Source organism: Lygodium microphyllum, chromosome 4, assembly GCF_053477565.2.
Source record: "Lygodium microphyllum isolate KBCC chromosome 4, Lygodium_microphyllum_v1.1.10, whole genome shotgun sequence".
In the NCBI taxonomy this organism is placed as follows: domain Eukaryota; kingdom Viridiplantae; phylum Streptophyta; class Polypodiopsida; order Schizaeales; family Lygodiaceae; genus Lygodium; species Lygodium microphyllum.
In genome coordinates this window covers 35809182-35953360 of record NC_141138.1, presented here as the reverse complement: position 1 = coordinate 35953360, position 144179 = coordinate 35809182, and the positions used below count along the sequence as shown (strand labels likewise).

At 40.9% G+C, this 144179-nt stretch overlaps 1 protein-coding gene across 1 annotated transcript; it reads left to right on the top strand.

Annotated features, from left to right (window-relative positions):
* The first annotated feature begins 50527 nt into the window (after positions 1-50527).
* On the top strand, positions 50528-129743 carry LOC148036940 (uroporphyrinogen-III synthase, chloroplastic-like). Its single transcript, XM_087675865.1, has 11 exons — positions 50528-50746; positions 92352-92439; positions 92536-92651; positions 92724-92811; positions 92928-92994; positions 128244-128359; positions 128498-128593; positions 128718-128773; positions 128896-128966; positions 129035-129166; positions 129435-129743. Exons 2-11 carry the CDS (start codon positions 92373-92375, stop codon positions 129484-129486), a joined length of 861 nt encoding a protein of 286 aa, XP_087531991.1. The 5' UTR covers positions 50528-50746; positions 92352-92372; the 3' UTR covers positions 129487-129743.
* Positions 129744-144179: the final 14436 nt, after the last annotated feature.

Sequence of the window (144179 nt, the reverse complement as noted above, 5' to 3'; positions counted from 1 at the left end):
GTGCCTAAATCCTTGCACGTCAACGCCTTTTGGGAAGGCTCTGAGATGCACGCGGTCCTGCCGGTCCTAGCCCTGGGTGACACAACAAGAAAGGGAATCATAGACACGGGAGCTGGGGTTAGTGTGCTTAGCCACGCAGTGCTTCAGACTTGGGAAAATCTGCCTGTTGAAGCTGCTAGGTTTAATGTCACGCTAGCAAACGGCATGAGAGTGAAGCCATTCGGGGTACTGAAGAATTGGCCAGTGAAGATCGCAGGTGTCCAGTTCTTTGTCGACTTTATAGTCATGAAGGGAGTGGACTACGATATCCTATTAGGCCGACCCTGGATACGCAACGCTAGGGTCATCAAAGATTGGGGTAACGGATTGATCTTCCTTGGCAATAGAACGGACACCATAAGAATAGAGATGGACACTTGGAAGACCTCGCCAGTCGACCTAGACGCCATCTCTGCTATCTCAAAGGGAACACTCAGGTCAAGAAGCCCTATGGGCCCTTGACCAAGTATATCCCATGCCCAAAGGATGAGTGGGATTGGATGCACGTTCTCGCTATAATTGACCTACCATTCTCGGATCATGAGGCATATGAGCAGGCCATCAAAACAATCAGCAAGTCTAACGAAGCACTCTCTACACCAGTCTACATAATGGCAGGAAGCCGCGGGGAAAGCCTGAGCCTGTCACCTTCCAAGTACCATCCAACAAAAGGGAACTCCAAGGGATACTAGAATACCTAGCGGACCAGCTAGCTGGCAACCCAGCTGCAAATTTCAAACCACTCCAGGATCTCTTAGAGGATTTCAAGTGGCAATGGACCAGGGTGCACGATTTAAACCTCATGTATAACTGGGCCCTAGTTCCTGACCAACGACACGAGGCATACCAAGGCTTGGGGGACGACCAACAGTCGGATGACAAGGATTCCAGCGATGAATACGAAGACTACCAATCCTTCAGTGAAGAGAGCAAGGGTGAAATAGATACCATAGAATACGACACTGAAGCACGAGAAATTGAGCAGATACGAAGCAGACGCCAAGCCACAGGGAAGGCAGACCACTAGAATAGAGCGAAGAGTCATGCGCATGGAGTGTGATCGCACTTGGTTGGAATGCATAGGAGCCATAGACCTTGAGCAAACACGCCTAGCTCAGCCAGGAACGACATCAATACTTAGGACTGAATCACCATCTGAATTGCGGCCACCAGGGGAAACCACCTCTTCTAGTGAAGATGGAGGATTTGACTCTAAATCGAAAGTTACTTCGGACAGTGATCCAAAGATCCCTAGGCCGCCCATGACCAGACGCACCAAGGGGGACCTACCCGTCCACCTGAGGCGCAAACGGTTTGGAATTTTCATAAAGTTTAAGAATTCCTAATGTGATTAATATTTGGACACATGGTCAAATCCTATCCCCTTAATTAAATGAGAAATTTTTCCTAAATACTATATAAACAATTCCCCCAAGTTTCACTCTCAAATATGGGGTTAAGATTTAGCCACTTGGCCAAATCTTTACTCCTTATTTGAAAGTGAAACTTGGGAGATTCCCAAATTCTCTAATATGGTATTCACATGTATTACTATAGCAAACCAGTGCACTTCTATGCCAAAGAAAGTAGGACTATTTCTAGCTCCAAAGGCAGTAGCTAATTGGCATGAGAATCTTCATTCTTCACCTTAGGCACTCTTGGATGATGGAGGGATAAATATGGTGGCTCTTACAAGCTTCTAGAGGAGGTCAATAAAATGAAGATTATGTCAGTCTATGTTTGAGATTCTTGGACAAAAATTATTCATTTATGGATTGAAGCATTTCCAAGCATCTCAAGCTTACTTTCTCTAACATTAAGGCATCTCCAAACCTTTATAAAATCCCTACTCTTCTCCTTTACCATTGATTCTTCTTTTCCCATGGCTACAATAAATAGGGAAGCATGAGTTTTGATTGAAATTTTGGCTTAATCTTGGTTATATCAGGGGGAGTTTAGGGATTTTGGGGATTTTGGACTCTATTCACTGCATGGATTCTCTCCTTTGTTGTGCTTTAAGGTTTAGCAAAGATTCCATCATTACATCAAGATTGGATGAGATTTCTTCTCTCTTGAATTCCATTGCAGCAAGGTATCATGAAATGTATATGAAATCTTCATCCATTGTTGTCCTATTCATGGGGATTTTGTTATATTCCACTCTTCGGATGTAAGAATAAGCTCATTCAACTCACTCTTGGTCAACATCGATGATCCATGAAGCGATCCTTGGCATTTTCACTCTCTTGAAATAGGGACAACATGTATTATTCAAGAATTTCTTCAAATTTCTAATATTTCTTCATCCATAAATCTTGTATCAAGGAATTGGATGCTACATAAGCAATTATTGAAGGCTCTAATCAAGGATTCCACTCTTTATGAGGGAATTTGATTAGTCTTGATCATTTACACCAAGAGAGATTCATGGATGAGTGATTGATAAAGTATGGATTGATCATTTTAGCTTCAATAACCATCTTCATCAACTATGAGGGTACCATTAAGTCCTAAATTTTTTTATCTCTCTTTAATCCTCTTGCTTGGCCTTTCCAATTGCTGAAAAGAGGCATTAGGAGTAATCCTTGATTAATTTTCATGATTGAGAAGTATATAGAACCTACCTCTAGGATTGTTTGAAGTAACACTTTTACTTCCATTATCATGGCCATGAAATGATTGAATCCATTTGATGAATTCCATTGATTGAATGTTATCATTTAATGTTGTAAGATAACTTTCCTTGATTCGATGATCATTGATGTATCAAATGAGAAAAGTATACAATTGGTACGTGGAAAAATATTTGTAATGTAGTGAGTCACTGCAAAAGGGTAAAATCCCTATCTCTTTCATTTTATTTCAACCCATTTCCTATTCCCACTTGCATTTCATTGAAAGGAACAAAGCTTTATTTTTGCCCTAACATATCACAAATGTTTATTAGTTTAGCATGTAATTGCCACGTTAAAATGCATGCAAGGAAGAGTATATGTCAAGTGAGATAGCCAAAAGAGAGGTGACCCTTCCTCACGTCAAAGATCCCAAAGGGGTGCACAACTTGGCCTAAGGAGGAAACTTTCATACCCCCCAACTCTCAAGCCCATGTAGGTGCCCATCCCACTATTTAATCCCTCACATAGGCACAATGCTATGGAGGACTAAAGAGGGTACCATGGTAGTGATTTTGGGTCTCATTTTTGCATGCCTACGATGATTCCACTTTACCTTAGCACCATAATAGGTCTTATAGGGTAATCTTAGCTTAATAGGGCCAAAACAAGGCATTTAATGCATTTTACAAGGATATGATAGATTGGTACATGCACTTATAGGTGGTTTTTATCAATTTACAAGTAGATTCCAACCAAACAAGGAATTTATAATAGGAATTTTAGACTTATACAAGTACTTGTAGGTATTTCCATAAGTATCCTACATGTGCAATTCAATGTTATACATAGTTTGACATAGTAAAAAACCACTTATAAGCAAACTTACATGTGTGAACAGGGTATATATAGGTGTCTGAATAGTTCTGGATAGATAGCTAAATTTGGTTCCAGGATCAATAAAAATTATTCTAACACAAAATAGTGACCACGATAATGGATAGAGGACTTTGTTGCTAAGGGTTCAAGAATAAAATTGCTCCATTTGTACCTTGCAATCAAAAGATATTCCATATTTTGTGTTTGTTGGTCACTAAAATAGCACAGGTATCATGGCTAAAAGTAAGAAGAAAGACCCTATTTTGCAGACAATACAAGAAGAGATGAGGAGTTATAATCAAGACCATAACCCTATGCATGAGGAACTCAATTAATATGGGTCAAAGATTACATGAGGTTGATGTTCAAATGGCACAAGATGTGAACCATATTGATGGGACAAATGTTAATCAAGATTCATTCAATTTAAATAGTTATCAACAAATGTCTACTGATATCAACTTGGGTCTTAAGGATAGCATTCTTTACCTCACCATGAACCTTGATTCTAAGTTAAATTTTTTTCTTGAAGTCCAACAATCTCAATCTAGCATGGAACTTCATTTCCAATTTTGATAATAAATGATGACTTTGTTGAGTGAAAAGTTGGTTCCTTTAGCAAAGCCCAATATGTGAGATTCTCATATTCAAGAAAGTCCACCCCTTAGGACTAATGCTTTGTAAATGGGAGTTAATTTTGAGGTTGGTGAGCCCTCCAAAGTCAAGGAATTTAGCCAGTCATATCAAACAAAGTATAAGAAAAAGGGTCCTATCAATTCAAAATCCAATCAATGGTTTGACGGGATTCATGGGAGTTAAAGGCAAGATGAAAATTTTTTATAAATAGCATGGACAATAGTCAAATACCCGTAAAAGAGTTGATTCTAATAATTAATATCCACATGAGGAAATACATGACGAAAGAAGGTTATCTCATGGGCACTCTAATGGACAACAACACTCATATGGCCATCAATACTTGTTTGGAGAACAATACCCTCTTTGCAATGATTATGGAAATGGAGTACATAACTCTTATGGACAAAAAGTACCCCATGCAAGTGTGCATCTATATGGTCCACCACATGCTAAGGAAATACTTTTAATCATTTTGGGCCACATACTCATTTTGGACATCAACAAGTCTATATTGGAGTTAATCAATGGGACAACCACCTAATGATTAAGGAACATGGAGTAATGATATGAACAAGTCACATCATACGTGGATGAATAATAATGCACCAAATATCATACATGGATAGCTATACCATTATGATAAGAATATAAAGAGAATATTAATATTCCCAACTTCAAAGTAGATAATCCATCACCCACAGAGCTTGAAGAGCAGTTTGATAAAGTAGAGATGTACTTTACTTTGTATCCACCACGAGATGAAGCAAAAGTGTAGTATGCAACCCTTCATTCAGAGGGATATGCTCATATGTGGTGGTGGTATATGACAAAAATAGGGGAATTATTTTTTGCATGGGAAGAATTGAAATGAGCTATGATAGAAGTTATCATCTCATCATTGGAGAAGGAAAAAGTTTGAAAGGTGTTGGTGCTCTTTACAACAAAGTAGACAATTAGCTAGAGCATATTCCAACCAATTCCTTGATTTTTCTATATATATATAGAGATGGAATTTCAAATGGATAAAAGTAGAATTAATACATCCTTGGTTAGCCTTATCGTCTAAAGTTGGAGCTATGAAGCCTACCTCCATATTTGAGGCCATTTCAATTGGTAGAAAGGTATAGCTTGAAATAGCCCAAAACAAGGGATGTAAATTAGTCTAATCAACCTACAAGAAGCTTTGACCCACTTTTTCAATGCCTTCCAAAGTGAAGGACTTTGCTTCAAGATTAGCCCTACCGGCAAGGACACTAGCATTGAAGTAGCCAGCAAGCTAGCATCTGATTTCTCATGCACATGTTCGTCCATGTCTTGTTTCTAATGGTCATGTGGCTGATGTTGAGCAATGGCTCTCCTTGATCATAGAGAAGTTGCATTAGGCATGTAATTTTCCTCTAGTCCCATGTAAGTAGGAGAAGCGAGTGGGATCATTGTCAACACATCATATATCCCTTCATCCATGATGTATTCAGTATCTTGGAGGTGCGCTTGAGCCTCTTTTACCCAACTTCTTACTTTATTGATAGCATCCAATTGTCACTTGGGATCCAATATTCCCCTACTTTAGTACTACCACTTGCATTCATTTTGGGAGTTGAAGTCTCAACTTTAGCATCGGGAACTTGTTTCCCTTTCATCAAGGTTATTGCATTGTCAATCTTGTGTTAATTTCACTTCAATTCTCTTTTTCCTTTTCTTTTGATTCTTTTTGCCTATGGATGAGGCATCCAAGTTGCTGGTTTTGGGCTCTATAATGCAAATGTGCTTTGCTTGAGCTCTAGTCATAACATTTAATGGGATTTGTGGCCTCATCATTGGGTGTTTCGATATTGAAGATCATGAGTGGTACCAATGGTACGATCTCATTGAGCTAGAAGAGGGTTTTCGCCTTGGCAACCAATGTACATGTGTGCAACATTGCACTCTGGACACCTCAAATCCACCTTGTCTTTATTTGTGTGTTCCCTTTCTAGGCATGTAGATCATATGTATTCAAGGTAGCCACACATCCAAAAGGTCAATGGTATCTTCTATTGGGTTTCCTTCCATGCCTCACCCCCTTCCCCTACCTAAAGTCATGATTGGAACTGACCAAAAATTCATCAAAACAGGATATCCTTCTTTGTCATAAGTAACATTTGGATTTGTGTATGGTTCCTCTTCAGTTCATTCTTCCACAAAGTGTATTGGTACATCACTTGGTGGATGTGTGACTATAGGTCCAGGTGGTCTTGGTATCCCTGTCACACAGCCCTAAGAGCTAAGGGTCATTGGTCCTTGGGTGTAGAGAGTGTAAGGGTGCTTCTCTTCCATAGTTAAACGGCATATTCATTGAATAATATGGTTATGGATAAGGCTCAGGATATTGAAGCTTTCTTGATAGGTGACAATGCATGGCCTCATGGCCCAATCTTCCATAGTTTATGCAAGTGTGTGGTTGAGGATCCGCACACTTTGATGAAACATGATTGCTGCCATAGTGGACGGATTGGACATGCAATCTTACGGGTTGTTGCAAGGTATCTTGAATCTTTGCCATCTCCAACTTAAGTCCTACCACTTCATTTGAGATATCTAAACTCTTTCTTTTATCCTAGATGTCTATGAGGGGTTGCTCACTACAAATTTAGCATGTTATCCACACAAATTTCCTCTTCAAAAACCTTGGCTAGCATATCCCTTTGCAAACCTGAGTTTCTTGTTAGTGCCTTGTAGATTTCTTGATCCTTTATGTTGTTAATGAATACAGTGGAGTCTGTCTTCTGAGTGGGTTGTTTTGCTAATTGGAATCCTTTTGTAGAGACTCCGAACATGAGTTATGTAATCATAGATTTCCTATTTGTCTTTCTGATTGACTTTCATCAACTTAACGACTAGATTATTTGCATATCTTTCTTCAAATAATCTCTTAATAAAGAGGTCCTTTATCAAAGTCATTGCATTTGGTGTTATTGAGACCAATGAACTAGTTATGTTCTTTTTCTTCTAGGAAGAGTAGCTCGAAGACTTGTGCATATTGGGTAGCATCCTAGAGGTCATCAGCCTCATAGAGCTACTCAAATTATTCCATGAAACTATATGGTTCATCTCTTGCCTTGTATTTCTCAACTTGTTTAGTGATGACTATCATGATTTTAGTTTGGTTTTTGGTATTGGGCATAATTGCTAGTCTAGTTAGGATAGCGGCAGCTAGTGCAGTGCTATTCCACTCGTTGACTAAATTGTCCAATAATCTCTTGGTTAGGAGCTTAGTTGGAGTGAGGTTAGCTTCAAGCAATCTTTCTATGTTAGTGTTAATTCCCAATTCAGTGTGCCCTATGAATGCAAAGATGCATTGCATTTGGTTAAACTCAACCTCTTTCCTTTGCTTAGCAATCCATTGCACTTGTGCAAATCTCGTGACCTATTGCAATAGGTCCTTTCCTAGCCTATTTTCCTCCTCTATCTCAATGTCATTTTCATGTATTGATCTAATCACATGTAATACTCATGCCTTTTTCTCATATTACACAAAGACTTGTTGGATTTTGGCTAGAAACTCTCGAGGGTCAACCCCTAAGTCATTCGCATTTGATCCTGACGTTGACATGGTCACTTTTTGTACTTGTGTGGCTAATGTTTCAATGATGCTAATGAGATCCAGGAGAGCAATAGACCCCCTTGTGAAAGGCACTTTGTTTAGGCCCTTGTTCCACTAGGGTTCACTTGACATATATACTTCACGGGCTTGTTTTGTTGCCTCTTCCCCCTTGTCTCAATATTTATGTGGTTTTTGAGTTTTGTTTTCTTGTCTAGTCTTTTATGAATGGCTAACTTCTCTCTTTTCTTTTGAATGATTGGGAAGTACACATGCTTCTCATAACCACAAACGATCCCTTTCTTGCCCAATGCGATTAGGAGTGAATAGTGCACAATCAAGCTTTCAACTCTTTCTCAAGGAAAGTGAATGAATGTAGTGCAATTTTTTGTGTTAGGGGTGCTCAATCAAACTTTTCAATCAATATTTGTACAATTTGAATTTACTTTTAACCCTTAGCAAAATTGTCAAAGCTCAAAAAGATATAAAGTAGCACTTGGAAATTGATGTCAGCTTTCACAATCAAGGCACTTGAGCTTATTCCAAGTCTATGAATTATAAACCACTTTTGATTCCAACATTAGTTCCACACCCTTGAGGATTGGCTCTATGGTTTTCTTTCCCTAACTTCTCAATTCAAGTCTTTCACAGTTTCTCAAATAGTGATTCAATGTATTTTATCATGCAGAATCTCAAAGAATGTGGTCTATATCCTTGACTTACATTTGTTGGTTCCAATTGGCATTCCAAGGCCCTTATTTGCTCTAATAGTTTTGATTAAGAGCTGCTCCCTCTAATGTCTAAAAGAAATTAGCTAAGACGTTATGGTGTGGTTGAGTGTCGCCTTAGGAGTGTGACGATAATCAAGAACTTTTTGATTGTTGGTTGGCTCATGAGGCTCCCAAGTGGTGCTATTTGAGGTACTATAATTCTAGAGGTGTAAGAACTTCCTTATGTGTTCAATGGTCTAGCTTGAGGTCCCTCCCTATGACCTAGACAAGTGTCATGCACCGAACTATGATGTGCTTCACAAGGGTCAAGATACTAAGAATTAGTTTGCTACATTGAGGTGTTGTGAAGGGTTCCTTGACCTTAAAATTGCCTCAAGCAATAAATTGAGAGTGTGTTTGGAACCTCTTGAAAATGTGAGCTCTAAATCTATGGCTTAAAGGGTGAGGCTATACTTCTGGCACTAGGAGTTCTTCCAAGGATGCTTGCTTGTGGTACAACTACATTTTGTGGGCCTTCTTTATGAGACATCATTGCATTCAAAGGATCAATATCCCAAGGGCTTGCTTTCAAGTAGGCAATGTCTCCTTCCTGCAAGGCAAATCATGAGTCAAGATATCATAGCTTATGGCCCCTTGTCCATGTGTTTAAGACCTAGGATAAAGGGGTAGCATTCTAATTCTTAAGTGGCCTAATGTTAACACAAGTAGTGCAAGGCAATGAGCTTGGTCAAATGGGATACCCATGAGTCGTGGAAGGGCCAAAGTGGTTTGATGAGACAAGTGGGTGTGTTTAATCCTTAGAGCTTTCGTCAAAGCCGCCTCAATCACTTTATTCAAAAATGTGTCCCTCAATCAAACAAAAGCTCCTTAGGTGGACCAAAATAGCAAATAATTTGTTCCAAAATAAGACTAGTTGTTTCCTTGGCATTATCCTTCATCGTAGCATGGATCTCAAACCACTTTGTGAAATAGTCAATCGCCACAATGATATAATGCTTTTGTGTAGTTAACAAAGGATGTATAGGTCCAAGGAAATTAATGTCCCACATCTCAAATGGTAGTATAGCCATGATAAGAGTCAATGGACGCTTCCTATTGTTCCTATTATCATGTCTCTGACATGTATCACATCTCTTGATTTATTCAAATGTATCCTAGAAAATGGATGGCCACCAATATCCAACTTTTAGAGCTTACTATGCAATCAACCATCCAGTAAAGTGCCCTCCACAAGCAGAGTCATGACACTCTTCCAAGATAGATGGAACCTCATCTCAAGCATGACACATCGGTGATAAACATTATCAACCCCTTTGTGGATATAGTGTTCCCACAATCAAGGAAAAGTTCAAGGCTTGCTACCTAGTTTTTGACTTTTCACCCTTCAACACAAAGGGGCTCTAGCCTCTCCTATGCATAGACAATGTATTATGGCAACATATCAACATGGAATGGATGTCTTATCGATTTTGAATAGACCTTCAAGGTCACCATGTTCATCCCAAAAATTTCTTTAACTCCCCAAAATCCATTAGACATTCAACAATGTCTTGCAACTTTGGTGGCTTACTCCTAGTTTCATATTCAAACTCCTATAAAGTAATCAACCACTTCGCTAGGTTGTCAGGCGGCTACAACTTATTCATCAATAGCTAATCTCAGACACCCCCAATTAAAAATTGGCAAATGCAATCAGATATTACAACTTCTCCTCTCAAATCTGGTTTAAAGAGCATCTGATATTATATATCATAGCTCCTAAAAATATATAAAATATATCACCTCTTTTTTAAGTGCTTTCAAGACTGGCACTTTTGCCAATTCCTGATTCACATCCTCAAAGGATACTTGACACAGATCATTCCAAACAAACATATAGTTAAAGGATAAGAGATTCATCAATGGCAATGTCCTCTCAACTAGTCCATTCTTATATCAGTGATAATATCTAATTGACAACAAAAAGCTACGCACTTCTTTAGGAGTATGTAGCAAACTCTTAGCGATAATAACCTTTATCTTTTCAGGATCGTGGTCGCAATACCAACCAAGCTAACCACGTGGCCCAATAGCAATCCATAGGGTACTCCAAAGGTGAACTTTCTTGGATTAAGAGCAATGCAAAACTACCTGTAGCGTATGAAATATTTTCTTAAAATAATCAGCTATCTCTCCCTTCTGGTGGTTGGCCCCCAAGTCATCAATAAAGACTTTCAGCTCCTCTGGGAAAATGTTATCGAAAGTTTTATCATCCGTATGTTGCCAAGAACTTGGCACATTGCATAATCCAAAACCCATAATATGATATGCAAAGGTGCTAAATATAGTGATAAATGTCATTTTTAATTTATCTTCCTCTGTGATAGCCATTTGATCATCATAACTAAAAAAGAAATTCATAAACAAATAGATATCCCTATCCACTAACCAATCTAGAATGTGATCAATGAATGGCAATGGATAGTAATCTTTATTGTTTGTTTATTGAGCTTCCTAAAAACTATGCAAAGCTTGATTTGATTATTTTTCTTTTTCCTGATAATTACCTGTGTGAACACCACTCCATGTGTTGTACAGGAAATATCAAGCCATCTTTACACATTTTTTAAAACTCCTCAAATAGTTTGTCCCTTAGCTCAAAAGGTATACTCCTCACTTTTTTTCGAGTAGGACAGCTACCCTCCTTCAGGAGAATTGTATGCACAGCCAACCAATTAGGAGGAATACCCCTCAACTTATCATAGCTCTAGGGAAAAATATCATGGAATTCTTAGATTAAGGACACGTAGTCCTTCCTCTCTTCCAAACTAAGTATGGATCCTAATTTAATCAGTCATGGTTCATTCAAGATACCAAGATCTAGCTCAATCACATATGTGTCTCTGATTCTATCTTGAGCTTCTATAGTGGACCCCTCTCTTGATTCATCGCTTGACGAAGTCTCACTACCAAAAGCATCCTCTAATGCATCTAGTTCTATCGAAGATAAGGGTACTCTCTCACTTTGAGGAGATTCAGGATATGTATCCAAGATTATGCGTCTGGCACCTCTGCCAAAAATGAGACAACCAACGGATATATCAACTTGATAGTTGGATTGTAAGATCCATGGACTTCCTAATAATACTTGATAGCCTGGTTACCCTACAAAACTAACAACCCTAAAGTCCAAAATAAATTCCACCTTAACAATAGTCACATGAACTTTAGTAATGCAACCTTTCAGTTGCCTTAAAATATCATCAGCCATTCAGATAATTATGGAGGCATCCTTCTGGATTTCCAATCCTAGCCTTTCCATCAATTCTGAACTCATAATGTTGACGGAGGATCCTATATCCACAATGGCATGATCCACTAATATACCATCAATATATATTGCCACCCTAGAGTAATGCTTTTTAGCATACTCAAGCCAATCATCTCCCACACTGGTTATTCCCAAGGGTTCAACAATATCCATTGTGAAGGATTTTCTTAAACTATTTACGTACTCTTGGAGATAACTTGATCAGTACTACATGAGATTCACATTAGGCTTTACCTCGTAAAATAGAATTGGCTAAGTCAAATTCATGATAATTAGCAATGGTTCTCTTCTCTTGCTAGACTATTCTTTCTCTTGGTCACTAAATAGGCTTAGTTGCCTCCTTCTTGGCTTTTACCTTCTTCTTTGGTAGTACCTTATTGGAGTTAACTCTACTATCAATAGCTTTTAAGGAACTGGCTTCCATATTAGGTTAAGGACTTGCGCCCCTTATCATCCTATTTAGAGTTTGCCTCAATGGGTTTTACATTATCCCTATCGCCCTCTTTAACCTTTTATCCTCTTATAATGGCTTGTAAATTGGAGGCCTCAATGGTGTTGGCATGCATAGCTTTGATAAGGCTGGCACTACTACCACTAGGCAACTCTTCTACGATAGATTTTCCTCACTGCAATATTGGTTTTGGTCCCTTATCCTGCTAAAGGTTATTTCATTTTGCTCGATGATTAATCAAACATGGTTGCCTACTTGCCTGAGCTGATCTTACTCCAACAGTACTAGCTAGATGGTCAAACTTTCCACATATGTCACGTTTGATATTAGGGTAGTTTCTCGAAAAGTGGTGACCACCACACCACTTACAGCTAAATCTTGATGGGCCACCCTCTTCAAGATGTCAACTTCCTATCAAGTTTTGCTGCTTCTTCAGGAAATTAACATCTACGGCTATTTGTCTGTACTCTTCCGTTATCGGATTGGTATAATGCTTCATCATGTCCTTGACTTTGCTAAGGACATTTGACGCACTAGACTCATTGCCATGATCACCCGCTTGCCATTCAAGTGGCCTAACCACCTGATTAGGGGTTGGCCATTGATTAGTTGATATGACATTAGAGTTTTTCATTTGTCTTCCATTATTTAGTGCAACCATTTGGCTAGCCATCAATATAACAACATTAGGAGGAACTGGTAGCATAGGCACATTCTGCATTATAATTGGTCATAGGTGTACTAGTCTCACCTTGACTTCCACTCATTAATGCCAAATTATTTCTAGGACCTAGGCTTGAATTTAGGTTAGCCCTAGATGCATAGGCTGCTTCTAAGTGTGATTCTATCTCCTCTACTTGTGTAATAGCAATGTTTATATCAACAAGAGTAACACTACTCAACTGCACTTGGATGTTGAATAAAAAGTATTACAATTGGACAACAGAGGTGGAATAGGAATAGAGATTTGCAATTTGCAAAGTACCTCTTTCAATTTCTTAGCATATGCTCAAGCATTCTCATCGAGCGCTTGGCATATCACATTCAGAACACACAACCAATATTGACTACCTCTCTCAGGGGGCAAATTCTCTTTGAAAAGCTGCAAAGAATAAATTAATCATGGTTCCGTCGACTTCCAAGCCATGATACCACATTGCAATTATTTAATACCATATTAGAGAATTTGGGAATCTCCTAAGTTCCACATTCAAATAAGGAGTAAACATTTGACCAAGTGACTAAATCTTAACCCCATGTTTGAGAGTGGGACTTGGGGGGATTGCTTAAATAGTATCTAGGAAAAATTTCACCTTCAATTAAGGGGATAAGATTTGACCATGTGTCCAAACATTAATCACATTAGGAATTCCCAAACTTTATGAAAATTCCTAAATTCTTGAATATGTGGTTATTTGATGCTATAATAAATAGTAAACTCAAGGTTGAAGTGGTATTCTGGTGCCCTTACAAAGTTTTGACAAGGCTCAATGCTGCCTATTAGTTGATATAGTGCTGGATGGTAGGAGCTACCTCATGCCACATAGATGCGTGAATAAAAAATGAAATTTGAAGCGTATTTGAATGCTTAAAGCTTATGTATAGTAGGGATTTGTGATCTATGCCATGGTATTTTTTGAGCTATTGACTCAAATAGTTTGGGAAATTGTCCTATCACAAGGGTTTGTACTATTACTTGTAGTGCATGCATCGATCTTGTCTTGTTGTACAAGATAATCAATCAAAAGGTTTGATTTGGCTTCAATTGGTATGTTTGGGCTCTATGTTCATAAACTATATTTCTTTTTATTCTTTCTCTCCCTACTCTCTGCATCCCTTTTGTCCTAAATCCCTATGGCTAGGCCTTCAACCCTACATGCTCCAATAATGTGCACTAAGGTGTGATGATGTGCATGAGATATGGTCATTAGGTACACTAGTGTGCCCAAAAAGTGTTCACTAAGAATTGTGTGCGAGGGGTATGGAAAGGTAGTATATAATCGTATATGAGACTAGTGTATTATGCATATGCACTATGCATATACATTGTGTATTATTATGTGCCACATGCATGTGCACCATGCGTTTGCACTATGCATTGAGGTGAGGAATATGCACTAGGGTGAATTAGGGTGCCTTTGTAAAGTGACCTACATGTAAAGTAATTTAAGGATGAATGCCCTTAAGTAGCCTAAGATGGGGTATTAGGGGCCATGCATTGTGTGTGTGCACTATGCACAAATGTAGCATGTTAGTGCACAATGCAGTGCACTAGAATAATATGAAGTGAGTGGCGCGGTCAAGAGCATGCACAATGCACTATGGTTAAGGTAGGCTAGTGTAGTTGTACATTAGGATGTGTGCACAAGGGTCAATTGATGTGCCCTATGTGTTGTGATATATGTGTGTGGAATATGTAAGGTAGGTGTGTCAAGATTGTGGTAGAGAAGGAAGGAGTCTCACTTGTCGCTTTCTTGCTTGTACAATGGGGGAATACACAAAGGGTGGAGGCTAAAAACAGTTTTCCTCTTCTTAGTTGTGTAAGCCAAAAAGAAGTCTCATACAAAGAAATAGAAGAACCCTATATGTGGGTCTCAAACCAAACTCAACTAACTAAGGTGGCATACTAACTGAGCCACGAACTAAAGTAGATAAGGATAGCTTTCATGTAGCTATTATTCATAGGCTGTGTACCAACCGCATCTACAAACTGACACGTAGGTGACATAAATGCACAACGGTCACCCTGGCATATCGTGAGTGGAGCTCGATATCTCAACACTCCCCCTCGAGCTCAATCCCAATTCCTGCACACCAAGCAGGTCTCTGAACTTGCGCAGCTTCTCTGTGCCCAATGCCTTCATACATATGTCAGCTACCTGATCCTTTGTGCTGACATAAACTAGATCAATAAGACCTAGTAAAACCCTCTCCCGCACATAGTGATAATGCACCTCAATGTGCTTTGTTCTAGCATGATAGACTGGGTTATTTGCCAAGTGTATACTACTCATGTTGTCACAATAAATGACAACTCGCCCATCTGTAGGCTGATGCATATCATAAAGTAGCTTATGCAACCAAGCTACCTCACATGCAACCATTGCTGCACCCCTGTATTCGGCCTCAGTGCTCGACAAGGCAGCTGTAGGTTGTTTCTTGCTGCTCCAAGTGACTGCAGCACTCCCAAAAGAGAACACATATCCACTGGTAGATCGTCTATCAGAAATACTACCAGCCCAATCAACATCAGTGTATCCATGTAACTGTATCTGAACCCCAGTCTCATAAAATATTCCATACTGCAATGTGGACTTCACATACCTGAGTATGCGTCTAGCCGCATCCAAATGCGGTTTCCTTGGAGCTTGCATAAACTGACTTACCAATCCCACAGCATAGCTCAAATCTGGCCTGGTAATAGTCATATAAATCAAACTTCCTACTATGCGTCTGTACATAGTAGGGTCTTCCAAAAGCTCACCTGCATCTGCGCTCAGCTTCACATTCTGCTCCAAAGGAACTGAAATAGGCTTACAGCCTGTCATCCCATATTTGGACACCATGTCCAATCCATGCTGCCTCTGCAAGAGCTATATCCCACTTGGTGATCTATTCACCTCAATGCCCAAGAAATAACGCATCTCTCCCAAATCCTTCATCTCAAACTTCTGCTTCAATAGCATTTTCACATGAAGGATATCTTCATCACTGTCACCTGTCATAATCAAATCATCAACATAAATGACAAGTAGCATAATACATTTCTCTGTTTTTCTCACATAAAGTGAGAAGTCTGCCTTGGAAATCTGAAAGCCAATAGTGACAAGATATTGACCTATCTTGTCAGACCATGCTCTAGGTGTTGGCTTCAAGCCATACAATGCTTTCTTCAACCTGCAAACAAACTCAGGATGAACAGCATGCACATAACCTGGTGGCTTCTCCATATATACCTCTTCTTGCAAATCACCATGCAAGAAGGCATTCTTTACATCTACCTGATTTAAAGACCATTCCTTTGATGCAGCCATAGCAATGACTGCTCTTACGGTTGCCATCCTTGCAACCGGACTGAATGTTTCTTCATAATCAATACCATATGTTTGTGCATACCCCTTGACTACTAATCTCGCCTTGTATCTGTTTATAGAACCATCTGCATTGTGCTTCACCTTATAAACCCACTTACAGCCAATTACATTCTTACCTTTAGGCAAAGGTACCAATTCCCATGTAGCATTTGCTTCCAAGGCATCCATTTCTGTTAGATATGATCAATGCCCCACCCTCATTAGGTGCTACCAATGATCCATGGTGCTCAAAGTTGTAAGGCCCCCATTATGAGGAAAAGCCAAGTGTGAGCCCGCACATTGGTGGAGTCCTGACAAGGGAATATTCCCTGGAATATTCCCTGGCCGACTAGTGGAGGCTCATATGGTAGGTCGGTCAGCAGGCCGACCTAACGACCTTCGCGGGCTATAAAAGCTAAACCCTTTCGCAGCCATCTGACACTTATCTTTCACCCAGTCAGAGTTGTTGTTCCAACTAGCCTTAAGCTCTTCACCTATCTTCTGTCTAGATCGCCATCTAAGCTTCACACAGTGGAAGCGCACGGGTGGACAGAGCCATCTTTGTATCAGTTGTTTGGAGTTAAAGAATTTACTGATTCTCCTCTTATCTGTTGTGTACTCTCTATCTCTTTCTCAGATTCTGTTCGTTGCGCCGTGTAATATTTTACATGGTATCAGAGCCCAGGGGGCTCTAGAGATCGGAGAGCGTGCAAGAGGCAAAGGCTTCAACAGCAAAGAGAAACTATGTCGACTCCGGGAAGCGGTTTTGGCGCATCAGGAAGCGGTGCAGGAGGTGGTGCTGCTGTACCGGCTATTCAAACACTTAGGATTCGTCCACCAACCTTCAGCGAAGGCAAGTTAGATGGTACAAACTACACCTTGTGGAAGTTCAAAATTACAACTATCCTTGATTCTTATGAGCTTCTGGAGACTGTGCTGGGGACTGACGCAGAATCACAGCCTACCCCTGACCCATCAAATCCTAGTGTGATGATTCCTCCGAATGCAGATCTTCTACGAGCTTGGAAACGAAGGAATGCAGATGCATTGTGTGCCTTAGTTACAAGCTGTTCTGACAATGTTTTGACTCTGATTCAGCATACAACCAAAGCGTCAAATGCTTGGAATGTACTAAGGAGTCAATATGAAACACGAAACCAAACAAGGATTCAAAACTTGGAGAATCAACTAGTAGCGGAGAAGTTTGCTGAAGGAGAGACGGTTGAAGCATTCATCACTCGGATTAAGAATCTGCGCGACCAGATGGCTGGCGCTGGGATACAAAAGACTAGTGAAGAGCTAGCTCGGAGGTGTCTTCGGATTTGTCCACAAAAGTTTGATGGACTAGTAACTGCCCTTAATACTCATGTGAGACCTCAAGCTTTGACTTTTGAGGAGTTTTGTGCATTATTAATGGAGGAGGAGTTGAGGCTGAAAGCCCGAGAAGGAAGCAACAATGGAGATGCTGCATTCTCTGCCAATGCAAAAGGCAAAGGTGTTTCCTCCACCAAAAATGATGGTGACAAAAAGAAGAAGGGCGGCAAGAAGAAGTTTCAAGGAGAGTGCTTCTACTGTAAGAAGAAAGGACATGCAATTGCAGATTGTCGTGTCAAGAAGGCAGATGAAAAGAATGGTACTCTTAAAAGTAAAGGGAAAGAGACAGCCAATACAGCTGAAGCAGAGTTGGAATTATTCATGGCGACCATTGAGGAAGTGTACTCCTCAGCACAAGAAGAATCTACCACTGACTCGTGGGTGTTGGATAGTGGGGCCTCCCGTCACATGACCAACAAGAAAGGTCTATACAGTTCTATGCAGCCTCTACAAGAATCCATCACTGTGACGGTTGGAAATGATGCTAAATGCCCTGCTGCGGGCACAGGTACTATTTCTTTTGTTGCTGCAAATGGTGAAGTCAAAAAGCTTTCAAATGTGTTGTATGTTCCCGAAATCAAGAGAAATCTCTTATCAGTTGCTGCCATAACTGATCTTGGTCATGAAGTGAGGTTCAAGAAGACAGGTGCAGAAATTATTGATAGTGCTGGCACAATTGTTGGCAAAGGAGAAAGAAGGAACAACCTGTATGAGCTAAGTGCTCTTACAGCCACCGCTGGAGTGGGCACAAGTAAGCTTTGGCATGAAAGGTTTGGACACATCGGATTTGCAGTATTGAAGGAGATGCAAAAGCAAGGTATGGTTGCTCACCTACCTACAATAACTGAATTGAAGGAACCATGTGAAGCTTGTATGATGGGCAAGCAACAGAGAAAGGCATTTCCACAAGAAAGCAAGAATAGAGCACAGGCTCCTCTAGAGTTGGTGCATGCTGACTTGTGTGGTAAGATGCCTACATAGGAAAGAATGGCTAATACTTGTTGAGAATGAAACAGGGAAAAGTGTGAAGAAATTTAGAACAGATGGTGGTGGTGAGTTCAACTCAAAGGAGTTTGAAGGTTTTTGCAAGAGCAAAGGTATCAAGCGTCAATTGACGACGCCTCACACACCTCAGCAGAACGGTGTTGTGGAACGCAGGAATCGCACCATTGTGGAGATGGCAAGATGCATGCTAAAGGGCAAGGGATTGCCTAACCATTTTTGGGCTGAAGCTGTTAATACTGCAGTCTACATTTTAAATCGGAGCTATACAAAGGCTCTCAAGGGAAAAACACCTCATGAGGCTTACACTGGTAAGAAACCATCTGTCTCACATTTCAGAATATTTGGATGTGAATGTTATGCACATGTTCCAGATGAGAAGAGAAACAAGTTACAACCAAAAAGCAGAAAATGTATCTTCTTGGGTTATAGTGATGAGCAGAAGGCTTACAAATTATATGACCAAGAGGCAAAGAAGATCATCGTGAGCCGTGATGTGGTATTCAAGGAGAAGCCGCATACAGTGGAGGAGGAGAAGGCAAGTTCTTCCACTTTATCATCAAGCGAAGAAGTAGTCCACTATGAACCTGTCCCGAGAGCTATCCCTATCCTTAAGGAGGAGGAAGCATCATCTTCAGATGATGAGAAAAAAGTTCACCAACCTGACATCACCCCACCGGAAAAGCCATTGCCGCGCTGGGTGAAGCAGCTCTATGACTACAATAATCCTATGCCTGCATCTGTTGAGGAGAAGGCAGATGGACCAAGGAGGTCTCAAAGAATAGAGGAGCAAAGGAGGGCTTATGCTCACATAGTAAATATGGCCTTGATGGTTGAGATTATGAGAGAAGTAAAGAAGCCAACTGACTTAGAAGAAGCACTTGCAGATCCATCATGGAAGGCTGCTATGCAGGCGGAGTATGACAGCATAATGAAGAATGACACTTGGGAGCTAGTGGATCGACCAGCAAAGCGGAAGGTTATTGGCACCAAGTGGATCTGGAAGGTAAAGTACAAGGCTGATGGTACCTTTGAAAAGTACAAAGCTAGACTGGTTGCCCAAGGATTTTCACAAGTTGAAGGGTTTGATTTTCAAGAGTCATTTTCCCCAACTGCCAGAATGACCACTATTCGCACGGTACTTGCAGTGGCTGCCCACAAGAAGTGGCCAGTGTATCAAATGGATGTTAAGTTAGCATTCTTAAATGGTGACCTCAAGGAGGAGGTATATGTGGCTCAGCCACCAGGGTTTGAGGCCCCCCATTCTGAGAACAAAGTGTGTAAACTGAAGAAGGCATTATATGGTCTGAAAACGCCCCCAGAGCATGGTACCAACGGATAGATAGGTTCTTTTTAAACCTAAACTTCAAAAGATGTGCCTCAGATGCTAACTTGTATGTTTACAGGGATGGTAAAAAGTCTGTAGTGATTGTCCTATATGTGGACGACCTTCTTATTACAGGTGACTATGAAGATATGATCAACCAAACTCGAAAGGCTTTGAGTTCTGAGTTTGAAATGACAGACTTGGGCTTGCTGCACTATTGTTTGGGGATTGAAGTCTGGCAAGAGCCAGGAAAGATCTTCATCTCTCAGAAGAAGTATGCATGGGAGATCTTGAAGGCATTTGGCATGACCGAGTGCAAGGAGATAGCTACACCTATGGAGGTGAATGCAAAGTTATCCATCGAGGATACATCAGCACTAGCAGACATTGGGAAGTATAGGAGGTTGGTCGGCAGTCTGATCTACTTGTGTAACACCAGACCAGATATCAGTTTTGTTGTTGGTGTTTTGAGCAGATTCTCAAACAAACCTCATGAGAGTCATTGGAAGGCTGGGATGCGGGTGCTCAGATACTTGAAGAAAACTCTTAACTATGGTATCACATACAGTTTCGGAACTTCTCTTGTGGGGAACTGTGACTCAGATTGGGCAGGAGACATTGATTCCAGGAAGTCAGTTTCTGGTTATTGTTTCTCTTTGGGTTCAGGAATTTTCTCTTGGATTAGTAAGAAGCAACCAACAGTGGCATTGTCTTCTACCGAAGTAGAGTACAAGGCAGCTTGTTTTGCTGCATGTGAGGCCGTATGGTTGAGAAGGATTCTATGGCATATGGGAGTGCAAGATGAAGAACCAATTGTGCTGAGATGTGACAATTAGAGTTGCATCGCCATTGCCAAAAAAATCCAGTGTTTCATGCACGCACCAAACATATAGAGATCCAGTATCACTATGTGCGTGATTTGATGGAGGATGGGATAGTGGAATTGGTCTACTGTCCAACAGAGGAGAATGGAGCAGATATCTTCACCAAAGCACTTACGAAGGATCTACTTCAAGTTCATCTTCAGAGACTCAGCATTGGGCCGAGGAGATAGTTCACCTATGGGTGGACATTGAGGGAGGGTGTTAGATATGATCAATGCCCCACCCTCATTAGGTGTACCAATGATCCATGGTGCTCAAAGTTGTAAGGCCCCCATTATGAGGAAAAGCCAAGTGTGAGCCCGCACATTGGTGGAGTCCTGACTTGTATATCAGATGAGGTCTATGTGACCGGATGGCAAAAAGGTGACCATTGTGGGTCTAATCTTTGGGTTAGACGGAGTGGTTAAGCTGGTAGCAACTCGAGGTGCATTGCATCGAGTTGCGGTATAAGGGAGTTAAAAGGGGCCCCTATTGTGGGGTTCGGGGGCCGCGGAAGCGGCCCCTGGTTGGGGGGTCCCAGGGGGGCCAGCGGCCCCCCTGGCGGGGGTCCGGGGGCAGCGCCCCTGGCCCGATGGTAAAGGGAATATTCCCTGGAATATTCCCTGGCCGACTAGTGGAGGCTCATATGGTAGGTCGGCGGTCAGCAGGCCGACCTAACGACCTTCGCGGGCTATAAAAGCTAAACCCTTTCGCAGCCATCTGACACTTATCTTTCACCCAGTCAGAGTTGTTGTTCCAGCTAGCCTTAAGCTCTTCACCTATCTTCTGTCTAGATTGCCATCTAAACTTCACACAGTGGAAGCGCACGGGTGGACAGAGCCATCTTTGTATCAGTTGTTTGGAGTTAAAGAATTTACTGATTCTCCTCTTATCTGTTGTGTACTCTCTATCTCTTTCTCAGATTCTGTTCGCTGCGCCGTGTAATATTTTACAATTTCTTCATCCATGGCTTTCTCCCATTTTTCTTTTCCCATGGCTTGCTCAAAAGAAGTGGGTTCTAGTTCCTGTATCACTTTGACCATATATGCGTAGTGAATGGTTGTAATCCATTATATTTCAGCCTATCCACATGATACCTAGCTCTGGTAGACCTGTGCAAAGTAGGTTCACTCCCAGGTGCTCTCAAAACATCCCTGGTCTTCCTTACTCCAGGTGTAACAATAGAAGGAATACCCAACTCATCATCAATGCTCTGTTCTGAGCCACTGGATTCACCATCCACATACGAGTGACCTGCATTCACATCAAACATGGGCTGATCTACCTTCTCTTTTCCTTTTTGTGATACCTAAATACCACTATTTGCATTGCTTTGAGAAGATTCTCCCGATCTCAATCTACTTGTCCATGGCGAAGAATGTGAACCACTGCTAGAGGACGCTCCAGGTCCACTAATATTTTGTGACTGCTGCTGTGAATTCTGTGCAGCATTTTCATTTTGTGAATCTACTGTTGAGATATCGAGCTCCACTCGTGATACGCCAGGGTGACCGTTGTGTATTTATGTCACCGACTTGTCAGTTGCAGACGCGGTTGGTACACCGCCCATGAATAATAGCTACATGATAGCTATCCTTATCTACTCTAGTTCGTGGCTCAGTTAGTATGCCACCTTAGTTAGTTGAGTTTGGTTTGAGACCCATATATAGGGTTCTTCTATTTCTTTGTACTAGAGTTCTTTTTGGCTTACACAACTAAGAAGAGGAAAATTGTTTTCAGCCTCCGCTTCTGTGTGTATTCCCCCATTGTGCAAGCAAGAAAGCTACAAGTGAGACTCCTTCCTTCTCTCCCACAATCTTGACATGGTATCAGAGCCTTGTTCGTGGTAAGGAGCTCAAGAAAGCAAGCCAAGCTCGCGGTGTTCTGGTAAGAGGAGCAGTGTTGCTTTCATTTTCTGTTTTGGGAGCAGATCTCTGCAGAGGTAGCACAGCCGAAAAGTGCAGGAGTGCATTGTCTCAGGTTGAGACGCCCTTCGCGGTGAAGCAAGAGGGAAGTATATGCTGTGGGCAAGGGCTTTAGCCCTTGGCGACCTTTTTTTTTTATTTGAGGCCATTTTGGGGCCTGTTTTGGAGGCGGAAGTTTTCTGCACGCACTCAAGAAAATGCCCAGTTTTATGCTGTGCAGCCACTGTTCTACAGGTCGGTGAAAAGTTACTGTAGAAATTGCATCGTATGCTTGTGCGCAGAGACATTGGGAGTTACAGAATCATCCTTGTTGCTTGTTGATGCAAAATCGTCACTAGGAAGTGACTGTGTGGTCAAATACCACTTTCGCCAGTTTTGCAGATTTGCCCTTGTGAGGGTAAAGCTGAGTTTTTTGCAGTGACAGAATTTTTTGCAGTGTTCTGTAATGGCGTCTGATTCTCTTTCACAGATTGTCACTGAAAAGCTTGACAAGAACAACTTCCAAGCATGGAAGTTTAGTATGACGAATTTCCTTATGGGAAAAGGATATTGGGAATTTGTTGCAGGAAATGAAGAAGAACCAGTTCTTCCTGATGTTCCCAATCAACAGCAAATGCAGGCATTTAAAGCATGGCATGAGAGAGCCATAAAAGTTATGTACTGGCTGTCTATCAGTATTTCGGACTCTATGATTGTGCATATTCAGGATGTAAGTACGCCAAAGGAGGCATGGGATACTTTGTCAAAAATATATAGCACAAATACGCAAGACAGGAAAATGCAGCTCAAGCAAGAGTTGCATAATGTGCAAAGAGAAAATATGAGCATCAATGACTACCACATGAAGGTGAAGAAGATTGCAGATGCACTTGCTTCCATTGGGTCGCCAGTGGAAGATGATGATTTAGTTTCTGTGACCTTAAATGGTCTAGGAAAGGATTATGCACAGTTTCGAATATCCATTTTCGTCCGTGAAAGATTTCCTAATTTTGAGGAGTTGATTGCTCTTCTAATTTCTGAGGAGCAAAGAAATGGTGGTGCATCTTCTTCAGGAGGAACTTCAAAAGAAGCTGTCTTCTACTCAAATGCTGGAAGAGGTAAAGGCAGAGGTAGAGGAGGCCGATATGGAGGCCGTGGTAGAAATCAGAATATGCAACAAACTCAAGAAAACCAGTCCTATGAAGGAGGACGTGGTAACTCTAGAGGCAGGGGGAGCCAAAGAGGTCGTGGTGGATGGCAAAGAGGCCAAAATGCAAACAGTAATGTTGAATGCTACTACTGTGGTAAAATGGGTCATATGGCTAAAGACTGCTATAAAAAGCAGAATGACATCATGAATGGAAAACTGCAACAAGGGAATTATGCATCTTCTAGTAGACAGGGTGATGACAGAAATGAGCACTTGTTTATGGTGCAGCACATGAACAATTATGTGACAAGTGCATAAGAAAGCAATAATGTATGGTATGTTGACTCAGGTGCATCAAACCACATGACAGGTCATGCAGAATGGATGGAGGATGCAAGAAAAATGGAAAAACTAGGATTTGTGGAGATTGGTGATGATACTGCACATCCTATTGTGCAGATTGGAAAAATTCATTTGTTTATGCAGGATGGGAAAAAGAAATACCTGTCCGATGTATTTCATGTCACGAATATCACCAAGAATCTGGTTTCTGTTGGTCAAATGGTTGAGCAAGGCTTGCAGGTCAGATTTAATCCTCATGGATGCTTTGTTGAGGATATGAAAAATAAAGGTCGCTTGATAGCAAAAGGAAAGAAGAAGGGCAGAATGTTTACATTGGATGCAAACATATCTGAATTGAGTGCAGCAATGTTTGCACATGGGACCGGTGTAGTTGCAGATATTGATATCTGGCATAAACGCATTGGTCATGTTAATGTACAGCGACTTAAATCAATGCAGGCCCAAAATATTGTTGCAGGATTGCCTAAATTCAAGGTTGCAGAAATGCATAAGGTATGTGAAGCCTGTCAGTTTGGAAAACAGGCAAGGAAACCATTTCCTAGACATGTTCAAGAGAGTGAGAAGCCATTGGAATTAATCCACTCTGATGTGTGGACTACTAAAGCTGCATCTCTTGGAGGCTGTCATTATTTTGTCACTTTTATTGATGACTATAGCAGAAAAGTTTGGGTGTATTTTATGAAAAAGAAAAGTGAAGTTTTTGGGCATTTCAAAACCCTTAAAGCTATGGTTGAAAAAGAAACAGGCCTGCAAATAAAATGCCTAAGGTCAAATGGAGGGGGAGAGTACCTCTCAAATGAGTTTGCAAGGTTCCTGTAGGAGCATGGCATAAAGCAGCAATATTCATGCAGTCATACCCCACAACAAAATGGAATTGCAGAAAGGAAAAACAGGCATATTGGAGAGGTATCTCGTGCCATGCTCAATGAAAAAGACTTGCCAGATTTTTTATTGGGCTGAAGCAGTTGCTACAACAGTCTACATAATGAACAGGACTCCCACTGCAGCAATACATGGAATGACTCCAGAGGAGAGGTATACTGGTAGGAAACCAGATATTTCTCATTTGAAAATTTTTGGTTGCATTGCCTATATACATATGCCAGATGAGTTGAGATCAAAATTGGATCCAAAAGCTGAGAAGTGCATCTTTATTGGTTACTCTCTGCAGCAAAAAGGGTATAGATGCTATAACCCTTCTACTCGTAAGTTTACAGTGAGCAGAGATGTTGTTTTTGATGAGATGAGTAGCTGGTATAAACCAGTAAATGTGATTGATGATGTAGATGCACAAAATGATAATGCTGCATAGAATTCACAGTAGCAGTCACAAAATATTAGTGGACCTGCAGCGTCCTCTAGCAGTGGTTCACATTCTTCGCCATGGACAGGCAGATTGAGATCATGAGAATCTTCTCAAAGCAATGCAGATAGTGGTATGCAAGTATCAGGAAAAGGAAAAGAGAAGGTTAATCAGCCCATGTTTGATGTGAATACAGGTCACTCTTATGTGGATGGTGAATCCAGTGGCTCAGAACAGAGCATTGATGATGAGTTGGGTATTCCTTCTATTGTTACACCTGGAGTAAGGAAGACCAGGGATGTTTTGAGAGCACCTGGGAGTGAATCTACTTTGCGCAGGTCTACGAGAGCTAGGTATCCTGTGGATAGGCTGAAATATGATGGATTTACAGCCATTCACTATGCATATATGGTTAAAGTGATACAGGAACCAGAACCCACTTCTTTTGAGGAAGCCATGGGAAAAGAAAAATGGGAGAAAGCCATGGATGAAGAAATGGATGCCCTAGAAGCAAATGCTACATGGGAATTGGTACCTTTGCCTAAAGGTAAAAATGCAATTGGCTGTAAGTGGGTTTATAAGGTGAAGCACAATGCAAATGGTTCTGTGAACAGATACAATGCAAGATTAGTAGTCAAGGGGTATGCACAAACATATGGCATTGACTATGAAGAAACATTCAGTCCGGTTGCAAGGATGGCAACCGTAAGAGCAGTCATTGCTATGGCTGCATCAAAGGGATGGTCTTTACATCAGATAGATGTAAAGAATGCCTTCTTGCATAGTGATTTGCAAGAAGAGGTCTATATGGAGCAGCCACCAAGTTATGTGCATGCTGTTCATCCTGAGTTTGTTTGTAGGTTGAAGAAAGCCTTGTATGGCTTGAAGCAAGCACCTAGAGCATGGTCTGACAAGATAGGACAGTATCTTGTCACTATTGGCTTTCAAATTTCCAAGGCAGATTTCTCACTTTATGTGAGAAAAACAGAGAAATGTATTATGCTACTTGTCATTTATGTTGATGATTTGATTATGATAGGTGACAGTGATAAAGATATCCTTCATGTGAAAATGCTATTGAAGCAGAAGTTTGAGATGAAGGATTTGGGAGAGATGCGTTATTTCTTGGGCATTGAGGTGAATAGATCACCAAGTGGGATACAGCTCTTGCAGAGGCAGTATGGATTGGACATGCTGTCCAAATATGGGATGACAGGCTGTAAGCCTATTTCAGTTCCTTTGGAGCAGAATGTGAAGCTGAGCACAGATGCAGGTGAGCTTCTAGAAGACCCTACTATGTATAGACGCATAGTAGGAAGTTTGATTTATATGACTATTACCAGGCCAAATTTGAGCTATGCTGTTGGATTGGTAAGTCAGTTTATGCAGGCTCTAAGGAAACCACATTTGGATGCGGCTAGACGCATACTCAGGTATGTGAAGTCCACATTGCAGTATGGACTATTTTATGACACTGGGGTTCAGATACAGTTGCATGGATACACTGATGCTGATTGGGCTGGTAGTATTTCTGATAGACGATCTACCAGTGGATATGTGTTCTCTTTTGCGAGTGCTGCAGTCACTTGGATCAGGTAGCTGACATATTCACGAAGGCATTGGGCGCAAAGAAGCTGCGCAAGTTCAGAGACCTGCTTGGTGTGCAGGAATTGGGATTGAGCTCGAGGGGGAGTGTTGAGATATCGAGCTCCACTCGTGATACGCCAGGGTGACCGTTGTGTATTTATGTCACCGACTTGTCAGTTGTAGACACGGTTGGTATACCACCCATGAATAATAGCTACATGATAGCTATCCTTATCTACTCTAGTTCGTGGCTCAGTTAGTATGCCACCTTAGTTAGTTGAGTTTGGTTTGAGACCCATATATAGGGTTCTTCTATTTCTTTGTACTAGAGTTCTTTTTGGCTTACACAACTAAGAAGAGGAAAACTGTTTTCAGCCTCCACCTCTGTGTGTATTCCCCCATTGTGCAAGCAAGAAAGCTACAAGTGAGACTCCTTCCTTCTCTCCCACAATCTTGACATCTACATCATCAATCACATTTACTGGTTTATACCAGCTACTCATCTCATCAAAAACAACATCTCTGCTCACTGTAAACTTGCAGTAGAAGGGTTATAGCATCTATACTCTTTTTGCTCTGTAGAGTGTAACCAATAAAGATGCACTTCTCAGCTTTTGGATCCAACTTGGATCTCAACTCATCTGGCACATGTACATAGGCAATGCAACCAAAAATTTTCAAATGAGAAATATCTGGTTTCCTACCAGTATACCTCTCCTTTGGAGTCATCCCATGTATTGCTCCAGTGGGAGTCCTGTTCATTATATAGACTGCTGTAGTAACTGCTTCAGCCCAGTAAAAATGTGGCAAGTCTTTTTCATTGAGCATGGCACGAGATACCTCTCCAATATGCCTGTTTTTCCTTTCTGCAATTCCATTTTGTTGTGGGGTATGACTACATGAATATTACTGCTTTATGCCATGCTCCTACAGGAACCTTGCAAACTCATTTGAGAGGTACTTTCCCCCTCCATCTGACCTTAGGCATTTTATTTGCATGCCTGTTTCTTTTTCAACCATAGCTTTAAGAGTTTTGAAATGCCCAAAAACTTCACTTTTCTTTTTCATAAAATACACCCAAACTTTTCTGCTATAGTCATCAATAAAAGTGACAAAATAATGACAGCCTCCAAGAGATGCAGCTTTAGCAGTCCACACATCAGAGTGGACTAATTCCAATGGCTTCTTACTCTCTTGAACATATCTAGGAAATGGTTTCCTTGCCTGTTTTCCAAATTGACAGGCTTCACATATCTTATGCATTTCTGCAACCTTGAATTTAGGCAATCCTGCAATAATATTTTGGGCCTGCATTGATTTAAGTCGTTGTACATTAACATGACCAATGCGTTTATGCCAGATATCAATATCTGCAACTACGTCGGTCCCATGTGCAAACATTGATGCACTCAATTCAGGCATGTCTGCATCCAATGTAAACATTCTGTCCTTCTTCTTTTTTTTTTGCTATCAAGCGACCTTTATTTTTCATATCCTTAACAAAGCATCCATGAGGATTAAGTCTGACTTGCAAGCCCTGCTCAACCATTTGACCAACAGAAACCATATTCTTGATGATATTCGGGATATGAAATACATCGGACAGGTGTTTCTTTTTCCCATCCTGCATAGACAAAGGAATTTTTCCAATCTGCACAATATGATGTGCAATATCATCACCAATCTCCACAAATCCTGGTTTTTCCATTTTCATTGCATCCTCCATACATTCTGCATGACCTGTCATGTGGTTTGATGCACCTGAGTCAACATACCACACATCGTTGCTTTCTTATGCACTTGTCACAGAATTATTCATGTGCTGCACCATAAACAAATGCTCATTTCTGTCTCATCACCCTGTCTACTAGAAGATGCATAATTCCCTTGTTGCAATTTTCCATTCATGATGTCATTTTGCTTTTTATAGCAGTCTTTAGCCATATGACCCATTTTACCACAGTAGTAGTATTCAACATTGCCGTTTGCATTTTGGCCTCTTTGCCATCCACCACGACCTCTTTGGCTTCCCCTGCCTCTAGAGTTACCACGTCCTCCTCCATAGGACTGGTTTTCTTGAGTTTGTTGCATATTCTGATTTTTACCACGGCCTCCAAATCGGCCTCCTCTACCTCTGCCTCTACCTCTTCCAGCATTTGAGTAGAAGACAGTTTCTTTTGAAGTTCCTCCTGAAGAAGATGCACCACCATTTCTCTGCTCCTCAGAAATTAGAAGAGCAATTAACTTCTCAAAATCAGGAAATCTTTCACGAACTGAAATGGATGTCCGAAACTGTGCATAATCCTTTCCTAGACCATTCAAGGTCACAGAAACTAAATCATCATCTTCCACTGGCAACCCAATGGAAGCAAGTGCATCTGCAATCTTCTTCACCTTCATGTGGTAGTCATTGATGCTCATATTTTCTCTTTGCACATTATGCAACTCTTGTTTGAGCTGCATTTTCCTGGCTTGCATATTTGTGCTATACATTTTTGACAAAGTATCCCATGCCTCCTTTGGCGTACTTGCATCTTGAATATGCACAATCATAGAGTCTGAAATGCTGATAGACAGCCAGTACATAACTTTCCTAGCTCTCTCATGCCATGCTTTAAATGCCTGCATTTGCTGTTGATTGGGAACATCAGGAAGAACTGGTTCTTCTTCATTTCCTGCAACAAATTCCCAATATCCTTTTCCCATAAGGAAATTCGTCATACTAAACTTCCATGCTTGGAAGTTGTTCTTGTCAAGCTTTTCAATGACAATCTGTGAAAGAGAATTAGACGCCATTACAAAACTCTGCAAAAAATTCTGTCACTGCAAAGAACACAGCTCCAGCCTCACAAGGGCAAATCTGCAAAACTGACGAAAGTGGTATTTGACCACGCAGTCACTTCCTAGTGACGATTTTGCATCAACATGCAACAAGGATGATTCTGTAACTCCCAATGTCTCTGCGCACAAGCATATGATGCAATTTCTACAGTAACTTTTCACCAACCTGTAGAACAGTGGTTGCACAGCATAAAACTGGGCCTTTTCCTGAGTGCATGCAGAAAACTTCCGCCTCCAAAACAGGCCCCGAAATGGCCTCAAATCAAAAAAACAGGATCGTCAAGGGCTAAAGCCCCATCCTGCAGCATATACTGCCCTCTTGCTTCACCGCGAAGGGCATCTCAACCTGAGACAATGCACTCTTGCAATTTTCGGCTGTGCTACCTGCAGAGATCTGCTCCCAAAATAGAAAATGAAAGCAACACTGCTCCTCTTACCAGAACATCGCGAGCTTGGCTTGCTTTCTTGAGCTCCTTACCACGAACAAGGCTCTGATACCATGTCAAGATTGTGGGAGAGAAGGAAGGAGTCTCACTTGTAGCTTTCTTTCTTGCACAATGGGGGAATACACAAAGGGTGGAGGCTGAAAACAGTTTTCCTCTTCTTAATTGTGTAAGCCAAAAAGAAGTCTCATACAAAGAAATAGAAGAACCCTATATATGGGTCTCAAACCAAACTCAATTAACTAAGGTGGCATACTAACTGAGCCATGAACTAGAGTAGATAAGGATAGCTTTCATGTAGCTATTATTCATGGGTTGTGTACCAATCACATCTGCAACTGACACGTCGGTGACATAAATGCACAACGGTCACCCTGGCATATCACGAGTGGAGCTCGATATCTCAACAAGGTGCACTCTGTAGGTTTGGAATGTGGTGCACTAGTGTAATGTGCATGAGACTAGTGTACTAGGTGTGTGTATTGTGCATTGGTGTAGTGTACTAGTGCATCATTAGTGCATTAGGGATTTACATATACATGTTGTCCCAACAACGGCGTGCTTTAGAACATATGCAAAGTAAGTAAGCTAGTATGGTTGATGCAAGGATTGGTACTAGTGCACCGTGCATATGCATCGCATATGTGTAATATGCATTTGCATTGTACATGAGGGTAGTGCACTATACATGTGGACCATACACCAATGCAATACAATAGGATGGAACTAGGGTTGGTATGCAAGGTAGAGTTAATGTGCTAGTATAGCAAATTAGAGGTGCGAGGTGAGTGTACTAGGGTGATGCTAGGTAAGTGCACTAGTGGTGGGGGGTACACAAGTGTATCTGTGCACATCAAGAGGTAGGGCTGGAACAAATGTACTATCCTATAACATGGGACTCCTTACACTCTCAACACAGGTCAATAATTGTAACAATCAAGTGCAATGCATCAAGGATTTGCTTTTCTAATACCATGTATATGTAATGTAATGCAAAGATGAATGCCCTTAAGTGCACAAACATGTAAACTTATAGATCAAACTGCATGAATTGTGCACAAATAATTCTTTTCATGACTTCACTCTAACGCAGTGCATTGTTGCTAAGGTAGCACCAAAGTAATTCATGCTACTCCCCTTCTTTAAAGACTTAAAGCAAATGAATCCTATATATCAAGATATGCATAAAATCCGATTTCAATGGATTCTTAACTCCCCACATCCCTTTCCCCCTACTGTTTATGGTTTTACATTCGTTGGTAGGTGTAAATAGTATTTTTTAACTTATTTTTTGTATATAAAAAGCAGTAAATATGCACTTTAATATAAAAATGGGGATATGGTAAGGCTAAATCTCATGCCCTAGCCCCACCATACCTTTATGGACACATTCATAATTTTTGTAAATTTTTTGTGCATAAATTTTTCTATAAAATCCATTTTTCTTGAATTTTTATTTATATTATTATTTTATAATTATTTTTTAAATTTTCAAACATGTAGAGCTTGTATGAATCAAGATACAACATTACACTTCATCTGATTCTATGTGAACACCAAAAAAACCATGAAAGTGCATAAAACCCTCGATTTTTCCAAAATCTCGCAATTTCACAATGTGGGTTTTCTCAATTTTCCTTTTAATTATGTGAATAGCAAGAACCAACTAAGAATTCTGATTTTTCAAGCACTAGAAATCATATTCAATCATTTGAAACCATTTTTCAAATTATGCACGAAAGATTCATCATAAAATGACAAAAATGAGCACAGGCATTTAATTTAATGCGAATATGTACGTATCTAAAAGTTGAGAAGCCACTGATGCTCTTCCATGGCTATTGATGCATCCCCAATCTTCAATTTACGCTCCATAACACTTCAACATCATCACACATCCAAAATCTATTGCTTCAGCTCACCCCTCTCTCACATAGATTCAGCCACCATAGGAATAAGGTGCAAAGAGGAGAAAGAAATATGAGAGAGAAAGACTGAAATCAAAGATTTTTATGTGATTTTTATGTGCGGTCTATGGCGATAGGAGCAAAAAAACTCTATATCTCAGCTCCCATACCATTCTTTTCATCTCCAATAGTTCAAAATCAGGAAATTGATGGATTTGAGGAGGCACAAAAAAATTTGTGTCCCCCCTCCTTCACGTGAGAAAAAACGTTTTTTGTTAAGCTCTACCTTATTAAAAGTAAACTGGTTTATTTTCTCATGTTTACACTTCCTGAAAATGGTTCCATTCTAGACGAAGGGCCACAGGGTCGAAATTGCAAACGGACTAGATGTCTAGCATCATGGCATCAAAATCTATCAACTTGGTCTTCGTCATGCACTTTTCGGCTCTCGAATCCAATAAGTTGTTTACAGCTCTTGGGCGTCCTTCAACAACCTATCCCTCTCCTTAGTCATATTGACTACTTTAGATTTGGTATCTACCAATTGAGCTTGCAAAGTAGACATCTCTTCTTTTTGGGCATCAATGACCTTAGTCTACTGCTCTATCTGTGCACAGAGGTCAATTTTTTTTTCTGTGGGGGCAGAGGCTAGCTTAATATTAGTCTTGTTCAACTCCTCCTTGGATTGTTGTATTACCTCATAAAAATAAGAATAGATCAATTGTTGAATACAAGCAGTAACTGAGAGTTCAATAGAGCTTTGAATGTCTTTGCACAGAAATGGAATTACATCTCTTATCACCACACATTGCACAAAAGGAATGGAAATATCAAGAGTGCCATCTCTATGTGGTATGAAATGATTAGGCATTGTAAGGAAAGTAGACAGAGCTAACTGCAAGATTAGATAGGAATTGGAATTGAAGGAGTGAAAATTGGTGCTAATTTAGCCATTCGCTTAAGATGTTTCCTCTGAATGACCAAAGGAGGAGGATTAGTATCTGCAATAACAACATCAGGATCTTCAATAAGACAAGGAGGAGCCACTGGAGAATCAACCGATAATTAGGGAACTTCCTTCACATAAGCATATATGCCAAGAAAACATAAAGATAGTAACCAAATGTGACATTAGTCACATTACCCCTCATGACTCAAATAAAATGCTGATCCATTTTAGCAAGGAGATACCAACTCTAATCAATAGTGATACCCTTCAGCACCATGCGAGAAGCTGTAAACAATTCCTTCAAAAGATAATTAGAAGTGGTTTTGGCAAGCATGAATCTATCCTGAAGGAACTGGCACAATTGTTTCCAAAAAGGATTATAAATATTGGAGACACTAACTCCTAAAGTAGTAATGACCTACTTAAGATCCAAGACATCCATAGTCTACTTCTGCAAAATCTTCAAAAAGTCCTCATTTGAGAAAAGTTAATGGATTCCCCATCTTAGGGTAAAGAAAGAGCTTTGCCCAGGCTCTTAGGCATCATGAGGATAATAGTGCCACTAACAAAAGCAAAATTCTTGTTGTAAGAAGTTAAGAACCGATCACACATATCAGGATCATCAGGAATAAGTGACAATGTAAGAGCCACAAATTTGGACAACGCGGCCTTAGAATTAAGGCTTGATTCCAGCAATTGTGAATAATCATGAGAAACCAATGGAACATATTGGACCGAGGGAGGAGTACGAGGCGCCATTCTAATGGATCACAGACACCACACACTCATAGATAATCACAAGGAATGCATGCAAAATAGCATAATAACAACATATAAGATATCATTAAAAGAAATGACTCTCATTGACACGACCAACCTGATCACCCCAAGCAATCCACATCCTGAAAAAATTTCAGCATGACCTCTTCACTTATGCAATCTAAAGCTTCATGTTATGCAGACACCCAATATCCCCATAATTAAGAAATCCAAATAAAATATAATCAAGTCATAGCATCTCCCTGACTCGAATCAAATGACCAAAAAATATTGGACTAAACCAAACCACAACACATTGATAACCAAACCACAACTGACTAAGACAGTCAACAGGATTGACAACCACATCACCCATCTCACATAACACTTCATTTAGAAGGGGAATTGTGCAATGTGAGAGGAAGAAAAAATTTAATTGAGTATAAATTTTAATAAAAATTTAATAATGGATAAGTTTTATTATAGCCAAATATTCTTCAAGCTCAAAACCACTTCATTTTCTCTATCCTGCCACTCAAGCCAAGGCATTATCATTTAAATGCAATTACTCTCTAAAGATTCAAGCAAAGTTCACACATCAAATCATTAAGGAGGGGAGATCATGGTGACCTCTTGCAAGATTGAAGCATAATATCATAGTGTCTCTTGACACTTATCCAGTGATTCTTGTCACTTGTATCAACTTTGCTTTACATCAAATCTGAGATTTTTTGGGCTAATACAGCATCAAATCAAGGAGGGGAATACAACATTGAAGATCCTTGAAGTTCTTGAAGACCTATTCAAGATTTTCCAAGCATCTGGCTCCACAAGTATCCCTTGATACTAGTCACTTAGTGCTTTTTGGGCACTTGTGCTTGTTAGCACACTCAAGATCATTTCTTTTGCTACTGAAATTTGAGAATTTTGGAGCTTATTTGCTACTGTTCCTGCAACTCCAACATAGTCAAGGACTCTCCAACAATTCGCTTTAAGGGGGTCAGGTTTCACACATGGCAGACCCGCATCAAGCTTATCCTAATGAAGAAGGGTCTCTGGGCCATCACAAGTGGCAAAGAAAAGAAGCCTCATGAGGCAGATCTTGCAGTCACTTGGCAAAAGTTTGATGATAAGGCTCAGGCCATTATCAAACTGGCGCTAGATGACAACTACATCCACCATGTGGATAACTGTGTGACCTCACATGATACATGGAAGAGATTGAACACCTTTTTTGGTGCACAATCTAAGTCATCAAAGTATGGTCTTTTGATTGAATTTTTCAGGCTTGACATGAAGTCTAGCACACCACTTGCCACACATCTAAATTGCATGGAGGGACTTCTAACCCAGCTTGTAGGAATCAACATTAAAATGGAAGAAGATGTTTGTATTGGTGTTTTGCTTAAAAGTTTGCCTCCTGAATATAATAATGTATCAATAATTCTAATCAACATGCCAAACCCTAAGCTTGTTGATATCCAAGTATCACTGTTAGAGAAGGAAAAGAAGCTGAAAACTAAGGAAGAACCAAGCACCTCTAGAGATGAACAAGTGTTATATCAGGTACAAAGGCAAGAAGGACTAGCTTTTCTATGATTTTTGCAAAAGGATCGGACACATCGAGAAGTTCTGCCATGCCAAAAAGAGGTCCCAGAAGCCCTATCTTGCTACAGTTAAAGAAAAAGAAACCCATGGAGCAAAGGAAGAAGAAGAAGAAGACCACCAAGAGAAGGACAAGTCTCATCAGTCCTTCTACGCCTACTCTGATAGATTGTTTTAGCCTTGTAATGTCTAAAGCCCAAATGCTTCTATCATAAGCTTGTAAACTCCTCATGTAGCCTTATACTACAGCCTTTGTACACTTTGTGAGGCCCCTGTTACAGCCTCTAGATGTCCACCATGTTTGTGGTACCTACACTTAGCCTTTTCTACAATAGCATCTGGTGTTTTTCCATGTTTATGGTGTGCCCACACTTTGCAAGTGTTGCTTTCACTAAAGCCTCTACACACTTTGTACTTCTGGTTGTGATTGAAGAGGGGTGTTGAGATTTGCAATCACGTCCATGCTGCCTCTTTGTAAGAGCACATGGGGGCTAAGGACATGCAGGCTACAGGAATCCATAGGCATAGAGGGAAAGACTGAGCTCTATTTAACATTGTACTTGCTTGTAATTTTCATATTAGATGAATGCAATGCCATTGTCAATTTGTACTTCAGTATAGTGTACTTGTTGCTTGTTCTCTATTCTTGAGTCAAGTCTCTTGGTCTCTGTCATGTCAGTGTCTACATGAATCTAGTCTATGTCTATGAGCTACCATAGCTGTCATGCTCTAGATCGCATGTTTTCACAGTCTTCACATATGGAAGAATGCCCAAAGATTCAATTCTGCTCTGGTTTGCCAATCTTATAAGCCACTGTGTAGGTTGCATCCCTTGCAGTCCTAAATCCTTCATTGTTATGTATGTCATTATGTTCACTGATGAACCTCCATCAATCAATGCATCTGTTATAAAACATTCTTCAATCCAAATGCTAATCTATGGAGTACTAAGATGTAAGAAGGTGTTAGTCACATCCACTTCTTTCACAAGTGCGTTGGGGCTTGATTGGACTTGGGGGCAGTTATAGGAGTAATTCTTAGACCTTGTTTTCTTATCAATATGCTTTTAAATTTCTTTCGGTAGCAACTATCGAAATGTTAAGTTTGGTTTGAGGGTGTCTAGGTCTTTGACCAAGGTCATACTCTTTGATGGGATCCATGGGCTTCTCCAATCGGCAAGGAATGGGGCAACACCCACTTTTATATTTCCTCTTTCCTCTAGAAGTGGCAACATCTACACTTCTTCTATCAGTAGGGTACTTCTATGTCCTCTATCTCTTGGATCTCTATTATCATTTTGCAGTATTGGGTTGCTTTTTGTACTATACCATTCTGTTATGTATTGTTTTGTTTCTCCTTTGGAAGATTAAACTTCACTATTTTGGCAGAGTGAACATTCTCTTTTGAAACTATGGGTTCTCTCTTTTTAGCACGCGTTATTGCAGCAACTTCCAATTCCACCAAGTTGGAGGCAGGTTTTTGGGTCTTCTGTTGGGTATCAAGGGGAGGTAGCTTTCATAGGAGCTGGACTAGGATAGTCTTTTGCGGTGTGGCCTTCTCTTTTGTGTTGATGACTACATAAGGGTTTATAGTCCATGGATCTTTTAGGGTTTGAGAAATTTGGTGAGATATATCCAATTTCTCCACATCTATAACACTCCACTTTTGATCTCTGGCCACTGCCAGACTATCGTCCTCTAAAAATTTGAGAGGGAAACCTTCTCTGGCCAAAATTCGGACCCAAACTCTCTATGCTTTGGTCTGATATCTTTGGTGGTCATCTTGGATTCCAACAAGTTGAATCTTGCTTCTTCATCTTTCTTCCTTCTTTCATGCATCTCCTTCAGAGAGAGTAGATATATTATGTATGGTTCTTTCTTAAATAGTATGAATAGAAGACTCCTGGGATAGTTGGTTTTCAAGTACATTCAGTGGCTAAATGTCCCACTTGATGGCACTTTCCACACCATGTATTAGATCACATCACATCTCTTCCACCTCGTGAAGAACTGGATATATTGGCGGTATTCACCTTTAGTGTCTGCAAATGTTTTGTAAACACATTCATCAGCTCTTTCTTGATGCTTGCAATTGAATTGGATAGATAGTCCTTCAAATTTTCTCCTCCTTAAGTATTCACAGTGGAATCTAGAGGGTCCTCTGCTTGGATTTTGATTCAGAGCTCCTATTGAGAGTGAAGGTTGTTGACTCTAGTTGGGTAGGGTTCCATTCATGTTATTGAGTTGCCATTGGGGAAACTGTTTGAAGCCATTGTTGTTATGGTTAAACCATCATCTGAGGTATTGTTGTTTGTGGGGCCACTGTGGATATGGTGCACTGTACTACAACATTGTTTGCATATGAGGGTAGGGATAGGGAACAGTCCCTAGGATTGCATTTGGTGGGCATATCATCCCTTGCATGGGAGGAGGTAAGACTCCTCTTCCTAAGGTCATTGACAGCCTTGCTTCAACTTCAGCATACAATCTTACACCTTCTACTACAACTTGTAGGTTGAGTAGTCTTCTCAGCTCCACAAACTTACAAACTTCTGGTTGCATGCCTCTAAGAAAACTCCTTTTTGGATGCCTTCATCCAAGTGATGGTTGGTCCATCTCTTTAGTATGGATTCCATTCGAGAGATATATGCTTCCACATGTTCACCAGAGGACTGACTTAAGTTTATGAACTTCTCTCACATCCACTCTTCAAAAATTTTCACGCCTAAATTTAGTAAGTAATGTCAACTTCAAGTCGTCCCATGTACCAAAAGTTCATGTTGCTTGCCTCTCATACCACTAAAACAATGCGCCTTTGAAAGTGGTGGGAAATATCACCAACCAATGCTCAAGGGTTCTAGCATTGTTAAGTACACATGCTACCATGCACTCGGCTATATGAAGATCAGGGTCTTCATTGTACTCTCCTTTAAAGATGGACAACGGGACTATATTCACTGGTGGCCTGTCAACATCAATATTTCCAAGACAGATCTAACTAAAAAGGGAACCTTGAGTCGCCACCATGGGGACTTCTGTAAAGAGCATCATAAGGTCGTCAAAGGAGACTTTTGCTCTACTAGATTATTCTCGCCTTTGATTTTTGTTTTCTCTCTTCTCATGTATCTTTAGACTCATTCTAGTGCTTGCCTCTTGATTGTATCATTCATCAGGGAGTTAGCTCCACCCAGTTTGTTTGTACTCAACAGAACAAAATCAAAAGGGCTCCAATCTCTAAATGACTCTCTTACCAATATTTCTTCTACTTCCTTCTTTTCAACATCTCTGAATTCATATTTCATTCCATACAAAGGGGAAGATATTCTGTTATGAAGGTATCAAAACTCATTCTTTTGAGGATCACCATAGTGTCATATCTTGATAATACCAACTTCAAAGGGTTTCAATAGCATAGGTCATGAAGAACACTCAGAGGTCTACTAACTTCCAATGGGTCACCAATTAGACAAACAGAAGGTTGTTGGTGCACCAAGCATCCCACGTATCTTGCTGTTGAGCATTCACGAACAGATTCCAACTCTTTTCCTTCTTGTTCTTGTGAACTTCAACTGACCCCACGACTCCTAAAGCTTCTTCACAATCTCCCGCTTTTGATGACATCTAGAAATTCTTCAATGAATGACAAATCTCCCATGGATGGTCATTCCCTCTGTTTCTGCTCTCTTTCAATTTTATAAGAAACAATTGGCTATTGTGGTACAACTTTCTGTAGCTTCAGAAGATAGTGGGATCAATCTATCACATAGAGCCTTCATTAAGATAGTGATATGGTTCCACCATTGAGGGATACATTTCTTGTAGAAAGTGGCTTTGGCAATGAAGATCTCCAATTCTTCAATAATTGCAGAGATTCTACAATCTTCCATTGCTTTTCTTCCTTTTCCATAGTGCCACTTCTCCCATTTTCAGCCTCTGTTCGTGCTTATTGATGGTAGTTTTCCCCAACTACGCACCAAAAAGATGGAGCTTCAAAAGGAACGCCAAAGAAAATGGGGAATCTACTGCAAGAAAAACTATCTTGCATCATCAACAAGCATGTGCTTTATAGTTTAATCAGCTACAAGAAGAAAAACAACACCAATCTTCTCAAATCTTCACGCAACATCATACAGCTATTCTCCCATGGATTTATCACAACAAAACTTCAACACATTCTTCATATTCTTCATCAAAATTTAAAAAAAACACAAATTAAGGCTCCACTTTGAAGGGAAATCATCACATATATTTCATCTTCAATAACTTCATAGTCTCTCTCATGTAGATACAATGTTTCTCATAAAAAATCGGCTCTCTCACACACACACACACACACACACACACACACACACACACATGCTCTCTCTCAATAGTACATTAGAATAATGAAGAATAACCATCCATAATCCATATTTGGTCATGGATACCCCTCCCAAGAGGTATGTTTGATTTGAAGGGTCACCAAAGCCACTACAGTGTTCTTTCATAGCTCAACAATGTCACTATCACTTCAATCTTCACTTGAGTCTTCAACATCTACCTTTCCACTTGTTTAAGCTATTTTAAACTTGTATTAATCTCTTCCAAAGATTACAAAACTTTCCCAAGCTACATATTCATCCCATAGAACACTTACCAAGGCACACAGAGCAAAAACAGAACAAAGACAAAGGCTCCATAGAGGGTCTACAATACTATATAGAAGGTTATAAAAAAGCATTAAGCTTAACTAAATTCATTCAAAACCATCAAGAATCATTCAATAAGCTTCCAAACAATCTTAAACTCTATCAATCATCATTCCGACCTCTCATGAAAAAAGAAATCAGAACAAAATAGGACCTAAATGGAACCAATTAGAACCTATCAGAAACTCAACAAAACCTTTCAGCATATTATATCTCCAGTGAAAAATATCACGAGCTTCTCAAACCTATTCAACTTTGTCCAAAAATCTCTAAAACACTTCCAAACCAATCAATCATCATTCAAATCATACAAAAGTCCCCCAAAAATCCAACAAAAAATAGCCAAAAACACAATCATATTAACCCTCAATACTAGATCTAGACCTCTATCAAATGGATGTCAAAGTGGCTTTCTTACATGGGGAGTAACATTATGAGATTTATATATAGTAGCCTACAGGATTTGAGAAAAAAGGTAGGGAATACCTAGTGTGCAAGTTGAGAAAGAGCCTTTATAACCTAGGCACACAACGATATTCCCACAGTAATATAGATTTGTAATTATACAAAAAGAAGGCTTGTGATGCAGACTTATGATTTTGGTACTCTATGTGGATGATATATTGATTGGCTGAGAGTGCTCATGATGAGTTGGCTACCTTGAAAGGTCTGCTTAAGAAGAGCTTTGAGATGAAGGACATGGGATAGGCTTACATATTCTTGGGATGCATATCACATGTGATCACTCTAAGGGGCTCCTTTACTTGTCACAGAAAGAGTACATCCAAAAGGTCCTTGAGCAATTTCATACGTAGGATATTAAGCCTATTGGCTATTCTTTACCCTCTCGTGTGAAGTTTAGGTCAAGCCAATTGTTCGCAATTTGATTCCTTTATGCATTTGTAGTGGGAAGTTTGATGTATGCCATGATAGCCACTCATCCTAATATAGTATTTGCAGTGAGAGTTGTGGCATGCTATATGGCTACACTTTGCAAGTGACATTAGGATTTCATAAAGGGTATTATGAGGTATCTTAAAGGGCACTATAGATATATACATATATTATGGTGGCTAGGGTACAGGAGTCGTGGGGTACACTGACTTTAATAATGCATGAGCTATAGACAGTAGGAAGTCCACCTTTGGCTATGTCTTCACCTTTGCTGGAGGTGTTGTTTCTTGGATATCTAGGGTGCAAAAATGCACCATTCTTTCCACTACAAAGGCAAAGTATATTGTACCTACTAAGACTTGCAAAGGAGGCTCTCTGTTTAGGCAATGTGGTGGATCTTTGGTTAGACCTTGGTATTAGTGGTGATAGCTTGCAAGGAGGCTCTTTGGTTAGACCTTAGTATTACCAATGTGGTTCCTACATTGCATTCAGATTCTATGAGTGCTATTCAATTGGCTAAGAGTTTGATCTTCCATGTGAAGACAAAATACATTGAGATGCATTACCATTTTATCAAAAAGATCGTTAAGTACAAGGAGCTTGTCACGATCTTAACTAACAAAATCCTACAAATCTGCTCACTAAAAGTCTATTAGCGGAGTGTTTTGTCTTCCTTAGAAAGTTGATGGGCATTAGATGAGACAATGTATTTCCTTATCCTATTATACTTTCTGTACATTTGTACTTTGTCACTTTTTTCTTGCTTTCTCCTCACTAGGGTCACAACCGTCTTTAAGTGGGAGGATGTTGGGGATAAAGGCACCTATGCCTAGCTACCTATGTATTCCTTACACTCGTAGTACTTGCATACATGCACATTGCAAGTGATAGACACCCATCATTGTCACTTTATTCTTTATTCTTTAGTGACGTTTGAATAAGGGAAAGCACATCACACAAGTATGATTGTTGGAGTTCCCACATCATGTGTCTCTTGCTCTTGCTCTCTTGCTTCTTCCTGCTCACACAACATCATCTCATAATTGTCCTTCACCTATTTGGTGTGCTCGTCGATTGGTAGCCACATGCATTGAGACCCCATGGCTTGAAAGTCTAAACAATTCACATATCCCATCCAACCTGGATTTTCCCTTTGCATTTGATGGAAAGGTTCTTGTAAAATATGGAACACACAAAAAGAAGTAGGTGCTAAGATCAAACTTGTAATTTGCAAATTGTACATCACACACTACACAACAATAATATAAGTGAATCACTTTGTGCATTTTGAACGTTGTTGTGCAAAAAAGAAAAATACAAAGTAAAGGAGATGGTAGCATGTCTCCTTTTGTTCTTAGATTTGATGTTATGACAATAATTTTGAGAGGTAAATAATTTGAAGGCAACATAGTTTTGTTTTTGAAGTTGAAAATCGAGAAAGTGTTTGAAATCGTGGCTATTAGAAATAGGAAAAGCCTATCAACATGTGTTGTACCACATGTGGGCACTATTGCCTTTTCTATTATGGAGGCTAGCATGCAATCAAGGAAAGTTCCTAATCTTACAAAACAATTTCTTTTAGTGGGCCCTTGCCTAATGGCTATGGAACTATAAGCTTATTTGAGTACCTTTGTAGTGAATTGTGCTTGGTAGTTTTATTACTTTCCTCTTTCTTTTCCCTTTTTTTTTTCATTATTCTCTACTACCCATACTTCCAACAATTGTTTCTTCCAATAGTAGATTTTTTTGCTTGTACTCATAGCTCATAATTGTCAATGAAAGGAAGAATGACTATCACAATATGTTTAATGGATTCATAAGAAGCAATTGTGTGATGTATATGGTAGGGATGTGGCACAACATGTACATGTCTAAACGTAACATGCATGCACAATCTCAATAGTAGATGGGCCTATCATAAGTGTTGAAAATTCTATATGTTTTTGGACTAAGTTGATCAAGGTGACCGAGAAGCTGTGAGTATGCATTCTTGCAACCCTAAATCCAACATTTGGTATTAGAGTGGGCTTCAACCTCTTTTGGGTAGCATTGCCAACACCCTTCACTTCATCTCCTTTGAATGGGACAAGATTAAATAAGTATTTTAGGTTAACTAATACCATGAGATATCCCTTAGGCCTTGGCATTATTAGATAATCTTTGGTCTTATAGTGTTCAACACTACCATCTAGCTTACAACTCTACTTGTAGATCAATCAATTGCTAGATCTCAATCCAGAAACCATGTTGTAAAGCTTGAATTTTGATTGTACATTGTGCTATCTCCATGAGAGATCTTTACTTTCTCTCCATTGCACCATGTTTTTGAGGTGTATAAAATATTTTTCGTCAATATTTCATCCATCTTTTAGCCACATCTTTTAGCCAAAAATTCATTGAACGGTTTAGTAAGATACTACCCCCTCACCTCCCAATCAAAACAAAGAGTGCCCACTCTAGATCATGATAGATTTTTAGCCACCATAGATATTAATTGTTCAAAGTACAAAAGCATTTTGGAGTTATCTATCATAAGGTCACATAACTAACTTGATAGTGATTCACCTCCCTAGTTTCAAGAAAAAACCTAACAAATGTTTAATTTGAAGGCCTTCTTTGGAATTTATAGAAAATGAACAAGCTGTGCATGCATTCTTACTCTTCTCACAGGTGAGACATACATGCAAAGGTAGACTAAGGACTAAAATTTGAACAAATAGATAAAATGCATCAACATAGGGACCAAAGCCATATTTGAGGTCAACAAGCAAGTCCTAATTCTATCATATAGCATCATAAAGAGTCCTACTAGAAGCCATTGTAGGCTCACAATCTCTTTAAACTCTAACAATTGTAACAAATCTTAAAACTCATTTTCTACTTGCCATATTTAAATCTCCCCTCTTTACTAACCTTGAATGATCCATGATATGTCCAAAAGTCGATCCTTTATAATCTAACCCACCTCGAGGTGTTAGACAAATAGATTTCTGTAAGTATATTGAGAATTTGATCAAGATCTCAATCCTCAAACTATAGCAAAGAAATTTGGTTGGGACTAAATTAGAGAAAACTAGATTTAGTGCTCAGAACACTGAGTATAACAATGAATTGTGGATATTATATTTTAGTGAAAACTATATTAGAGATTCAGATTTAGTGCTAAGAAGAGAAAACTAGATTTAGTGCTCAGAACACTAAGTATAACAATGAATTGTGGATATTATATTTTAGTGAAAACTATATTAGAGAGAATCAGATTTAGTGCTAAGAAAAATACAACAAAATATGGATTACATAGAAAGCATCAAATCACAACGCCAAACCTTAGTGTAGCTATGTAGCAAAACAAAAGGGTAGTTTCATTTAGCCAAATATGCAAAACACTATTTATCTTATGTCATGAAATTTATCACAAATATTGAAATCAACAATGACTTTTGGTACTCGAACAAAACACACAACACAGCCAAAACACGAAGGCTGCTATACACAACACGGCCAGAACACGAAACTGCTAATCCATAATACAAGTTTACAACAACTAGTAATAATTTAATCATTACTACCTTTGATGTCTATTCTTAATTCTATTCTTGAGGGGTTGCAAATGCACAACCTATAAGAAGCAATGATCTTCCCTTTATTGGCCCATCTTTCTTTGTATTGAAGACCTAACATTTTGGAGTTCACACTTACCTAGCGTATTTGTTGATTTAAAAAATCATGCTTCTAGCATATTTTTGCCATTATTTCAATGCTCTTTTTCAAAAATAAAAATAAAATGCAAAAAAAAGTGATAAATGCATGCAATTTTTACCTAAACACACGAACTTAGTTAGGTAGGTAATGCCCACCTTGACCCATGAGGATTGACTTGGGGTTCCTATAATGACTTAGCTAGGTCACCTAATAGCAATCTAGCATCGAGCTAAGAGAGTCACTTGTGTGATCGGTGAGAGTATGAAGCAACCTTGCACCACAATTGGTTGAATGAGAGTCAAAGACTAGTACATTGAAGACCATGAATACCATCCATGAACAATAGTGGCCATGCATCCTCTAACTCTCTTTCCCTTTACCTCTTCTACATCAACCACATCCTTATGAAGTAATCATCCACATCCTCACACCATCACTTACCAAAGCCATGGCCCATCAAAACAATCTCTACATCTTCATCATAGATGACTATCACTCCTCCAACAAGGCCACTACAACATGATCATCCCTAGCATGAAGCATCCACCCACAATGGAGTGGCACTCGTCTAGGCGGGGGACAATGTTAATTGCATTTTTTAAGGATTAGACGAAAAGGGGATAAAGTGAAAGTGCCAAAAGCTACCCCCTAAAGGATACATAAAATTTGAGCTTCAATAAGATTATTTTATTATGGGACACTTGCATTTTTCAAAAGGTTATTAAGGCTCTTGGACCTTAGGAAAAGCATGTAATTAGAATAGAACTAGTCATGAGTCCATAAAGTGGGTAGGATGCCCACTTCATCGTCATTGACATGCACATGCAAATAACAAAAAGGGATACAATGTTTAGACACAACACCAAAGTTTCAACTTTTGGATGTCAGCCTTTTGCTTTCTTTCCCCACCCTTTTGCAAGAAGGGACAAAATAACATTGCTTTTCCCACCTTTCTTTTTTTACAAAACACATCCTTGACACGTGTCTCCTTTTGAAATAAGCATCCAACTAAAAGTTATCCATATCATCCATGAAAATTTACCTTGCCTCCTCCATTCAAAAATGCTATAGCTTCACCTATTAGATGGGGTAGAGAGAGCAAAAATAGTATCCTCCTTCTAACTATGACCTACATGTACACATGCCCCCTATTTTTACCCATGTTAAGATTCCATGTCCACATGCTTATCTCTCCTTGCTAGTTCACCCACATGGAGAGGCTATTTTTACTATGTACCAACTCCTATCACTGGCCTTCTTCCAAAGACTCCCAAGAGAGGCCAATAGCTCATTGAATGGATGTATTACAAATAAGTGTTGATCAAAGAGCCATATGAAAGTAATACACACTTGTTCTTTGGCATACTATATATATATATATATATATATAATGGCCAAAGAAGACAATCCCCAAAGGAAAATAAAACAAGCTCAAAAGGGATAATACAAACATCTAAAATATCTTAGGTTGCTAAATTACACTTAATTAGAAAAGATTTAGGTAAATACTTTTTAAATTTATTATAATCAATTGAACAAAAATAACACAACATCACATTTCTTTCATGCCTTGAATATAGGATTAAATAGATGAGTTATGACATTGTCAAGAAAATATTCTCTATTGGTGAATTGATGAATTCCAAAAATAAGCAAGGTTTTAAAAAAGAAGCTTTTCCCATAGCAAAAGGACTATGTGAATTTAAGGTAATGGCATTTAGGTTTTTTGGTATCCCAAGTTCCTTCCAATGATTAGTTGATAAATTATTTGATCATCTAATTGATAAGAAAGTATTAATAGTATATTTAGATGGCATTTTGATTCATACATAGATATATGAAAACATTTGAAGGTGATAAAATAAGTATTAAAATTTTGAGATAAAATTTAATTAAAATTTCTAGGTTTCATAGCCATTTCTAGAGTAACAAAAAGTTAAACAACATACATGTTCATTTAAGCATAATGAATTTTCAAATAGCTTTTCACCTAAACTAGTAGACATAACAATTCTACTTCGAAATTTTGTAAGGAAGAACCAAAAATGTAAATGGAAAATAAATGTTAAAAAGCATTGAAACACTTAAAAGACTATCTAAAGAAATTATATTAAACTACCCCAAATTTTGAAAACCTTTCTTTTGTGAATAGAAACTTCTACTTTAGGGATAGGAGATATATCATGACAAGAAGATGAACATCATCATGAAGATCAATTTTCTTTATTAGTAAACTTATAATTTTAAGATTAAATATTGCAAAGGGAGGAAAATAATAATATCAACACATTTTCTAGGATACATACATTTAAAATTTAATAATATATCAAAATACTACATATATTCAATTAATATCTAGACTTCAAAAATAGGATCAAGGTATCCAAAAAATTATATATGAAATCTAAAATAATAATCCAAATTTACAAAAAATATATTATACTCAAAATTACATAGATTGATAGTGAGAAGCTAAAGTAGTAATCTCTAAGGCTCTATAAAATCAATGTGTTCATTATTTTCATGCTTACCCTTTATTTGACATCTAGGATCTCATAAATATTTAGAATTTAAAATGAAAATTTTATCTATTGGCCAAAACTTCATCATTCCATAGCAAACTATCTCAAGGATTGCAAGAAATGTCAAACTTTCAAGGCACCAACAAGGCATTAGTAGGATCACTCCAAACCAATAAAAGTTTTGAAAACATTGTAACTAGTTGCTTGGGATATCATGGGCCCATTAGTTGGAATAATTAAATGAAATAAATGAATTATGATTTTAATGGAATATTGCCCAACATACTAGACACAACAACTAACTCAATATGAAATTTTTTATTAGAAATACATTCTTGCCCCACAACTATATTGCCACATCAAGGATGAAATTCAAATCAAAAGCAATCAAAATAATATATAAATATCTAGGAGTAAAAGAAACTTGCGTGCCCCCTTATTCTCAAACAAATGGACTAACAAAAATTCTAAACAAAATACATAAGAAAACAAATTTCATTGTATATAGACCATTTATGAGATAATTGGGATGATGATATCTTGCCTTATATTGTTCGTGAATATAGGTGCTCGATATAAGCCTTGATCCGTTGTTTGGTAGTTAGAATTAAAATATACACAACAATAGTAATAATTGTAATAAGTTAGCACAATGGCACAAACTTGATTAAAAAATATTATGACAGTAATGAAGTACACAAAGTATGAAATTGGAGATAAAGTGTCAATTTATTATCTCAATAAAAAGTAAACATTAAACGAATCACTTCGACATACATGGATGTGTTTTGTTAGATTATTACTAACAAAATAGGTAAAAACTTGTACGTGGCAAAGATGATAGGAAAAAACACATAAGTGACCACACATGTAACAAGGGATTCCCCCCCCAAAACAATGATAATTTAATGAAGTACAACAGAGGATGAAGAAGTCCATTATCAGTTTGGAAAGAAGACAATAATTAGGGAATAATCTCTTATCGAAGAAGATACGGAAGACTTTAACTCGATAACCACTAGAAGGCTTGCAATTCGACAACCAATAGATCTCTATCCTTAGCTGATGGGAGGAGGTGTGCATCTATCCAATAACCTACATATTGTGGGAGAACTACATGTCAAAATCTTGTCAAAATACTATGGTTGGGCAATAAATCCATCATCAGAGAGATGTAGAAAGTGGCTCCACAGGGGCTCCATCCATCCTTAGTCCTAGAGGAAGAAGCAGCTAGATCCAATTCCTAAAGGGAGAGAGACTAATGCCAAAGAACTACTCTATATTACTCTTTGATTTTTACTTATTTATAAGAAGGGTTTCACATGCACCATAGTTTGTGAGTTTAGAGTGAAAATTGAAACTATGTCCAATATTTGTAACTATGCTAAATGAGGAAAAATTTGGAAAAATAAGGGCCATTGTTGCTGCGTGAATATGCAAAGAAGAAAGCATTTAATGAAGGCACAATTTGTGTGTGATGGCCCTCTAATACATTAAATGAATTGTTTGACTCTCTTGGGATTTGGCTGATTGTAAGATTTGGTGACATATGGGCAGCCTCTCTATATGGGTGAATTGGAGTTACTTGCATATGGAGAGCTTGGAATCCCTTCTTTGCCTTTGTCAAATTCGACATTGTTTGGCGCCATTGTGGTAAAATGTCTATCTTATTTACCTAACAATGATGCAAAGTCAATTATGGTTTTAGAAATCATTGAGCGATCGCATCCAAAATGCTCGGCCGTGTCTATGCAACACATGCCAGTTGAGAGATGGAGGATAGCAATGGTGACTTTAAGCTCCATAGAGAATATTATGCTAGGCACATTTTAAAGAAATACAAGGATTCACCCTTGATGCAAGTCATCACAAACAAAGGAACATGCTGGATCGAACAAAGTCACTAGTAGATGAAAGACCTCTCGCAATCTAGTGTCATCTGCATGCACAAAGAACATGTAGTGATTCCACTAGTTGATCGATGATCTTGGTATCACATATGGAATCAAGGTTGTTTGTTGTATCTCTTCAAATAGAATAACTTGTGGAATAATTTTGAAAGGGGAGAAATTATTAGGAGAGAGAGAGAGAGAGAGAGAGAGAGAGAGAGAGAGAGAGAGAGAGAGAGAGAGAGAGAGAGAGAGAGAGAGAGAGAGAGAGAGAGAGAGAGAGAGAGAGAGTAGTTCTTTGGAAGGTCATTTGAAAGCTTACAAATTCAGCATTGTTGTTTTATTGGTTGTTTCTAGATGAGAGAGAGAGGGGGGGGCAAATTTGGCAGTGTTACACAAGTTGAGAGAGAGAGAGAGAGAGAGAGAGAGAGAGAGAGAGAGAGAGAGAGAGGAGGGAGAGCCTATGTTTTACTAAGGCACACACACACACACACACACACACACACACACAGGGAACCGTACACACATTTGTCATGCGTTTGACCCATCCCTTAGCTTACGCGTGGCTATATTTGCGGGCCCATCTACACCACACCTAGGGTAAAGGGGCCAATAAAGTAGCACCCTCCAAAAGGAAAACACACCCCACCCCAATTGAGTGACAAATTTTACAAGAAAGATGTGGTTTTTTTAGCCACTTAACAATATAATATGAAAATTTTAAAATTACAAATGAGCTTGACTTAAGTCAAACAATTGAGGCATGTAATTTTTTTTATATTTAAGATTTTGTAAAACCCTAAAGTAGTGCATCCTCGAGTGTCACTTTATTGACCCCTCACTCCTATCTTTTATGAACCTTTCATTTGTAACTAAGGCTACTTGATAAAAATATCAAAATATTCTAATATTTTTTTCATTGAGCTCTATATAATATAAATAGTATGACCATTAAAAAATATTTATGCAACTCACTTGAAAAAAAAAATATTAGATGATAATCTGTTGGCCCCTTTACCCTAGTTAAGTCACAAACCTAAGCGGGGTGTGGCTCCAACAAAAAAGCTTCCCTCTGTTCCTCAGAATTTATATCTACATTTCTCCACTCGTCACACAGTTTCCCCGTCAGGATTTATCGACGTTTATCCACGTCACAAAGTTTTCCCCTCGGAATTGTATTTATAATCCACGTCTTATATGTCCACTCAGCATTTTGCGTTTTCCCCGGGCCTCTGGAGCTCGACAAGCTGCCTTCGTCGTCCGCCGAAAGCGCGAAGCATGCTGTCATTCGTTCGTTACATTCGATAGTCTGGAATGCCGTTGCAGCTCCCAGATATCGGTGGATCGAGCACAGCTCTCAGGTCCCACCGTTGCTTGCCCCGTCGAATTTTTGCTAAAACTCAAGAGGTGAAATGTATGCCTAGGTCCTCTGCGTTCAGCTCTCAGGTTTGGCGATCAGGCTGAGGCATCTCAGCTCTTGCCTTTCTCCATTGGACCTGTCTGATCGGATTTTATAAGCACACGGTTGGCTGTGTTATGTCGACTGTAGTTTTGTGGCCTGACTTACAGCTTAGCCGTCCAATCTCTTGCACTCCTCATCATAGCTAGCGCACATGAGGATTGCCTCATGTAAATGAGTACCCGGGGTCCAAAGGGGTAACCAGGGTGAGACCTTTTCTTAACGTGGCAGACCTATTGCAGTTCAACCATGGGAGGCCTGGAAACCATGGGGAAATCCTGTGTTCCACTGCTTCCCAGTTTCATTGGGACACGTGAAAAATGCAGAGGATGCTGTTGACTCCTTTATTCGGGAACAGAGATGGAATGGAGGAGGTGCTGCCCTTGCTTCATGTGCGCCACAGTTAAACTGCTCAGCTGGTCCGGTACATCATGTGCAGAGGGCATGAGATCAGGGGCTTTGTGAGTGCATTGTTCCTGCACACGTAGACAGGTAAGAGGGTGCGCTACTCCTGCTCTTGACCAGCTTTCGACAAATGGGAGAGGATCATATCAATGTCAGGATGAGATACCATGTAGATACAAGGCAAAACAGGCAAAGGGTTCATCGTTCAGAAGCTGCTACACAGTAACAAGAAAAGGTACTCCAGTGCAGCAGGTTCCGTCTATATGCTGATGAGATTCTGAACTCGTCCTTCATGTGCATGGGCTTTCTTCGTCAGTTACTCAAATTGGTTCCTAATTTCTATATAAGCTTTATTCTGCATTGTAATCTGCATGCTTTCAGGGGAGTTTTTAGAACTTGACACCTTATTGAAGTTATTAGATGATCAACTTTACAGATGCTCCACATGCAGCATCATAAAGCACATGATAGACGGGTGGCAGCAAAGTCAAAGCCCTAACTCAGATTTTGGGTTAAGTCTATTGGAAATGCTGGCTACTTTAGGTAAGTAGCAGGAAATATTTTCATTTGTATAGTGCTTCGCTTGATCTCTGTCATTAGGCAAGAGTTAAACCACTTGGCAGTTGAAGTACTAGCAGTCCAGGTTAGGCTGGCCCAATAAGAAGTGTTCACGATGCTGGCTTCCTTCCATGGCTACCAAGCCATCATCATAGTGCCTCAATAGTTCCACAGTTGTTTTTGGTCGACCAAATTTCAGTAATCATGATGGCGCATGTGATCATCCTGTTTTGTATCTTCTAAATTTGAAGGTTCTTTTAAATGGCAAAACTCTTTTGAGATGGACTTGTGGCCAGTGGATATTACCCCAACAATCTTGAGAGTTTGGACGATCAACATGGGAAAGGACTGGGTCTTAGGGCATTGTAAAGGTGGATTAGGAGTGCAAGCCTTTCCTTTTTGCAGTTGGAGCATGAGTTGTAGTGGGGAGATCTATCATCTAGAATTCCTTAGGAGGAATGGCTCCTTGGAGATCCCGTTGGGTTATTGTTACGTGGTAGGCCTTTCCTTTTTGTAGTTGGAGCATGAGTTGTAGTGGGGAGATCTATTATCTAGCATTCCTTAGGAAGAATGGCTCCTTGGAGATTGCATGGGGATATTGTTAAGTGGTAGGTTGGCTTTAGGAGAACCTCGATAGGTTCTGTGCACATGACTTGGGTTGTAGGTAGGGTGATCAAATGGAGTGGCTTGCAAGCACCTCCCTCTAGAGTTGTGGATTATAGGCATTCTCGTATCTCTTGACGTGCCATCATCTCTAGAGTTGCATGCTGGGCCTTGTCAGATTTCTGGCTCTTTTAATGAGAGCTAGGAGGTAAGGCATTGAGTGTGAGTGCTTTGGCAAGTGAGCAGGAGCTGGCTTTGAAGTTCTTGGAAGTAGTGGCATAAATGATTGATGACTTGAGCGAGATTTATATGGCAAACTTTGAAGTTTAGAAGGGCAAAGCAAAGTGTCAGAATGAGGAGAGCATACTCAAGGGAGACCTAGCCTTGAGTCAACATCTACTTCAGATCTGCCCAAGACCTCTATCTGCAAACTCAAGATGTTAGAGGTAGGACAGCTTTCACAGTCATAGTTTTGTCCATACAACAAATGTAAACGGGCATGGTGTCAAAAGACGTACCAGCAACAAGCAGTAGGGCTTGCGGGAAGGAACACGGAGTGGACTTGGTAAACATTGAGAAGAGAAGAGAAGAGAGAAGAAACTCTGATGAATGGAATGATGAAGATCTGAATCATCGAGTGAATGTGATACAAGGGAACAAGGGTGCCGTAGCACAAGGAAGATGATGAAGATAGCCATGAACCATGAACCATGAACCATGAACCGCAATATCCTCCTGGAGGGGTGTGAGGGCAGTGGAGAGGCTGGAGAGAAGAGGTGACAGACTGAATGAATTAGCTGTGTAAAATGAGTGATATAGGCATTCTATAAATAGGCAAGAGAGTGTCTAGGGTGGTGCCCGTAGGGAGGGCACTAGCTGTGTAGGGTGGTGTCCCACTATGGGCGTCCATCCCTTGGGGCTGTCCACTCTAAAACCCTAAATGCAAAATGCATAACGCAAAACTATGGGTGAAGGGTTTTTCAACACCCCCTTTCAGCCCCAAAAAAGGGGAACAAAAGAAGAGAGGTGGAGATGCAATGCTACATGTTGAAGAATGCCCATGCAGTAGGTACCACTTGGACAATGTCCCTCGTGGGAAAATTGTTCACTTGCCCAAGCACCCTAGTACAAAGATGATGAAAACATGCAATGCATAGGAGAAATGTCGGACTTTGTGTGGTGTCAAGAACCATAAGGATATGCCCGTACTCGATCTCGGGAGTTGGCTCCATGCTGACTAAGGGATGAAGAAGATCCACCCTGTAATTTGAGAATACCACTTGAAAGGAGACCTTTGAAGATAGTCAGGAGACTGGATGAGCTGTGGAACCCGAAACTCAACCTCGGGAGAGAAGCCACTAGCTCCATGATGCCATGCTAGAAGGAATACGAAGGCCTAGCCACCAAGTTGCTGCTAAAGACCCAAGGGCCCCGATCTAGGTAGATTCTCTAGATCTTGGGTATGAGTAGAGAAAATGACTGCTCAAAGGAGAGCCACTCCTCGAAAGTAAAAGGCGGTGGTGTGTGAAGAACCTCATGGCACATAGGGTTCTTCTTTGAATCAGAAGGAGTAGAAGTAGGAGCCCCCTCTGAAGCCGAAAAAGAATTGGAAGCCCCCTCTAAGGGTGAATTAAGAAAATCCCTCTTTGATCCCAGTCTAAGAGAGAAAGGGAATCCAACCACTTATGGCTCACAGACTGTGAAGCATCTGATGACGAAGGAAGTGCCGTTGGTTGTGTCGAAGAAGGTATATGGGGGACTCGGAAGAAAAAGCCAAAAAGCACCCAAAAGTGGCCTCTCGAACTTGAGTGGAAGAGGGTGGGGAAGAAGGAGGCTTAGGATGAGCCAAGGGTGGGGAATAGTCGTGGGCTCTCATGAGAGTGGACTGTGAAGGAGATGTGGGCCGTGGAAGCCACTGTACCCGGAAGTGGGTGGGGGAAACCTCTGCACAATGGGGTGGTCTCGAGGAGGGCTTATCGCCTCGTAAGGTCTTAGAGCCTTCGTGTGCTCGAAAGGACTTAGTGTGCATCGGTTACGGTGTTGGAGGGGTTTTTGTTGAAAGGTTGTATCCATTGGGGATCAGAGATGGAAAGAAGTAGAGGATAGGAGATGGAAGAGAATGTTGGAATAAAGGCCCGGTTTAACCCCTCGTGGATAGTACACGCACATTGTACATCTGAATGCACCCTTATGTGCCCTAAGTATAAATACATTTTATTCTTTGTGTACCAACACATTCTTGGTACACTCTTATTGAATTGTACTTGACTTTGCTCTCACTCTCTCTCCAGCCGTCACACTCACGATCACTTCTCTCGAACTTCTATCACTCTCAGCTGAGCTTCAACAACTAGTATCAAAGCTTAAGGCTTTGCACGCTTCTGAGACTACCAAAAGGAGATGAGTAGTAGGCAGCTCATAGGCGACAATCAAGTCGCAGGTGACACTACAGCGGGTGCAGTTGACCTGCTGCGTGGTAACGAACAGTTCAATAGTCGACTTGTTGCGTGATGACAAATAGTTTAGGCAACAGGCAATAGCAGCAGGCTCTAGGCGTAGGATAGGGCAGTCACGTGCTGACGTAGACGACTGGCAAATGGGCCCAACATAGGCGAATGAAGTGGGTAGACAGGTGCCAGGCGATAGGGGCCACACGGTGCAAAGTGCAATTGACGAGACCCGCGCGGTCGAACAAGCGCTCTTAGTCCTGACGGGTCAATGGACTTGTCACTATGTGTTTCTTTTAAACAAAAAAAAAACATTATTTCTTCAAAATCTTTTTTTTGAAACTCCTTCTAACCAGAATTCACGTGTTGGAGGCATAGATTACAAATTTGTGCAAATTCAAGCCCAGAAATTTGGGGCTTTTCTCGGATTTGATCTTGTTCATGCCTGGCAGTGACATTCAGGTTAGAATTTGCAGACTTTGCGTGTGGTGACCTCAATTAAATTGGGGATTTGACCAAATTTGTTGGAATTTTTCTCTTTTGAGTAAAATTTCTTGACATTGGATCCTAGAACATTGGGGCTTTTCATGTATTGATAAAATTTTGCTCAGCTGGGTCAGATTGGTTGACATTCATGCAAATTTGGACCTGAAATTTTGGGGATTCGTGCAGAATTTGGTAAATTTTTGCATTTTTTCCCATGTGGTGGCTAGTTCATGTACAAACAGCAGAGATTTATTTCTGGTTGAGGAAGAACAACAGTGTGTTTGCTGGCTCAGCTTGTGCTTTTGCAGTTTAGGGGCATTTACGTGTGTTCATGATAAAATGGCTGCAACTTCTTCCAGTTCAGACATCAAGAGTTTGATGAAAATCAAACGGTTTGATGGTCATAGCTTTGACCTTTGGAACGAGCGTATATAGGGCATTTTGTTCCTAAAGGATTGTGAGGATGCTTTGCAGGAAGATAAATCCGCACTAATGCTTGATGCAGATTGGGCCAGAGTAAACAAAAAGGCTGTGGCTAACATTAAGATGGGTGTCATTGATGACATCTTGACTGACATTAAGGGTTTAGATATAGGTTATGCAATATGGGAGAAGCTGAAAACTACCTATGAGATCACCACACCTGTTAATCAAGTGCATTTAATGCGCAAGTTGGTGAATATGCGACTGGATGAGTCAAAGCTTGCAACTGAGCGCTTGAGTGCATTTACAGGGATCCTAAATCAGCTCAAAGATGCAAATTTGGACTTTGATGATAAGTTGAGGGCAATCTTTTTGATCATGACATTGCCTGACTCTAGGGAGAGCTTGGTGGTTTCACTCAGTAATAACCCCAATCTCTCATATGATGGGGTGAGGGGTTCTATCTTGAATGAAGAAATTAGACGTATGTCTAGTGGAGAAGGCAGCAACTCAGCTTATAATGTAAGAGGCAGGGCTGAAAAGAAAAATACAAATGTAGGGTAGAGAAACAGGAGCAAGAGCAAAGGAAAGGAAAAGAGTGACATTACTTACTATCACTGTGGTTGGAAGGGCCACAAGAAACCCGATTGTAGGTATTACAAGAAGGAACAAGAGAGAAAGAAGAATGCAAGAGATAAAAAAGAAGAAGGAAGACAAGACAGATGCATTTGAGGCAACCAAAGGCAAAGAAAAGGCCAATGTGGCCTCTAGTGTGGTCATAGAGGAGCTTTCAGATACAGAGGCTGATGTATTATGTGCAGCTGATTATGATGCCCTTGTATGTCACATGCAGGATATGATGATTACCAAGGCTGATGTGATTGATGCACTCTTGTGAGTTGATGGTGTCACTCAAACTTGGATTGTAGACTCTGGTGCCTCTTTCCATGTGACTCCTTACTTGGAGTGTTTTGCTATGTTCAATGCAAGCAGTTATGGAAAGGTGTATCTTGGAAATAACCATGCTTGCAGCATTGATGAGATTGACACTGTACACTTGTCTTTAGACAATGGTCAAGAGCTTGTGTTGAAAGATGTTAGATATGTGCCTGGCATTAAAAAGAGTTTACTATGTGTTGGTTAGCTTGACTTGCATGGCTACACCACACTGTTTGGTGGTGGTTTGTGGAAAGTAAAAAAGGGTTCCATGCTGATTGCAAAAGGAATCAAGAAGTGCACTTTGTATGGTTTGCACTATAAAGCCTTGAATGGCAAGTTTCTTGCAGTTGTTGAAATTTACAGCCACTTGGAGTTGGCCATATGAGCCAAAAAGGACTTGATGTTCTTACCTCTCTGAAGAGGGTTGATGGAAAAGGCTCTAAACTTTACTTTTGTAATGAGTGTCAATTTGGAAAGCAAATAAAAAATTCATTTTACTCTGGTGTCTCTCGTAAGTCCAATGTCTTGGATTTAGTGCACTTAGATGTATGTAGTATGCCCGTAAAATTGTTTGGTGGTGCTGCATATTTTGTCTCCTTTATTGATGATTGTTCCAAGAAGATTTGGGTATACTTGCTGAAAAAGAAAAGTGAAGTGTTTGCTGTTTTTAAAACTTTTCATGCATTTGTGACCACTTAGACATGTAAAAAGTTGAAATGCTTGAGAAGTGATAATGGGGGGGAGTTCACATCTACTGAATTCAAGTCCTTTTGTGACTTGCATGGTATTAAGAGGGAGCTTATAGCTCCTTATAGCCCTTCTTTAAATGGGGTGGCTGAAAGATATAACAGGACTTTATGTGGAAGAGTGCGGTGCATGCTGTCCACTGCTAATCTCCCATGAATTTTGGGGAGAGGCACTCAAAACTGCGGTTCACATTTGCAACCGCTCTCCAAACAGGTCCTTAAATAATGGCATCCCTGAGGAGGTTTGGTCTGGCAAATTGGCCTCATATGACCATTTACGCATATTTGGCTATGATGCTTTTGTGCATGTTAGGGATGAGCTGAGGAACAAACTTGACCCAAAATCCACCAAAGGCATTTTCATGGGCTATGGTGATGAGGGTGAATTTGGTTACAGAGTGTGGTTATCTCAGTCCAAGAAAATTATTCGCAGCCGTAATGTTGTGTTTAATGAGGCAAATTTGCTGAAAGGTACTTTAGCCTGTAATGAAGATATGAAAAAGGTGAAGTTTTAGAGTTTGCAGCCACCTATTACTTCAGAAAATGAGCCTCATGGTGCTGTATCACAGGCTGAAACTGATGATCAGCTGGTCATTTTTGAGCTAGATGATGATGCACAACAAATAGGAGCACAAGGAGGTCATGGACAGCAAGATAGGCTTGCTGATTATGAAAATGCAGGTGCTGGTAATAAAAATGAAGGTGATGTACAGCGTGAACAGCATGCTGAAAATGGCTTACAGCAGCCAATAAATGCTGAAAATAATATACCTCCAGATGTAAACCCAATTCTTGAAAAATATTGATCATTGGGTACGTAGGTTTACACGCGTAAGAAGGCAACCACATAAGCTTGACCCCTCCTTGCATTATGTGATACTTACAGATGAGGGTGAGCCTCTTACATACAAAGAGGCCAAGTCATGTGAGTTCAGCAATAAGTGGGAGTTAGCTATGGAGGAAGAGATTAAATCTCTATATGCAAATGATACTTGGGATCTTGTGTCTCTACCCAAGGGAAGGAAGCCACTTTCAAAGAAATGGATGTACAAGGTAAAGATAGTTGATGCGAAACCCAAGTACAAGGCAAGGCTAGTTGCCAAAGGGTATGCACAAAGGAAGGGATTGACTTCCAAGAGGTCTTTTCACCTGTTGTGAAGATGACCACTCCATGTATGCTTTTTCCTCTCACTGCTGTTTTAGATTTAGAGCTGTATCAAATGGATGTAAAAACAACTTTCTTGCATGGTGACATTGATGAGGAAATCTACATGAAATAGCCCGAGGGCTTTGTAGTTCGTGGAAAAGAGCAAATGGTATGTAAACTAAAACGTAGCTTGTATGGGCTGAAGTAAGCACCACGGTAGTGGTACAAAAAGTTTGACACCTTTATGCTATCTCATGAGTTTACATGCAGCCATGCAGATCATTGCTTGTACATGAAAAAGAATATAGATGGCAGCCCTATCATACTTGTTTTGTATGTGGATGATATGTTGTTAGCTAGGAAAAGAAAGACTAGCTTGGATACTCTCAAAAATCAGCTGAAATCAGCCTTCTCCATGAAAGATTTGGGGAATGCAGAGCATATTTTGGGCATGAGGATTCATAGAGATAGAATGCAGAAATTGTTGTTTTTATCTCAAGAAAAGTACATTAAAAAAGTACTGGACAGATTTAACATGGTTGAAGCTAAGCCTTATCTCAAGCTTAGCAAAGCCAATAGCCCAAAAGATGACGTGGAAGCAAATGCTATGAAGGGAGTCCCTTATGCATTAGCTTGTGGCTCTCTTATGTATGCTATGGTTGCTACTCATCCGGACATTGCTCATGTAGTGGGAGGAGTTAGCAGGTTTATGTCAAATCTTGGCAAAGTACATTGGGAGGCTGTCAAGTGTATTCTTCGATACCTTAAGGGTACACAAAGAAAGTGTATTTGCTATGGGCGTGATGCACTTAGTTTGCAGGGTTATTATGATGCAGACATGGCAGGTGACTTGGACACACATAGGTCCACCAGCGGGTATGTCTTCACAGTTGCTGGTGGAGCTGTTGCTTGGTGTTCTAGGTTGCAGAACATCGTTGCACTGAGTACCACTGAAGTTGAATACATATCAGCTACTGAAGCTTCTAAGAAAGCTATATGGTTGAGTAGACTTGCAGAAGAGCTCGGCATGTCTATGGGTATTGTAGTTTTGGGATGTGATAGTCAGAGTGTTGTGTATCTGGCTAAGAATGCCATGTATCATTCACGCACAAAGCATATAGATGTGCGATATCACTTCATCGTTAAGATTTTGGAAGATGGTTAACTCACATTGACCAAAATCAGAACACAAGACAACCTTGTAGATGTTCTTACTAAAAGTCTAAGCAAAGCTCAGCACGAGCATTGCATATGACTAGTGGGAATTGGTTAGTTAGAGGTTCACATTGGACCTTTAAGTGGGAGGTTGTTGGGATAAAGGCTCGGTTTAACCCCCCATGTATAGTACATGCACATTGTACATGTGAATGCACCCTTATGTGCCCTAAGTATAAAGACATTTTATTCTTTGTTGGTACACTCTTATTGAATCGTACTTAACTCTACTCTCACACTCTCTCTCTCCAGCCGTCACACTCTCATGCTCACTTATCTCGAACTTTTGTCACTCTCAGCTGAGCTTAAATAGAGAAAAAAAGAATAGACAAGAGGTAAATACGATAAAGACAAAGCACAATGAATCAAATCACTATGTATTGATAGAACCTAAAATCCCTTGTTTGACACTACTCGGAAGCAATCTCCAAGCATTAGATCTCCTGGAGCTCCCTTGTATACCAAAAACGTGCATTAAACAACAACTTTCTCTCTGCTGCTTGAAACCCAAATTTAATGGCTCCCTTGGCTCGGAAAGGGAGGTAAAACCCTAGGACACTTGGTCAAAAATCTCTCGGATCACTTCTTCTCCTAGTTCGGATTGCTGTTTGCTTCTTGTCAATTGCGATTGCGACATACGTGATTTCGCCCCTCTTTTTTTTTAATGAAAAATCCAAAACTGACTGAAAAAGCAACTTGCTTTTTGCATACCATCCTATTCTAGAAGTTTCCATAGCTTTTTAGGATATTTACAGTAAATAATATCCAAAATATAAAAAATAGGCTAAAATTGTCAAAAAATCTAGTATTTTTGGACCATCCATGCCACGGATACTAGCGCTAATGACTCAGATGACATTGACTCTCTAAATCAATAAGAAAGTCAGATGATGATGCACTCCTGAGTTTTTGACACTGTGTCTGTGTAGTGGTACGACATCCACCCCCTCTGAACTTGCACATTCTCTGGTATGTACTACCGATGCACCACTCGGGTCAAACATCCATAGCGTCAACTTGTCGCTTATCATGCATATAAGAAGGCATCCCCCTAGATCATAGATCAAAATACTCAGCATCTGCATAACTCTTGAGCCATACCTAGCATCCTCTATAGGGTCATAAGGGCTTGGGTGCGTATCATACACTAGAGGTTGTCGAATCTCCATATACATGCTATCAATAAACCCATCAACAAATACATAGCAACATGTTTGCTCTTTCAAAGTAGTGTATGGAGATCTGCTTATATTGATAAGTGTGTACCACATCAAACATAAATTGAGCCTCACTTGCATCCAATATATTCTCACTATCACCAAAAATAGTAAAGCAGTCCATATCTTGAAGCATCTTTGATTTGCCTATCAAGGCCTTTGATAAAGTATTTGAAACAGTTTCCAATTGTGGAGTATCATATCTAATATCCTTTAAAGATATATCCTCGAGCTCATGAATTGTCTCAGAGATGATAACTTTATCCTGCAAATCATATGCATCCAACAAGTCACCAATCTCCCTTTGAGTCCTTGCATCAAGTAAAACATGATTTTCGTAAACCTCTTCAGATGCATTAAGAAAATCTATAGATGCAATGGCTGACTCTTCCACTATAGGATCTTCCAAGGTATCCGTGGTTGTTTCAATATCAGACTGTAGCTTATATCCTAGTTGTTTGCCCTCTTGCTTGCTATCCTATTTTTGCTCTTGCCCAATCTCTTCCATAACATGCTTGGGAGGTGGCTAATTTGCAGCTTTAGAAAAATCCACACTTCTTCTTGTCACTTCCTTAGATATCCCTACATTATCTTCATCTCTCCTGTTTCTGTTCCACAAGTACATTCGTGTTTTGCCCTTTTGCTGAATATGCATCTACCGGTGATTCCCAATCAATTATATGATGAATATCTTGCTATGTATGAGACATTTCACTATCAGTAAAGCATGTGTCCATATTGCAACCTTTGGTCCATATTGCAACCTTTGGACCAACCATCACTTGGCCATGCATTCTATCCAACTGTAGACTAAAAGTAGAAGCATGTACAGCCTCATAAGCATTTTGAATAGCCAAGTCTTTCAACAACTTTTGCATATCTCATTTTTTAGGCAAGAGACAATCCCGTTTCTTGTGCATGGATCTTGCCATCTTTCCAAAAGATGAGCTGTTGTGTCAAGGCCTCCTGATAAGGAGCACAATCTTTTCTCTCATGCTATAAACTATCACACCATATACATCTTTTCCTTGGTTTAGGGGCTGCTACTCGTCCCCCTTCCTCTTGTCCTTTTTCATCCAAATTTGCAACCTTCAACTGAAGATCCCGCATGTCTTTGACCAATTTATCTAATACATCTTCCCTAACATTGGGAACAACAGGTGTAGCCATAGGGTTAGCCACTAAATTGGATGGCTTACTGGATACATAAATTGTTTTGCCTGTAACAATGGGCAAGCTAGATACATGCAATCTTTCTCTTTTTCTATGCTTTTTCACCAATGCAGTAACAACTTCCTTATGGATAACTACACGAATCTTGCACAAAAAAATGATATTCATCCCTAACATCTCCAATAGTCATGGGTATATTCGGACAAGCCACATAAAGATCCCCTGATGAATTGTTTGCTGCTTGCATGTGCCATCCCGGATGTACATCAATCAGCCAACCTCCATTATCATACAAGCTGCGTGCCATAATATTGATTTCAGAACCATGATCCAAGAGAGCTATGCAAGGCATCTCTCTTTCTTCCACTTTAACAATTGTCTCTGTTGTAGCACGAGCCCAATGTGTTTGTGAATAATGATTGCTTGGAAGAAAATGAGCATCTTTTTTTTCATGTGCTTGTTGATGGATGTCCCCATTATACATAGCCTTCTCTCTATGCTTATTGTTGCCCATAAGACTAATTTTAGTCACAAGCTTGATGTCTATACTCCTATTTAACCCATCAGCCTACTCCAAATCAGCATTACATGCATCATCATATTTCCTCTGAAGTTGTTTCTCTGTCTTTGTCAATTTACATCAATGCTTGCAAACCTTCACCATCAAATTGTCTTTTTCGTTTCAGCATATCAATGATTGTATCATGAAATTCATACTTTGCAATTTCAATAATTTCACAAAGTGTGAATTCCACTCTATTGCCAACAAGTATGCGATCTTCCAAGACCTTTTTAAGGTTTGTGGTAGTCTCAAGATCTGATTGTAACTTGTAACCAGATTGCTTACCCCTTTTCTTCCCTTCTTGTTTCTTCTCTTGAGATGCATCCTCTATAACATGCTCAGGTATGGCTTTTTCAGCCTCTTTCTGCTGCTCCGTTTTACTTCGTGTTATGCATTTAGATGGACCTGAAGAGGAAGGACCAGCAGTGTCCTAATCTCTTATTCTCTTTTCCTTCACAAGAGCTTTTTGATTATGAACCTCAGCCAAATAAGCATAGGCTGAAAATGAATCCACTGGTGGACTCCATGTTCTCCCTCGTATACTCTGACTTGCATCAACCAATTCAGACCTTACTGTTTTGCCCTTTTCCACACAATCTAATGCTTGCATCCAAACATGAGATTTTGCTTTAGCCATGCCTCCTTTATAGGCTTCATCAATTCTTTCAATTCTCAACCCATATATGGCTGCATCTATGGCAACAAATGCTGTCCTTGCAGCCATATCTTCCAACCTCTTTTGCATGCCACCATTTCCAAAATTTGGCTCTATTGGAAGACCAGTTTCTGTTGCATGTATTTTGCCATCTTGCCAAAAGACTAACCTTTTTGCTTCCGCTTCACAGAAGGTTGTACAGTCTTGCTTTTCATGCTGTAAATTGTCGCATCAAATGCATCTTCTCTTGTATCCTTCTCTATACGGCCGTTTGGCTGTTGCCGGACCCTTCTTTTCTACCTTGACATCCAATTTTTCAATCTTTGCATAGATTTCTGTTAAATTCAGCCTCAAATCATGCATGCCTTTGATTAATTCATCCACAGCATCACCTTTAAGAGCCAAACCAACATGTATAGCCGGTTCCGCCATAGCTACAGGCACCTTGGCTACAATTTCAGTCCCCTTTTGAGCACTGGCAGGTGTGGTGCCTGTACCCCATCTTAATTTCATCCGCTCTCTCTTTACCAACATATGCATTGCTTCAGTTACATTAGCCCAATCCGATTTCAGCCCTGTTTCAGAAGAGACATCTTCTAAACGATCAATCAGCTTTTGCAAGACGGGATCTGCAACCTTTAGAAACAATTTAATTTTTTGACTCTTCAATGGTTGCTGCTCATCGGCATCCAACTGTGCATACCGACTTTCAAATTCACAGAGCAAAGCTGTAGCAACCAACCCTTTATTGGGCTTTTTAATCCAATCTATAATTGTCTTTTTAGTTACTAATCTTGCATCTTCCAAGAAAAACTCTTCTCTCAAAGCTTTTTTAAAAGCTGCCCAATTAACATCTCTTCTATGTAACTCATCAATCCGATCGTGCAAAACATGCATGACCAAATGGGAGAAATACCGACTCCATGCATACTACGGTACCCCATGAAACAACATCTTTTCTTCCTACAATTAGATGAGGGCTGAAACATTTTGACCTTTAAACTGCTTCAATTTTTATTTCACTGTCTACAATGGATTTACAGCTAAGGAATCAATTCTTTTTGCTTCTTGCCGAGTTTGCATCTGCTGTTGTAACAACAATTGTTGCTGTCGTTGTTGCTGCAACAAAGCAATCATCTATTGTAAAGCATCACCACCACTGGAACCTATAGAATCCCCCATCTTTACACACATGCTGCCGACTTTTACGTCAGGTTCACCATTGTCGGAGCGTTTGGGGTCGAAAGTCTACCGCATGGTAAAGAGACAATAGGGTGAAGGGAGATTCAAGGAGAGGAGTAGACGGAAGAGAATGGGTTGAAAGAAGTAGATGTAGAAAAATACTTACAGAGGTGAAGCCTATCCATTTATTTTTGCATTATGAGAAGATAAATCTCTTGTAGACAAAAAGGTGCATAAAACAATACCTTTCTCTATGCTGCTCAAACCGTCAATCTAATGCTTCCACTGTCTCGGAAAAGGGGGTAAAATACTAGCACACCTAGCCAGAATTCTCCTAGATCACTCCATCTCCGAGTTCGGAGTGCTGTTCACTACTTAGAAAACTATGATCGCGTGTCGCGTGATTTTGCCAATCCTTCTTTTTACATAAAATCCTCCCAAAATGGCTAAAAGCTACATGCTTTCTGTTACATATCATCCTATTCTAGAAGTTATCTAGAGTTTTTGGATTTTTACAAGAGATAATATCTAAAATATTAAAAATTGGCTAAACTTGTCAAAAAATCTAGTATTTTTGAACCATCCACAGTACGGCACTGACATTAATGACTAATAATGCATTCACTCTCTAGATCAATAAGAAAGCCGCACTTTAGAGTTTTTCGCAATGTGTTTGTGCAGTAGCATGACAGCGTAGTGGCACGACAACGGTTTATTGCCTTGAGCATAACACTCTGATAGCCGATGCAAAATGATTTGTGTGGCCGAGGAAGGAGAGGTGGCATAAGGAGTGTTTGGTGGAAGATGCATATGTGAAGGAAACTGCTAGGGTTTGCACTGAGGACACACAGAGTGTATGACCACGACAGAAACACAAAGAGATAGACACAGACACAGAGGGCAAAATTCAAACCCTAAACGCAAAACTCAAAAACTCAAACCCTAAACGCAAAACTTAAAACTCAAACACAAAAACTCAAACATAAACAGAAGAAGGGAGAGAGAGAACACAACTCTGAAGTGAATGAATGCTGTAAATGAATGTAAGAGTGTACAGTGTGCTTAAGGGTAGAGCAATGTCGGAGTGTGACGTCCACTGAAGACAGATCCCAAGTCTGTGACCACCAGTCAGAGTGTAGGAGTGCTGAATAGTGAATGGCAGCAGGCTGGTCACCAAAACGCAGCAGTCTGGAGGCTGAAAATTGGTAAACGCAGCAGTGTACTACCGATCGGAGGTTGGAAACTATGCAGAGTCTGCTGTAAGCAGCAGGTTGAAACAGTTTCTGAGAGTGTCAAGGCCTGCAATGCTGAAAACGCAGGCTGGCTGACCCTGGAGATGATGGACAGCAGGATGAACAGCAGTCTGGGATAGTTTGGAGTAGTCGCCAGTAGCTGAGAGCTGTCGCCTATAGCAATGGACAGGCTGAAGATAATGTGGCTGCAGTCGATGATGGTTGGACAGCAGATGGAGGCGGGCTGTAGGCTGGAAACTAGGCGCCAACAGCAGCAAAGGGTGTGTGGGCTGGTGTAACTTGCAAACAAGGATGATTGCTGAATGGGGGCAGCCTGTCTATTTATAGATGTGGAAGAGCGCCTGAAAATTAGGGTTTCCGCTAAACTCTCTCGAATCGCTCCCCGTTTTAGGGTTTCCACTGAACTCTCTCAAACCGCTCCCTGTTTTAGGGTTTTACTCTAAAAGATCATTTTTAGTGTGTTTTGGGGCCGTTTAAGAGGCTAATCAGCAAGTAATGTATATTTTAGCTCAACACTCCCTCTCAAGCCCAAAACTAAGCTGAAAGGTTAGGCCAGCCATTGTGATGTTTATGTATCCCAAGGCGTTCCATCCCAAAGCAGCCAAGGCATCGGACAAGGGGTGCAGGTTAGCTGTCTAGTGGCCTACCAAGACTATAGAGGCGATGGTTATCGTACCAAGGGAATCCAAGTAGTCACCCTAGAGAGGACAAGGCATCGGACAAAGGGTGCAGGTCGGCTACCTAGTGGCCTACCAAACCCTACAAAGGCGGATGGAACTACATGGATTTTAAAAATAAAAATAAAAATAAGTGAAGTAAATTTGATGGGATGCGGACGATTGAGTAAAAGTGACCCAGAAGACGGGAGTAGGGAGGGTACATCCAACACATCACAAAACAGTATAAGCTAACCCATCCACTCAGGGTGTCGACGACGAGGAAAAATAGGTGATGAGGTATCCATGTGATGAAGGAGGGTGGTGTGGTAATAATAGCCGCCGGTGGAAACAGCTTAGGATCCGCGCAAGTGGTGCTTTGCACAATGAGATGCAAAGTATGCTACATGCTGAAGAATGCTCATGCAATAGGTGTCACTTGGATAGTGTTCTTCGTGGGAAAATTGTTCACTTGCCGAAGTGCCCTAGTACAGGGATGATGCAATCATGCAATGCAAAGGGTAAGGTACAACAGGGGGAAGAAGCCGATGTCGAAGACAAAGTGTTGAAGCCTGTAGAATACCAAGAAGGGTAGGAACTCCCTCTCAACCTGGATGTAGATGCCGAAGAAGGAAGAGGAGCCTGATGTCGGTCTTCATATGGTGTCGAGAACCATAAGAAATGAAAGAAGATGAAGTGGATGAAGCACCCCGCTAGAAGAAGAAGAGCAAGCACTCCTAGGATGATGAAACCATGAAAGGAACAGTGCGCATCCCCACGTCTCTAGCCTAGGGAGGACCAAAGCAATCTGCAAGTTAGCCCTACACTGAAAGACAAAACCGTGCAAAAGAGATGAGAATTTGTAAACACAGAGGTTAGTGGTGAGATGCTCCAAAGCAAAACAGAATAGAAAGAAAATCTAACTCAAAATAAATGCAATGAATGTGTATGTGTGTGAGGAAATGCAGTGAAAGACAAAAAATGGAAAAACTAAGGATAATGAATCTGATGGGGCCGACTCTAAGAGTGTGAAAAATGAATGCTAGATTGACCTAGGGTATCCGAAATGACTTAGAGACATGCTAGTCTAAGAAGGTGGCCACCATCGCATACATCTAGTAGCAGGGCTTTGCCAAGGGAACACCTGACGAGGTGGAGAGGAAGGTGAGATGGATGCATGAAGTGCAACGGGATCGGAACTTGCAGACCAATCAACCAATCCCTCAAGGGTAGTGAAAGAGATGGTTCGCTGAGGCTGTACTTGAGCCACACGTCCAACAGCAACAACAGCGGGTGCTGAAGGAGCAGATGAAGCAGGAGTGGAGGGCGTAGCTCCACTGGACTGTGCAGTCGCAGAGGTTTGCGGAGGCTTTTTAGGTGGAAGACCTTGGGCCTTGGAGCGACACTCCTCGTCTATATGGCCTGCTCTTTGGCAATGTGTGCAAAACCGGTTTTTCTTAGGGAGTTGCTGCCAGATAGGTCTAGATTCTTTGGTTCCATCTGAGGAAGAGGAGTCACCCTTTGATTGGCTTGCCTTCGCATCTAGCGAGTTCTTGCCACTGGTGGTTGTCCCTCCCGAAGAAGAGAAAACCAACTCCCTCTGCTCGGAATAAGACTGTGATGAGGATTTTTTGTGGTCTTGATTATACAGCCTCGTGTAATGCAAGAGTTGGCACTAAAACTCGTAGAAGGTTGGCAATCTCGGTTGGGAGATGATGTGTTAAATGAAATGACAATATTTTTCGGGCAACTTATTCAAGAAGAATGTAACCTAATCGTCATCTGACTTTGGAGAGCCAGTAGAAGCGAACTCGGCAAGTAACCATCTATATTCAACCAGTTTGACTTTCAAATCATCCCCTTCCTTAATAGAGAACTCTTGAAGCTCAAAGTCGAGATTGATGCGCCGAGTACGATCATGAGCCACATAGCGGTCGAGAAGGTGACTCCAACGCTCTGACATGAGCGGGAAGTGTTGCAACAGAGAGTGAAACTTAGGAAGCAATCCCTGCATCAGCTCAACATTGGCTGTGGCATTGCGGGCTCTCCATTGACGGATGTAATTAGGGTGAGCGAGTCGAGGGTTCGGCATAGGCTCTAGACCAATGACAAGGTCCCAAAGACCTTGAGACTCAAGTACTGGTTGCATGAAATTAGACCAAGTGGTGAAATTTGATCCTTTAAAACGTGTCTTATCCGTGAGGGCATTCTTGGCCGTTGTAACAGGAGTGGTAGTGCTCAGAGATGAATAGTGTGAAAAAGTGTAGTGTGGCTAGGATGAGGAAGTGGAGTACACTTGGGAATGGGCCCCAGAGTGACCACCAGGCATGCACGTAGTGTGCAAGGTGGATCCATAGGTAGGGATGGGTTGACTAGGCATGGGTATGGTAGCCACATGAGGAACCCAAGGAGGTGGGACGGGAATACGATGAGCAGAAGATGGGAATCCTTGCGTAGGTGTAACCCAAGGAGATTGTGAAGACATACCATAAGCTGAGGATGGAAACCCCTGCGTATAAGTGGTCATGGGAGATGTGAAGCTGGGGATAGTGAGGGGGATGCCCATCAGAGTCGTCCCAGGAGTTATGGGTGTGCTCATGCGCTGAAAGGTGAGAGGCACTGTGTTAAAAGGTGGCATTCCCCCTAACGAAGTACATGGTGTAAAGAGGTAGAGAATGAGGTGAAGGAAAAGGTGCTAGGAGCGGAGATGGAAGATCCAACCCCTAGGGTATGTGATGTAGATATGGAGTGTGATCCAAGGTTTTGAAAAGATAATGAGAGGTGTGATATAGAAGAGGGTGGGATGGGAGGGAAGTGAGAAGTGTGTGTGATATGCTCAAATGAAACAGAAGTTGTAGATGTATCTAAATTTCGTCTGCTTCATGAGCCCCCTCTATTGAAGTTCACATACGCAAAGCCATCCGGATCCTGCACCTCAAAAGAAGAAACATGCGAGGGTTTTGATTCACGCAAAACAAAAGAATTGTACAAACCTGACATTGGACCTGGTTGAGATGATGAAGATGGATCGCGAGATGTTTTGAATGTCGTATCTCCTCCATGATCGAAGAGGTGGCCAGCCTTACCAACTAGTCCGGATGTGGAAGCAAAACTGTTAGGAGAGGTGTAAACATCACCATACTTGTTGCGATAGTACTCCTCAAAGTCCTTCTCTGTCATGTTAGTAAAATCTGGTGGAGTGTCGTTCTCATCACCAAGTCCATAATGCCGTCTCAGGGCCTCCAATGATGGAGAAGCTTGATAAGACATCATAGAAATTGGAGAAGGTGTCTGGGACATTGTGATTCAGTTATGAGTCATATTGTGTGCCTCGCACAAAGACTAGCTCTCCACAATATCTGCAGGATACTCTTTACAAGAGCACCGGCTCTAATACCATGTGAAGAAAATTGCTAGGGTTTGCACTGAGGACACAGAGAGTATACGACCACGACAGAAACACAAAGAGACAGACACAGACACAAAGAGCAAAACTCAAACCCTAAAAGCAAAACTCAAAACTCAAACACAAAAACTCAAACACAAACAGAAGAAGGGAGAGAGAGAACACAACTCTGAAGTGAATGAATGCTGTAAATGTGCTCAAGGGCAAAGCAATGTCGGAGTGTGACGTCCACCGAAGATAGATCCCAAGTTTGTGACCACCAGTTGGAGTGTAGGAATGCTGAATAGTGAATGGTAGCAGGCTGGTCACCAAAACGCAGGAGTCTGAAGGTTGGAAACTGGTAAACGCAGCAGCGTACCACCGATCGGAGGCTGGAAACTGTGCACAGTTTGCTGTAAACAGCAGGCTGAAACAGTGTTTGAGAGTGTCAAGTCCTGCAATGCTGAAAACGTAGGCTGGTTGACCTTGGAGATGATGGACATCAGGCTGAACAGCAGTCTGGGACAGTTTGGAGCAGTCGCTAGCAGCTGAGAGCTGTCACCTACAGCAATGGACAGGCTGAAGATAATGTGGCTGCAGTCGATGATGGTTGGACAGCAGATGGAGGCGGGCTGCAGGCTGGAAACTGGGCGCCAATAGCAGTAGAGGGTGTGTGGGCTGGTGTAACCTGCGAACAAGGATGATTGCTGAATGGGGGCAGCCTGTCTATTTATAGATGTGGAAGGGCGCCCCAAAAATTAGGGTTTCCACTAAACTCTTTCGAACCGCTCCCCGTTTTAGGGTTTCCACTGAACTCTCTCGAACCACTCCCCGTTTTAGGGTTTTACTCTAAAAGAGCATTTTTAGTGCGTTTTGGGGCTGTTTAAGAGGCTAATTAGCAAGTAATGCATATTTTAGCTCAACAGCATATACTCCGAAGGAGTAGGGAACAAAGGTCGATGCTGACAGTTATCGGTGGAATGGCCGTTCTTGCCGTAGTAGGAACACCTAGTAGATTGGTCATCTGTTGGGGAAGAAGCCATGGGTACCAGTGTGCCTTGCACAATGTGTGTCAAAAGGGGTATTAGGGTAGTGGAAGGACTGATAGTGAGCTATCAGGTGCAGGAGGGTGCTGCCAGCAGTATGAGGTCAGTCGCTAGGTGCTTAAAGTGCTGCCAACTGTCAGGGAGGAGCCGCTAGCTGCCAAGGAGTAGTCGCCAGCTGCAAACGCAGCCTGCAGCAGTGAGGGAGGAGCCGCCGGCTGTAGAATATCACTGCTTGTAGTTAGGGAGTTGCTAGTTGCCGCCTAGGGTGGGCAGAGCCAAAAGTTAAAACGCAGGGTAGATTGGTGGACAGAGGGTGGAAGGTTGATGCCAGCTATCGCGTGGGCTGAAACGCAGGCTGAGAAGGTAGGTGGAGGTGCTAACGGTGGTAGGGAAAGTCAAATGCAGTAGGGGGTAGGTGCCAGAATGCCGCTAGGTGTAGTAGAAGAGCTGCCAGCAGTAAACGCAGCAAAGGAGAGGTGGAGGCGGCAGCAGCAGCCCTGAATGCAGGCTAGAAAACAACAAACGCAGGAGGGAGCATCCGCCAATTAGGGTGTTGATGCAGCGGAAGAAGAAGAGAAGTGGATGTTGAACCCGGCATCGGTCTTTGCCTTCATTGGAGTGGAGTATCTTTACCATTGTTTGAGCAGATCCAGCTCTAATACCATGTCAAAAGACGTCGTACCATCGAGACAGTAGGGTTTGCGGGGAGGAACACGAAGTGAACTCAGTAAACACTAAGAAGAGAAGAGAAGAGAAGAGAGAAAAAACTTTGATGAATGGAACGATGAAGATCTGAATCATGGAGTGAATGTAATATAAGGAAACAAGGGTGCCGTAGCACAAGGAAGATGATGAAGACAGCCACGAACCACAAAGCGCGATGTCCTTCTGAAGGGGTGTGAGGGCAGTGGAGAGGTTGGAGAGAAGAGGTGACAGACTGAATGAATCAGCTATGTAAAATGAGTGACAAAGGCAGCCTATATATAGGCAAGAGACTGTCTAGGATGGTGCTTGGAGGGAGGGTGGTGCTCGGAGGGATTGTCCATTGTGAAACCCTAAATGTAAAACACAACCCTAAATGCAAAACGTAGAACACAAAACTACGGGTGAAGGGTTTCTCAACACATGGAAGTATGGAATTTAGTATGGTTCATTGCTCCCAGCTGAACCATGTGTGGCCAATAAAATTTTCAAACTTCCAAAATGTATTTGAGGTAATTGTCTTGTTTCAACTTTCAACTACTTAAGCAATGCAAAAATGTATCCTAAGCCTTTCTTTACAAGTGCACAGACAGCATAAAGTTGAACAAACTTTGAGATGGTTGGCTGATGCAGGTTTGCCGCTGTTTGTGGTAGTTTATGCCTTGTTTCTATGCACCAAGGTCTAGAAATAGTGGGAAGGTGTTCCGCCAAGATAATGTGTAAAATGTCAAGCTAAAAAACATTTGACATTGAAAATGTATTTTTCCTAGAGTCAAGTATATTAGTTTTTTCTTGTGTCCTTTTTCATGGCTTTTGCAAATGTTGGGTTCATGAACCATATATGTATGAAAAAACTATGCTCACAATTCCAGAGGATAGGAGGATGAACGTCTCTTTTCAGTCCTTGTTGGGATTTTAGGTTTCAAGGTGGATAAGCCTTTTCTTTTGGATTCAAATACCTCACTAGTCAAGTCCTCAAATTCATAGCCCGAGGGATCTTTATGGAATGAGGGGATGATGGGGATAGCCATAGGGTTTTCTAGGAGACCATATAGGGAGTGTTGTGCTAAAGAAGAGAATTGTGGGTGTCCCCTATTGGATATGCTCAATGCCCCATCCTCATAAGGTGCCACCAATGATCGATGATGCTCTAAGTTGTAAGGCCCCCATTCAGAGGAGAAGCCATGTGTAAACTCGGACGTCTTGACTTGAATGTTAGATGAGGTCAATGTGACCGGATGGCAAAAAGGTAAACTTTGTAGGTCTAATCTTTGGTTTAGATAGAGTAGTTAAGGGAACTTGAGACACGCTGCATCAAGTTGTGAGGTGTAAGAGTTATCAGGGACCTCTATTTTGGGGTCTAAGCGACCCTTGGTTGAAAAAAGGGGGGCGGGGGGGTCTTAGGGGGGCAGTGACCCTCTTAACGAGAGTTTAGGGGTAGTGCCTTTTGCTGGACGGTAAAGGAAATATTCCTTGGGGCTATAAAAGGTAGACCCCTCCAAAGCATAATCAATCTATCTTTCACCTGATCAGAGTTTTTTCAACTAGCTTAGCTCTTTACTTATAGTCTATTCGGATCACCATCTAAGCTTCATAGTGGAAGCGCATGGGTGGACAAGGCCATCTTTGTGTCAGTTTGTTTGAAATTAAAGAAGTGTCTATTCTTCTCATATTTGCTATGTATTCTCTACTCTTTGCTCCGATTCTGTTCATTGTGCTGTGTAATTTCTATATCCCTTTTGATGAAAGTGTAGTCAAACCTCTTCTTCGTGATTTTTTTGAGGATGTGAAGTCCCTTTAACTAGCAAATTTGACGAGATGTTTAGTACATGAGGATGCCCAAATCTTTTTTCCTTACTTTTGGCAAGGTGTAAGTAATTTTGTATAAGGGAAAGCATTGGCCAACTTGTTCTTAGAGTTGGATCGTGCATTTCGAAAATGGGAAGACTAGTAGGAGTTGAACTAAGAAACATCATTCATGATACTTGGATAAGGTTTGTCCAAGTTTGGAATATTCTAAAGACATCTTAACTTTTCTTGAGGCTATGAAGTGGCTGCATTACAATGGCAAGGGATTGCAGCTTTTTCTTTTTCTTTTAAGCTTTTGAGAAGAAGGTTAACTAGGGTTTCCTAGACTACCATGGCTCCTATGTTTTTTCTTTGCAGCAATGGATATAGGGTACTGGCCTTGTATAAGCAAGCTTGATTTGAGTGATTATTGTTTGCAAGATGGGGGAGGAGCTTTTGTTGTAAAGGCTACTTAGGCGTGATGTGTTGGCAAACACGATTTTCTGTCTTTCTGTGGGCATATGTTATATGAGCATCGATTTCAGTCAAATGAGGACTTGTGGAGTTTTGTCATTGGCTTTGTCCATCAGTCTAGCCTTTTTTGAGCTAAAAATGCATCAGCTTTACTTAAACAACCCCAAAACATGCTTAATTAATGAAGAAACCTTGTTTATTTAAAAGAAACGCGATCCTAGAGAGTTTCTGACAAACCCACTTGGGAGGGCCCAAACTTTCTATAAATACGTATGCTGCTCTCCATTTAGCCCACAATCTCGTTTTTGCAGATTTCAGGTGTTTTAGCTTGCTGCCCACACCTTGCTCATAGAGGACATCTCAGTTGAAGTTGTCCATTGCTGTCTACATCAGTTGGCACGTGATTTCCAGCCCTCTTCACGTAGTTTAGAGCTGATTCTAGCCAGGTGACTATTGTTCCTGTGCAGACCTGTTGTCGTATAGCTTGCCATGTCATCACAACCCTGCATTTGCTTCCTGCAGGCTGTTGCCCAGCTGCTGCAGGTGTTGACTGGCAGTTTTCTCTCTCCTCCAGTAGTCGCTAGCTCCTGCAGGCTGTCCTATCTTGCATTTTTTGTCTCTCTCCTGCAGTTTGTGTTTTTAGTCTTTCTCTCTCCTGTAGGCTGTCCTGTCTGCGTTTTTAGTCTTTCTCTCCTCACGACTGTCTGCATTAGATCTAGCTTCTCATTGCTACCTTTGCTGGTATTCGGCATCTGGAGATTGCCTCGCTGCGATTTGGGATCAATTCACAGTAGGATACACTCTCCAGCTCATTATCCTTGCCCTGATCCTTGAGATACAGGAGTTCAAGGTACAATATTCATTCACTGCATGGTGTGTTTATTACATGAGTATCGTATATTCAATAGTCATAGCACTCTAAGTTACCCTAACCCTAACTGTGTTTTTTATGAGTGTGCTTTGTCGTACGGTTTCTGTTTATGTTTCTATGTTAGGGCATTTCTTTTCATGGTATCAAAGCCTGGTATTCTATGAGAAACCTAGGCCTTTGATCTAAAAGCTCTACACAAGAAGCAATAACGATAGTAGGTTCAAATGACTTCGAACACAGCAAAACCGATTCAGTCTCCAGAACCAACTATGCCGCGAATTGAGCGAGAGATGGCCGATCAGCTTGCTCCACAAAGTTTCGACATGGTGGAAGATACTTCTGATTACATGGAAGAAAAGCTAGGCAAGTTGACCTTTGAGGAATATAAACTGATCATAGCTTATAGACGAAAGAAGATTGAGAAGCTCGATCGAAGGATTACCCTTTAAGAAAAGCTTCTAAATGAAGGTATGCATGAATTTCTCTCTTCAGATGTTGAGCGTAAATTTGATGATGTTGCAGGGCCGTCGAGATCTCCATCAAGGATGGGCCCCCCTCTTGGACAACAAGACTTGGAGTATACTTCTTTCTTTCATTCTCTTTTGCCCACTCTGGTGCAAGGTACTTTAGATTCGTCTTTTGTTCCTTCTTTTTTTACCTCTTCTGCTTTGTAAATATTTGATAGAGATCATGTGGAAGAAAGAGTCCAGTTTGTTGGCTACGGAAAAGGTCCTCTCGAGGACCAATTATTGTATGTTAACACACGTTGTGGGGATTATAAAAAAAAGCCAGGTACCTCTTTTTTTAACCTTTCTTGTTTTTTGAATACTTCACAAAATCAAAATGAATTTGGTGTTCCTTTTTCTTCATTGCATGGTGCATCATCATCATTATACTTTCATTTCCAATCATTAAGTGTTAAAAATAAACAAAATGCATTTGCACCTCACACACCACATTTTCAAAACCCATCCATTCCATCACATTTTTATGCTGCTTCTCCACTTTCATTTACACCATTTACATTTTCATTTCAGACACCTCATGTCTCACTGCACATCATATCGGGGGGTTATGGAAACATAGGCATATCCTTTAGGACCTCATTCTTCCCTTAGCCGGGTGGTGTTTCACCTACTTTACACACATTTTCGGGATCATGCAGCCTGGATATATCCCTCAGTCAGCGTGGATCAGTTGACTCCACAGTTTGCCTCCATGGGTTTGCCTAGTGAACCTTCTAGTCATATTGCTATGCTTCAACCTCACTTTGGATAGGGCTTCCGTGTCCCAGTGTCTCCACCTACATCGGCACCTTATGAAAACATTCATGTTCTAGTGCCTTCGCCTCAATCGGCACTCATTGGACACTCACAGTCTACTTCTGCCTACCCACCTCTGCCCTCTCCTTCTACCTATTAGACATATCCACCTCCACCATCTTATCCCCCACATCCATCTTACCTCACCTACTCGACACCTCATGGTTTTAGCTCATCTTTTGCCAAGCATGCATTTAATGGCAAGATTCGTTTTAATGGGTCAAACTTTATCACTTGGTCGAACTTGATGAGACATATCATTGACTCCTAGAACCTATGGGATCTTGTGCAGGGGGTTGAAACCCCAACCCGATCCCGCACTTTTTTCATATGAGGTTGTCTGCTCATGGAAGGCTAGGAATGCCTTCGCTATTGTTGAGCTGATGTAGGGCTTATTGCGTGAGTTTCATTCTTAGCTTTAGCATTTTGACTTAGCGTCTGAGCAATGGGTATACTTGACTAACTGCTATGCGGCTTGGGATAGGACCCGTCGTATCAATCTTGACTATGAGCTCCAGCTTTACAAAATCACTGACCGGGATGACTTGAAAGTCAAGCTGGTTGAGTATCGACGTCTTCTCATTGAATTCTCCACTATGGAGACTCCCAAGTCCTTTAATAATCAGGTCACAATGTTCCTAAATAAACTCCCCAAGAAATATTTCAAATTTGTGGAAGGTATAGTTTCAAAGCTTACCATGCCTACAGTCTATTAATTTGAGTGTTAGTTGTTGCGTTACGCTGTCGTGCCGCTACGTGTACACCGTGTAAAAAAAATCTAGAGTGTGACTTCCTTTTAGATTTAGAGAGTCAATGCCATTTTAGACATTAGTGTTAGTGTCCAAGGTTCAAAAATATTAGATTTTAGTCAATTTTTAATATTCTAGATATTATCTATTGTAAAAAAATCTACAAAACTATAGACAACTTCTAGATTAGGATGACATGTGAAAGAAAGCATATAGCTTTCAGCTAATTTGAGAGGATTTTATATAAAAAGAGAGATTAGCGAAATCGCGCGATGCGCAATCGCTGTTTTTAGGCAATGAATAGCACTCCGAAAGTGGGAGATGAAGGAGTGATATGGCAGGATTCTGGTCACGTGTCCCGGTATCCCCCTTTCGGAGCCATTGGAAAGATCAAATTGGCGATCTGAGCAGCATAGAGGAATGTATTATTTTGTACACGTTTTTGTCTATTAGAGTTATATTTTCTCATAATGCTGAAAGAAACTGACATGCTTAATCTCTATTAGTATTTTTAAATATTTTCTAATTATTTTTTGAAGTATTCTTCTACATCTTCAATCTCTTCGAACCCCTTCTCTTCCGTCTGCTTCTCTCCTTGAATCTACCTTCACCCTGCTGTCACTTATCTTCATGAACTTGGCTTGAAACCTTCAACCCTTCTTTTATCTCTATCATCTCTGGAGTCTAGGCTCTTGAACCCCCATACATTCTTCTCTTGCCAAACCCTTGTGGTGACTTTCAATCCTAAGCGCTGCGACATTGGTGAACTTGACGTGAAGGTCGGTGTAAGAGAACTCCAAGATGGGAGATTCTTTAGGAGATAGTCTATAACAATTGGTGCGCATACTGCAGCAGACTCAACAACAACAAATCCAAATGTTACAACAACAACAACAAAGGCAAGAATAAGAGAAGATTGATTTCACAGCTATCAAGGCCCTAGAAGAAGTTGGGTGTGAATTAAAATAATTTAATAGTCAAAATGTCTCTGTTTTCATTCGTTTGTATGTTGAGAAAATGCTATTCTTTGGTGTATCGCAACATGCATGGAGCCGTTATTTTGCCAGACTAGCCAAGCATGGTCTTCAAGAGAGAATCCATGGTCTTTTTCAACCAGATGCGGATTGGGCTGCATTCAAAAAAGCCCTACGCGAAGAATTCTTCTTAGAAGACTCTGGTCTTATGGCGAAGAAAAGTTTCACTGATTGGGTTGAAAAACCCAACAAAGGTTTAGCTGCAACAGCTCTATACCATGAATTTGAAAGTAAATTTGGACAACTTGATGTTGAAGACCAACAACGTATGGAAGGTCAGAAGATTGAATTATTCCTTAAGGCTGCAGATCCCATTCTGCAAGAAAAGCTTGCTGATTGCCTAGAAGATGCTACCTCCGAATAAGAGTCAAGACTGCATGGACAGATGTTACCGATGTAGTTAACATGATTGCTCGAAAAGAGTGGATGCAACTAAGATTGGACTCTACTTGCTCGAAAAGAGTGGATGCGACTAAGATTAGACTCTACTAAGAGTGGATGCGACTAAGATTGGACTCTACTTAAACTTCAACAACTCCATTGATGGAGCTTGTTTCACCTTCAAAATCCCCTATTCCTTTGACTAATCAACCAACTCTTTCTTCTTTTATTCCTTCTAAAAATGATGTCATGGATGAATTTATTAAAAGCATGCGTGACCTTTATTTGAATCTTACAGAAATTAGTTCCAAAGTAGAGAAGCTGGATATCAAAGTTTAAGAACGAGGACGATCATAAACTCAAAGACCCATGAGAGAAGGTTTTAAGAGGCGCTGTATTTGGTGCGATAGCCAACGACATGACAAGAGGGAGTGCTTTGCCTTCCGTGAGGCTGAAGCACAGAAGTTGGTCTTTTGGAAAGACAAAAAAATCCATGCAACTGAAACTGGTCTTCCACTAGAGCCAAATTTTGGCAATGGTGAAATGAAGAGAAGATTAGAAGATTTAGTTGTAAAGAATGCCTATGCAGCAATTGATGCAGCTACTTATGGGCTGCAAATTGAGCCAATTAAATCAAGTTTGAAAGCATGTAAAGCTAATGTGCAATCTAAAGTATGGATGCAGACACTAGATCAAATGGAACGTAGTAAAGCAGCCGAAGAAGATTTGGCTAACGCCAATTAGTGCATTTGAGGAATAACTGGTTGGAAAGAACCGGTAGATTCTTTTTCCGCCTTTGCATATTTGGCTGACGTCAATCATGAAGAAGTCTTGATTGAAGAAAAGAGAAGATGAACCAGGGCCTTCTCTTCTGGCCCTTCAAAACGAGTAACTAGAAGAATGCCTAAACAATCTAAGCTTGCTAAAAATATAATCTGAGATCAAGAGATGAAAGATGCGCCACAAACAAAGAAGACCGAAGGAAAGAAGAAATGCAAGCAGCTAGGCTACAAATTGCAGTCTGACATAGAATCTGCAACGGATCTCAAACGAGTCCGAGAAGAATGAATTCTAGAAAGCAAAATTGAATTTACCTTAGGCGAAATTCTTGGAATTGCCAAACGTGAATTCCATGATGTAATTATTAATGTAATCAAAAGGAAAAGACAATATGTTGGTGATGAAGCTGAAGAAAAAGTGCATTGTTTTTTTGCAAGTTCTTCGAGTTTTTGTGCAGGATGAAGATAAGCTGACTTCATAAGGAATTCATCTTGAAGCAGTTAAAGAATTAGTTGTAGCAATTGAAGCTGAAGATAAAGAAAACATGAATGCAAAAATTAAAGAAGTGAAAGCTGAAAATGTAATGGTTGGTTGGTCCAAACCAGTTGGGCAGTCCACCTCTCAAAAAGAAGGCCATCTAGAGCACATGCATGAGGAGAAAGAGGCTCAGTTCATTCCAAGCAGTCACTACTTCCGTACACATTGGGCAAGAGCAACAACGGAGACAGCCGTCAAAATTGGAGAAAAAGAAACACCATGTATTGCACTCTTAGACCATGGCTCGGAGATAAACGTCATGGCAATGAGTCTTTATGAAAGTGGCGGATGGCCCATAGATGTTGATCCAGGATGGCGAATGAGAGCTGCAAATAACTCTTTTGGAGAGTTATATGCTGCATGTCCTAATGTGCAGGTAACTATTGAAGACATAAAAGATAATTTTCACTTTTTTGTTGAAGACTCTTGTAGTTGCCTTATCATTCTTAGGCAACCTTACATTTCTGAAGCCCGCTTGGAAACAAAAGCTCTTGATGATGGTTTTTACTATGCTCGAATCCGAAGCAAGGATAATGAACGAGCTGTCTAATTTCTTACTGTATGTGTTAACCATCATCGAAACAGAGATCAACTGCGTGATTATCCTGTGCCTCTTAATACCCGAGAATTCAAGGGTTTTCGGGCTGTACTACTATAAAATGAGGCTATGGTAGTGCGTCATGTAAAAAGATTGAACCTCCTTATGCTACAGAAACTGTCTCTAGCAAATTTGTATGTATGTACAGCCAATAGTATGGGTTGTTATAAGTCTCTTCCGGCCATGACTAAGGTTGAAAGAAAATATTTATGTCATGTAAAAAGGGAGCTGAAAACTTATGACATGATGGTTGAAAATGAAGATATTTCGGGCATTTTTTTTGGATTGATTACTACTGACACATTGGCTGAAATATATGTAGTTGCTAATGTAGAAAATTAGGCAAAAAATCAGTTCATAGAAGTATGTACATTGGATTTTTATCAAACAATTCAAGAATTTGTTAAGCAAGAAGACATTGGTTTACTCAACAAGGTTGAAGCGTAAGTGGAGATAAAATACAAGACGGTGGATAAGAAAGTCAAGACTGTGGCAGTCCCATTGTCTTGAAAGTGAAGGGTTCGTTGATAGGGCAACAAATTAGTCAAGTCTTCGTGATCCTTCCAACATTGGTCACAAGTTCACATGAAAGTATAAAAGAGCTCAAAATAGGTGAAAATTCTTTCCTTTCGCCAGTTGAAGAACACTCTTTTATTTAAATGCTAATGAAACATGGAATAGCTTTTGCATTTCAACCAAGTGAAATAGGCTGTGTGGATCTAAATATTGTGGCTCCTATGGTCATTTTTACGGTTTCACATGTGCCTTGTAACCTTAAGTCTATTCCTGTTCCAAGAGCGCATTTGCCCAAATTACTAGAACTTCTAAATGAAAAGATCAGAATGAAGATTTTAGAACCTTCTTCAGTGCCCTAAACAAACCGATGGTTTACCGTGCCTAAGAAAAATGGATCTTTACGATTCATTCAAGATCTACAGCCTGTTAATCGTGTCATAATCCGAAATGTTGGTTCGGATCCAATTGTTGATGCGTTTGTTGAAGCTTTTGCAGGTAGAGCAATTTATTCTATGGGCAACCTTTATTTAGGATTCTCCAATCAAGATAGATGCCATCAGCAGAATGCAAGAAAAATGCACAAATGTTTCAAAGGTGAGAAGATTTCTTGGCGCATGTGTATTCTATCTCATATGGATACCACATTTTGCTCATGTAGCCGAAAATCTTTATTAATTATTAAGAAAAGGCCAAAGATTCTCTTGGGGTAATGAGCATACTCTCACTATGTGTAAATTAAAGAAGCTGTTAATTTCAGCCCCCACTCTCAAAAAGGCTGATTATTCAAATGGTCAACCCATCATCCTTAGTGTGGATACAAGTTCCATTGGGATATGATGGGCTGTTGGCCAAGAGGATCTTAAAGGTAATAGGTATGCAATTCGTTTTGAAGCAAAAGTTCTCAATGAACGTCAAAGAAGGTATGCATAAGTAAAAAGGGAATTATGGGGAGTTGTAACAGCATTAAAGTGTGATCGTGAATACTTTATAGGTGCTTCCGTAGCGATAGAAACTGATTGTCTTCCACTCTTGGGCATGATTACCAATTGCTCTACACCCGATACTGCTATGCTAAGATGGATTGCATATATTAAATCTCTCAACCCCGAATTAAAGCATATTGTAGGAAAGGCGAATCCAGTTGCTGACATGCTATCATGTGCAAGATATGACAATGAAGAAGAGCTGATGGAAGAAGATGAAGCTGAAGAATCTATACTTACTGAATTTCATTCCATGGCTGTTGAAAATACATTTTCAGTTACTGCACATACTGGTCCTAAGCTGAAAACAAGAGGATGGTCAACTAGAAGCCAGCATGCTCATTGCATTGCTCAAGTTCTAGTTCGTTTTCTTGAAGAAGATTATGAAGAAGATTGGTTGAAGATCGGCCAATATTTGAGCACAATGAAGAAGAATGAGACTTGGACTGATGAGGAGTTCAAGCATATCAAGAGGAAAGCCTATGGCTTTTTTCTTAAAGAAGGACATCTATGTAAGCATGCAAAGAAGAAGAAAGGAGCGCCTATCCGAGTTTTAGATAACAAAAGATTGCAACAATAGGTAATGAAGGAATTTCATGAAAGCTTGTGGGCTAACCATAGAGGCACATGGGAAATCTTTAGTAAAGAAAAATATTGGTGGCAAAACATGTATCGGGACATAGCACATTTTGTTGAAACCTGTTATGTGTGTCAAATGTATTCTATGGTTAAGCATCGAGATGGGTTACAACCGACTTATCCCTTGTCTATACATTATAGATGGGTTATTGATCTTATAACCATGCCTATAGGAATATGGAATATGTGGTATTTAGTGCTTGCAAGAGAGGATCTAACCAATCAAGTTGAAGGCAATGCCTTAATAACCAAATCCACTCAAGCTGTTTGTTGTTTTTTGCTTGAAGAAGCGTTTTGTAGATATGGTTGTGTGGGTAGAGTAATTGTAGATAGAGGAGAGTTGGATGTTGATGAGGCACGTAACTTCTTTGCTCAATTGGGTATTAAGTTGGCTTTAACATCAACCTACAACCTTGAAGGCAATGGAAAGAGTGAGAGAGGTCATCAACTTATTCTCAAAGCTCTAGCAAAGTCTTGTAGAGGAAAGATCAAAGAATGGCCTAAAATGCTACCTTTTGCATTATGGGCCGATCGGACTATTCACAGTTCAGTGTGAACTTATGCATGGACAACAACGAATTGTGCCAATTGAAAAATCTATTCTCACATGGAGTCTTCTACCTTGGGAGGAAGGCATCAGTAGAGAAGGGTTGTTGACTTTGCACATATGGCAACTAGAAAGAAGGCTTGGAGATGTTCAAGCAGCTATTGAGAAGCTAAAGAAAGCAAGACTAAAGAACAAAAGAAGATTCGATAAGTGACATCGACTTTGGCCAAGAGCAATTCAAGAAAATGACTGAGTGCTTGTCTATGACAGCAGCTTAGACAATCAATACAATGCTTCTAGGAAGATGGTGAAGCATTGGTTTGGCCCATATGTGGTAAAGGTCGTTCATGACAATGCCACATATTCATTGGTTGAATTGGATGGAACAAGCATGAAGATACCCATAGGTGGAAAAAGAATCAAACTCTTCAAACGAAGAGAAAGTTCAATATATGAGCTAGAAGACTTGAATATAATTCAAGAGCATGAAGACATAGAGGAAGAAGAAGAGACAGTAGATGAAGACATTGACATGGCAGAAGATACTTATTCTGATAGTGCAAATCCGTAAGACTTTGGCACATGCAAGAGGATGTACAGGTTAAGAGGGGGGTGGATGTCGTGACGCTATGCGCACACCGTGTAAAAAAATCTAGAGTGTGGCTTCCTTTTAGATTTAGAGAGCCAATGCCATTTTAGACATTAGTGTTAGTGTCCATGGTTTAAAAATATTAGATTTTAGTCAATTTTTAATATTCTAGATATTATCTCTTGTAAAAAAATTTACAAAACTACAGACAACTTCTAGATTAGGATGATATGTAAAAGAAAGCATGTAGCTTTCAGCTAATTTGAGAGGATTTTATGTAAAAAGAGAGATTAGCGAAATCGTGCGACGCGCGATCGCTGTTTTCAGAAAGTGAACAGCACTCCGAAAGTGGGAGATGAAGGAGTGATCTGGCAGGATTCTCCCCCCTTTCAGAGTCACTGGAAGGATCAGATTGGTGATCTGAGCAGCATAGAGGAATGTATTATTTTGTACACGTTTTTGTCTATTAGAGTTATATTTTTTCATAATACTGAAAGAAACTGACAGGCTTTATCTCTGTTAGTATTCTTCTATATTTTCTAATTATTTTTTAACGTATTCTTTTACATCTTCAATCTCTTCGAACCCCTTCTCTTCCGTCTACTCCTCTCCTTGAATCTACCTTCACCCTACTGTCACTTATCTTCATGAACTTGGCTTGAAACCTTCAATCCTTCTCTTATCTCTACCATCTCTGGAGTCTAAGCTCTTGAACCCCCATACATTCTTCTCTTGCCAAACCCCTGTGGTGACCTTCAACCCTACGCGCTGCGACAACGCACGGTTATTCGATCAGTTTCATATGAATTCCTCTTCAGAGGGGGCTCTTGTTGCTCATTCTCAGAAAGGGCAACAAGGGAAATGAAAACAAAACCAAACCTCCACTCAAAATCAAAATCAAAATCAAAAGCAAAAGCAAAATCAATCTAGGGATCTCAATCTCTCAAACTTGGGTGGCAGAATGTACCTAAAAAGAATAGGTATTGTCAACATTGTCAAAAGGTTGGCCACTTTGACGACGAGTGCCAATCAAAGGCCAGAGGGACAAAATACCAAAATCTAAGTCACAGACCACTACCCCTCAGTCGGGCAACCCCTAGCAGGGGAGGCAGGGTGATGGCAAGGGGCAATTTAAAGGTCAGACTCATACTGGCACCGCTCAATCATCTCAGTCGACAACGTTCTCAACTGTAGAGGGCTTGTTTGACTAGTTTGCAGAGGCCCACATCGTCTCCATAGAGACATTAGATGCGAGTCTCGTCCACATCTGTGAGTTGTCTCCTGATGAGGTTAACGCAAAGGCCTACTCGTCACAGCCGAGCACTTCAGCTCGTGTTTGGATTGTAGACAGTGGAGCTACACATCATATGACTTCTATAGCGGACATTTTCCGTTCGTGAGCCCTTGTAGCCGGACAGGTCCATGTAGGAAAAAACTCCTCAGTCAAGATTCACAGTCAAGATTCAGGCCTAAGGTTGTTTTAGTTTTGCCACTAATAAGGGTCCGGATTTGGCTTCGCTGGACAATGTATATCATGTCCCTCAGCTTGGGGTGAACTTGTTATCTGTTCAACAGCTTTGCTGGTTGGGGCGAGCAGTCTTCTTTATAGCGACCACAGTCGAGGTCATTGACTCTCAGATTGGTTTAGTGTTTGCTCCAGGTGAGGCACAACCTAATGGCCTATACCACATGACACATTTTTTGACAGAGCCGACAGCTGAGGGCTTCGTGTTCCATAGCTTCCAGGCCTTAGCCACATCTTAGGAGCCTATGAACAATGAGTGTCTTTGGCATTTTCACTTAGGGTATCTTAGTTATGACTCTCTTTATGAGTTGTCATGCTGTGAGCTGGTTAAGGGCCTTCCACGCCTGAAGCTAGCTCGAGATGTCTGTAAAGCATGTCAGCTCGGGAAGGAGCACCGTACTCCATTCCCTCAACAAACCTCACATCGTGTTGAGTCGCCTCTTAGATTGATTCATGTTGATCTTTGTGGACCGACATCCACTACCGCCTTGAACGGTACGCTGGATGATCATTCCAGATACATATGGGTGTACTTTCTTAAGCATAAGTCAGATGCTTTCACATATTTTTCTACTTGGGTGTTGCTGGTTCATAACCAAACTGGTCGTCGTGTCGGTTGGATGAGGAGTGACAGTGGTGGTGAGTTAATCTCCCACGAGTTTTCTGAGTTTCTACAAAATTATGGCATCTCCCGCCTGCTCACCTTTACCAACTCCCCTTCTCAGAATGGAGTCGTAGAGCGTAGGAACTTGACAGTCATGGAAATGATACACTCTATGTTGTTTGCAACAAAGCTCCCTGAGTGCCTTTGGGTCGAGACTATTAACACTTCGGTGTACATCCTTAACTGGTGTTTGACTGCGGCTCTCCCTCAGAAGACCTCGTATGAGGCATTTTTTGGTTCTCGGTCTGTTATTTTCCACTTCAGAGTCTTTGGGTGTCGTGCGTATATACACATGTCCGATGACAAGATAGAAAAGCTCACTCCCCGAGCTGATCTTCTTATTTTTGTGGGATATTCCTCTGAAGCGAAAGCCTATTGTTTGTTTGATCCTCGGACAAACAAGGTGATTGTTAGGCGGGATGTCGTCTTTGACAAGAGGGATATCGTGCAGTCCTCTGCACAGGACTCCGATTCGATTCCTTCTTCCACATCATCAGAGATCGTGCCTACTAAGCTTGATCTACTTTCCGCTCTTGACATTTCCACAGATTCTTCTGCTCCCAGGCCCTCTCCTCGAGACCTGTATCTCGCTGGTACTAGCCGACCATGCGGGATTCAGGGATCCTACCACTGGATTCCGCTCCGGAGGGACCTAGAAGATTTGCCTGGCTTGCTCTTTGGGCATTATTTGCGCCGTTGTTTACAGCTGATTATATAGTACATTCTGAGCCGGATACATGGTAAAAGGCTCTTCAGTACCCTCAATGGTGAGAGGCCATGGTGAAGGAGCTAGCGAGTATTGATTGAAACGAAACTTGGATATTGGTGGATTGTTTGAGCCATAAGAAAGTCATCGAGACAAAGTGGATTTTTAGGACTAAGCTAAAAGCTGATGGGACTTTAGACAAGTGCAAGGCTTACCTTGTCGTGCAAGGGCTTCGATAGAAGCATGGCATTGATTATGAAGAGACCTTTACCCCTATTGTGTGGTTGACTTTCTTTTTGTTGCTACTTGCGCTAGCCGCTCACCACGGTTGGCAGATACATTAGATGGATCTTAAGAGTGCCTTCTTGAATGGTTTCTTGGAGGAGAAAGTCTATGTGGAGCACCCACCGGGGGCTTTTCTTCAGGGAACCCTAGGGATAAGGTATTCCGCTTGCATAAAGCTCTTTATGGGCTGAAGCAAGCGCGCGGTCTTGGTTCCACAGGATGGATGAGTTCTTGCAGACTCACAGATATCATTCTATCCCTCATGACCCGAACTTATATGTTCGATCTACTGTAGAGGGGGTTAGCTATATCCTGTTATATGTTGATGACTTACTTATCACAGGCACAGATCTTGCTGCCATAGCGGAAATCAAGGTTAAGCTTAAAGCTACATTTGAGATGATAGACCTTGGTTTGTTGTCCTATTTCTTGGGGATGGAGCTAGTTCGTTCTGGGGGCTGTATTTTTGTATCACAGCAGAAGTACACACTTCAGCTCGTGAAACAGGACACTCCGGATTAGACATGGCTAGTAGCTACGCCTCTAGATCCTACTGTCCACTTGTCGAAGGATACCCTAGGACAGCCCTTCCATGAACATATCTATCGTTCTATTGTAGGAGAACTTCTTTGGTTAATTCACACTAGGCCAAATTTAGCTTTCAATTCGCATACTCAGTCAATATTTCACAGCACCTAGGATGTCACATTGGATTGCATGTCTTTGTGTGTAGCGTTATTTGCGGTGTACTTATTTATGTTTGCAGGGATACACTGATTTTGGTTGGGTAGGAGATCCTAACACCCGATGTTTCCATGGCGGCTATCTCTTTACCTTTGGCACGGCTCCCATTTCTTGGTCCAGTCGTAAGTAGGGGATGTTAGCGGCTTCCATAGCTGGGGCTGAGTACCGGGCTCTCTTTGATGGCACTACCGAGGCCATCTATTTGAGGAGTTAATTGGCGGCACTTCACTTTCCATGTGACTCTCCCACAGTTGTCTATTGCGACAACCAAAGTGTCATTGTTCTTGTGGGCAATCCGATCATCACACCACGGACACGGCGTGTGGGAGTCCACTTCTACTTTTCCAGAGAGCAGGTTGAGAGCTAGGCACTATTCGCCTAGAGTTTGTGCCATTATCAGATAATTTTATAGATATCTTGACCAAAGCGGTCAACCAACCGGTTTTTGAGTATTTGCTACTCAAGATTGTCGTGGGTACATCCTCCCCTACTTCTTCAGCTTGATGAGGAGAGGGTATTTCTCTTTTGCTTTGCCTTCCAGTTTGAGAGGGGGCGGCTTTTACTCTTGATAGTAATACTGATGATGCTCACAGTTTTTTTTAGACATTACATTCATTTCTTCTTTTGTATTGTATTACGTACACTTGTAACTTCATCCGCACTGTCAGGATGACATGTTTGTAAAAGGGCACTTCGACAAGTGAACAATTTTTCTGCAAGGGCACTGTCCTAGTGGCACCGTTGCACAGCATATCGCATATCGCATGATATGTTGCATCTCCCTTTGCATTACCCCATGTATTAGCATTTTGTTCATGTAAATATGCATCTGTGCGCATTTATCCTTTTTTGGTCGTTTGGAGTGGTTGACTCTAGGATCCACCATATTCGTGGCATTGCACATGGCAGTCTCCAAGGCAGTCTTTCCCAACTTGCTTTGCTTGTCTTGCTTGCTTGACATATTGGCTATATACACACCTTAACCATTTTCTTCGTCATCGACACCTAGTAATGGTAGGGATAGTATGCTTGTTTTGTAAAGGTCTTGGGTTTGCTGACCATCCCTTATCAGTCTCATGTTTGGGGCACGGATACTCAATAGGACGAAAACTGATTTGAAACCCTCACTTAATGCTTAATCTATCAAACCTAAAACGCCATTTCTTTTATAAAAAAGTCCATAGTTGATTCCATCCGCCTTTGTAGGGCTTGGTAGGCCACTGGGTAGTCAACGTGCACTCTTTGTTTGATGCCTTGTTCTCTCTGAGGTGAACACTTGGGATCCCTTGGTAAGATAACCATCGTCTCTGTAGTCTTAGTAGGCCACTGGGCAGCCGATGCGCATCCTTTGTCCGATGCTCTGGTTGCTTTGGGATGGGATGCCTTGGGGTAAAAGATAAACCAAGAAAGGGCTTGGCTGGCCTCTATTCTCGTGGCACCATTGTTGGGCCTGAGAGGGAGTGTTGAGCTAAAAATGCATTAGCTTTACTTAAACAGCCCCAAAATATGCTTAATTAATGAAGAAACCTTTTTTTATTTAAAAGAAACACGATCCTAGAGAGTTTCTGTGTCCCATAAGCACAAACCCACTTGGGAGGGCCCAAACTTTCTATAAATACGTATGTTGCTCTCGATTCAGGCCACGATCTCGTTTTTGTAGATTTCATGTGTTTCAGCTTGTTGCCCACACCCCGTTCGCAGAGGACATCTCAGCTGAAGCTGTCCATTGCTGTCTCCATTAGTTGGCGCCTGATTTCCAGCCCTCTTTTGATTCCACCCAGGCAACTGCTGTTCCTGTGCAGACCGGCTGCCATACAGCCTGCCACGTCATCATAGCCCTGCATTTACTTCATGCAGGCTGTCACCCAGCTGTTGCAGGTGTCGACTGGCAGTTTTCTCTCTCCTCTAGTAGTCGCCAGCTCCGGCAGGCTGTCTTGCCTGCGTTTTTAGTCTCTCTCTCTCCTGCAGTCTTCGTTTTTAGTCTTTTTCTCTCTTGTAGGCTGTCTTGCCTGCGTTTTTAGTCTTTCTCTCTCCTCACTGTTGTCTGCATCAGATCCAGCTTCTCATTGCTGTGTTTGATGGTGTTGACATCCGGAGGCTGCCTTGTTGCGATTCGGGATCCGTTCAGAGTACAACACTCTCCAGCTCATTACCCTGGGCTTGATCCTTGAGATACAGGAGTTTGAGGTAGACTATTCATTCACTGCATAGTGTGTTTGTTGCATGAGCGTTGTATATTCAGTAGTCATATCACTTCATTCATTCACTGTGTTCATCCTCTCTGAGTTACCCTAACCCTAACTGTGTTCTTTTATTAGTCTGTGCTTTGTCGTACGGTTTCTGTTTATGTTTCTATGTTAGGGCATTTCTTTACAGCCTCCTCTATGGACATTGACCTATTGATACTGATCATGGTCTTCAAGGTGACTTTGGATTTGAATCCTGCTTAACAGAAGAAGCAATAGAGAAGGTTTAGTGTTTATATGAGTGAAAAGGATTATATGAGCTCGACACCATACCTGGCTGTGATGAAGATGAGGGTTTGCTAGTTGTCCTGAATGTGGGGAGATTTGTTGAAGATGAGAGGTAATATGTGTTACTCTCCTTGTTTAGACCATAATGCTGCTTTTGGGCCTCTAGTGAGGTAGAAACATGAGAAGAGACCATAGCTTCCCAAGAAGGTCTTTTAGCCATTGTGAGTTGGTTACGTGTTGCTCGTGTATCTTGCACAAACTAAGCCTCCATGATAGACTCAAGATACTCTTTAGAAGAGCACAACTCTAATACCATGTAAAGATATATGAGGGTTTGCATTGAGAAAACACAAGATGTGTGAACACAACTAAAACACTAACTCAAACAAAAATGCAAAAATGGAAAATAGAGAAGAAGAGAATATGATGAGACTGAATAAATACTGTTGGAGTAGTGTGCAAGGAGCTGTTTGGCTGTAGACTGATTAGGTCTGAAAGCGCAGCTGTCCATGATGAGGATGAACATGGCAGCAGCTTGGAACATGCTGTTAGGTGCTCGGGCAGTCAAGGTGGCTGTCCAACAGGCAGAAGATGGTGACAAGCAGGAAGGCAAGGTATGAAAATACAAAAACCAATAGCCTGGAAGGTCATGGAGCAGTGGAAGATGCAGTTTTCAACAACTTGGGGGATGAAACACAGCCTAGAAAAGCCTCTAGAATGGCTGGGTGGCAGCTGTAGATCACCAAGACAGGAGCTGCAGTAGGTGATGGAGCTGGCAGCCATGTGATGAGGTAGACTGAGTGTGGCAGGATGGAATAGGATGAGAAGTGGTTATGCACACCATCCATTTATAGATGAGGAACCAACGAAAGTTTGGGAGATGGCTTATGGGACACATAAACACTTTTAGCATTAAAGTTTGAATTTTGGGGCTGGTTAAATGAGCTTATTAAGGTTTGATGTGTAATGCACCTTTTTTAGTCTAACAACACTTTCACCACCACTCTGACTCCTATGTGGCCCTCTTGGCCTTTGCTGCCAGCCTTACCCCTGTTCCAACTTTTATTGTAGTTGGCACCTTCACCACCACTCTTTGTATTCTACTATGTTGTGTATCTTATTGTGCACGTCGTTAGAGGTTCGTTGTACCTATCACTTCATTTGCATCTTCATCGTACATTTCCCTTTATCATATGGAATTGAGCCTTCATTTGTTTTTTTTGTTCTTTGTGTGCTCAATTGGTCCACTTGTCCTTGCAAGATCCTTTGTACAATATGGTGACTGTTTTATCTTTGACAAAGAGACAGGATGGAATCCTCACATTGGTGCAAGCGATCCATGGTGTGTCGTTTGCAAGATTTTGTTGCGCCAATTCCCACCATAGTTGTTGGACTTTGGAGCCACTATACAAACCTGTTTGATAGCCAAGATGAGTGTATTGGGCAGTTGCTAGTTATTAGACACTGCAACAAGGCCCTTGCACATGAGCAACTGTGAGCAGAAAAAGATCACCACATTAATCACTTTACCGAGGTGGCACCTACTTTACAGTGAACTGAGGTCCCTCCTACATAGGGAAAAGCTGTGTTCATAGTAGCCTGCATGGTTGAACCACAAAAGAAACCTTTAATTTAGTGTTTTTAAAAAAGGCCATCCGAGAATAGATGTTTTGGGATGGTCAAACCAGCCCTTGGTGTGCGTCAGTTTAGAGAGTTAGCCTGTCTGAGTTGAAGGTTAGTTAAACTGGATCCACAGATCATAGTTTGTCATCTGCGCAGGCTATCACCAGAGTGGTTTATGAGGCCTAAGATACTATCTTTGAAATAGTATAGGAGGATGACAGGCTTATTTTTGACAGAGAGACAAGGGAGACCTTTTTTAGGTAGATGGTGAACATTAGGGCAGTAAGATCAAATAAGAAGCCCAAAAGTGTAAATAATAATACGCACTTGATCTAACATGATTTGCATGAGTTGCACATTTGAATCGGGGAGGAATGACCATACTGGCACCATCTTCTTCATATGAATCGGGGAGGAATGACCATACTGGCACCATCTTCTTCATATGCTTTCATGTGTCCATTCACGTTAGTGATGATTATTGCCAAGGGTTTTTTAAAATAGAATTTGAGTTCCATAGGGGGAAAAACAGATCAGGTTTTTGTTGATGTTATGGTGAAGGCAACATCATCACAAGCTAAAGGCCATATATGCAGAATTTAAGCAATACGTTTGTGTCAAATTGAAGTTTCAGTACTTGAAATACAGGGTGTTTAATAAATGGGCTGGCCACTTCAGCACTGAAAGTGTCATTCCAATATTGAGGGAAAGGTTATGTCTATTGTAGAATTGTGCCACATCTGTACCATACCTCATACACAAAATGTTAGTGCTAAACATTTCCAGGTCTGATGTTTTGTATAAAGTATCTTTTTGATGTGATGTGATTGAATCATCTTTAGACCACTTTACATCAAGAGAATTCTTGTAGTTGACAGATAACTTTACAGTCTGGAAGGATGGCTGCTACTGGGCTTGTTGCAGGACTACTACCTCATGCAACCTTGAGGTTTTCTGTTGCACAAGGCAAGGCGGCAGATTTTCAAGTCTGATGTTATCATGTTTTGACTTCACTATTTGATGCATCTGATTCATGAGTCAGCTTGCTGCCCTCTTGTGCAGATTTTCAAGAAGGGAGAAACATTGGTCTTCATGCATCAAAATCTCAAAGCATCATTTCTAGAACAGTCGTGGTCACACGTGAGAAAGGAAAGAATGATAAGTTGATGAATGCGCTGGTTAGTTTGTGTTCTCATTGGTTATTTACCATCTGCTATATATAGTAGTTTATTATGAGCTTGCATTTGCAGAAGTCATATGGAATTCACAGTTTGGAATTGCCTCTCATTGAGCACCAGGAAGGGCCTGATCTCGACAAGCTGCCTCTGCTCCTCCAAGGTATCTCATAGTGCAAATCAAGGGATTTCTTGTCATTGTTTGACAGTTTATAATGGCCTTGCAACCCTCATTGTGCTTTTAAAGCACCGACTTTTCCTTGTTGTGGAAGTTTACAGATCATTTTTTTGACTGGATCACGATAACATCCCCAGAGGCTGCTTCAGTATTTCTTGAAAGCTGGAGGTAAGCTCAGACCTCTAATTCCTTTCTTTCTTGCTTGCAGAATTTTGCCAGATTCACAATGGAAGTGTATGGCTCTGATTCCCTCTTTATTTTTGCAAAATTGTTGCCTATCAGACAAATATCTTTAGTTCAGGTTGGACAGCCAGTTAGAAATATTGCAAATAATGTCTATTTAGGTGGGTAGATTGTGCTACTTAGCATTGTATCCCACATGTGTAGAGAGAAAGATGTCTCATAAAAAATATATAAGCAGGACCTTGTACTCATTACACTTCGACCGGTTACCGGTTACACACCACTGCGGAAGGACATTTTTGAAGGAAAAAAAGTGTCTGTCAGCCATGTGTTATAATGATATAGGTTGTGCATTTGGTGGAGGTTGGACACTTTTGGGCGGGCAATCTCCCTGTCCTGATATCCATTCGCGTCCAAGGTGCTAAATGACCAGACATTTTCAATCAAAAAGTACTGTGTGCCTGACAGGAATGGAACCCCCGCCAATCTGCATACATTGAAGTGTTTATACCACTAGGCCAAGCTTCACTTTTTGATAGTTTGGGCACTGTTTAGTGTGTAAAGGTATTCTCGGATCGTTTTGAGAGAAACCACGGGTCATTGCCCAGTGTGTAATGGCGCCCTTAATCAATCTTAAGTAATACAGGCAATTCCTTGGCATACTTCTTTCTTAAACTTTGGCTATGGTATGCTAGTATCTCATCCTCCTTAGTCTAGCAACCTAGCTGAAGATTCATATTCACATGGTACTAGAGCCTTATTGAGCTATGGCTAGGCTACATATCATGACTGATTAGCCTATGATAGACCACAACACCTAAGTGCTCATTTGTAGTCATTGTTATTTAGATATGATTAGTATTAATTCATTTCTTGTTTTTTGGACATACTCAGTAGTTGATTGTTTTGTGTATTCGGTCTTTTCAACTATCATACATCTAAGACCTGAGGGAGTGGTCTACTTGCCATAACAAAAGGTTAACTTGTTATAGGTGTTGATAATGTAAAAATTACATGGCGTAGCGAATAGAATTTGAGCAAGAGATGGAGAAAGAGAGTATACAACAGATAAGAGGAGAACAAAAAATTTCTTTAACTCCAAACAAGCTGATACAAAGATGACTCTATCGACCCGCATGCTTTCAATGTGAAGCTTAGATGATGTTCTAGACAGAAGATAGGTGAAGAGCTTAAGGCTAGCTGTAATAACTCTGATTGGTTGAAAGGATGGATCATGAAAGATGTAAAGGGATCTACCTTTTATAGCCTGTGAAGGGGGTCATGATGGATGACCTTCCATATGTATTTGTGTTTGTTGACCTTCCATGTGCATGTGTTTGTTGACCTTCCATGTGCACCTCTACTAGTTGGCCAGGGAATATTTTCTACCCCTAGCCAAGGGTTACTTTTGCAACCCTCAAATCCAAAATAGGGGTCCTCGATAACTTCCTTATCCCATAACTTGATGTGGTGCGTCTTGAGTTCCTACCATATTTAACTACTCTATCTAACCCAAATGCTAGACTTGCAACGGGACTTGCAACGGTTACCTTTTGACCATTCGGTCACATAGACCTCATTTGACATACAAGTCAGGACCCACCAATGCCCAGACTCACACATGGCTTCTCCTCATAATGGGGGCCTTAAAACTTTGAGCACCATAGATCATTGGTAGCACCTTATGAGGGTAGGGCATTGAGCATATCTAACACCCCCTCTCAATGCCCATCCGCAGATGAATTAATTCCTTGGTCCAATGCCGAGTCTCTGAAAATGAACTTAAAGCAGATCCTTCGAGATTGCTTTGGTGAATACATCTGCTTCATTCTCCTTTGTTGGACAGTAGATATGTTTTGTACGTGTATGAAACACTGGATTCTTGACAATAGCGATGCAACTGTAATTGTCACACCTTAGCACAGTTGGGTCCTTATCTTGCGCTTCCATATGCCATAAGATCCTCCTTAACTATACTGCTTCACATGCAGCAAAACATGCTGCCTTGTACTCTGCTTCGGTGGAAGACAATGCCGTTGTTGGTTGCTTCTTATTGATCAAAGAAAAAATTCCTGAACCTAAAGGAAAACAATAACCAGAAACTTACTTTCTAGAATCACACTCTCCTGCCCAATCTAAGTCATAGTACCCCACAAGAGAAGTATCGGAATTGCATGTGATACCATAGTCAAGAGTTCCCTTCAAGTATCTCAGCACTCGCATCCCAGCCTTCCAATGATTGTCATGAGGTTTGTTTGAGAATCTGCTCAAAACTCCAATAGCAAAACTAATATCTGGCCTAGTGTTGCGTAAGTAGATCAAGCTGTGGACCAACTTCTTGTACCTCCCAATGCTTGCTAGTGCTGATGTATCCTCAATAGATAACTTTGCATTGATCTCCATAGGTGTAGCTATCTCCTTACACTCAGTCATACCAAATGCTTTTAAGATCTTCCATGTATACTTCTTCTAAGAGATGAAGATCTTTCTTGGCTCTTACGAGCCTTCAATCCCCAAACAGTAGTGCAACAAGCCCAAGTTTGTCATTTTAAACTCGGAGCTCAAATCCTTCCGAGTTTGGTTGATTATATCTTTATAGTTACATGTAATAAGAAGGTCGTTCACATGTAGGACAATAACTATAGGCTTTTTACCATCCCTATAAACATACAAGTTAGCATCTGAGGCACATCTTTTGAAGTTTAAGCTTAGAAAGAATTTATCTATCTGTTGATACCATGCTCTAGGGGCTTGTTTCAGTCTATACAATGCCTTCTTTAGCTTATACACTTTGTTCTTAGAATGGGGGTCTCAAACCCTGGTGGAACCACATACACCTCCTCCTTGAGATTACCATTCCAGAACGCTAATTTAACATCCATTTGGTAAATTGGCCACTTATTGTGGGTGGCCACTACAAGTAGTGTGCGAATAGTGGTCATTTTGGCAGTTGGAGCAAATGAATCTTAAAAATCAAATCCTTCAACCTCTGAAAATCCTTGTGCAACTAGTCTGGCTTTGTACTTTTCTAAGGTTCTATCAGCCTTGTACTTGACCTTCCAGATCTACTTGGTGCCAATAATCTCTCTTTGGTGGCCGATCCATTAGCTTCCAAGTGTCATTTTTCAGTATGCTGTCATACTTAGCTTGTGTAGCTGCCTTCCATGCTGGATCTACAAGTGCTTGTTCCAAGTCATTTGGTTCCTTTACTTCTTTCATAATCTCAATCATCAAGGCCATATTGACCATGTGAACAGAAGCCCTTCTTTGCTTTTTTATTCTCAGAGACCTCCTTGGTCCTTTTGCCTTCTCCTCAACAGGTGTGGGCATAGGATTATTTTGGTCATAGAGCTACTTCACCCATCGCGGCAAATTTTTTTTTCGGTGGTGTGATGTTAGGTTGGCGAACTTTCTCTTCATCATCCGAAGATGATTCTTTCTCCTCCTTAAGAATAGGGGTAGCTCCTGGAACAGGTTCATAGTGGACTACTTCTTTGCTTGATTATAAAGTGGAAGAGCTTGCCTTCTTCTCCTCCATTGCGTGCGTCTACTTCTTAAACACCACATCACGGCTCGCTATGATCTTCTTTGCCTCTTGGCTATACAATTTGTATGCCTGTTACTCATTACTATAACCCAAGAAGATACATTTTTTGCTTTTTGGTTTTAACTTGTTTCTTTCTCATCAGGAACATGTGCATAGTATTCACATCCAAAAGTTTTGAAAATTAAGATAGATTGTTTCTTACCAGTGTAAGCCTCATGAGGTGTTTTTTCCTTGAGAGCCTTTATGTAGCTCCGATTGAGAATATAGACTGCAGTATTTATAGCTTTAGCCCAAAAATGGTTTGGTAATCCCTTTTAGCATACACATTGCCATCTCCACAATGGTGCAATTCCTGCATTCCACGAAATCGTACTGTTGAGGTGTATGAGGCGTTTTCAATTGACGCTCGATCCCTTTGCTCTTCTAAAAGTCTTCAAACTCCTTTGAGTTGAACTTACCACCACTATTTGTTCTAAATTTCTTCACACTTTTCCTTGTTTCATTCTCAGTAAGTTTTAGCCATTCTTTGAACTTACTTAAAGCTTGAGTCTTATCAGGAAGGAAGTATACCCATATCTTCCTATTGTAGTTGTTGATGATTAACATGAAATAAGATCCTTTCAAGGCTTGTGTAGGCATCTTACCGCACAAGTCAGTATGTACCAACTCTAGAGGAGCATTTGCTCTATTTTTACTTTCTTGCGGAAATGCCTTTCTCTGTTACTTGCCCATCATACAAGCTTCACATGGATCCTTCAATTCAGTAACTGTAGAGGAGCATTTGTTCTATTTTTGCTTTCTTGTGGAAATGCCTGTCTTTGTTGCTTGCCCATCATACAAAATTCACATGGATCCTTCAATTCAGGAACTGTAGGTAGGTGAGCAACCATACCTTATTTATGCATCTTCTTTAAAACTGCAAATTCAATGTGTCCAAACCTTTCATGCCAAAGCTTACTTGTGTCCACTCTAGCGGTGGCTGTAAGAGCACTTAGCTCGTACATGTTGTTCCTTCTTTCTCCTTTGCCAACAACTTTTCCAGCACTGTCAAGAATTCTTGCAGCTATTTTGTTGAATCTCATGTTATAACCAAGATTAGTTATGACAGCAACTGATAACAGATTTCTTCTAACTTCTAGAATATACAACACATTTGAAAGCTTTTTGACTTCACCATTTGCAGCAACAAAGGAAACAATACCTATGACTGTAGCAAGGCATTTTGCATGGTTTCCAACCGTCACAGTGATGCATTTTTAAAGAGATTGCATAGAACTATATAGACCTTTCTTGTTGGTCATGCGACGGGATGTACCACCATCCAACACCTATGAATCAGTGGTAGATTCTTCTTGTGCTGAGGAACATACTTTCTCGATGGTTGCTATGAATAACTTCGACAATCTACAATTCATGTCATTTCTTCTTGCAGTAGAAACACTCTCCTTGAAATTTCTTCTTACCACTCTTTTTTTTGTCACCATCATTTTTGGTGAAGGAGCCACCTTTGCCTTTGGCAGAGAATGTAGCATATCTACTATTGCTTCCTTCTCCAGCTTTCAGCCTCAACTCCTCCTCCATTAATAATGCATAAAACTCTTCAAAAGTCAAAGCTTGCTGTCTCACCTGAGTATTAAGGGCAGTTACCAATCCATCAAACTTTGGTGGAGATGTTCGAAGACACCTGTAAGCTAGCTCCTCACTAGTCTTTTGTATCCCAACGCTAACCATCTGGTCATACAGATTCTTAATCCGAGTTGTGAATGCTTTAGCCATCTCTTCTTTAGAAAACTTTTCCATTGCTAGTTGATTCTCTAGGTTTTAAATCCTTGTTTGATTTTGCATTTCGTATAAACTTCTTAGTACGGTCCATGCTTCTGATGCCTTGGTTGTATGCTGAATCAAAGTTAAAACACTATCAGAATAACTTCTAAGGCACACAGTCCATCTATGTTCCTTTGCTTCCAAGCTCGTAGAAGATCTGTATTTGGAGGAATCATCACACTTGAATTTGATGGGCCGAGGATTGGTTGTGGTTTTGGGTCAGTCCCCAACACTGTCTTTAGGAGCTCATAAGAATCAAGGATTGTAGTGATTTCAAACTTCCACAAAGTATAGTTTGTATCATCTAACTTGCTTTTGTTGAAGGTTGATGGATGAATCCTCAGTATTTGAATAGCTGGAACAGCAACATTGCCTCCAGAATTGCTTCTTGATGCGCTAAAACTGCTTGCAAAATTTGACATTGCTCCTCCTTGCTATTGAAGCCTTTGCCTCTTGTGTACTCTTTGATCCCTAGAGCCCCTTGGGCTTTGATGCCATGTAAAAATTACACGGTGCAGTGAATAGAATTTGAGTAAGAGAAATAAAAAAAGAGAACATAGCAAATAAGAGGAGATTCAAAGATTTCTTTAACTCCAAACAAGATGATACAAAGATGGTTTTGTCCACTCATGTGCTTTCAATGTGAAGCTTAGATGGCGATCTAGACAGAAGTTACGTGAAGAGCTTAAGGCTAGCTAGAATAACTTTGATTGGGTGAAAGGATGGATCATGAAAGTTGTGAAGGGGTCTACCTTTTATAGCATGTGAAGGGGATCATGATGGATGACCTTACATATGCACATGTGTCTATTGACCTTCCATGTGCACGTGTCTGTTGACCTTCCATGTGCACCTCCACTAGTTGGCCAGGGGTCCCCATCCCTAGCTAAGGGCTACTTCTGCGGCCCTTGGACCCAAAATAAGGGTCCTTGATAACTTCCTTACTCCGCAACTTGATGCGATGTGCCTTGAGTTGCTAAGAGCTCTTTAACTACTCTGCCTAACCCAAAGGCTAGACTCACAACGGTCACCTTTTGGCCATCCGATCACACAGACCTCATTTGACATACAAGTCAGGACCCTGTTGAGAAATAGACAAATGATGTATGCTCCAAGAGGATCTGTCCTGAATCCCATATGCACAGTGAGGAGAGTGGAACAACTCAAAGCCTATAAAGCATTGTACTTGACTATGAAATGAACACAATATCATGATGCTTTGTACTTTCAGTTAAGTGTTTGTCATTGTCGATTCTACACAAGATTGTGTTTATGAGTCCAAGCTAATCTATCTTGGAACCTAATTCACTTGTGTAATAGTTTGTCTCTACTTGTCCATGTCATTATGAACTTGGTTTACATCTTTGATCCACCATAGCTTGTGTCATGTCCTAGATCCACATCTTTCAACAGACCCACCAATGTCTAGGCTCACACATGGCTTCTCCTCATAATGGGGGCCTTATAACTTTGAGCACCATGGATCATTGGTGGTACCTTACGAGGGTAAGGCATTGAGCATATCTAACAGATAAAAGAATAGAAACTTATTACTTGTTTGATATGAATGTTGTTTGATATGAACAGATGAGAGTGGACCAACCCCTCAATAATTATGGATGATAGGATCCCCTTGTTGATTAAATAGATGAGTTCGGGAAGCCATAGGGCCTCTTCTACCCTCAAGTTAGTTTTCTTTGCTTGCATTTATAGAAAGTGATTGGGCTAGTTGCTTTGATACCCAACTATCCAATGATGGTAATCGTTTCATGCTTTATGTTGAAAATAAGCCATGAAATGTATCAGCCTTGAGTGGTCAAAGTGGTAAAAAAATTATCACCTTAGATGCAGTAAGTGACAAAAAAGTAAAGGGCTTATGTTTTAAGTGTAGGGATAAGTACACAGTGGATTATGCCTCAAAATGCTCTTACAAAATAGCCAAAGTCAAGGGATACGTACACAGTGGATTATGTTTTAAGTGTAGGGATAAGTACATAGTGGATTATGCTTGAAAATGCTCTTACAAAATAGCCAAAGTCAAGGTTCATAGTATGTATATCATAGAAGATTGGGAAAATGAAGATGAGGGCTTTGAATGCTATAAATACCATGGCACATGCTAAAAATGATGACCTTGAAGAGAAGTTAGAGCAAGAGCAGTTCAATGACCCATCAAATGGTTTTTTCTTTGACCCATGCGGTTGCTTGCCTTATCCAAAGAACTTTTGTAGGTGCAACATTTAAAAAAGAAGAAGAAGAAAAGAGGAACTCAAAAACTTACAATTTTGAGCTTGAATGAGGATGTTCGAGCTGAATGTTGAAGAGGATGCCAACAATGTGATGCAAATTTAGTTTCAATGTCCTCCAATGCTCCATAGGATGATGGATTAGGCCTCAATGTCGATGAATTCCAATGAAATTTGCAAAATCCCCAAATTTTTGGTGAAGGAATTTCAAAGAATTCTGACTGAAAATTGAAAATTCCCAAAATTTTGATGAGATTTTGGGGGTTTCAACAAAAAGCCCCAAACTTTAGGATGAAATTGGTGCAAGATTTGATGTTGATTGCAAAAAAGTTTCAAATTTGGGATGCTGATCTGATTTTTGAGTGGTGTCTGACAGGCAGCTTGAGAACAAACAAGGAGCCAGCAGCTGAGGTTAGTGTGAACTGAGTGTACAACAACGTGGCTGTGATGCAGTTTGTGGGCAGAGGTTCCTGGTGGTGGGGCTGACAGGCAAGACTGGGCAGGAACAGGGCTCAACCAGAGGAGGAGGAGCAGGTGGTGCGGCTGCAAGAACACAGTGCAGCAACAGAGGATGGCATGGCTGTTTGAGGAGGTGGCAGCTACTGTAGGTGGAATGGAGAGGACAAGTGGCAGAAGTCAGACTGAGCTGTTGTTGACGAGCAGGGCAGGTGGCAGCCCTTGTGCTGCTGGAGTGTTAACAGGCAGCTGATAGGCTGATTAGACCTCATGCAGGGAAGGTCCAGCCGGTGTGAAGCTCAAGGAATGCTGAACTGACAGGGTGTATGCTGGTTCAGCTGGGTGGGCAGCTTCAGAGCTGCTGGACAGCACAGCTGCAGGCCTGAGCTCGCAGAGCAGCTGGTAGAGCTTGCTGAGTTCAGATGGCAGCTGGCTGAAGCAGACCTGTATGGTAGTTTGCTCCTTTTTGCTTTGCTGGAGGGCCTGCCTTTCTGTGGTTAACTCCTCCACTTTCTATTCAAGGCACTTTTAAGCATCCCCAAAATATGTAATTTCCAAAACTTTCTTCAAAAAAGCAGTGTGTTCCTAGAGAGTTTGTGTCCCGTAAGCCAAACCCTAATTTAGGAGGATCCACTCATCTATAAGTAGATAAGCTGCCCACCATTCAGCCCTATCCTTGTTTTGCAAGTCACATCAGTCCACGCACTTTCCCTTGTTTTTGGTGCCCAGTTTTCAGCCTTTAGCCCACATCCATCACCTGTCCAGCCCTTGTCGACTGCAGCCACGTTCACTCCAGCCCATGGCGCATTTCTAGCTGACTGCTCTGCTGTCAGAAGGTGTCAGACAGCTATGTTTTCAGCCTGCAGGTCGTCACCAGCTTTCGAGTCATCATTGCTTTTGTGCTTCTTGTGTTTCCAGGCTATGCAGGCCGCCTTTCATCAGCACACCCTCTCCTAGCTGTCGCCTAACTGTTATTAGTCTCAGATGATCAGTTTCCAGCACTTTCCGGGTGGTACACTGCTGTGTTCAGCCAGATCCAGCCTCCAAAGTGCTTTGTTTTGGTTACCAGCTTGCTGCCCTTCCGTTCTCAACATTATTTCAGCTCTGACTAGTGGTTACAATACTCGGGATCCGTCTCTAGTGGACATTACATTGTGACTACTCTCATCGCTGTGCCTTTAAGTATCTTGTACACTCTTTCTATCATTTATAACATTTATTCATTCATTTTAGAGTTCTCTTTCTTCTTTGTTTGTGTCTGTGTTTTTGCATTTTGTGTTCATTGTGTTATTGTCTGAGCTATTGTATTTTAGTTATGTATGTACATTTTGTGTTTTCTTAGTGCAAACTCTAGCATATCTTCATAGTTTTTACTCCCTCTTTGGTCACTCCTGTTAGAAGAGCAAAACAAGTAGTGGTATATTGAAAGACAGAACAGTCTATGAGCCGATACCCAAGTAGGGTATGGCACCCCTTTTGTAGGAACCTGTCGGTTAAGGGATTTTTAGTGGGTGAAAGTGTTAGCAATCATGTGTGTCTTGTGTGGTCATCTCCTGCCTGTAAGCCTCAATCTGAGTTAGGTGAGAATATTAGGAGCTCTGATATTGTATTTGTTTGTCATTTTATGTGTTTTAGACACTTTAGATGGAGGACACATTAGTGTATTTCTTTTTGTGTACTTTTTTCTATTTTTTAGTGGTTTGACCACATTTAGGGTTTTCTCTCTTTTTTGCCCATATATAGGCAATCTACCCTCCCATTTTCATGATCCATTATCCATCATTGATCCTTGGTGATCAGCCAATCCTCCTTATTCTCTCATCCCCCTGCTACTATTTGGCATCCACACTGACGCGTAGAGCTATGTATTGGGGCTGACCATTGCAACCTTGTACCTTTAGCCATTGTAGTCACATTGTTCCTTCTTTTTTTTTTTTCGTGAAAATAATTGAATTAAGTAGTAAATATTTACATAAGATCATCAGGTCAACATTCTCTCTGTATCTCTTACATTCTATTACATCAGACCATCAGGTATGGTCCAATTGTGCCAACAGCCCCAGTATCTGAGAAAGTGAAACAAGATCTTCATATGCGACTGTGCCAGCGTGGGGTATTTGGGCCGCACAAAAACCCAATCAAAAGGGCTTAGCAAGAAACCAATCACTGCTCGTCAAACCGCTGACAAGAGTGACCAGATTTTCTTAGTGAGAGGTCAAGAAATAAATTGATGACGGGCCGATTCCACACTGGTGGTGCAAAAGAAACAATTGCCGTTGGAGATTCGATGCTTGGAAAGGGCTGAAGCAAGAGGAAGACCACCAATCATCACCCTCCAAAGAAAGACCTTACATTTGAAAGGTGTCTTGTTCAACCAGCCCTCCATCATTGTTACCTTCCACCATGACTGAGATTTTCGCAATCCCCATACAGTATTAGCTTTAGTAACCAGCCATTGATGATCTTTAATCAGAAGATGATACACTTGGTTAGCTGAGGCCTTTTCCAAATTCAGCCTGCCTGCAAGGTCCCAGTCCTGCCAGGGATGATCCGAAGCAAGGGCAGGAAAGGGTTGTCTGCTTTGGAGCACTATCAAAAGCTGTCCCCATAAATCACGGTATCCACGAGGGATCCTGAAAAGCCTCATGGCTGTACGAAACGATATCAACACATTGCGACTGGCAAGGGTGGCATCTGTAACTGAAGTCAAGCCCAAACGTGCCATGCGGTTAAATTTCGGTCTGAGCTTATGTTTGCCTTCCCAAGAAAGTAATCGCGAGATTGCCAACAATTCCAGTTGAAAAGAGTTAGTAGCTAAGCGGTCCTCCGCTGGATGCCACCGAGCCTTCTGGAGAACCAATTCCAAATGAGCAAGCAGGAGGATGAAGGACTAGAAAACCGAGAGTCTGCATTAAGAACATGCCACTAGGAGCTCCGAATTTGGGTATTACCATGCACAAGCCCGTGATCATCAAGAAAATAACGGGGTATAAAGACCCACGAATGATGATCCAAGCACATGGCACGAAAAAGAGACCAACGGAGTGCCAGCATATGAGTTTCGGCATCCAAAATAGCCCCACCACCCATGCGTTTTGGGGTACATGTATACGACCAAGAAATCCATGAAATGCCTGCATGCAAGGAGTCATTTTTCCATAACATGAAACGGATATACTGAATAAGAGCATTCAATGTAGTAGTAGTCCAAGGCAGCAATGGCAAGAAATATGTGAGCATTGGCAACATAATTGTCTGAGCCACTTTGAGGCGAACATGGAAGGGCCAAGCCTGTGACTTTCAATATAGAAGCTTAGCTGCCAGTTTCTGTGAAATCCACTCTAGTAGTTGCTTTGGCCGTACATCAATACCCAAAAGGGTACCCAAGATGCTTGATAATGGAACCATGGGGAACAACCATTCCCTGCTAGTCCAATGACTGTAAATCTGACTCCGTGCAACTGAGAATGGCTGATTTCGAAGCATTGATATGAAGACCAGAAGCATGACCAAAGAGAGTCCAAACATCTAATGCTTTGCAAAGATTATCCTTGTCCGTACTCAAAATCATAAAACTGTCATCAGCCAAGGATTGACTAATGAAGTGCTGTCCAAAAGAAAGAGACAATCCAGCCAACTGAGAAGAAGCTGCCATATGAGATAACATCGAAAGAACCGGATGAGTCGCAAGGGCAAAAAAGAGAGGACTCAAAGGGCAACCCTGTCTCACAGAGCGTGCAAGGATAAATGGCTCGGTAACACCACCATTCAGCATAACTGGCGAAGAAGCCGCAGCACTAATGGTGTAGATCAAACGAGACATCCGAGTACCAAAGCCCATAGTAGACATAAGTTCTGCAATGAAGGACCAGTCTAGATAATCAAAAGCCTTTTCTTGGTTCAATTGAATCAATACCACCTCCTGATTAGAGTGCCTTACATAGTCAATAGCCATTTGCACATTTAAGACATTATGTAGAATGTTTTGGCCCTTAATAAAACCATATTGAAGAGGATGCACAATGACATGAAGATGCTTATGGATAAAGCCCATAGTAGACATAAGTTCTGCAATGAAGGACCAGTCTAGATAATCAAAAGCCTTTTCTTGGTTCAATTGAATCAATACCACCTCCTGATTAGAGTGCCTTACATAGTCAATAGCCATTTGCACATTTAAGACATTATGCAGAATGTTTTGGCCCTTAATAAAACCATATTGAAGAGGATGCACAATGACATGAAGATGCTTATGGAGCCGATTCACCATTACTTTAGAAAAGATTTTATACATAGAACCCATCAAAGAAATTGGTCGTCGATGTTTCAACATAGACGGCGAAGGAACTTTTGGAAGCAGTTTGATAAGTCTCTCTTTCCATGAGGAAGGCATGAACCCGGTTTCCCTAACCTGCTGAAACATAGCTGTCAATGGTTTCACCAGTCGGGTAGCAAAAACCTCAAAGAATTCATTGGTGAGACCATCCCAACCGGGACTTTTATCCTTAGGCAAATGTAACAAAACATCCATAACCTTCGCCTCACAAATATCTGTCTCCAAAGCATTTTGCATGTCATGTGGAACTTGATTGCGGACCAAATCATAGAAAACTGAGCGGGCATGAGTAATTTGGTCAGAAGGTGAAGAAGTAGAACCAAGAAGGTGTAGAAAATAATTCCTACACATATTCACAATAGTCTGAGGATCAATGACCATTTGACCTTCTGTATCCTGGAGTCTAGTCATATTCTCTCGAGTAGGAGATGCATGGAGAGCTCGAAAGAACTTATGAGTCTGATAAGCATTATCTTGCAAATTCTCAGTCAAATTTTGCAATTTGGCTTGTTGATAAGATTTCAATTGAAACTTTTTAATAAGATTAGCCAAACGCATAGCCAATGGCAGCAAAAATACATCATCTGGAGTCTCCACCAGTAGAGAACGAACCAAAGCCAGTAGTTCCTCCGCTGCTTATCGACGCCGCCGACAAAGAGAGGCATGATGAATCCCATACTGTCGAACAACCCGCTGCACATTAGAGAGCAATTGTTCAAAAGAAGCATTCCCCTCAGAGGAGAAGTCCAATAAAAATCTATCAATCAATTGCTGCATATAACCCTGAAAGATTGAATGCTTCAAATAAGACGAGTTGAAATGCAACGGGAGTCTATCCAGAAACTGCTTAAAAGGTGCAATGGGTTGAACAAGCATCTCAAGCTGTAGATGAAAATGGTCCGACAAGGCATATTGTTGCAATACTTTCATTTCCAACATCTTAGGAAGAAAAGCATCATCCTGCATGATTTACATGCGATCCAACCGCGACCATGTAGTTATACTGCGCAGAATGAAAAGTAAACCCTGTAGAAGAAGGGTGTAGCCATGACCAGAGATCTTGCTTAAGTACGGCAAGAGCAAACACATTCCACGCACGGCTTTCCGGAGCGTCCATCACCAAATGCTCTGATGTTGATTGTGAAGGATCAATACACATATTAAAATCCCCCATAAAAAAACCCCGTCTACCAAGTGACAAGGAGGTTTGCAAAGTATTCCAAAGATCCTGGCGGGATAAAGGGTCATTTGGAGCGTAGAGCCCAAGTAACCATAAGATCTCTCCTTCAAATAAAACTTCAATCACCACAAAACGACCATATACATCATTTTCAATAAGAACAGGCTGATATTTCTCATGTACAATCATAAGCACACCCGAATAATGCATGGCATGTGTCCCTGCATAAAACAAGCGAAACCCATGGCAATCCACAACTTTTCCTGCTTCACTGTGACTTTTGTGCTCAATAGCATACAAGACATCCCATTGATTCTCATGCAATAAACTCCACATGGCATGTTGCTTATTGTGAGAACAAATGCCTTGCACATTCCACGTGGCTATTTTCATGTGTATTCAAAAAAGAGAATCAGGAACGAGGCAAAGCTTGCCTCGATCTAACCTTTTCTGTTAGAATGTCAAGGACTCCCTCATTCAAAAAATCAGCTAACACGGCAAAAGAGTTCCGACGACCAAATTGAGAGGTAGACGGTGTATCCACTGTCTTGGGGATGGAATAGGGATAACGACGATCCCATGGGGTAATCACCTTACCTCTAGCATCAAAAGCCAACTGAGCAGATGGGCCCTTCGGACCATCCGTATATACTTTCCTGGTGGGCTGATTGCGCGGAGCAGAAGAAACCATAGGACGAGTAGTGTGCTTTGAGGACAACATGTCTTTTCTGCGCACATAAATACGCAAGGAATCTTGTGAAGCATTAGGCACAGTATCTGCCGTGCCAGCATTAAACCTTTTACCTTTTTTTGCACGTACATCTATCCAGTTATTGTCACAGGAATCCAAACCCAAAGCATGTTGTTTTCCTATACCAAAATCTTAGGTGGTTGGGTTGCATCCTGCGATGGAGCATCAAGCTCCACATCTTCCATGGGAGGCAAAACCTGCTCAACATCTGAAGTCGGTTGCTTCGTTGGACATTCGGCCATAAAATGCCCCAATTTTCCACACGAAAAACAATGCCCGGCAAAGTTACCCCATTTCAAACGAAAGTGCAAAGGATGCATGCAAGAGCAATTAAGACGTAACCAAGCAGGCCTTTTCCGAGCCTTTTCCGAGCAGTGTCCCATAACATACACAAATGGTTACGATTCATGGCCCTTAGGCTCGGGGGAACCAAAACAGTACCCACAACGGCCATAGCATCCTTTAACAACGGCCAATAGATAGCCGGACAGTTTTCCACTTCAACCCACACCGGGCATTCCCGTTGAAGCAAGTGCTGAAAATCTGCCATTGGGCGCCATGGCACAACATGGACCAAATGGCGATCAAAGAACAATGGCAGTTTAGTCAACAGATCGGCACGATGCTTCTTGGATTTCAACAGCACCTCATAAAAGCCTCGGGGCCCAACAAAAATCTCTTCAACACACACTGCTTGTAGAAGACTTTGCAGCCACTGGCGAATATAGGAAAGCACTGGGATCTTACTAGTGAAGAAGAGTATAACAACACGTTCATAAAACACTGCGAATAAGCGCAAAACATTTTTAGGATCTACAGTGGCTTCCAGAACATCTTCAGTTTCAGAGTCAGAAAACACTTCATGATTATGTTGAACATAATCACCAAGCAGAGTGTTGGTAAACTCCAACGAATGCTCCCAGTCAACATCCTGAGAATCCACAGAATCAGAAGCAACCTGAGCATAAGAACGTTCCTGATGATCCATTGTATCTTCCGAAGTATGCTTGGTGCGTTTGCCCGCAGGTTGGAAATCAAGACCAGGTGGCATCTCCTCTGTACAAGGAACCATATCCTCTGGTTCCTCTGTTTCAGAATCCGGACCAAGGGCTGCCACCGTTTGGTCAATAAAGGCCATGTCCAGACCAGCCATGTTGTCTCACCACTTTAATCAAGAGGTCTGAAGCTAAATGCAGGGCGCTCTCACTCTCTCTGTGCGTATTTACAAATAGGTACACACACACACACACACACACACACTACACACACACACACACACTCTCTCTCTCTCTCTCTCTCTCTCTCTCTCTCTCTCTTTCGCTGTACAGATCAGTGAGCGCTCTGGTCGAGGCTTTGCTTCTCTGACGACCATCGCGATTAGGGTTTACAGCAGCTCGGCGTCTCCGCAGAAATGAACAGACGCGAGTAGGAGGACCTGTGGACAGCACAACAGTCGAATCAAGATGGGCATCTGCAGGCGTGGCAACGTGATGGGGCAGTAGATAGGCGCAACGGAACATGGGAGCATCCAGCACGGCGCTCAGGACCAGGACGCGTAGGTCTGACGGGACTGAAGGGTGACGGCAAGGACCCCGACCCCCAAGACTGGCGGGCGACAACTTATTCCGTCTGCGCGCAGGTGAAACCGGCTGGAGTCTGACAACGCGGTGCAGGCGGCAGGGCATGACAGGTCGCCATTGATTCTCCTCTCTCTCTCTCTCTCTCTCACATTGTTCCTTCTCTCTTCTGTGTTCTCTTTGTTTCCTCCTCTCTTTGTGCACTTTCCTATTTCCATTGCGTACTCTCACATGGTATTAGAGCCACGTGTGGGAGCCGGAGATCTTGAAGAGGAGCATGGCGTCCGTGACAAAATTTGCCAGGCGTCATCTCCATGTGCTATAGACCTTGTGCTTGGAGCCAAACAGGTAGGGCGGTCTGTTTCTAGCTCTTTTTTAGGTTGTGTTTACAAGGATTGATGACAATTTTTTGTCGTTGATTTTTCTACAATGAGGGATCATATCCACAGGATAGAGGAGATTCGGGATGAACTTTCATTCCTTGATATAGATATTTCTTCAGAAGACCTAGTCGTGACACTTCTCTCACATCTTCTGCCATCGACATATGATGTGTTTCACACCAGCCTTCTCATTGCTTGTAGTTGGGAGACACTCACTTGGGAGGAGCTAGTTCCAGTGGTGCTTGAGCAAGATGCGCGTCACAGTGAGATCGATTCTTGCGGAGCCAGTGTACATGGCTGAGCTTATGTGACTTTTATTTACAAGTATAGGACGAGTCAAACAGAAGAAAGGGAAGAGGAAGAAGTTGAAGTCATCTTCCAATTTTGATATAACTTTTGTGGGGAATCATAGAGAATATCCCATGTTTCCTCATTGTGGGAAGACCTCACATCGTGAGGAGAAGTGCTAGAGGATATACCCTCACTTTCGTTTGGGAGTGAAGGGTGGATTTACATCGGAGCCTTTGTTTACCTCTACGTCGTCACCCACTATTTCCTCCGAGTCAATGTTTCTATACATTTATTAGGTGGAGGAGCCTTCTTTGACTGTCTCTTCTTTTGAGTAGCTTTGGCTCTTTGATAGTGGTGCATCGAGTCACATGATTCCGCGAGGTGATTTGTCACAGGTTTTCCGTCCGTTTGAGGGTATTGTCACTACTAGTGACATTTCTTCGGTGCCTATTAGTGGTACTAGCACCTTGTCTCTATTGTTTAACCATCCATCGAGCTCCGTTTCTAAGGCCCTATAGGTTCCTGACTTGGGCTTCTCTCTCCTCTCAATTTATGGCCTTTCTAGACTGTGGGTCCATGTTGTCTTCACCAAGCCGGCCGTATTTGTTGGGGATTCTTCTATAGGAGCCACATTTGTGACAGGCTGGCTGGAGAGAGGGCCATCTATGCTCCATTTCCTTTCCTTTGTAAAGGGTCCTCTGAGGCAACTTTCTATTGCCGCATCTATTCTTGCTTGTGCACAATCTATTCCACAAGTTCCATCCCATCCCCCACCATCTCCTCTGGTGGTTTCCTTGTACCTCCCAAGGGGGATGATATTGGTGATGCGGTTGTAGATTTCTTGGCCCTTTGTGTTTTAGAGGGGGCTTTTCAAGATCATGATGAGTTGCTTTAAGATTTCCTGTCTAATTTGGGCCTCTCTTTTATGCGGCTATCCCTTTTCTTCGCCATTGAGCCACCATCCCCTATCGCTTGGTCCTTGGTCCTTGGTGTTCTATGCAACTTATGGTGCCTTCGATAGTTTCTCGCTATTGTCTCATAGTTGGGTTAGAGGCTTGGCTCACCCATCCTCGATCAGAGTTTTTTGGAGTGATCCATTCGAGGTCTCTCCATTTCCATTGCCCTTTGGTGGCCTTCTATTTGATTGGGTATTTATATGGAGAAGGGGTCTCACTCCTTGGCTGGCTTTTTTCATCGACGGACTACATTAGCTTCGGCACTCTTCTTGCCACCCTTGCATCCGCATCTCCTTTGGCCTTCAACCACATCCACAATTTGAAAGGTGTTAGTAGTCATGTGTGCCTTGTGTGGTCATCTCTTGCCTGTGAGCCTCAGTCCGAGTCAAGGAGCTCTAACATTGTACTTGTTTGTCATTTTATGTGTTTTAGACACTTTAGATGGAGGGCACACTAGTGCATTTCTTTTTGTGCACATTTGGCTATTTTTTAGTGGTTTGACCACATTTAGGGCTTTTCCTATTTTTCACCTATATATAGACAGCCTAGACTTCCACTTTCATGATCCATTATTCATCATTGATCCTTGGTGATCAGCCAGTCCTCCTCATTCTCCCATCCCCCTACTACCGTCAGGCGCCCACATTGACGCATAGAGTTGTGTGTTGGGGCTGACCGTTGCAGCCTTGTACCTTCAAACATTGCAGTCACATTGTTTCTTCTCTCTCCTATGTTTTCTTTGTCTCCTTCTCTCGGTGTTCACTTTCCTCTTTCCTGTTGCGCATTCTCATCGAAACTCCCACAGTTCTTGGTTCCCCTTCGGTGTGATCTAGCCCTTGGTGTGCCCCCTTTCTTGGATAAGGGTATTCTTGGGGTCTACTGAGAGGGAGGCGACTTTCTCTACCCTAAAGAAGTTGCAAAAGGTGCGGTGGGGCGGCCTATAGTGCATGCAATAAGCAAGTACCAAAAGGTTTGAACCCTTTAAGCTCCATCTATGCGGGTTACAGTGGTGAACAATGAGCATTGGGCACTCGTGAGTTCTCCATTGTAACCTGTATCCATTGTAACTTGTATCCAACTCGAAAAATTGAAAAAAAAGAAGGAAAAACATAAGATCAATGAAAGAGATGATTGAAGGGGAGAGAGTGTGCAATGGAGTACGAGATAGAGGCGCAAGCAGTAGAGTTGAGAATTAGAGAGAGTGAATGCAGAGATAGGTATACCAGATTGTGATGGTACACAAAGTATTTATATGTTAGGGTACAATAAGAGTGTGTTCACACTCGTATGACTATATACACGGAGACGAAGGGACAACAAACAACCTCCCACTTAAAGGCCCGAAGTGGTACCTTTAAGCTAACCAACTTCCACTAAACGAATGCAATGCTCATGCTAAGCCTTTGCAAGGCACTTAGTGAGAACATTTGCAGGGTTATCTTGGGTTTTGACCTTAGTCAGCATGACAAGACCATCATCCAAGGCCTGTTGAATGAAGTGGTACCAAACATCTATGTGTTTGGTACGTGCATGGAACATGGCATTCTTAGCCAGACATACTGCACTCTGGCTATCACAACCAAGGACTGGAGTACATGAAGAAAGACCAAAATCCTTGACTAGACGGCCAAGCCAAATAGCTTCCTTAGAAGCTTTTGTAGCTGAAATATATTCAGCTTTTGTAGTACTCAGTGCCACAATTTTCTGCAATCTTGAACACCAAGAGATAGCCCCACCCGCCAAAGTAAAAACATACCCATTGATAGATTTCCTAGTGTCAAGATGTCGTGCCATATCTGAATCACAAAATCCCTGCAACTCTAGTATACCCTTTCCATAGCATATACACTTTTCTTGTGTACCTTTCAAGTATCTGAAGATACATTTCACTGCTTCCCAATGTGGCTTGCCAGGGTTAGACATGAATCTACTAACAACTCCCACTGCATGAGCAATGTTAGGGCTAGTTGCAACCATGGCATACATCAAAGATCCACAAGCTAATGCATAAGGTATACCCTTCATGGTAGTAGCAGCTGCATCATCCTTAGGGCAATCAACTTTGCTAAGCTTTGTATGTGGCGGTAAAGGCACACCAAGAGGCTTAGCATCAGCCATATTAAACATGTCAAGTACTTTGCTGATGTACTTGTCCTGTGAGAGAAACAACAAACAATGCCCTCTGTCTCTTTTAATGCGCATGCCCAAAATGTGTTCAACTGCCCCCAAATCTTTCATGGAGAAGATTGAACTCAGCTGCCTTTTAAGAGCATTCAAAGTACTCTTATGCTGTCCTGCAATCAGCATGCCATCCACATATAAAACCAACACAATAAGGCTTCCATCATCAGCCTTTTTAGTATATAAGTAGTGATTTGCATGAGTGCGTTTAAATCCATGGCTGAGCATAAAGGTATCAAATTTTTTGTACCATTGTCTAGGGGCTTGTTTCAACCCATATAAGCTGCGTTTCAGCTGACAAACCAAATGCTCTTTTCTTGGAATAGCAAATCCTTCTGGTTGCTTCATGTACAGCTATTCATCCAAGTCACCATGAAGAAGAGCAGTCTTCACATCCATATGATCCAACTCTAAATCCAAGGATGCAGTGAGAACAAACAAAACACGGAGTGTAGTCATCTTCACCATTGGTGAAAAGACCTCTTGGAAGTGTATGCCTTTCTTCTGTGTATAGCCCTTAGCAACCAGCCATGCCTTGTACTTGGGCTTTCCATCAATACATTTCACTTTGTAAACTAATTTATTAGGAATAGCTTTCCTATCCTTGGGCAAAGGTACAAGCTCCTATATGTTATTTGCATATAGAGACTTCATCTCTTCCTGCATCGCAAGCTCCCACTTTCTCTTGTTTTCACATGATTGTGCTCCTCATCAGTCAACAAAATGCAATCCAAAGATGGCTGAAACCTCTGTGGCTGCCTTTTAACATGTGTAGACCTTACCCAAAGATCTGTATTATCAGGCAGTGGGCCTACATCCTGAGGAATGTGCACACCATCACTAGGTGGCTGATTTTCAATATTTTCTTGCTGCTGTAATCTGTTTTCAGCATGTTCTTCTTGTTGTCCTATTTCATCTTGTGCATCTACTTGTTGTCCATGATCTTCCGGTTGTAGCACTATAGGTTGTTGCTCATTTTCAGCATCAAAAGGGACAGAACTTTCAGCTAATGGCTGCTGAATGGCTGGTTGTTTATGCTCAAATTTGACCTTCTTTTTGTCAAGATCACCATGTGTAGCATTTTTCAGCAACTTTGCCTCATTAAATACTACGTCTCGGTTGCGTACTATCTTCCTGCCTTGAGGGAGCCAAACTCTATAACCCATCTCTCCCTCATCTCCATATCCCATGAAGATGCCCTTGATGGATTTCATGTCTAGTTTGGTCCTCTGTTCTACAAGTACATGCACAAAGGCATCACAACTAAAGACACGCAAATGGTCATATGAAGCAGGTTTGTCAGACCAAACCTCTTCAGGAATGCCATTTTCCAATGCACGATTGGGAGAGCAATTGCATACATGAACTGCAGTTTTAAGAGCCTCTCCCTAAAGCTGCTCCGGGAGATTAGCTGTGGACAGCATGTATCTAACTCTCTCACAAAGTGTGCAATTATATCTTTCAGCCATGCCATTTGATGCAGGATTATAAGGGGCTGTCAACTCCCTCTTAATGCCATGCATCTCACAAAACTTGTTGAATTCATTTGAGACATACTCAACCCCATTATCTGTTCTTATGGCTTTCAACTTAAGTCCTTTCTGTGTGGTAACAAAAGCATGAAACTTTTTAAAAGCATCCAACACTTCCTTTTTGATCTTAAGTACATACACCCATGACTTTCTACTGAAATCATCAATGAAAGTAACAAAGTACCGTGCACCCCTATACGAATTAACAGGCATAGTGCACACATCAAAGTGTACTAAGTCAAGAGCATTAGACTTCTTAACGACACCAGAGTAGTAAGGAGACTTCACATGTTTCCCATATAAGCAATCATTACAAAATTCGAGACCAGAGCCTTTTACATCAAATCTCCCTAAAGAGGAGAGAACTTGAAGGCCTTTCTGGCTCATATGACCAAGCCTTTTGTGCCAAAGCTCCATCTGTGAATGGACTTCAGCCACAGCCAAGAACTTGTCAGGTAACGCTTTACAATGCAAGTAATATAAAGTCCCCCTTTTGATGCCTTTAACAATCAGCATAGAGTCCTTATGGACCTTCCAAGATCCACCACCAAAGGTAGTAAAATACCCTCTAGTATCAAGTTGCCCACTGATAGTAGACTTTTCTTTATGCCATGTATAAATCTGACATCTTGCAAATTCAGCTCTTGGCCATTTTCAAGGGCCAAGTGAATGGTGCCAACACCCTCTATCTCACATGTATAGTTATTACCCAAGTAAACCTTGCCTAGGCAACCTGCAGTGTATTCAGAAAATGACTCCAAAGATGGGGTAACATGAAAAGAGGCACGGCTGTCCACTATCCATGATTGTGATAGCCCATCATGAGCTAAAAGTAAAGCATCAATTACATCCTTTTTGGTGATGTGCATATCACCATCTGCTGTTGCCATAACGTTTACATTAGTACATGAGGTTGCAACAAGTACCTCTTCAGCGTCAGGAAGCTCTTCAATAACCACACTAGATGCAATATTTGCCTTTGCAACTTCTTTTGAGGAAGAGCTATCATCATCTTTCTTATCATCCTTTTTTTCTTACCCTATTGTTTCTTTCTTTCTTGCTCTTTCTTGAAGTATCGTTGATCGAGGTTTTTATGCCCTTTATGTCCACACTGATAGCATGTGATATCCTGTTGTTTGCCCTTGCTTTTGCTTCTGCTTTTGCCTTTGTTGGCTGCATTGCCCCTCTTTTCAGACCTGCCTCTTATATGGTAAGCTGAGCCACTGCTTTCACCACTAGACTTTCTTCTAATTTCTTCATTAAGGATTGAACCTCTAACACCATCAAAAGTCAAAGCGGGGTTGTTGCTAAGTGACACAATCAAAGATTCCCAGCTATCAGGCAAAGTCATCAATAAGAAAATAGCTTTCAATTTATCATCGAAAGCCGCCAAACTAGAGTCCTGCAACTGACTCAAAACCCTTGTGAAAGCACTCAAATGCTCAGATGCTGGCTTAGACTCATCCAACTGCATGTTCACAAGTTTACGCATAAGATGCATTTGATTCACAGAGTTGTATTTTCATAAGTGTCCTTAAGCTTTTTCCATATGTATCAAGACACTTGATGTCTCTAAGTACATCATTAGACACTGCCATCTTAATGTATGCAATGGCCTTCTTGTTAAGTCTAGCCCAATCCACATCTGTCATAGCTGCAGGCTTAGTCTCCAAGAGAGCATCTTCACAGTCCTTGAGAAACAAAATGCCTTGCATCCTATCCTTCCACAAGTCAAAGCCAGTGCCATCAAACCTCTTGATTTCAAAGAGGGATTTAGTGTCACTGTTGCTAGAAGCATTTGCAGCCATTTTTCAGCAATACACCAGAAATTCAATGCTGCAATTTATGACAGCAAAAATGAGCTGAATATTCAGCTGATTTCAGCCCAAATTTTCAGCAAATAATAGCAAGATTCAGTCTTTAAGTACATATACAGCAGTAGAACGAATGACCTTCAGCAGTATGATTGCAATTTCAGCATACATTAAATGCATACATCAGTGCCAGGTAATTGCTACTCCAGCAATATCACAAAAAATACATTTGCAACAATCCCAGATCTGCAAATGATCACTAAGGCTGCTGCAACATGAATAATCAGCAATACATCAACTCAATGGGAGCTGGCCAACATGTGTACTGCATACACATGTGCTCGTATCAACTTCTGATACATAAAACACCAAGAAATCTTTGCAATTTCTCCAAAATCGCACAAGCGGGAGATAGAAAATGCTCAAATCACTCTACTTATGGCAACAAGATTGCTTCAGCAATATTTCCAAAGTGCATTTCACGCATCAACTTTGCCAAAATCCACAGATTTCAGCAAAAGCCCCAAAATTTCACTATCAAACATGCCCCAATTGCAGTAATACATTTCCCGAGAGCATAAAACGTGCAAATTTATCAAAATTTCACAAAATTTTGCAAAAGCCCGAAAATTTCCGGGTCCAAGTGTGCACGAATGTCAACCAATCTGACTCAGTTGAACAAAATTTAACCAATGCAGGAAAAGCCCCAAATTTTATGGATCCAATGTTGAGAAATTTTACTCAAATGAGCAAAATTTCATTAAATTTGGCGAAATCCCCAATTTAAACATGCACAATGTCTGCAATTTCTAATGCAAATGCCTCAATTACGCATGAACAACACTAAATTTGGAAAAGCCCCAAATTTTTGGGCATAAATATGCACAAATCTGAGCATTGTGCTTGCGCGTGGGAACCCCCACTAGTGAGCAAGGGGTTTGCTTGCAAAAATTAATGAAAAATTGGCGAAAATAGCTGATAACGTGACGAAACACCAGCCATTGACCAGCTGCTTGTCCTGCGTGCCTGTCACTTGACAAATCTACTTGCGCCCGTCCTCGTGAGCTGTCGCTTGCTGTTTGTGATTGTGCTTGCTGTCGCTGACCTGCTGGAAGTGGCGAAAACTGCTGTGCTGACCAGAATCAGTTATCACCTACGAAAACGAGCCTGCATGTGTTGTTGCTTGGCTGGGAGTTGTCGCCTGTCTGTCCTGGCAACATGTGTGTCAAAAACAGTGACGATCTGACCTGTATTGGCTTGCAAAGGCTGTGCGTGACTTGTCTGGTGACAGTCTGAGCAAAAACGAGCTTGAAGCACTGTTGCTTGTCTCGTGCGTGCTCCCACCTAACCAGTAGAGATGACGACTTGTTGATTTCTCGCGAGCGAAGCACTGGCAATGTCTCGCACGGGCTCCAGGAAGCACACACACCTTAGCTGTAGCTCTGATACTAGTTTTAAGGGGAGAGAGTGTGCAATGGAGTGTGAGATAGAGGTGCGAGCAGCAGAGTTGAGAGTTAGAGAGAGTGAATGCAGAGATAGGTGTACCAGATTGTGATGGTACACAAAGAATGAAAGAATGTATTTATATGTTAGGGTACAATAAGAGTGTATTCACACCTGTATGACTATATACACGGAGACGAAGGGACTTTATACCCAACAATGATGCACAAGATGTAACCAAGAAAAGGAATCCACTATGAGAATCAAGAGTACAGGTTGAGCACCAACTCACACACTCCACAAGCTCCCTCTCTGCACACTAAGAATCTATAAGTATATGAATAATTGACCATGCCAATACTCCCTCCTTTTATAGTCAAACGAGAAGGGAGTTGTCTTGTTGCAAAATAGGTTTTCAATTACCAAATATACAATAAAGAGACTGCCCGTAGATTAGGGTGTGGGTGCCTGTGAATGTTTGATATGACCATGTCTAACGCTCTAGCTTAGAGCATAGGTGAACAAATAAAGAACAAGAATACCCAGGATGCACCATGGATACTCTAGTAGCATTGACTCCTTTGGATGCACCTTGAGAAGAAAGCACCCTAAAGAAGTCCAAATGCTACAATTCTTCTTTGAAACAACAATAGTCAAGCTAGCCATCTTGCAATCTCATAGACATAGAAGTTTCATGGATATCTCATCGTGACACCAAGATTCCTCCACTAGAGTATATGCATGCCCTTAAGATCCCCTCATGTGAGACCTCACAAATCCATCATGTCGCACGTCCCATCATGAACTTGGCATTGGACACACCAATCCAAGGTTTGTATTGCTAGAACTTTTGAACTCAATGACATACGTAAAATCCACCAACTAAAAAAGAGCATCAACATGTCCTCTCTCCCCCTCACACTTGCTCCTTTTAGCTAGGAGCATGTGAGGGCATGCACAACATCATTGGAGCTGAGAATAACTATTTACTCCACCAATCGACATGCCCCAAGTGAACCCAAATGATGTAGACTTATGCACAATCTCGTGCTTTGCCAAGCACAACCATGATACTCACCACATGGAGCAGCGGCATGCCTTTTGTATCCTTTGTCTCTTCAAATGTGACACTATGCCACACTGTTTCTCAAGAGTGCTGCTATGAGGGTAGTAGTCCTCCCTCACCCACGTGATGGCGTCGTGGTATGCACGTTGATAGTGTCCACCCTCTACACGTGAAATCAGGCCCCGCAAGCCTTTTGGCTTTTTTGTAATTATTCTCGTGCCTCCGTTGCACCTCATAATATACATATCGTATTACCTTGCCCGTTACGTGTTACCTTCCGCTGCCCATGACGTGTTACGCTTCCGCGTTCCGTGTCGTGTCGTGTTGTGAAACGCTTCTGCAAAACTGTGGGACTGCTGAATAGAGGGTAATCCCTCATGAGGTGGGCTCCATGGGGTAGGTGTTTCCTGCCCCATGACGGCTCCAAGGGAGTGTCATCACACTTGGTATTAGAGCAATCTCCTCGGCTGGTGCGCAATGACCCCCGAGTGAGTGAGCCTGGTCAAAGTAAGATGGATAAAAAGAAGAAAGGTGCAGAAAAAGTGAAAAATGAGCACAAAGAAGTGGATGGAGCCCAAAATGAGGCTGAAAAACAGCGAATTAAAGATCTTTATGCAGAAAAATATAAAATTTTGGCTCAATGGTTTGATTTTGAAGATGAAAGAAGAGTTCTTTGGGCCACAAAAGTGAAGTGGCTGCAAGGTGGCTATCCCTTTTCAGAGAAGGAAGAATTAGAGCTAAACAGTCGGTTGAAGCTTGCTAAGCAACACCAGATACACCTCAAAAAGATGCTTGAAGAGGTCAATGATAACATGGTCGATTGGTCTGAAGAGCATAAGAAGAATTTTGCATTTGACTTGTTGATCGTGGAGCAGAAATTGAAAATGCATATGACAGAAGAGTATGGTGACGTCATTGCACAAGGGGGTATGCCAGATGAGAAGCGGCAAACGGATACAACCCCAGTACACCAGTCTACAGCAGGTGCTAAAGGGCACCCTTCCGATATTGAAAGTGACTCAGACACTGACAGTAGTGAATCTGATATAATAAATCGGAGAGATTTTCGGACAGACACAGCAAAACAGTTAGCTATAGCTGAAAGTATGCTATCACAGGGCCAACTAACTCCAGAGCAACGCAATACGCTACCACAGCTCGTCGCCAACATAAAGAAACAATTGGCTATGCACAATGAGCAGTTTGACAATATAGTCAACCAACCGGCTGTTACAACTGATTATGAAGATACACATACAGTTGATGAAAGATACTGCCAAGCAGACAGTCAAGCTGAAGGCATGAACACCATGCAACAATCTCAGAATTCTTATTGTGATGATTCAGATGATCAAAACGGACAAGAAGAGCAGTATTCGAGACATGATAGCCACACTGCAGAAGTGAGCGTCATGGACACATGTCAGATAGCTCAATCACATGAATTAGATGCAGAAGCAGAAATGCAAGGGGAGGGTCACTGGAATGCAAATGGTGAGTATGCACTGGATTTAAAGTGGACACTAGAATTTGATCGCTATGCAGATTGCTACGATCAATGTTATACATCTGGATATACACGGGATGATACTCAATGCCAAGCAGCAAAGCAACAGGCTGATGAGCCACACCAGGCAGATTATCCTCAAACGCTATGTCAAGCAGAACTAGAATGGTCCAATGGGCCATATGCAGAAGAACTCATGACGGCACGGACGAGTATAAATGAAACCGTGGCCAAGGAGACTCCAATATGCATAGAGGGGGTCAGTACGCCCAGTTTTATGGTGGATGGAGTACTCATTGAAGAATATGACGATGAGCAGGCGACCTCTGGGTCAGAATCAGAAATAGAAGAGCAGGTTGAAGAACTCGTGACGGCACAGGCGAGTATAAAGGAAACCGTGGCCATACAAGCTCCAATGTGCTTACAAGTGGCTTGTGGACTTAGTTATTTCTTTGATGACGTCTTGATAGAAGAATGGGATGAAGAAAAGACGACCCCCGAGTCGCATCTATTACCAGACGGAGTAATTCTTGAAGGGTGCAATATCGTGGATGAGGCAATTATAGCCCAATCCCAAGCAGTAGACCCCCCCTATGGCATGGAGTCGAGTTTGAACTCGCATGACTAGTTTCCATATGAAGACTCTTGGAGCCGGGAGCATAAAAGAACGGCCACACCATGTATTATAGACTTGTGGAGCCGGGAGGATAAACGAACGGCCAGAGCATGTATTGAGGACTCCTGGAGCCGGGAGGATAAACAAACGGCCATATCTTGCAATGAAGACTCCTGGAGCCGGGAGGATAAACGAACGGCCAGATCATGTATTGAAGACTCCTGGAGCTGGGAGAATAAACGAATGGCCATATTCCACGATGACATATTTCAAGACTCCTGGTGTCGGGAGAATAAACGAATGGCCATAATTCATTATGAAGCTAAGCCATGTCACTGGGAGCCGAGTTCGAGCTCAAGCGATGATGTTTCTAGTGATTATAGTTAACTCTTATGAGTCCAACAATGAAGATGACTCTGCGGAATCCATTGATACACATGTAGAGAAAGCTAATGAAGAAAGGATTTCGGCATGTTCCGTCTTCATGGAGACCGCCATGGCAAAATTTATGCAGATATGGGCTGAAGCCCAAAAATATAAAGAAGAAAAGAGCCACATGGAGCCGAGTTCGAGCTCATGGTTGGGTGATGTTCAGAGTGGCACGTAGTTGGATGCAAACTTGCGTGGCCCAGTTTACACAATAACATATCGAAGGCCAGGGGCGTGTCAGAAGATGAGGTATCAGAAACCGAAGATCCCAATACACATGCAGATATCCCAGTGTAGCAGGAGAGGTACTAGAGAGACGATAGTGAGTCAGAGCAAGACAAGGCCATCCTTGATGAAGAATCAGGCCAGTTTTACCAACATGAGGTTAAAGATGAAGACAACTCTGCGGAGTCGAATGCTGATAAAGATGACTCTACGGAGTCTAGTTCAGAAGAAGAAGAAGAAGAAGATGAAGAAAAAGTAGAGCAGAATGTAGATTTTCAAGCACATCAAGATGATGACAATGTTGAAGACTCCTTGGGCCGGGAGGATAAACGAACGCCGACATCCTATGTTGAAGACTCCTTGTGCCGGGAGGATAAACGAACGGACACATCTTGTATTGAAAACTCCTTGTGTCGGGAGGATAAACGAACGGACACATCCTATATTGAAGACTCCTGGAGCCGGGAGCATAAACAAACGGCCAGTTTTCATCGTGATACCCCACACAACTCCTAGAGCCGGGAGATTAAACTGATAGCCACATACCATATCGAAGACTCCTTCAGCCGGGAGGATAAACGAACGGCCACTTCTCATATTGTAGACTCCTTGCGCCGGGAGGATAAACGAAAGGCTATGCTTATTGATAATCTTTTCAAAGACTCTTTGAGCCAGGAGGATAAAAGAAAGGCCATTTTCCACGATGATTCTTCTCAAGACTCCTTGCGCCGGGAGAATAAACGAATGGCCCATTTAAATGATGATAGCCTTGAAGTCTCCTTTAGCCAGGAGCATAAATGAACGGCTTATTTTCATATTGATTCTTGCGAAGACTCCCTGTGCCAGGAGGATAAAGAAACGGCCAATCTTTGTACACCTTTTGTCGAAGACTCCTTGCCGCGGGAGAATAAACAAATGGGCAATTTCCATGCTGATCATGCAGCCATACCAAGCTCCTTGTGCCAGGAGCCTAAAAGAAAGGCCATTTATCTAGTTACCATATGGTACTTGAACAGAGTGAAGATCCGAAGGATAAAGAACTCCCGTTGCCAGGAGTATAAACGAATGGCTTATGTGCAAGCTACGAGAAGAGCAGTCCAAAATTCGCGTTGCCATGAGTATAAAAGAATGGCTAGTTCCCTTTCACTTGACGCTGTATGCGTCATTACAAGGGTTGCAAACTTGCGTCACCACGAGTATAAAAGAACGGCTAGTCCCCGGTTACTTGGTGCTGTATGCGCCATGAGGAGTGCTGAAAACTCGTGTCGCCACGAGTATAAAAGAATGGCTACCACCTTGTCACTTGGTGCTGTTCGCGCCCCTACTTATGCTGCAAACTCGTGTCGCCACGAGTATAAAGGAATGGCTAATCTACCTTCATTTGGCGCTGTACGCGCCCCCAGAAGTGCCACTCTTGCAAGACGGCGGCATACTCAGAAAGTTTGGGCTTACTTGGCCCAAATTTTTTCAAGGGGAGGTGCGCCTTCACAGCGCATCGAGAATATTCAAGGATTGATAGATCAGGCCAATTGGGGCCTCCTTTCTCAAGTAATTCATGGATTGACAGATCTGGTCAATTGGGGCCATCAAACTCAGGGCGCCTCTTCATGGGCCCTCGCATTCATGGCGTGGCACACTCCAAGTTGAGTTACCCGGCTTGCCTCTTCAGTCCACTGACATTTTTTGCACACTCATACTGTCAGGACCTTCCATTATTGCAAGTGAACACAACTTGTTTTAACTTGGTTATTCTCCATTCTGTGATTGTAAACCTGGTCAGTAGATGGTTGAATTGAAGTGTTTCCAATATTACTTCTCTTCCTAGTCAGCCAGTTTGGATCATTCCACAGCTGTAAATTGAGTCAGTGGGTGATCATCTTTGAGTCATGAAGACCATGTTTCCACTTCTGTAATTGAGTTAGTGGGCATGGCACCTAGTGGGTAGACCCTGGTCGGCTTGATATTGAGTTGACAAAGACCCCCAAGTTTGTGGTCATAGGTTAGGTCTAGCGGGTAGACACTGGCCGTCTTGATAGTGAGACGTGTTTAGACCCCCGAAGTTTTGAGTCTCATCACACCAACCCTGGTGAAATTGAGTCTAGTTTTGAACCTTGACGAGGACGTTGAGTTCTTTCAAGGGGAGGTGTGTATGAGGGTAGTAGTCCTCCCTCACCCACGTGATGGTGTCGTGGTATGCAAGTTGATAGTGTCCACCCTCTACATGTGAAATCAAGCCCCGCAAGCCTTTTGACTTTCTTGTAATTATTCTCGTGCCTCCGTTGCACTTCATAATATACATATCGTGTTACCTTCATTCCGTGTCGTGTTACCTTGTCCGTTACGTGTTACCTTCCGCTGCCCATGACGTATTATGCTTCCGCGTTCCGTGTCGTGTCGTGAAACGCTTCCGCAAAACTGTGGGACTGCTGAATAGAGGGTGATCCCTCATGAGGCGGGCTCCACGGGATAGGTGTTGCCTGCCCCATGACGGCTCCAAGGGAGTGTCGTCACAGCTGCTTTGCTACATCTTGATGGAACCTGAGACTCCAAAAACTGGGGCAATCCAACACTTTCTCATAGAAGCACTAGTAAGCATAGAAACACTCAACCACAACTCCGTAAGATATGTAAGAATAATGAACCTCTCAATCACAAGGGCATCGATATGATCATAATGAAGTGAAACGAGAATGGAAATTCCTCGCTCGTTACCTTGGTTAGGAGAGAGTAGCAAACGGAGTATGGATAACTGTATATTTGAAAAAATCTCAAACCAAAAGATGATCACAAGTGAACCACCATAAAAATGGCTTGCACATGAGGAAAGGCTTTAATAGAGTCAAAAATACAAGATGATTTAAACATAAGCCAAGCAAGAAGCTCACAGTCAAGCAACACACACAAGGCAATGAGTATGCACATCAACACAATTACACATCAGATGAAGGCAACGTAAGAAAATGATGATATATAGGCCAAGTATCGACAACAAAGGAAAAACACCAATGCTAGGACAACACATAAGATAAAACAATTGTGAGGCATGGTTAAAATAAGGGTGGTGATCAACAATGCAATGTAAGGCAAGTAGCAATGTCGCCACAACTTGAACATCAATGTTACCAAATGATACAAATGCAACATAGTGACTATTTCATTGACACAAATGCAACACCATAGTCTGCACAAGTCATGGGCGGGCAGGTCACTCAATGCACTCAACATAGGCCACACATTTTAACACACAATAGATCCACTATCACTAGTGAAGCATACATTAGCATAGCTATAGCCACAGAAATTAAATGATGGCATCGGATGATAATGCAAGAAGCGGATCAGACCTACAAATGAAAGGCAAGACTTGTTTACCTAGAAAGGATTCCATGAAATTAGTCTGGAATCACGAAAAACACAAGCATAATTCCATCAACCAACCTAAACATTTGATACCATGTTTGAAGCACAAAATACGCAACAGAATAATGAAAGACACAAGATTGATGAAAGACACGATGCATAAGATGTAACTAGGAAAAGGAATCCACTATGAGAATCAAGTGTACAATGGTTGAGCACGAGCTCACACACTCCACAAGCTCTCTCTCTCCACACCAAGAATTTGCAAGTATATGAATAATTGACTTTGACCATGTCCCCTCCTTTTATATAAAAAAAGTACGGGAGTTATCCTACCACAAAATAGGTTGGCCAATTACCAAATGAAGAAAAAGAGGCTGCCCATAAATTAAGGTGGTGGAGGTGCATAAATGCATATTTTCTGTGTGTTTTGAAAATGGGAGTTTTGAAAATTGAAAGAAATGGAGTTTCGGGTGTTTGAAATTTTTGTGGAAACGGCATTTTGGGATATACCAATAAATTATAATATAAATAATATATAAATTTTATGCATATAAATATACATATATATACACATACTAAGCATACTAGAGACTAGAGTCATTAAACAAACTTAACTTCTGACACAAGAATCCAATCCATGATTCACATTGCGCAATTTCACATAGTTATTAGTTTTGCAAGCTACAACTTGCAATATTCTTTAGTATTAAGTAATCTTAAATCACCCAACATAACTTTCAATATTTTGAAACAAAACAACCCACATGTGAATATGTCACAGGAAACCTATATCAAAAGAGTAACATCATAACATTTGTCATCCAAGAATCATGACTCAAAACTTGAAAGACGAGTTCATAAGTGTAACATGGCACCAATTAGGATCGGGGGTCATGGTAAGTTGTCAGCTGCAAGCTGCCTAAACATCAAATACATGACACATAAGGCTGAAATAGTGTACAGTTGGTTGGCAATACTAAAAATTTCTTATGTCTTGGTTGAAAATTGTAGGAATTCAGGTCTGAAATCTGTAGTAAAATAGGCTGAATGTTCACAAACAAATGATTGCTATGGTTGAAATAGTGCGAAGATGCTGGCAAAGCAAAAATTTTCATATACCTTGGCTGAAATTTGCAGAAATTCAGGTCTGAAATTTGCAGGAACACCTATTGAATGTTCACAGCTGAAGCTTACCTTCCGGGAAGAGAGCTTTCAATGTTGCCTGACCACGGGCTGGTGTGCAGCAGTTCGAGCAGGTGTAGTAGTCCAAAACGTGCAGGAAATAGGCGAAACAAGGAGGCAACAAAAAAATGTGGTTAGAATGGGGGTTTTACCCTGCCTCTCATCCGATCTGCCTGAAACGCCGTTTCCAAGAAACGGAAATGGTCAGAGACGGCCATCCCATTTCGGTAGGTCTAAAACGCTGCTTTTGGAAGCTATGCATAAATGGTGGGAGTTCCACTCCTAAACCAATCACCCTTGGGGATTTACATGCAAGGTATCCATCCCATGTGCATCAAGGCCCAAACATGGCTTAGGTGGTCACACAGTTTGCACAAATGCCAATGCCTATCCAGCCATCTATCTTTTATCAAGAAAATCCACCGCACTAGTCTTCCACCTATAGTGCACTTGATGAGCAATTCCATGCCACATGTAGTATCTAGCCATGCCTCTTTTCATGCTTTGCCACCCATATACCCAATATTTGTCTCCTCTCCCTTTTATTGCTATAGTGAAGAACACTTTCAGTGATGAGACTCACTTCAACCATGTGAATTCTTAGTATCTATGGGATCTCATTCAGGGGCAAGAACCCCAACGTGACTCATAATGGTCTTCATAGAGGTATTTAGCTCCTGGCAAAGCTCAAATGCTATGGCCATAGTTGAGCTCATGAAGGGTTTAATGCCCAATGTTCATTCTCAGCTTTAGCACTTCAAGCTTGCCTCTAAGAGTGTTAGAGATTATGTCATCTCCATGATGATGGGCAGGGCATAGACATGATGTATAGAAGCAAGTCGGGTAGTTTTGCAGTCGTTAGGGCAGTTAGGGAACTTGCAGATGAGGGTGGGCTGCAGGCAGCATAGATGGTTTTCGGGCAGGTGCGGGCAGCAGTTAAACCTGCCATGTGGTAGGGTGGCCAGATGAAGCAGTATGATAGATTTATGCAGTAGTCAGCGGCATTAAATGCAAGCTGATTGCATATTTTTGGGTGTTTATACCCAGCCTTCGTTAGCAGTCTAGTCAGCTCATGAGTGAGTCTGGGCATGTGTTCCAGTTGGTTGGGCAGTTTAGTGCTATTTAGGTATTTTTAATTTGTCATTATGATGGTGATTTGGGCATTTATTGCTGGCCAACCTGATCACATTATTGGCATATTTTTGGCCTTTATATTATGGCTCCCTCCTCCTCAGTTTGTCATTCACCACTTTGCAGATTCCAGTGTAGGGTCGTGTTGGAGAGAGGGAGCCGGTGCTAATACCCACGCAACCAATGAATCATTGTTGTACGCAGTTGTTTCCTTCTCTCTTCTATCTTGTGTTCAACAGTTTATTTCAGCATTATTCTATGCTTCCGTTGCTGCATCCACTTCCAACATGGTATGGGATTTCAAGATCTACATTTGCATTGCTGTTTACTGCTGATTTAACTGATTATCTGTGTCTGCTACAGATGGGTGACCAATTTGTTGCAATTCAATTCCTTTCGTCTCCTTTGCTTCCCTCTATGATACAAGATCTCAATTTGCGATCTCTCTTTGATGGTCTCACCTAACTTCCATAGCTGTACCAATCCACAAGCTTTTGCAAAAGGCAGAACACAGAAAGTGCAAAAGTAAAAATCCAACGCTAGATCTAAAAAAGACAGGGAGCCTTAGCTAACTATTGAGCAAACCACAGATCCTTCTCAAGTCCTTTGCTTTGGATTCATGGGCAAACCCTTTATCTTCCCTAGAGGATGTAAAACAGAGGCGAAAATTTAGATTTTTAAATGGTTTTTATTATCTAATGTTTGTTCCTAATGCTCTGCTAACTCATTAATATACTGTAAATCAAATTTCTCAACTAAAATTCTTCAAATTTCTCCCATTCCATTTGTCTTACTCTAGCTTACACTTGTTTTGAGCTCCGCTCCTAGTCCATTTGGGAGTCCCTGCTCCTATTCCATTTCGGAGTAGTGCTTCTATTCCAGTGTATGAATAAGATAATGTTTGCCTTCATGGATGATTCCGTTGTGTCTTGGCAACGAAATCTAGGAGGGCAGGAAGGAAGATGATGTAGGGGAAGGCTAGTGCCATTAGATGGCAGGTCAATGACTTTTTTTTTTTTTGTTTTGGGTGGGGGTTGAAGGGGGGGTTGGCTCTCACGACACAATCACTATTTGCAGTTGATAGCTTCTCTCGCAGTCATCTTCCGTAGCCTCCTTTAACTCACTATGTTTGCCTAGGAGTTATTGATAAGTTATTATCCATTCTGCCATCTTCAGCAATCTCAAATTGATTGTATAGACTGGCAGGTTCCCCTTCAGTTAAGGTTGCAGTTGTGGGTACTGGAACAGCAGAGACATTCAAGGCTGCTGAAGTGGAAGGTTCTTTGCTCAAAGTTGATTTTGTACCTTCCAAAGGTGATGTCACATGATATGTAATATGAACCAGGTCACTGTGGGACCTTGTGGTTATTCATGTCTAGATATTGCATTTTCAAGTAGTTAGAGTTAGTAAAATTCTGGAACACTAATCAAGCTCTGGCTTATTGGGTTCAGCAAATGCAAAGTATCTAGCAGAGGAGCTTCCCAAGCCTGATATGAATGGTGGGACTGTTCTTTATCCAGCATCTGCAAAGGCTAGTGAAGAACTTGGTAAGATGAGACTTTGAGGCGTCACAATGATGCTGGTGTTCTTTGTTTATTAAAGATTTTGGAGAACAGATAGTGACAATCTTGCATTGATGCTGTCATTAACAGCCTTAGCCTTTCAATACAGAAAAAGGATTGACAATGCGTGGTTTTGAAGTTACCCGGCTCAACACATATTCTACTGTAAGAAGATTTTGGACTCTCGGAGGTTCAACATGTTATTTCAGTAGGCCTGTAGCGACATTCAATATGTACGTTAGTAGCTAAGTTGCTCTTTACGTGGTTGGAAGGATTCTGTTAAACAGGTGGACCCATCACTCCTGGCATGTGCAGCTGGTGCTCCAGTGGTAGCCTTGGCATCTCCTACAGCTGTTAGGTAAGCAGTTAGTGCAAAAGTTCAATGCATGTAGTGTGGGTTTCTGTATGTAATATGGTCTCTTTCAGGGCATGGGTGAGTTTGATTGACATATCGACCTGGAAAGGTGCTGCCGCCTGCATTGGGCAGACTTCAGCTACTGCAGCTCAAAAGGCTGGGTTACAGAAAGTTTTCTATCCTGATAATCCTGGCATTGACGGGTATTTTCCTCCCTTTCAATACCCGTCTACACACACTTACATTGTTCCTTTTTTTGGTGAAACCAATGTTCTGATTAAGTTAATTCATGTTAATTAATTTAATTTAAGGAGTTGATGCTGCCAGGGGGAAGCCAGCATAACGAAACATGTCTCTCTCATACACATATATGCTTGTGCATGCACACACATTCTCTGGGTTAATATCTAGGGCTTGCTCACAACTTCTGCAGTGTGGGTTTTATAATTATGTTCCTTTTCCCTTTCACAGGTGGGTGCAAAGTGTGCTGGAAGCACTTGAAACCATACGTTTGGAGTCGTAAAGTGCTCCTGGTTTTAAATGGGTACTATGCAACTGCTTTAAATAAGGCAAAAGGAAAAAGAAAAGAGGAAACTCTAGAGTGTATAATTGTAATATTTGACATTCCCTCAGTTATGAATGCTAAGAACTGCTGCATGTCGAACATCAGGTCTGGTGACCCTGGTTTTAAATTCATGTCTTGAATGCCAAGTCACTGTCGTTCCTACCATGCAGCTACACCAAATTTCACGAGAGTTAAGTGTTAAGGGTTGTTTGTGACATTGATTTACCCTATCTTGGCTTTTTAGAGAGTGCCCTTAATGCAGCTCTGTCTTTGATGGAGCTAGGGCTCTTCAAAATTCAGGTTAGATGTGCCAGCAACAGAGTGCCCTCCAATAGAAGATCACTTGTATGCTCCAGCAGAAGATCCTTGTTGCACAGGCTATCTTTCAGCTTTTGGAGCTGTTGGCTTATCGAACAATGAGCACGATGCTTGGCTTTTATTTGGGGAACCAAGTGATTTTTTTCTCCCCCATGACTGATCTTCTTCTGGCACATAGTGAGAGATTGAATCAATGGCTGTTTGGTAAAATGATTTTGTCAGGAGCAGGCGAAGAAAATTGTCATTGATGCTTCAAATTGTTTGCAACACCAGGTTGCTGCGGCCATATCTGTTACTGATCTTCCTCTGGCACGTCTCTCCTACCTGTTACAGGACACTAAACTTATAGGTCTGGGGCGCCATTATCTTCGAGCAAGGTGCACACAACACGTCTTTCTAATTCAACCATTCCAATCCTATCGTCAAAAGCAACAAAACGAGAGAATGTTTTTGTTAATGCGGTGAAGTTGACATTACCGAGAAAAAATTGGAGTAGATACGCCGCAATTCTGTTAATGCTGGACAGAGCTGGCAAGCTTTACAAAAACAGCCTTAACCAAATCCTCCTTTCCTAGGCTAGACAAAACCTTGAGAATCCAAGACGAGACTTTCTCAAAACGATATGTATGTTTAACGAGAACCGATGTACTAGCTTTGAAGCCACTCAAAGCTCTCTTAAAAAAAAAAACCCCTCTCGAGTAGTATCGAGCAAAGCAGGTGTGCTAGTGGAGAGCGTGATAGGTTGATAGTTATAAACGTTAGTGACTTATATATATATATATATATATATATATATATATATGATATCATCTCATATGCTAATATATTGATTAATTAATTTTATTAACATTGTTATATACTATTTATCCATATACAATACAATAACAATGTTATTTATATTTTATTTAAATTATAATATATTCTAATATGGTAATGTATATTATGATTGATTATTATTAATTATAGTATACATTATAATATAAGTGAGTTATAGTATATGTTAATATATGCTTCAAATGCTAGATAACAAATATATTTAATATATAGTTAAGGAATATATCAACAAATGATTATAGTTACTAACTTTATTAATAATTATTTTTAAGACTAAAGTGTTTCAAATATTACTATTTTTATGATCATTATATTACTATTTTGGAGTGACCATAATGAGTGGAAACTTTACCATGTAAGATGGAGAAGATTGTACAAAAATAAAAGGTTTGTTATGGAATTTAATATGGATTGCAAGGTTAGCTCTTTTTTCATAATTTTTGACCAAGCAACATCTTTTTTCACAATGATCATCTATGCAAGCTCTTTTTATGATTCACAGCTCTATAGGCACACATTATGCAATATGATGAGTTATATAATTTTCAAGGTTTGCCAAGAGTATACTTTCTGTAAGCCATGCATGGAGTTGTAGAGGTATGCCTATGTTTTAACAATAGCAACAAATTATAATTAGCATCAATAGGCATCTTTCATGCATATCCTAGGATCCTCAATGTGTCCCAGGATATGAAGCATCCTATTTGTTAGTAACATGAAACTAGGTGCATAATATTGGCCTCTTACCAGTGAATCACCGTGTTTGTGATGACACATTACAGAGACTCTTTAATTGGTACTAGAAATTGGTAGTTCATGTGTAGGGCTTCAAAGCCACAACTTGGTAATGTGTAGGGTATTTAAGTTTTTTAATTAAAAATAGTTGAAACAAAGATTTGGAGTTTCTCAAGGTTGGATCAACAATATTGAACAATTTATAATGATTGAGAGAGTATTGCTGAAATGTATGGATTTGAGCATGGCTATGGCGGCTTGAAGGTATAGAGAGTGAACTCATGAGATATAGAGTTGAAGGTAGAATGTCACACAAGTAAATTAGGTTCCAAGATTGAGACTTGGACTCATAAACATAGTCTTGTGTGGTTGGACATTGACTTAGTCACTTAAATGAAAGGATAAAAGTGCCATCATATATTGCATGAAAATGAAAGGCAAGTACAATGCTTTATAAGAAAGTCTAGGCAACTTATTGTGCGTATGGGATTCTTGTCCTATATCCTCACTGCTCCATCTAAAGAGATAAAAATTGATGTGATTGTAAATATCTCAACACGTTTTCTCAATCACAATTAGAAGTACAAAGTGTATAGAGACTTTAGTGAAAGTAACACTTGCAAAGTATGGGCATATCATAAACATGGCAAAACACTACAGACTATTGTAGAAAAGGCTAAGTGTGGTATCACAAACATGGTGGACATCTAGAGGCTGTAACAAGGGCCTCACAAAGTATACATAGACTATAGTAAAAGGATACATGAAGAGTTTGAGCTTATGATAAAGACATTTGGGCTTTAGATATTACAAGGCTAAAACAATATATTAGAGTAGGGGTAGGATTAATGGGGCTTGTTCTTCTCGATCTTAAAAAAAAAAAACTTTATTTGCTCCATGGTTTTCTTTTTTTTTTTGCCGTGGTGGAATTTCTCGGTGTGTTCAGTCCTTTTGCAAAAATAACAGAAAAGTTGGTCATTCTTGTCTTTGTACCTATTGTCAATATATAGCACTTGTTCATCTTTAGAGGTGCTTGGTTCTTTCTTAGTTTTTAGCTTCTTTTCCTTCTCTAATAGTGATACTTGGATATCAACAAGCTTAGGGTTTGGCATATTGATTAAGGTTGTTGATACATTATTATATTCAAGAGGTAAACTTTTAAGTAGAACACCAGTGCAAACATCTTTCATTTTAATGTTGACACTTTTGTTAGTTGGGTTAGAAGTTCGTCCATGTAATTTAGATGTGTGGCAAGTGATGTGTTGGACTTTATATCAAGCCTGAAGAATTCAATCAAGAGATCATACTTTGATGACTTAAATTGTGCATAAAACAAAGTGTCAAGTCTCTTTCATGTATTATGTGAAGTATCATAGTTATCCACATGATGGATATAGCTATCGCCTTAGCTCCAGTTTGATAATGATATATGCTTTGTCATCATTTTTCTGTTAAGTAACTGCAAGAGTTGTATATGAGGTTTTTTTTCTTGTTCAGTGGTAATGGCCCATAGGCCCTTCTTCATCAGGATGATTTTGATGCGGGTTTGCTAGGTGTAAAACCCAACTCCTTTGAAGCGAGCTATTGGAGAGTCTTTTTTCATATTCCTGGTTGTAGTAGTAGCAAATCAGCACCAAATTCTCAGATTTGATTAGAGAAAGAATTGATTGTGTCAAATGACACAAGTGCTAAAAGTATTAGATAAGTGTCAATGGACATTGTGCTTGTATATTCTTGGATTGAACTTGGATTTTTTCAAAATGTCCCATCCTTGTTGGTTTGATGTCTCAAGTGTTATTGAAAACTGAGTAAGAACTCTAATCCAAGTGGTAAAAAACTTCAATTTACTGAAGAGAGTGAGGAAATGAAGTGAAATAGAAGCTTGAAGGTCAAAGAGCTATGGCTTCTTTATTAGGGTTACAACATGCGATTGTGTTTTCAGTTTGTGTAGTACGTAGGGATGATTTTTTGGCAAACCCTCTGGTGAAGAAGAAGCTTACATGTGGTACTTGAGAAGTCTTATGATCACAGTTTCAAGTGTTGCGTGTAGATAGAGCCTGAATCGTACGACCAGGCTGCAGCCTGATTATGACAGTGAATACAAATTTCCAGAATGCTAGAGTCAGAGATCATCAATGTCTATGATTGAGGTATCAAGAGGGAGCGCCATGAGGTCAAGAAGATATGCCTAGAAGAAAGCTTTAGCTGGTTGAAGAGATCCACAAGCTCCAAGGTGGGTAGGTGCAGTCTAGCTATGGCAAACAAGAGGCTTGAGTGAAGTTGGAGGTGAAAATGGAGTTGATCATGAAGTCATGAGCTCAGGTTGAGTTGGATAGAAATGGAATAGAGTTGGAGGATCAATGTCATGCTCACCATGGCTCTGATACCATGTTGAAACACATGGATTTGAGCATGGCTATGGCACCTTGAAGGTATAGAGTGAACTCATGAAGACATAGAGTTGAAGGTAGAATGTCACACAAGTGAATTAGGTTCCAAGATTGAGACTTGGACTCATAAAAACAGTCTTGTGTGGTTGGAGATTGACTTAGTCACTTAATTGAAAGGACAAAAGTACCATCATATATTGCATGAAAATGAAAGGCAAGTACAATGCTTTATAGGAAAGTCTAGGTAGCACATCCTTCTATTATGCTTATGGGATTCTTGTCCTAAGCCCTCACTGCTCCATCTAAAGAGACTGAAGTAGGTGTGATTGCAAATATCTCAATAGGTATATCATGTGATTTTGTGTGTGAGCCATAGAACCAAAATATGATACCTTTCTATCAATCCTCTTGCCACATGAAGTGTACCTTAAGACTTCAAATGCCCTAACTGTTATTGGTATCGGTGCGAAGCATGGGGAGAATCTAGGCATGAAGTGCTTAGTGATATATTATCGATAATATATTGAGTTTATGGAGAAGATGAAAGGCAAAAATACGTAGAATGTGGTTTTTATGAGCTTTGTTATGACTCCTAGTAAATGCTTTGCATAGTTGAAAAATAAGTTTATATTCATAAATTTTCATGAGAATTGGTTGTCAAGCTTATGAGCCCAATGAAAAATGCACTATGTTCAAAATAATTTACAGGACCTAGTTTTAAAAATCACATTTAAAATCAATTGTCAAGCTTAAAGGTCCAATGAAAAATACATTATGCTCAAAAGAATTTAAAGGATCTAATTTAAAAAAATCACATACATCACTATGTTGGAGAAAACCTTCACAAGGTTTGGTTCCATTTTGATTATATCTTTGGTTGATTGATAAGCTAGAATTCTTGCTCATTCTCCATGTAGTGTTATTTTAATATATAATGCAAACATTGTGTAATTGACATTCTTGTTGTAGATTGAAATGGTTAATGGCAATAGCCATCTACAATAAACAATAGGGGTAAATCTTAATAGTGCAATGAGCTCATGTGGTCATCCTCTAGTAAATGAGCCAATACAGCCAATTGGATGACCGTAAGGACCTTTTCAATGTAGGTGCTTTAAGGTATAAAATGGTAATGTTTTTCCCATTGGGAAAAAGTTTACAAACTATATAAAAAGGCTAGTACCTCTTGATTTAAAAAAACAACACATTCAAACATTTGAAACACCTTTCACCTACACTATGGTTGGTAAAAGAATCCTATATTTTTATAAGGAAGTGGTTGTATGCTAAGATTCCATTTCAAGGTAACATTGTCAAATTAAAGTAACGATTAAGATGGCAGTAAATGAGAATCAACAACTAGGTGAGTACAAGCACTTATCCTTTAAAATATAACAACTTTAGTAAGTTGTCATGTCCTTCTTTTGACTTTGCTTTGGGACTTCTCTCACTATGCAAGGAACAAAGATCCTAATGTGAAGAGCACACATATACCAAATACCAAGCTTCCTAAAGAGTATCCATGCTTTTTCTTTCTTTTGACTTCGCTTTGGGACTTCTAACAAAAATCCCAGTGTGAAGAGTGTACAAATATATTCCCTAGTTCCTCATAAAGTGAACACTGAGAAACCAAGTCATTCAATACATTTCCCTACTTCAATCCTAATTTTGGTTTCCATTTACAACCCAAAAAGGTTTTTTGGGCCCCTTTCGAGAGAGTTGAGACTCCATTGAGAGACTTCAATGGGTGCCACTTGAGACAATTTATGCCTATAAATATGGCATTGATGCCACCCATTCATTAACCCACACATTCACTCCTAACACTATCACTTTCTTCCATATTTTTTCTCTTCTTTCTTCATCCTCCTTGCTGGTGTCCACACCCCATGATGAGGAGGACATTACAACTTGTGGCTTTTACATCCATCTCCACATGGCGTTTTGCAGACTACATCATCTAGTATCAGCCCTCCTTACCTCGCATCATCATCAGGCTTTGTTTGCAACAAATTCATGTTACATCCTCTTTATTAGCCCTACATCAGATATGTGCGTTTTTATGTTTTCTTCACTCTTGAAGGGCTGCCCAACAATCACTTATTTGTAGCCACTTATACAGAGAGATGTTCATTAGATATTTTTACATTTTCTTTTGCAGCTAGCTACTCAACAGTCACCTTGATAGCAACCATAATCTCGAAGAGATTTTAGTATATCCTTTATCTCTAGTAGCTCTTGAGGACCCCATTTTGCTCCCTCTACAGCTCCTCGTTCTTTCCTTTACCCTTTAGCATTTACCTTTGATATCCTACTATTGGAGGACTATGTTTCACTCCCTTTAGTTTATAGATTCTCTATAGATGCAGATGAGATATGATAGTGCAATCATCTTCAGAGCTTCAATTTTGCTGTATTAGCTTGATTCAATTAGGATGATTCAATGATTCATCATTCACCATCATCATCTTCTATCTTTTTTTAGTTTCTATTCTCTCTTAGTGGTTGCTATTCACACTTGGTATTTCTCCCTGCAAAACCTATTGTCCCTCTAGTTTGCTTTCATAGTAGTCATATTTTGACATGGTGTCAGAGCATGCATGTTATTTTGACATGATATTAGAGCTAGAGGTGCTTAGAGAGTCAAGAAGCTCATCTGCAGCATTGGAGAAGGCAAAGATAGGTTGTGAAAGATGCAACATCTTTTGATTATCCCCTACCTTCTCCCCCGGTCCCATTTTCGTTGCATCAGTGGGGATTTATTTTATTCTCCCTCTAACTCTCCCTTTGACAGGTTGACACTCTAGTGCTATGGCTTCTTTGGATGGATAGTTCGCTATGTACTCCTATTGTGGCAAGAAATACTACCAAAGATTGTTGACTTCAACCTTTTCTCCCTATACCACCGGAGTATATGCATCTACCACAAAGAACTTGTGTCACATTCTCCTTTTGGGCATATAGCTCATTTTACACTCAAGGTAATAAGAAACATCTAATGTGCACTAAGTCCTTACAAGTAGAAGGAGGATAATTAGGTGCTAGAACATCTTAGAGACTACTGCAATGCGTTGTAGATGTTTCCTTCACCTATTTTCAAATCTAATTACTTCCACAGCCACGTCATATGGTTTTGCAATCTGCTTTGCTGAGAGATATTGATTGTAGGATATCATCTTCTTGTGAATAAGTTCCTTTGAGAGTTAGAGATTGTTCGACTCCTTCCTCTCCTTTAGCTTTGCAATTTGCTCCATTGAGAGATAGTGTCTATTTTCCACCCATGACTCCTCAAGAGTGATTTGTTTCCTCATCTCCTTTGTCTTGCTTCCACAAACATCGGCTTTGATGCCAGCATTGAGGAGATTCTGTGTGATACCCCTCCCTACACTCCCTCTACCACTTAGGTTTGAGAGGCTACCTAGCCTTTGTTCTAGTGGAGCCCTAGATACCTTGTTTGGCACAGTCAGTGGTGTTTCCTTCGTCTTTAGATGTTTTGTAGGTCGTGATCCTTGAGTTCCCTAATTTATTATCTCTCTCAGGGGGGATTCAGAGGGGGCTTATCTTTCTTCTTTAGAGGGGGATCCTAGTCCTTTGACTTTAGAGGGGGTCCCTTCTCATCCTACTATTCTTCACACACCTTGTCAATAACCCTTCTTGGGGTGGTTGACATCTCTATGCCACATCACCCATTTCCTCACCTATTTCATCATCCATTTACTCATCTATTTACTTGTCCTCTTTTTACCATTGACACGCAGGATCTACATGTTCATCCTAGTTTAGGGCTTTGGATGTTTCAGCCACCATGGCTTGGTGGCTAGGTATGCATATATCTTCCATCATGGAGTAACGAAGTTCATGGCTTCTCTCTTGAGGTTAAGTTTTAGCTTCTATTAACTCATCATGTCTAGTGTTCTTCACTACATGTTACCTTGTAGTTGGAACATGGGATCCTTGGGTTGATCTTCTTCTCTCTTACACTCCCTTTCGCTCTTTTTTGGCTAGAGAGGCGGTATTGAGAGACCAAGTCATTGAGTACATTTCCCATACATTCTTATTTTTGGTTTCCATTTATAGCCCCAAAAAGGCTTTTTGGGTGCTTCCGAGAGAGGCAGGGCGATACTCAAGAGACTTCAATGGGCAGCACTTGAGACAATCTATGTCTATAAATACAACACTAATTCCACCCATTCATTATCCCACATATTCGTTCCCTTTGAAACTGTGTCACTCTCTTCCATACTCTTCTGTCCATTCTCCATTCTCTCCATTGTCGTTCACATCCCACAAGGAGGGCATTATGGCTTGTGGCTTTTGCATCTATCTGCATCTAGTATTTTGCAGCCTACATCATTTAATATCAATCCTCCTCACTGTAAGATCAAAGTACATCAATGGAGCAAGAAAAAGTGAACACAACTAATAAAGAGAGGGAGTGGTCACAACACGACAATTTGCATAATAGAATGTGAAGTGCAAAGTATAAAGTACAAAGTGCAACCCTTAAACTTTAGGGTTGTTAAAGTTACTTAAAGTGCATTCACACATAGATGTGTGTATTGTGCGGTAAGTGACCAAAATGTGTAATGTAAATACACAAATGAAAATAAAAGTGAGTGGGAAAAAAAAACCTATTTTATAGAGAGTAAAAAGTACCCCAATGTCCTACGTGCAAATCACTAACACTCCTATGTGACCATAGGTGTGAGTAAAACCCAACAAACCCCCCTGGAGTGATACATGATCAGCATACAAGGGTCATCCACCAACGAAGATCAAATTTAAAGCATTGTGGAATGCTTTAAATTTGTCACGAGGAAGAGCTTTGGTGAAGATGTTTGCCACATTCTTAGGATAGTAGACAAGGATGATATCCCTTGCATGTAGCCTCTCTTTGACAAAGTGATATTGTATCTCAATGTGTTTTGTGCATGCATGAAACATTAGGTTCCATGCCACTACAATGGCACTCTGACTGGCAGTAAACAAAGGAGTAGGCTCCGTGAGACATACATCAAGGTCAGCCAACAAATATCTCATACATACACATTCAACTGTAGAGTAAAAGTTTCCTTGTACTCAACTTCACAAGACGAAATGTAAGAAGAGCCAAAAAAGAAACAATTGTCACTTGTAGAGTGACGAGAGTCAAAATCACCAGCCCAATCTAAATCACTATAAGCATGTAATTGTAGCAGCCCCTCCTTGGTAGAAAGCAATCCAAGATTGATGGAGCCCTTCAAATAACAGAAAACATGCTTCATAGCTTGCCAATGTGACATGTGTGGGCTATGTATATATTTGCTCAAGCTGAAATTGCAAACTGAATATTTGCCTTGTGTTGCATAAATAAATGAGACAATATGGAGCATATGTATGGATGTCAAACATATCACTGTCATCATGCAAAGATATCTTAAGTATAGTCTCTATTGATGTGCTTACTGGCTTGCAATCTTGGAAGCCAAATCTCTCAAGGAGTTAACCGATATATTTGGATTGTGAAAATCCAATGCCTCTAGCATCATGAATAAATTGAATGCCCAAATAGCAATGCAAAGGCTTGAAATCTGACATATCAAAAGTTTCCTGCAATTTTTCTTGAATGCTGAAATTTGATTAGCATGTGTCCATGTGAGTAGAAGATTGTCCACATAAAGGCAGATGCAAAGACCCCCCTCTTTGCATACGTAAAGAGTAGACTCGGATGGACTATTTATGAGCCCTTGGTTGAGCAAGAAGGCATCAATTTTTGCATACCAAGCTCATGGAGTTTGTTTCAAACCACACAGGGCCTTTTTTAGCTTGCATACCAAGTGCTTGGATTCTTTAACTACAAATCCAATGGGGGGACTAATGTACATATACTTATTCTTGAAGTTTCCTCTGTAAAAATGCACTTTTAATGTCAAGTTGGTGCACAATCCAACCATAATGGGCAGTCAATGAAACCATACACCTAATAGTGGTCATACGGGATGTAGGAGCAAATATCTCCTCATAATCAATGCCTTTCTTTTGTGCATAGCCTTTTGCCACAATCTTGGATTTGTACTTATTAGTGGATCCATCCACTTTTTGTTTCAGCTTATAAATCCATTTAGTACTAATGGCTTTCTTCCCAATAGCGAATGTAACTAAATCCCATGTTTGATTCTTCATGATAGAATCAATTTGCATTGCTACCATCAAATTCACACTTTGTTGTGTATCCTCAAAAGAATCACGCTCATCATCATCATATGTGTTTGCTGCCATAACAAACTCCATAGCATTAGCATAATCATGCAGATGTGCTTATCTTCAAGTACAACTAGTAAGAAGAGCATTCAAATGACTATCTTGCATAGTCTGCAAATACCATCTAGGTATGTGCATAGCTTCCTGATTATGTACATGCTCTTGTTGAATCTGTTGTTCAACATCTTGCTGAATATTCTAATCAGCCATAGAGTGAATTTTGACATTATTTAATGGAGCAACTAGCTAAAAATTTTGTTCATTTAATGGATCTCTAGTTGTATCATCAAAAGAAATGGGCAATAACCCTTAGAACACATCTTTTGTAGCTTGATGTATCATAACTAGCAAGTGATAATTTTGATTTGTCATAAAGAAAATCACATATCTAGTGACAAAAACATTCTTGGAAACAGGATCATGCAATTTGTATCCTTTGCTTTCACTATTGTACCCCACAAATATACATTTGGCAGCTTTATTGTCCAACTTTTTTCTTAACACTTTGAAAATATGAGCATATGCAAGACACCCAAAGATACGAAAGTGACCAACTGAAGGTTTACTATTGTTCCAAGCCTCAAAAGGTATAATATTTTTCAATGCTTTAGTGGGGCACCTATTCAAAATGTGACAATCACACATAGTTACCTCCATCCAAAAAACATGTAGTAATTTCTTAGCTTTCAGCATACATCTAGCTATCTCCATGAGTGAGCGATTCTTTCTTTTTGTAAACCCATTCTATTGTGGAGTATATGCAGTAGTAAATTGATGTGCAATACCTTTTTGCTTTAGAAAGGAATTCAGTAATGAAGATATATATTCCCCCCCTTGAACTGGAGAGTCTTAATCTTACAGGCAAATTGATTTTTCATGAGTATAGTAAAAGCCAAAAATACATCATACACTTTTGACTTTTTAATCAATGAAAAAACCCAACAAAGATATGTAAAGTCATTAATGAAGGTAATGAAGTAAAAACATCCACCCAATGACTTTGTCTGTAGCATGGGTCCACATATATTTGAATGCACAATGTGCAACTTGGCCTTAGCTCTGAAAGTAGCATCACGAGGGAAAGAAAACTAATACATTTATTCCAAAATTCATCCCTTACAAATGTGCTCGAGAGGGCTCTCCAAGAGAGGTAAGCCTTCCAGTATATTTAAGTATGCTACATAAGCATTAGACTGCCATAATTCACATGCCCCATATGAGCATGCTATAAATTTGTTTGTGACATAGCAGAATCAAGAGTAGATGCCAAATAAAATGACTGATTAATAGAGTGAGCATCTAACTCATAAGGTCCATGACATAATGTGTGAGTGAGCACCAAATTTAAGAATTCCTTATCCTTGACCACACATTTGTCATCATCAAAATTGACTTGGAGAGTAGAGCCATCAATGTATTTGAAAACAATCTCTCCAACATCTTTAATAGGATATGATGCATTGTTGGCACATTGTACTGATTTTCCAACAAGAGCTACAACAATAGAAGTAAATAAATCCCTGTGGGATGTAATGTGCTTATTATAAGCACCACTATCAAAAAACCAAGTGCTAGCATCCTCGGTAGAGCTGAATGCTCTATCCACCCAAGAAGAATCACAATTGCAAGTATAAAAACAATGGTCACAGTCAATGACAAAAGATGTTAACTCTGTGGCAGTAGAAGTAGAAGGTGCATTTGAAACTAACATCCCAAAATCCTTTTTCTCCTTCACAATGCGTTTCCTACATTTTGTGATATAATGACTGGATTTTTACAATAATGGCACTTTCCTTTCTTAGCCTGTGTGCCCCCTACTTCTTGTTGTTCTGTGAAGTTCCAAAACTTCTAGAACTCTGTGGAGCATTCTAGGGCTGATCGCCCTTACCTTTATGCTTTACCACAAAAGCTTATTCGGAAGCTACTACATCCACACCACTATTCTTCTTTGTTTGCTCTTCTTCTAGCAATAAGCTAACCAACTAAAGAAAAGTAAGTGACTGTGGAGAAACCTGCATTGTAAGATTCAATGTAGCGTGGAAGGCCTAATAAGACGTCAGCAAAGAGTTCAAAATAGTAGAAATCATATGAGCATCAGAATAATACTCATCTACATTGATCAACTTCTTGCAAGTCTTGAATTTTATCAAGGTGATTTTGCATATCATCACCTTCTTCTATCTTCACATTTTCAAGCTCATTCTTCAAAAAGAAATGTGTGCCTCATCCTTACCAACAAACATGTGCTCAAGTGTAAGCTATGCTACTTGTGAAGTAGTAGAAAAATGAATATGAAAGATTATCAACATTGAACTACCAATGAAATAAGTGACAATGCTTGGGCATCCCTAGTGTCCCAAGCCCTTTGAGGAGCTGTTCTTTGCGGTGGTGTGACGGTGTGGCAACTTCTTGCCTTTGTCAACACCCTACTACTCGTTGAGAGATTGTTGCTCCACCCTCTTGCCTTTGTCCACGACCTCTTGCTTGTGGAGGGGTTGTAGGAGCCAAATCATTGGAACATACTTTTTTTCCACTGACATATTCCCAAATATCTTTTTCAACAAGCACATTTTTCATCATAAAGGGCCATAGAGAATAGTTGTTGCCATCCAATCTATCCTCTTTCAAAACATAAGTGAATACATCATTTTGTCCATGAGCTTCCATGATAAATGTCACTTAATCAAATGCCAAAATAGCAATTACAAAAGTTTATTGACTTGGAAAACTTCAAATTTCTAGAAATTATAGCAAATGCCAAGCTATAATTTAGCAGATTTAGCCAAAAGAACCACCAAATTGTGTCATACCTAGCCAATATTGCCTCAATGCACTAAAACTTTTTAGATTTCAGCAAATGACAGGCTGCCCAAGGCAATAAGAGTGCTTAGTAGCACTGAAAATACAAAAGCCCCAAAATTTGACTATCCAATGTGCATAGTTTTAGTCAATTTCAAACTAAAAACACATTTCATTAATGTCAGCTAAAAATACAAACTCTTAAAAATTTTGACCCAAATATGTACAAATTTCTTCAATTTGTACACTAAAGCACTAGTTGAAGAAAAAATTGACATGTTCTTGCAAAATAACTTTACTTTTGCTTTGAATTTTTGATTGAAATAATATAATATACTTGTAGCACCTGCGTAGATCTAAAAATATGCTAGCTAAAGGGAGTGAGCTCGAAGTGGAAGCACGCGAGTGGAAGTAAGAGCTATGGTGGAAGGAGCAAGAGCAAGGGAGAGAGAAACATAATATGTGTGACAATATGTGACCTGTCTTTCCTTCATTCAAATGTCACTAAAAGAATAAACAATAAAGTGACAGAGTGATAAGTGCCCACCACTTACAGTGTATAGGTGTGCGGGTACTGCCAATGTAGTAATACAGGAGACATTAGGCACAAGCGTCTTTACCCCTAACAACCTCCCACTTAAAGGTGAATGTGCCCCTAGTGAGGAGAGAATAAGAAAAACGTGACAAAGTATAGCCAGAGATGGACTTTGTACTGTCTGCATGTCTTGCATAATCAGAGTCAGTGTATCTCATGACTCCTATATCCTGGTCACCTCAGGTACCTCATGATACCCTTGACGGTATCCCAATGCTGTTTGCTAGATGTACCCATATAGTATACCACAACTCCCAATGTAAATGCTATGTTAGGATGAGTGGCTATCATGGCATACATCAATGTTAACCCCAGTGCAGGATAATAAAAAAAAGAAAAGAAAAAGGACAAGAAAAAAGAAAAGAAAAAATAAATCCAAGAAAATTTCAAAATGCGGACCCAATAAAGTCAACAAGAAGGAGAAAAGGCAAAAAACGCAAAGGCAACTTTAGAAAAATGCAAAAGACGGAAGGCACATTTTTAAATGAAAGATGTCCCTAAAATTTTGTAAAAGAGTGCTAGGCTCCCTCTTGTGCAAATTGTAAAATGTAGACAGGCATAGGTAAAGGGATAAAGTAAATAGAGGAGAATAGAAAAATAGGACCTTGGCAAGATGCCCGATCATGTAAAAAAAGGGGATGGGTGCCCAAAGGATTAGGGCTTGTATATAAACTCAAAAAGTGAATGAGAAGCTCATTCTTGGTATGTGGCAAAAGTAGCTCTCTTCTTCTTCTGTTTGC

What these genes read in the sequence shown, in the direction of transcription:
- LOC148036940 (XM_087675865.1), top strand. Translation starts at nt 92,373, where the DNA reads ATGGCTGCTACTGGGCTTGTTGCAGGACTACTACCTCATGCAACCTTG. An exon ending in GCTGCCTCTGCTCCTCCAAG is followed by an intron (nt 92,812 to 92,927) that starts GTATCTCATAGT and finishes GGAAGTTTACAG; the next exon opens with ATCATTTTTTTGACTGGATC. An exon ending in GATAATCCTGGCATTGACGG is followed by an intron (nt 129,167 to 129,434) that starts GTATTTTCCTCC and finishes TCCCTTTCACAG; the next exon opens with GTGGGTGCAAAGTGTGCTGG.